Raw genomic sequence first — 144,179 nt, 5'->3', positions numbered from 1 at the left:
GTTTTTTTTATGCAAATCATTAAAAAAATTCGGCCGGGTCTTAGCCGCTCGCGCCTATCGGCATAAAGTTGCCATAGTACGTCATACAAAACTTATCATAAGTATCTAAGCTTATAACAATAATAGCTCCCACACCGGTTTGGGCGACGGTGGCCGGTTTCATTGAAACCAGGCCAGCTACGCAGGAGTAATTTTATAGTGCCCAAGTGTGTGCGCAGTACACAAGAGCACTCTCTATTCCTTTACTCTCATAACCCAGTGGGACGGAAGACCGACACGACCGGCGAGAGATCAGGCGCAGGACCAACTTTTTATATGCCCATCCGACGCATAGATCAGCCTGCATTGTCCTAACCAAACTTGGACGAATCAAGAAGAAGACATCAGCCACTAACAGGTGGCCCACGATTACGCCCTCACCACCAACAGAGGGCAGAGGACATCAGCCACCAACAGGTGGCCAACACAATATAATACCGGATTGAAATCAAGAAGATGACACCAGCCACCAACAGGTGGCAAACACAAAAAACCAAACTACAAGCCTCACTCAGTGAGTGGGACCGGCATGGACCAGCACTCTTTAACACCCAAGATACTCCACCCAGCTTTGGTGACCCCCTTACACCCGAGCCAATGCCACAACATCGAAAGGCAAAGGGTGGACGCAAATCGAGAGAAACTGGAAAATGCCGGACTTACCCCCTGGGCTCCAACTGAGGCCCAAAGAACACAACAAGAAGATGACATCACCCCAGAAGATCAAGACTCCGATGACATCCCAGTCAAGAACATGACTTCCGGGAAGATGACAGCAGCCACCAACCAGGTGGCCAACACAAAATACCCTCAACAATATCAGAGGGTACGACACTTAGAGCCCCTTCAGGGCAAATTACTGAATGTTTGACGCGTATAATGTATGTTACTTGAAAGTTACAATGAAAAATAAACTAAACAAAATATATTAAACTTAACAAGGGCATGGGCCACCTAGGCCTGTGGAAATGGAAAAAAAAACTTGGAAATAACATGTTTCCAACGCGGGAATCGAACCCACGACCTCCGAGTCAAGAGCCGCGCTCTATACCACTAGACCACGGAGGTATTATTAACAACTCATACTTATAGCAATCAGAGAGTATCTCTTCAATCATAGTGCTACGCGGCAGAGCTCAGGTTGACCCCTGGGATGGTGTCAAGTTTGTTCGCCTGCGAAAAGTCTTGACGGCACCCTCGGGACTTGTATCCTGACCGTACCCTAATTATAATTTTATATCGCAATATACATGATTCTAGAGCCCGATTCTCAAGCTTCGAATACCGTTTCAGAGGCTCTCAGGCAGGCCCGATTTCGATGGCAGGATCGAATCTCACTTGCATCCACAATCCACACGATTGGCCTATTCGTCTATGATTGCCCAGGATCGACGTCGAACGTGCATACAGTACAACTTCGCAATCATGGTGACAAACATAGGTTATTACTTATTATCGAACAAGTGTTTGCCACAATGATTGTGCCACTAAATAACGCCCGCAACTCCGATGCGCCAAAATTTGTTTATCGCGCGGGAACATTACATTTTTCCGGAATGTAAAGTATCCTATGTCCTGTCCTGGGACTCAAAGTACCTCCATACCAAATTTCAGCAAAATCGGTTTAGGCGTGAAAAGATAACAGACATACTGACACATTTTGGTATTTATAATGTTAGTAAAGTATAGTATTTCCTGTTACATTTTTTTTTGTAATGTAAAATGGAGGTCTGCTGTCCTGAAATACGGGCTATGCTTAGCTTAGGCAACAGTCTCCCACAAAATAATGGTAGTAACTAGTAATTATAATATATAAAATTAATTGTAATAGTATTATGGTGAGATAAATATATTTTTTTTTCATTTCAACAAAAAAATGTTAAATTTATAAAAAAGGAGTTTTAAAAAGTAACAATTACTCTTTGATAGCGATTGCGTACGTGGTAGCAACTTCCGACCAATTTTAAGCCTCAAAAGGTACCACTAACTGGTGATTAACGTCAAGCTGCCGTTTTAACATTCATTTTTCCGTAACGCAGTGACGAACAAATTACCGTTCAATTAAATGTTAATGCTCTAGTTGGCTGCGGATTCCGTTAGTTTGTTAAAATTTAATTTTTAATCTGCGCTCTGGATTACTCACAGATATGTTTCTACTTTAGTTAAATGGTTTATTGTAACTCAAAATGCACAATTGAGGTCAGTTCATATCGAAACGAAACGAAATAAGGCGGGACTTAGCGATGCATAAAAGCAGTATACAATCGAAATGTCCAATAGCTTGACGTACTTGACATATCGATTTTGTTTCGCTTTTATGCATCGTCGCGTCGCGCCTCGCCTGATCTAGCGCCTTTTGTAACTGACCCTTAATATCACTAAGGGCTTGTTTCACCACTTTCTGATAAAGTGCCTAATAGGCTATTCACAACTTTTTTGACAGATTCTCCATACTTGATCTGTCAAGTTAATTGGTGGATAGCCTCATCAGGAAGTGGTGAAACAGGCCCTCAAAATCTTAATCTTATATGTTTTATAAAATCCTTACATCACAATAAGAGCACAAGAATTCCACTAAATTCAAAGCTTTGAAAGTTCTCAGCAAAAATTGCAATGTAACATTCTCGTAAGTCGGAACACCTGAGTCAAAAGTTTCAATGTTACTTTTAAGTAGCTACGTCTGGTAGGCTTTTTAACACGTTCAGCAAATCTGCAACGTCCACATTCTTGCACGTGGGAGTACTTATAAGCAATCAATTAGCCTTAAGTTACTGAGAAATTATGGTTACCGCACGCTATGGAGTCCAATTGTTATCCTGTTATGGGTATGTTTTGTATAGACGGTTTTACCTGCGCTCCCATGAACGATCTACAGGATCTCTATCTGTGTTGCCTCTCTTTCTCGGACGTGTTTTTTTGTCCTTAATTTGTGTGTAATGCATTGCATAAATAGTACATTTTCTTTGTGTTGCTAACTGAACAACAAATTCTGACGAACGCAAGTGGTAATTGGCATTCGTTAAAAAATAAATTCCTTTAAACAGACATCAATAGCAATATATTTCCATATAATTATCAATCTGTTACATAAGTTGATAATACTTAGCTATGTAAAAAACGCTAGCCAAACCATATTACAATTGAAGCCATAATAAAAAGAGTTGATCAAATGCCTCTTGATACTTCTTCGGCGGGTCGTTGATCGGTTGCGTAACAATAGCCCTAAGTATATTGGATTCTAATAATCAAAACTCCGACACACGTACCGCCTGCACCTATTGACTAATTTAAATACCACTATATAGTACAGTCAGCAGTAAAGACCATGGCTTAGAAAGAGGAGTCAGAAATAGAAAGTATATATTTCCTAAAAATACATTTGAAGACACAACTTAGTGAAATAGTGACTGTTTTTTTCTAGACGGTAAACGTTAAAAATTATTTGCTCTCGCCCGTAAACGCTCTTGTGCTTGAAATCACCCACCAAATAATTTATTTTAGGTATACCTTTATTGCATTATACTATGCAATAAAGGTTAACTTGTTTAGATAATATGACGTATTGTTAAAAATAGTAGCACCTAGTACCATACTGATATTTTATTTCAAAACTAAGAGCATAATTTTTTAATTTGCTATCCGTACATTTTTATTTTGATAGCGACCTCTTTGTTACTTATAACTAGATGCATTAAACCATCATTTCTTTATTGCTATTAATGTTACATTCCCATCTTATTACTTGTACTACGATACTACGATTAAGAGCCCATATGACCCTAACTTGACTACATACTTTAACCTAGATCTCAAAATCTGTAAGGTCTAGAAAACTGTTTTTTGTCACAAGTAACTTCAGTTCATAAAGATCAAATGCTCAAGACGAAAACACGATTACTCAAAAAATGCTCGATAGTTTCTTTTTTACAAAAAACCTTGTTTTAGACACATTTTTGCTTGGATCTTCGAAGTTTGCTGTCTTTTCTTTAATATTTTTTAATATCTAAAAAGGTATTGATAAAACCTAAATTTTCTCAAAACACTTTTTTCATAATCATTATAGTTCGTCTTTTATTCAAGTAAAACTAACTCGGCGATGATTCCGCGCCGTCCTTTTTCACCTGGCATATGAAAGAAGGGCGTGAGTGTGAAGAGAAAAGGACGATGTTTGATTTTTAGAGTCAGGTGAGCTCTTAATGGTATTCAAAATAAGTAGTAAGAATTAAAAAGCCGCATGTTTTGACACCACGTGGGTTTCGTTTCGTATTCTTTTGTCTGATATTTAACATTATTTTTAAACAATAACAAAAAAAGTCGCGTAAACGCGTTGATGTCTATATAATCACTAAAAGGTGTCAGACAAAAAACTTTACTAATAAAGTAAAGAAATCGTTTAATTTTATGAAGTAACCGTATCATTATTATTTTTTTGTTCTATTCTAATATTATAAATGCAAAACGGTGTGGTTTTCTCTTCACACTTAAAACTCTTTACCAATTTGGATCAAATTGGGAAAGGACACAAAGTTTTGTTGAAAAATGAACCGTTAACTTGCATCCGAATTTATATGCAACATCTAGAATTTCAACATTATTTCCATTTTTTTTAACATATAAGTATGAATGTTACCAGTTGACCATTATGTTATATTAATTAAATTAATATAACATAATGGTCACTCCGGTCTTAAATTTAACTGGCGCATAATATCACCTAATTACTAATTAATAACAAACTAAATAATTACTAGTTTCCAATTAATAAGAATGACCCAAGAAACTTGAAACTTAATTATAATATTAATTAATTGCCTATAAAATACTACATTCACCCAGTTACGAAACATAAAACTTAGACCAGCCACTTAAATATTTTTCATCATCTTAAAAACCGGTAGAATATTTTGATTTAATTATTAATAGTTATATTAGTTAATGAGATTTGTAATGACTATAATAAGCATGGAATGTTTAGGGTATGTCAGTTAGATCAGTCGATAAAATAATTACGGTTTACCTTACCTATTTTGTCGGTTGATTGATTACCTGATATACGTTCAGCTATACTTACCGAATACCGGCTAAGTAATGAACAATTTGTCAGTAAATAAAAATCTGCCACACACCTATAATTTTGTTAAAATCTGACAAAATAAAAATAAAGAATATATCTAATAAAATCGATCTTAAAAAACGATCGGCATCCATTATCGGTATCCATTATCCAATCATGAAAACCCTTAAGAAGGAAAAAGGAGGAGTAAGAGCGTGGTTTTCTACATGGTAGAGACATGCTTCGGCACGAATGGGCCGGCTCGACCGGAGAAATACCACGGACTCACAGAAAACCGGCGTGAAACAGGGCTTGCGCTGTGTTTCGCTGAGCCTTTCCCTTTCCTATTCCCTTCCTTACCTCCCCTGTAATCTTATTCCTACTTAAGGCCCTGTTTTCCCAGAAACGGACGATTTTCAAGATTTAAAAGTGACAGGAGGCATAAAAATATAGTACTTAATTTAAATTTTGAAAAAAATATACTTATGTGTTATTATCGAGTGAAGTTCATGATATTGTGTAATGGAATATAAATTCCACTGTGTTAGATCCTTAACAAACACATTTTTTTTTCAGAATTTAAATTACTATATTTTTATGCCTCATGTCACTTTTAAATCTTGAAAATCGTCCGTTTCTGGGAATGCAGGGCTTTAAAAGGCCGGCAACGCACCTGCAGCTCTTCTGATGTTGCGTGTGTCCATGGGCGACGGAAATTGCTTTCCATTAGGTGACCCGTTTGCTCGTTTGCCCCCTTATTTCATAAAAAAGAGCAATTTTCTGCTTCACTAATTTCAAAACTGGGCCTTTTCAAAACCGGCTAGGTATATAATATATGTATAAAAGTATATATTTTTATCGGATACCTAGCAAAGCGGGAAATGTCTACTAGTTAACAAGTACAGTTACGTTGGTCTACTAAACTCGTCAGTTAGATGCTTGAATCAATCACAAAATAAATTACTCACCGATTAAAGTAAAAGGCCTAGATAATTCGTAGGTACCAGCTAATCACCCACTACCGTTAGAAAGTAAAGTTGCTGGATTACCGAGTTATTAGAAAGAAGTAGTTAGAGCATTCAATAACCATAAAATTACAGTTTATAATTAGAAGCAAATTAAAGCCGTCATCTTAGGAAAGGATAACATTGCGGAGCTGCAGTTCCGTATTTGTTATGCGCTATCAACGATCTTTCAAGTAGTTGTTTTACGGCTGTTCCCAATATTCGATCTATCTCTGGTTTTGCCCTACTAGAGATAGGAATAGCTCACAATTGACATAAAATATATGTCTCTAATGTCTAATCTGAGCTATTCCTATCTCTAGTAGGGCAAAACCAGAGATAGATCAAATATTGGGAACGGCCGTTAACTCATAATATCTATATGTATGTCTCTTACGACTTCACGGCTCACGCCTACAGCCGATTTAGATTCAATTTGACATGTCAATACTTTGAGACCTTTATTTACGTGGAGACAGGCTTCACGCATCCCCGGCGGATTGGGGATATCGGCCGGGGTATGTGTGATTCCCCTGGCATACGGTATTCCACTAAAACCCCATTATGCTCCACTGCCTGCTTAAGACACAGTTGTTAACCTACCGCAAAATACTTTAAAACCTTCATAGGTTTTAATGTATTTTGCGGTAGGTTCTATAAGGATAAAAGAAAACTAAGGCCATTTTCACATGCATACGGTTGCGGCACGGTCGCCGTGCCCTACAAAGTAGAAATGTATGACACGGGTCACGGCACGGTCGCCGTGCCATGTGAAAGCTTAGACAGCTTTCACATGGCACGGCGACCGTGCCGCAACCGTATGCATGTGAAAAGGGCCTAATAGTTTATTAGGCCCTTTTCACATGCATACGGTTGCGGCAAAAGGTATCGAGCCTACGTCACGTCATCTTCGCGTATTAAAATATCATAATAATTACTTTGACGGCGCCGAACGTCACTATCAATTTGGCGTAAAATATTTCGAGCTGGCGGCAATCAATCCGACCAAACGAGACCCGCCACTTTCAGCCCAATTGCGCGCTAATCAAATAGTGCATTACTAATAATCTAGATTATTCTAGTGCTATTGTACATTCGATGATTTGCTCAATTGGACGTGTGATTTGGATCGAATTGATAGGTGAGAGGTGAATTTAGTTATTTCGTGATTTTGGCTTTGGCATGCAGCACCGGTACGAGTAATAGCTGGTAAATGGAAACGTTGCTCATGTAAACCAAATCACGTTTATTGTAATTCGAAAGTATACATTTTAAAAGTATTTATGTAATAAATGTAACCTTTACTTTTTTGGAAGTTGGTTGAAAGCGTTGCCTTCATCATAGCGATTGGAATAGACGAAATGGATAGACGAAAGTCTAAGCTAACATAGTTCTAAAATAAACCTTAACTGATATAATATCCCGACCGCTGGGCAAGAATACAGTGGGTATCGAAGACAGACGACGCAACCGTGGCCGGAGAAGGAAAAGATGACGAGCACACTAGCTAGAGGCATACCGACCGGGCTGGCGAACGGTGACGCAGGAGCGAGAAAAATGAAAGACCTTGGGTTAGGGAGGCCTCTGCCCATCAGCGGAAACGTAGGCTAATAAAAAAGTGTATTGTTCTTGTAAGTAGATGTTTTATCAAAAATTTAAAAATTGGTAAACTTACAGAATTAAACACACAAATACAATATATTATGTAGTACTAATTATTGTCATTAAATTGTAGGATGCCCTTGATACTTAATAGTTAGTAACAAATATAGCCCTTATTAGACTTAGCCATACAAAAAAGGCTCCAGATGTATTTGTTTTGAAAATACTTCAGATATTCACCTGTTGAATGGCATGCGAGAACAGATGCCACTCATGTTACATCTTTGCCATATATGGCAAGGATTGCAAATGTGCAACAAATACAATCTATTAGTTTAATAGTGTAATAATTGTGAGGAATTATAACTATTATCTACATTATTGATTATACAGAAGAAGAAGAAGAAAGAAGGCATTATACAAAAGGCTCGCAAAAGCAATACAAAATATAAGTATCATACATTCACTTATTTTATACTTCACTTCTTGAAAAGTGGTTAAACTATAGAGGAACATAAGTGTCCTTGAAGATCTTTTTAGAAATCAATAATTATAACATAAGATTGAAAAATATTTAAGTAAACTAAATGTAGGTAAGTATTTCGTATACTTACCTTGCCCGCCACATTAGGTTCTACAATTTTTTTAATTCTGATTATCTGTTTACTTATACAGGGTGTAACAAAAATAAGTGATAATACTTTAGTGTGTGTACGTGTTCTTTGTAGAGAGTTCACTGTGAAAGTAGCAGCGCTGAAAGACCAAAATTTTTTTTCACTTTTGTATGGGGAAACTCGTGACGCTCGGGCCCTTGCCCATACAAAAGTGAAAAAAAAATTCGTCTTTCAGCGCTGCTACTTTCACAGTGAACTCTCTACAAGGAACACGTACACACCCTAAAGTATTATCACTTATTTTTGTTACACACTGTATACTTACCTTTTTTTTTCGTATTAGATTTCAAAGAAAGATTAATAAATAAATAAATGTTATCTGTGAACTATTAAAAATGGAACGCATAGAGATTCAAAGTGATTATAATTTGAGAGAACATTGTTTGAAAGTAGTTGTTGTGACGTGTGAGTCGGTCGTAACCCCGGCTTTCTCCGTCCTCGATCGCTAACAACGCGCGTGTAGCTATATTTGTCCGATTTCATTACTTGTCGTTTTGTAAATGGAATTATAATAATTTCATTAAGGTAGGTTAAGTGCAAAGCAGTTATGTTTTGATTCTATAGCAAAAAAAATATTTTCAGGTATTTTTTTAACATAAAATGGGCGACATGGTCATAGCCAAAGTTTATATTATAAGTTAAAACCTAAACGTAGTTTAGAGCTGAAATTCGAGTTTCTAAAAGACATTTTTAATAACCTTCTATGGAGACCAAAACTAAAGGGACTGCAATTTAAGAACAGTATACAACAACAAGACTCAAGAGCAACTATGTATAAATATAATCAGGGTGAGCGAAGCGAGCACTAGTATATTATCCCAAAACCTTTTGTGGTACACTTTACGGAAAAATTGTCACGCCTATTGATTTGTGCTATTTTCATATTTATATGTAAGTAGAGGTGTTATTATCGGTTAGTCAAGGTTTGGTTACTATAAAAAATTAATAAAAAACTGCTTACCACTCAGAAAAACGATACGAGCCCTCACAAAGCTCGGCTTTTAGCTAGCAATATCAGAGACCATAATATTTTCCTGTCTATGGTAATATGTATCAATGTCTACCAGATACCCCTAAGCTATGTTTATCATTATTATCAAATATATTACAAATAAAGCTTGGTTTATTATCCAAAGGTATTATCAATGTTGAACTAGCTTTGCGGACTGCGGTATTATCACAGTTTGTAAACTGTAAAGTCACATTCAGTATTCAAGTATTCACCCGTATAATCTAAAATATAGCTCCGACTCGAACTTGCCGATCAGGTTTATTACAGAATCGAGTTCACAACAACATTAACATACATTTATAATCCAAAATATTGAGATTAAAGCTGTAAACTTTATAGTGTTATAATAAAATTATATTATTATGAAAATGTTCTTAAAATATTAAGAGCTCGAATACAAAGTTAAGTGCCGATACTGTTAATTTAATTTTAATCTACTCAAATGTAATTTTAGTTTTTTTAATAATACCTTCAATTTTAATCAGCATTTTTAGCACGTTTTTAGTAATGTAGCACTTATTTCATTACTATATCTAAAAAAAATCCTTGATGATCCAAACTTGGCAGTCAAAATCACACAAAATTTGTTTTATTCCGGCGAGTCCGGAGTCACGGTTTGGAACATAGAATAAAAGCAAGAGGATGATTTAACCGCAATCTTGATAAAAGCAACCTTCAACATTTAGAATTGTGTCATTAAGTCACGATGTTCGTGGGTCCGCCGTAATTTTATTATGATGTGAAGCCAACAGACCGAAAAATCGTAATCGGAACATAATAAGGGTCAGTACATAGTAGATTTGTACGGTGAAGAACGTTAAACTTTTGGTTTATTTATATATTTTTTTAATAAAAATAATCTAGATAAAAATGTTCTTGCCGCCTATGATTTGCAAGATGCTTTAAATTTTAAACGAACAAAGACAACTTAGCATTGATAAACCGCGTGTCTGATAGCGTGTCTATTTTTACCTCTTTACGTTTAAAACGCTAAACCAATTTATATGAAATTTGGTATGGAGATACTTTAAGTCCCGGGAAAGGACATAGGATAGATTTCCTCGAAAAAGATATAGAAAAAATTTCGCGACGACTGCGCTAACATATTTGCGGGAAGTGGGAACGTCTATAAAAAGAGTAATAATTGTTTCAAGAAAACTTTACACCGCCATAAGTTTTCTACCGATGTTCTTTTTATAAGACTCTACCTATGTGTCTTTAAGCCTTAAAAGCCATCGCTCAGGCGACAATTAAAATAAGCACTGACTTTCTTGAACTTGAATAACCAGTACTTAACTACTTCTACGTAACAATTTTTCTGACCATCGTCCATGCTTTATACAGAGCGGAGACCTGTTTGGTAATGTTAACTTGACATTTAGAATAAAGAAATAAAAGATCTTGTTATTTGACATTGTGTTAAGTGGTTGTTTAACTTTGATTTATGTTAGATATTATATATTTTGATGCTGTGTTAATATAATAATATTTAATGTTATCATCATAGAAAATTAGACGCATGGTTTTTGTGTTAAATAAGCTAACATTTGGTAGGCTTCTCAGAATTCTCAGATCAAATTAAAAAAATATATTAAGGAACGCCCTTTATTATACTCTACTAAAGAGTAAACTTGCTTACACACTCACACATGCACAAAACTACGCTACTTCTTGTTACCTTTCGATTTCGTACCATTTCTGTCAATTGACATATTAATAGACTTTTTATTTAGTCTGAGTACATTATAGTACGGGAGCCCTTTTTTTTAACATGGGGAAATGCTTTACGCATCCCCGGCAAATTGGGGATATCGGCCGGGGTATGTGGGACTCCTGTCCACCCACTAAAACCCCATGGTGCTCCACTCATCGCTTAAGGCAGAGTTGCGGGTACAATACAACCTACCGCAACATACTACGGGAGCTCTAGAACAATTTTTTTAATACTGTCAGCAATTTTTTTGTGAGTACTTTTTGATAAGACGAACAACATTTTCATTTGCGAAAAATCTCGAAAGTGGTAGCTAACAGATAGAAAGGATTTCATACTTTGAATTGATGGTCCTAAAATATGTACTGTTTTATCTGTAGGACTATGTTACTCTTAAATTATATGACTAATAATCTATCAATATACAAAAAATCAGCTCGTCAGGGTTCCTTTATAGGGTTCTGTAATCAACAAAACTTGGTTGACTCACAAAAAATTAGCTTGATAGTAATAAAAAAAATATATATATTTTGTTCTAGGGCTTTTTTATTACGAGTTACGATCAAAATATCAATAACTTTTAGAATCGCCGTTTTTCGGACACCGTCTGTTATTTCTATGGAAAAACTATTATACGTAAGTATTAGAATTTAGAATTGGCTAATATACTGCTAGGATAGCTGTAAACATAACTTGATCGTGAACTATACGTGAACCTAACCAAATATATTTCTTCAAATTCGTTTACTCCACGCATAACACTCATTGCTGTGTTGCGTAAAAATATTACGTATTTGAAAGTGTATTAACATATCGTTTGTAATGAGTCATTTGCAAACAATAGTCCGTACTCCGTACTCGGCCGGAAACAGTTCTTTTGTAACTTTCGCCGAAACTGTCCTTTGGATGGTGTTTTATCAACAGCACATTGTTATGGAGATAAACTGGTATTGCGGCAATGTTTCGAAAATGATTTTAAAACTTTTTAAAGCGTACATGAGTGGCAACTGGCAACTGGGAACGGCAAAAGTGAAAAGTTGAAAACTCGCTCCAAAGTCTTGACGCGAATAAAAGTTTAAAGAGTTTGTAAAAACACGATTTAACGGTAAGTTACAACTAAATAACTATACTATTTGGTAGGTTTGAAGTTATAAGCCCATAAGACTACCGTGCCCCTGTTATAAGTTTATTTACTGTCAGGGAAATTGATTCAAAGGCAGATGGCAGACCTACGCCATTTGGTCGAGTTATGTTGACTTGACATAATCCGACCAAAAACGTAAGTCCTCCATCTGCCTATATGAATCAATGTCTCTGATGGTAAGTGCATGTTATATGTAAGTAACGGATTTTTTCTTCAAATCTGATAACAAAAAGTTCTCTACAAAACAAGTTAAACACCCACAAGATAACCATAAAATATACAAAACATAAAAACGTCAATACCATGTAAAATATTGCTGTGCATTAATTTTTTAATTCTTAATCAAATTTAATATAAGTAATAGGTCAAAGGCTATATTATCTCATTAATAATTCAGTTTCTATTTAAAGTACCATAAAATATAAATTATAAACCTGTTTTAAAATATAATAGACTTATTCACGAGAGTAGGCAGTTTTCTACTGCAGTGTATAAACTATAAGTAACTAGACACAGTTTTTGACTAAAACTAGTTTTAGTATCGTTTTGTTTTAGGGGTCATGGAAGAATAAATTTAGTGTGTCAGTAGGTACTTCCGACCATTCATTAATACTACTAAGTGAGAATTTTTCTGTTGTGTTTAAAATTAACAACAGATAATGAACACCGGTATATCCATGAAAATTGTACACCGTACATATTTTCCAATTCCTTCGCCTCAATATTAAGGTATAAATGTGGCACTTCATCAGCGAAACCATAGCTTGTGGTAGAGATTTAAGAATATTAATGGAAGATGTGAAGATAGCAATTAAATTAATCAATCGATTGCGATTCCAAATACAGCAGTCCTATATCTAGTAGATGAATTCATAATCAATATTCATATTCATAATCTGAATACTATTGAGGGTTCTGAAACTTACTGTCCTTACTAACAATGACAGAAGATTCCTAGATTTTAGCAAATGCCTCAAATAGGTAGTCAACGTTTAAACAGCTTAAGGGTGGGTTGCACCACAGGCGTTGTTATAGTTACAGTTATGGTGAAAGTTAAGGTTATAGTTAAGGTTAACTTTAACTATAGCTTTAACAATGACCACAGAATTTAACATCTAATGTCTGTTGCTTAAGTTAATGTGGTTAAGAGTATAAAAAATGAATTATCCATACAAATTGTCAGGAAAAAATAATTTGTTATGGTGACTCTGACTCAACACTGTGACTTGTGAGACTTGCGCGGTTAATGAGTGAGCACACTGAGACGGGCCGTGCCGGGGCTCAGCGTGCCGGGGCTCATCGCAAAAATCCGCCTCCATACAATTTGTTTGGAAGCGGATGCGCGTATCGCACACTGTGTCGGGGCGCAGAGGATATCCGCTTCCATACAAATTTTATGGAGGCGGATTTTTGCGATGAGCCCCGGCACGCTGAGCCCCGGCACGGCCCGTCTCAGTGTGCTCACTCCTTTACGGTTACGGCCCGGCCACACCTGCGTCTATCGTCCGAAGTTTCGTGCTATGAGTATGTGACGATACTATTGAACGATACACGCAGATCGTTCAATAGTATCGTTTTTAGCGCGAAGCACTACGCATATGCGGCCGTGGCATCATCGTTAAATATGGCGTCCATTATTGACTTTAACCAGAGATTTGACAGTTATTTTGACATTTTGTTAAAATTAAAGTAAGTTGGTGCAACCCACCCCAAAAGAATTTTAATTTCTAACCCACTTGCCTGCAATCTACGCGCAATCTCCCATTAGTTTATAGATATTCACATGTTGGTATTTGAGCAACACGCCAATAAACGTAAGTAGAACGTAAGTAGGAGACAGACATAAGTCTCAATCTCAGTATCCTGTGGTGCTGACGGGTCAATTGCTCTTTTGTAATCAACAATTTGTGGCTCGGAGAAAAGCTTCCGTCGGCAACTCCCGCGCCGCGCGCACTTGATATCCGCGTGATCGGGTTCCATTAAAAATGAATGTTTTTTTTTTAAGTGTCATACCTATTGGGCAAGGCCCTTTCCTATGGCTACTACTTTTAGGGTGAAGCCAAACGAGCGTAATTTGTGAGTTGTGAGTCGCAGAATTTCGGCTGGCAGAAATTCTGCTGCATTCAGTTTCATACAAAAGTTCTGTTTGATTCACACGAGCGTAATTTTGTGAGTCATGATTTGTATATAAAGATATTTACGCGGCAGAAATTCTGCTGCATTCAGTTTCATACAAAAGTCCTGTATAATTCACACGAGCGTAATTTTGTGAGTCATGATTTGTATGAAAAGATATTTTCGCGGCAGAAATTCTGCGACTCACGACTCACAAAATTACGCTCGTTTGGCTTCACCCTTACTGTAGCGCAATCGAATCTGTTTGTTGAACCGACATTGAAGAAATTTGGTATAGAAATACATTGAGGCATACATGCCAGGATATGAAATAACATAAATTAAACCGGCAAAATTAATGGTTCCCGCTAAGATAAAGAAGTTGCCGGCAAGATCTAGTTTTATTTAACTCTGGCATAAAATTAGCTCTAGACCGGAAGAAATTCAACCTGCTGACCGCCTAACTTCGATATGAAGAGGGCTCTAGATGGTGATGATGAAGGTAATAATGGAAGATAATTATCATCATTTTTTTAGCGTATGGATAAATAGTATTTACTGCGAGATTGATTAATCAACAAAATATGAATATTATAACATTTGATCGTGTTATTATTGTAATTAATACGTCCATAAAATATAATGGGCGCGATAACGACGTTATAAAACGTATACAAGGGTAAATCACGGTATTTATCTAAATATAGTTATAATGTGACCGTGAACCACAGCTCAATAACAACCATTTTCAGTTCCGTACGGAACCCTTATTATGTGCGTTTCCGTCTGTCCGTCTATCCTCGGTCGCTCTTAACGCTACTTTACTTATACGATATACTTATTTTTTACACTTTAATAGAATAAATTATTGTTCATATTAAAACACCAAACCCACAATTATTTTACTAAAACTTTAAAACTAAACGTAAAACCCATAATAATATATGGGCAAGGGTCTCATTACTGCAAGCAATCTCTTGCAAGCAACGCGTTACGCGGCTGGAGAGGAAATATTGTGTAATGTAACAATAAAAGTTAGTGTATTAGTTATACATACTAATATTATAATTGTGAAAGTGTGTCTGTCTGTCTACCTGTCTATGCGCCCAAACCGCTGAACCGATTTTGCTAAAATTTGGTGTGAAGATACTTTGTGTCCCGGGAAATGACATAGGATACTTTTTATTCCAGAAAAAATTACGGGTTCCTCGAAGCGAGTTTTGGCGCAAAGGAGTTGCGGGCGTCATTATATAGTTTTTTCCTAGTAAATACTAGATTTAACTCTGCTCGCACACGTCACCTAGGCAATTTGGCAGCGACCACCGCCGATCTCTCTCGTCGAGTCTGCGGTAGGCTCGCACTCGCGTCGGTTTGCGATTTTGTACAGCAAAAATAACTATATTTCAGACTCTCACATACTCTGTAATATACGCCTAAGTAAAATGTGTAATTGTATTTAAAATATTAAGGAAAGATAATATTATGATATATTAAGTTAAGGATAAAGTGTATTCGTGGTCGGAAATTACTAGATTTTTAAAGCAAAACCAAAATGTACCTGAATGTAAACAAAAACTTTAAGATTAGGACACTCGTTGTTGCTTCACGGGATAGGAACTGAATGAGATCATATACAAATAAACTGAAAACGTAGCCTGCTTGTCCAAACCGAAAGTTTTTGTAGCAAGCCGAAAATCAAACCCAAGCTTTACAAGTCAAGAGCCAATAGTCTCAACCACCAAACCACGGAAGCGTTATCCTTATAACAATAATAATATTCAGAAGTCAAACTAGCATAATGTGATTAATCCATCACTGGTACATTACCACGGGCAATGGAGCCTTAATTAATTAGAAGTGTTATTATTATTAACGCCCTATTACGTTATAAGCACGGCATTACAATCGACTCAAGTGAAGTCAGCCCGGACAATATTAATTACTTGGAAACACTTGAATTATAGATTCTAGTGTTAAAGAGAAAGTCTTCGTTTATTACTAGTTATTATAAACGATTTCTTGAAGTAATATAAGGCTTAGGTAAAGGTTGGTAGAGCTCGCTCTACATGACAACTTATAAACCTGCATGGTGAATTTGACTTTGAGAAACATTTGGGGTAAAAATGTTACACTTGTGCCAGGACATGTGACCTTATCGAATATTCGTAAGACGGAGCAAGGTAGAGCGCAATGTATGCCTGCAGCTGCTGTTTCGTTTTCGTCGGCTGTCACGGAGAGCTACCCGTTGTTTTTAGCATACAAATTAATGGGATATAGCGACTTTAGAAATTTGTTCAGAACACGCAAAGAGCAACAATTCCCCTTATTCATGTTTATGTAAATCAGCAATCAATTTTAATCTAGGTAATAGCTTTAAAATGGTCGTCTTTGATAGTGTGTATTTATATAGGTACTTAAATCAAAATAATTTTAAATTTTGTAAAGCTCGTAAAAATTTGAGAACGACTGAACCGATTTGGCTAATTTTAGTTTTAGAACTATATTATATTCTTGGAACTCCATGGAAGGTTTATATTAGGATGGAAGTAATACAAAGTTCATCGGTTCATCTAGTACTTAGTAGTGTACTAGTACTTAGTAGTGTAGTATGTTTCGAAATGGCTAACTCAACTGTACTATAACTACTATATAAGTTACTCTCTTCAGACTCCCAAAGCCAGCATTAAAAGTGCATTAAATTCTATTTAACCACTCGCAAAGTAAAGCTTGTTAAGATTGAAATATTACTGTCGTGTTTCATGCCATGCGAAAATTTCAATTTTTATTCTAAAGAATAGCAATTTGTAGTTGACAAAGAAAAGTTTGTCAATTCTACTTTTTTATACTTATACAACACTAGCGACATACCCCGACGTCGCACGGGTATAAAATATAAGGCCACTTATAAAATAATTAAAATCGATAGCCTGTGATCCTTCACGTGGTCTACTTCTTATCTGTGTCAAATAACATAAAAATTTATCCAGTAGTTCGGGAGATAAGCCCTTTCAAATAATTTCCCCCGTTTTTTCCTCATTCTCCTATTAATCTTAGCATAATAAAATAAATGGGCTATCTAACACTGAAAGAATTTTTCAAATCAGACCAGTAGTTCCTGAGATTAGCGCGTTCAAGTTAGCTTTTTCAAATAATTTTCCCCGTTTTTTCCATATTTTCCTCTATTTCTTCGCTCCTATTAGTCTTAGCGGGATAAAGTATAGCCTATAGCCTTCCTCGATAAATGGGCTATCTAACACTGAAAGAATCATTAAAATCCGTTGCGTAGTTTTAATGATTAAAGGGAACAAAGGGACATGAGGGAAAAAAGCGACTTTGTTTTAATAGATTAGGTAGGTACCTATTACGAAAATTGAAAAATGTAATGTTTTCTTTTATGTTTGCAGAAAAAAGACTAGGGAACCCAAGTACTACCTATTATACCTATTATAGCTTAAACTTATGCGTATGAGATGACGCTCTTGAAAAATCTAAATGGATAAATTAAATCTAAACGGTTTTGATTCTGATTCGATCCAATGATGAAAAACTTAAAGCAGATAATATGTTACTACCGCGCGCGTTGTGAAGATTCAAATACGGCCCAATTGGGCCGTCTGTTGTTTAGTCTGAATCGAGCGCGACTGCGCTTCGTGACTACGAACGTGCCACGTCTTGTCTTAGGTAGGTACCTAAATAAATTGAAAATGACGTCGTGCGTGTATCGAAAATGTACCAATTATGATTCGAAAGTAAACAAAACACATGGAATCTCTTACCACATGTCTTGATTGCATTAAATACCTCGATTATTTATATTTTCAATTATTTTTTCGAACAATCTGTAAAAAATCGAATTTTCGTCATAGCTCAGGCGAAGAAAGAGACAGCGATACGATTCGACGTTTAAAAATAGAAATATCTCTTTTATGTAAATGGTTTTTCGTATCTTTTGTTTCACTTATCTGTCAAATTTGTCAATGTTTGCAATTTTGAATTTGAAAATTGTTCGGAAGAGATTTAAGCCGGAAAATAGTGTGGACGTAACATCTTCTTATCTTATCTTATATATATATATATATATATATATATATATATATATATATATATATATATATATATATATATATATATTTTAGTCTTACTAGACTTTAGCAGTGCTTTTAATTCAGTAGATTTTGACATACTCCTCTCTGTCCTTCGTTCCCTAAATATTTCCTCCTCTGTGTTAGACTGGTTTGACTCATATCTTCGGGGACGTTCGCAACGGGTCCGCTCTGATGAGGCTTTCTCAGATTGGTGTGACATCGAGGCGGGTGTTCCCCAGGGTGGCGTTCTTTCTCCCCTTTTATTTTCTATTTTTATAAATACTGTTTCCAAATTAATTGCATCCAATTTCCATCTCTACGCAGACGACTTGCAAATTTACCGTCATTCCCTCATTGAGGACATTATTTCTGCAATTGCTGAAATTAATGCCGATCTCAAAAAAATAGCTGAGTGGGCTAAATCATTTGGTCTGATGGTCAATCCAGGTAAGTCACAGGCCATGATCATAGGCAGTAAATACATGACACAGCGTGTACGTGATGCACCTAGTATCGTATATGATGGCACTGTCATTCCTTTTACTGACACTGCCAAAAATCTAGGCCTAATTTTAGATAATAACCTTGCTTGGACTACTCATGTTAGTGAAGTCAGTAAAAAGGTATACTACTCGTTGCATAAGTTGAAGTGCCTCCAAAATTTTTTGCCTTTGAAAACTAAAATCCTTCTTGTCCAGACCCTAATCCTTCCTATCCTAGACTACGCCGACTCCTGCTACTTGGACATCACCGAGGAGCTGTTAACAAAACTTGAACGTTTACAGAATCTCTGTATCCGTTTTGTGTTTGGACTTAAAAAATTTGATCACGTATCAGCCTTCAGGTTGAGGCTCAAGTGGCTTCCTATCCGTCTCCGTCGCAACTCCCATATCCTCTGTTTACTTTATAATATTTTGCATAATCCTCTCTCTCCATCCTATCTGCTAGATAGATTTAACTTTTCCCACCCTCCTGAAATCCCGTGCAGATCCAGTGTCAGAACTAACCTCTCCCTTCCATCCCATCGTACCAATTTCTACTCCTATTCCTTTACCGTGCACGCAGTCAGATTATGGAACTCGCTTCCCCACACTGTTCGTGACAGTCCAAGTATCGCTGTGTTTAAAAGACGATTGAAAGAGCATTATCTTAATTCTCAATCACCGTAATTTGTATTATTATGTATACATATAGTATTTATTTATTATATTCATATTATTATTTATTGATTTTATATATAGGTTTTATATTATAGTCTTAGTATAAATTATTATTAGTTCGATATTGTTGTATATATAGTTGATTTAGTTTAATTAGTTAATAGCTATTGATTGTGCACGTCCTATCTGCTGTCTTTTAAATTGTATCTCTTCGTAGGGCTGCTGTAAGAGATTTCTTTTAGAAATAAGCAGTTCCTTTGTGTCGTCTTTCTGTGTTAATTATATCTTTATATGTGTTTCTTGTGTACAATAAAGAGTTAAATAAATAAATAAAATATATATATATATATATATATAAAAGAAAGTCGTGTTTGTTACAACACTTATAACTTGAGAACGGCTGGACCGATTGCCATGGTTTTTATTAGTTGGATTTGTTTCCGTCCCGAATAGCATAGTCCCGAACATCTTAAAAATAATGAAAACTCGATATGTGTAATGAATACTTAATCATTTCAATAGATGCTGATTTGTTTATTACATGTCAAACATTTGTTGTCCAATCCTGTCAAATAGTGTAACAACTATTTTTTTTGGAGCTTATGGCCTGGTTGCTGAGACCTTTAAGCCACAACTTTATTTTTTTCTGAAGACATCATGTGTGCGTTCAGAAATTTATTTTTTGTAAAATGTCTACAAAGTTCAGGTACTGTTATATTTGTTTGTTTTAGACATTAATTTTCGAAAATTATTTATTAATTATTTAATTTATAATTCCCGAAAATAATACCTAAGATTTATTCTACAGTAAAAACATAAAATCATCGGAAAGGAACGGAATTTAGGCTGCTTTATGGCGAAACACTAGAATCACGACATTTTCTAGCGAACACTCAAAAATACAATGTCTGTTTCCAAATGACTTCATAAGGGATACTTTTTATCCCGGAAAATGTACGATTTCCGCACAAGAAACTATGATTTTCACCTAAAACATTTAATCTATTTTGATGAAATTTGGCATGGAGCTATACTTACTCATTTTAATCATGGTTAAATCGTTAAGACAGGACAACGTCTGTCGGGTCAGCTAGTATCTGTATAAAGTAGAATATCATTGATTCGATCGAACTATTTTGTAACCTGTGAATAATCAGTTTGCAGTTTTGAGTTCTACTGTGAAAATATAGCGAAAGTTATTATGGCAATAGATCCTATATTAGATCCTAAAGGATATGAGTACCTAATAAATAAGCAAGAGCCACAGATAAACCCAACTGACGAGGCGTCATTCAAATCCGCGAACTTCATTCAATAATGAAGATCATTCAAGGAATATCTGTATGAGTGATGGCCATTGACCACACTCCATTAAGACAGTAAAACCTCGTGACTCAAACCGTTTCCAAATACCAATAAAAAAAGAAACGCAACAATTTAAAATTGTTCTGAATTTTGAATTTAGAATAATTACGAATGTCATGGCGGCGGGAACAAAGGCTGATAGGTCACGCCATGACGCCAGATCGGTCACGTGCCGACACGCCATTGGACCTTCGATAAACCCTCACCTTATATCGATTGTTATGTACCTCGTAAATCCGGGAATATCGTAAGAAAGTATACATTTTTGTTTTCTGGGTATTGCCTAAGGATAAGTACATAATATCGTTGGGATAGGGTTGCCTAACTTTTATTCAAAAATCGAACTTCGAAATAAAATACAAAACATAATTTAAAAATGGCATTGTAGTCTTCTCGGTACGTTGTTCTTAAACTTCAAAGAAGGACAAAAATTGAAGCTAAACTGTGAGTTATTAAGGTGCCCATACACGGGACAAATTGTCGTTTCGATCGATCGTCAAGAAAATCGTCCAATCGGTCTTTTGACCATAAAATCGTTTGCGATATTGCTACACACGTACAATTTGTCATTCGATTTTAACATCGAGGCGATAAATCGTTACTATAATTGTCCCGTGTATGGCCACCTTTAAGGTGCCCATACACGGGACAATGTCGTTTCGATCGATCGTCAAGAAAATCGTCCAATCGATCTTTTGAACGTAAAATCGTTTGCGATATTGCTACACACGTACAATTTGACGTTCGATTTTAACATCGAGGAGATAAATCGTTACGATAATTGTCCCGCGTATGGCCTTTAGAGTCCAAAATTGCTATTGCTACAATTTCAAAGAAAACTATATTTTATTCAATAAAATTAAAACTTGAACTCCAAGTCAACAATACCTTAGCTCTCTCTAGTCTCTACAATCTACATGGTCCCTACTCTACACACGTTTAATATAATTACAGTGACATTTCTACGGCGGGGTCGTCGATCTCGGGATAGAGCTGCGAGATTTATAGGAATGCTGGAACCGGTCCTCGTTTCCGATGGTGAGCCTATCGGACGCGTCACCGAGATCCCGTCCGACTACTTGTCCCTACTGCAGGAAGTTCCTAGTGGGAATGATCTGAGTTACTATTATTATAATTTCAAATAAAGTTATCTATTATATTCCGAATAGGTATTAGGTATGTAAAAATTGACACTTCAAATGATAAAATCAGTCCTCTAATTTAGCCGCTACATATAGGGTGTAACAAAACAAAGTGATAATTTAATACTTTAGGTGCAAGATTCAAAAGTAACGTTTTCAGCGCTGCTACTCTCAGAGTGAACTTTTTATAAGATACACATATACATATACGTGGGAGAGCCATGCTTCGGCACGAATGGGCCACCACTACCACCAATACCACGTTCTCACAGAAAACCGGAGTGAAACAGCGCTTACACTGTGTTTCGCCGAGTGAGTGAGTTTACCGGAGGCCCAATCCCCTACCCTATTCCCTTCCCTACCCTCCCCTATTCCCTTCCCTACCCACCCCTATTCCCTTCCCTACCCACCCCTATTCCCTTCCCTACCCTCCCCTATTCCCTTCCCTACCCTCCCCTATTTCCTTCCCTTCCCTTCCCATCTCTAACCCTATCCTTTGGAGACAGATGCAAATATTTTCTTACATATCAACCAGATAAGTATTATATTGGTTCTTATCTGGTTTCCGCTAAACCAGACTCGAGAAACCGCCCACACGGCTTGGGACAAGATACAAACACTCAACATCATATTATCTGATGTTGTGACATAGAGCTGACTTAATATTCTAGGTTTAAGCAATATAATACCCACGACAAAGCTATTAAAGTTTGCAAAAATATTGTTTTTGTGAAGTTTTTACTTAAATCTTCCTTTAACTGGAGATTGTTTAACTTTATTTATATAAGACTTTGCATCGACAAATAAATTTATCGTAATGTTTTGAAATTTAAATGTTTCCTACGTTCTCTTCAGTATAACTGTTTTAAACATTTTAAAGTTTAAACCTTTTCAATTCAAAATCGTCATTGAAAAATCCCGGAACAGAAAGTTGAAACGGAACGCTGAAATCTCTTCATTTGATATGAAATCAAATTGTACCGGAAAAGTCGACTAGGCCTCTTAGCTCGCTCGTTAATGAAGTATCATTTAGAGGAAATTGACATCGGACTTTAAAAATAAATGTATAGTTATTCTATAAGTTACACTATCCAAACAAGTTTTAGCAAAAAGTCGTAATTAATATTACTTTTTTGTATTATTTCTTAGAAGTGAGAAGACTGACGCTTAGTAGGGGGCCGCCCACGCCCCAAATATTAATACCTATTAGACGAAGCTTATACAGGTTACAAATTATCATAATAGATTGCTATCCTGTTTTTGTCATATCGAAATTTGAATAAATATCTTAAAATTATTCTCCAGTCCAGTCGCTACTGGATTACTTATGTTATGTATTTAGCAATACTTCTACAATCTTTTATTGCTTTAGTGTTTTATTGTTAAAACATTTTAGGTTGTGTAGGCACAACCTAAAATGTTTTAATCTATTAAATATGGAATTAGTTTGTAAGTAATAATCAAGTACCAAAGTTGTTTAATATCAAAGATGAATATTTAAAACCAGAACATCATTTTTAATCTTGTATACAAAGCGTTAATTCAAGAACACTGGTTCAGAAATCATCGATGAATTGTACAACGCGGCACATACGCAACACGCGCTGATGAAACACTTTCGTGCCGGTTTTGTGTATTTTTGGCGAAACACAAGCGATACTGTTCGATAGCGGATGCTGTCGATTGTGGATTTGTGGACTATTTCGGTCCCGGAAAGCCGGCGTATAAACTGCAAGACTGACGGCTCTAACGATTCTGCGAACGCAACGCTCAATAGCAGAACATTCACTTCCTTTGAGAATTAAGCAATGTTGACAATTGCATAATACAGTAGTCAATAACAAGCAAAAGGGGGTTACGAGGAAAATATGGGTATATTTAACCGACGTTAATAAGAAGGAGGTTTCTTAGTTCGACCGCATACATTATGATTTGATTTTTATGTTTGTTTGCTGATAACGTTGTCGTTTCTGTACCGACTTTGATGATTACATTTTGTTGCCACGATATTCCAAAGGTGGACCCAAAATAAGAAAATACTGTTTGAAGTAGGTTATTTTTTGTTACAAATAATAAGAACCTAGTAAATGACTTAGCTTTTCTAATAAATACAGTTCTCAGAAAACATCTTCTTGCCGAATTTTTCCTTAATCAAATTACCTAGATGAACGTTCTCGATAGTGAGAGATAGGCTCCATTATATTATTAATCCTATTTCCTCTATCGCTATTCCACACATTAGTTTGCCCTTCTGGATCCACTTAGGGCCAATAATGTTTGACATGAAGACGGTCCGGGCCATTAGCCGTGACGCCTCGATAGGGCTCGGGATAGACGCGATAGCCAATCAAATAATTGAGGCCAAACGCACTACCGGTCCAGTGCTGGCCCGTGATTGTTACCAGCCTTTGTACTCGGCCCTTCGCAACAAATACTTACTAAAAGAACCTTCTATACTGCATTGCGTGCTGACTCTCTTACAACATCAATTAACGACTAATAAGTACTTCGGTGTCACGAAATGTCTTCAAACAAGCGTGATGGGAATGCAAGGTCGAAATACAAAGAAATATTACAAAAGAACTTAAAGTCTGTAATCGCCTCTATCATACTTTTGAATTTACTATTTAGTAATCTGTGATCGTGCTATGGTGATGATTTAAGGGTTTGATGTTACAAAATAATAAAAGCTAGGTTGATGGATCATTGATTTCATCGGTTTATACATTGGTGCAAAATGAAGTCTATGTTTTCTCGAGTGCTACTGAAGTAGTAATTGCTTCGTTCATTGTTGCCTAGATATCTTATCTTTAATACTTTAGTATAAAGATACTACTTCATCGATTCGTTGAGATTAGAGGTGATTAAACTTAGAGGGATTTCTATTTGATTACTTTTAAGTGATTAGTATTTACAAGAACATGATAGATTACATTTTTCGTGCTTTGATACCGGCTTTTGACTCTACATTTATAGCCCCTTTACTTTATTAGATAGTAATTACGCAGCGTATAATTATACAAGTTTGGCTGTCTTTCCAAGTCTAGTATGCTAGCAGACCTGATATATTTATTCGCTTTGTAAATATATTTATTACTAAGGGGTAGATGTTTGTTGAAAACGCTCTAGGCCAAGTAATGCAGAAGTCATTCTTTCATTAGTTGTAGTGCCTCTACGTAATAAGGCATCTAGTTGATGTTTTTCACTAACAATGCGATGTTTAATTCGCATACGAGTTGTGACGCATCTCATTACGGACATCCGCTGTAGTGTAGACACAGAACACGGTGAATTGTCACAGAAGTGTTGGCAGGACATCCTTTTATTTGTGTCGGTTATAATTAGTATCATTATGCTGCATTTCAGTCACGAACAAGTACATAACACTTGTCACGACATAGTATTTAGCATAACTAAGTAATATAGATTATAATAGACATTATGTGTGAGATTTGACGATGGGTTTTCTTTTGTACGGCCTCCATTAGGCCCTTGATAGATCAATACAAGTGCATGTAGTGCTTCAAAATTTTATTCCCAATTATGGTTATCCACCATGTGATTGTGTACAGAGGCATATCAATAAACGTCACCATAAACAATAGGTACTATAAGACACTATATTGCATAGCTTTTAGAAAGAACGTTACGGCACCAAACATATTATGCCGTATGTTACACCTTTATTGACATGACAATTCGAATTTGTACGTATGAAAAACTACCGCACGAAATCGAATGCGGTTTTTACAGTTGTATTACTGAATGTCCAATTTAAAATTTGAGAGTATGTTTTATCGAAATCATTAAAAGTTGCCAGGGAAATACGCGCTGATGAAAAACATAAAGGTAAAAATAAAATTGTATGATATGCAGAAAATCATTAACTACTAAAGATGACGGCCCCAACTCCGTGGCGGTAAAATTTGTTGATCGCGCTGCACATTTTGGCAGGAAAAAAAATCCTATATCCTTTCCTGGGACTCAAAGTATCTTCATATCCAACAAAATCGGTTCAGTGATTTAGTCCTGAAGAGGTTAAAGATATAATATCTGTCTTTAACCTTGCGAAAGAGTTCTATCTAAGATCTATAATATTAGTATGGATTTAGTAATATGTGATCGTAGGTGTCCATGTAGGTGTGTGTACACACAGGTCAAACAAATTTGCCAATTGAAATCCTAGCATCTCCAAGTTCCTCAAGCATGCCGTCATTCTAAATATAGTTTATATACATCGTAACCCAGATGGAAAACAGATTATACTCATCGGATGCAAATCACTGAATCAATTATTATGTGAGGTAATCCTCGCTGTGCAGCTATTTAAATCCGCTGATGTGCAAACGCCAATTACAAGAAGATACAATACAATTCATTTTACACAACCATTGTTCTAGAACGTTCGATTTACAAATTTGTAAATCACAACATATAATGACCAGAGTAGACTAACTGCTATTTGAGGCAAAAATTGTAATAGACCACCCTTATCTAAGTGCTTTCCACAATTTTTCTTGAATGGTTAGTGTCTGTTTTACTTGAGGTCAGTGATTTCTCTTTGCTTTATGAATCCATTTATTCCAAAAATTACACTTTGTTCAATGAAATGCTTCTGTCGTCTATTGTGTTACAAGATAATTTTCATTTGAACTTTCTTCCAGCGTTGCATGCTTTGCGTTTAAACATTTCGCTATTTAATGGATAAAACAATGTAACACGCTAGAATTATGAGAACGTATGTTTTAGTACGTGCGAAATTGCCGCTTTGGCTTATTGTGTTATGGGAATCGTTTGGGCATTGTCCTTCCCGTCCTAGGCGATTAGTGTTGTGTTATACACAAAAGGTTTCCCAACATATTCACCACCACGTGAGAATTTTCAATCGCGAACGTTGCTCTATCTCTTGTATTCACACGAATCACCAACGATAAATATTTCGGCTGCGGAAGCTGTTGATGAGTATCTAAACAGCTGTCTACCGATAAGATGCGAAAAATATTTCCATTACTAAAGACAATGGCACAATGTTTTTTAGGTTTACGCGAGTATCGCTCATAGTTTTAGGCACTTACCTACAGACATTTGCGTGGAGCACTTTTTTTATTCCCGACGTTTAGCTATAGGACATATTTTGTCACCTCTGCCCATCCGTAACCTCAGCCATTGATAGGAAACCGAAACGTCGGAACGAAAACCCTCGAAAAAATCCTTGTCTAAACTATAAGACACAATGACACTAAATCCATCGATGTTGTCGCTGAGCCTGTTTAATTGAGTAAGAGAGGCGGCGTGAGGCGGCGAGATGCGGTCAGGGAGGGTCAACCCGATCTAATTGTCATGATAAGAGCCGCACTCTGCGTGGGAAGGGACCCCGAGCGTGACGTCACACAATAATTGCAGTGTCTTGTGCGCATCCGGAACCGCACATCCTCGCTCAAACAATACAATTTTAAATATAGAATGCAATTAAGATGAGTTATGTGTCTGTTATTCAAATTAATAATGGCTTAAGTCATGCAATTGTGCACAACGCCATCTGCGTACTTAACTACGTCAAGTATGTAATCATTAATCAAGGTCCCATCATTTGTTTTGTAGAGTAACTATTACCCGCGACTTTGAATGCGTAAAATAAAATCCTGTAGAAACCTTCAATTTTTCTGCTGTGGTAACCTTTTTCGTAATGTATATTATATCTGCGTTTTCTATAATTATATAATCTAACAGATTTTCTTTAAAACTTCGTGAAAATCTGTTCAGCTGTTCGTACGTTTTACCGTGACCAAAGTCCGAAGGGCCCGCTCCGAAGTAAAAAGTAAGTATTAAACATTTTAAAGCAAGTTCGTAAAATAACAATTTTCTCGAAGTGAAAGCAAACCTTCGAAAGAAGAGATGTCTCTTTAATCCTTTTTCTAAAAAATATTCCTGATAGCGTGTGAAAGTGTTCAAACAAACCTTCGTCAATCGCGCTCTACCAACGGTCCTAGTTTGGCTCCGTTTATCTTCATGCCAAATATAGAGCCAAAGAGCATGCGAAGAGAAAGTTGGACGTACTATAAAAGGAAGCGTTTAGTCAATTGTTTTAATTGTACGGCTAGTACAATGTACAATATGTTATCAGATCGCAGATTGATCGCGACAGTGCGCGGGTCGGCGCACAACGAGGCACTTCCTGTCCGGCCACAATGACAGCTGATGTAAGCGCTTAACCCATCATGTTTTACCTCCGACCTGACCCTTTTGACAACGCCATAGAGATTAGTTTAGTAGTTACAAGGGAAAACGGACACTACCAGAATCTGTACCAGTGGATGAATGTACTGGAATTGAACGGCTGGTGATTGCTGATTTCGCCTGTATGTTAAGAATAGTTCGCTATGGCTCTACCATTAGCTACAAAGCTCGCCTCCGTGGTCTAGTGGTATAGAGCGCGGCTCTTGACTCGGAGGTCGTGGGTTCGATTCCCGCGTTGGAAACATGTTATTTCCAAGTTTGGTTAGGACAATGCAGGCTGATCACCTGATTGTCTGACAAGTAAGATGATCCATGCGTCGGATGGGCTTGTAAAAAGTCGATCAAGCGCCTGATCTCTCGCCGGTCGTGTCGGTCTTCCATCCCACTGGGTTATGAGAGTAAAGGAATAGAGGGTGCTCTTGTGTACTGCGCACACACTTGGGCACTATAAAATTACTCCTGCGTAGCTGGCCTGGTTTCAATGAAACCGGCCACCGGTGTGCGAGCTATTATATTATTAGCTACAAGCTACAAGTAGCTAATGAAAGATCTGTTATAAGAAGACGTATTCTTTAGCATCTTATAACCTTTACAACTTACAAGTATATTATCATCATAAGTATTATGTTTTCTTGCAACGAGCTCGTCGGAGGTCTTTCATGATTTTTTGCAGACTGCAGTGAACTCTTGCAACATCTTATTACTCCCTTCCCTTCGGCCGACTATAGATGACAATAAAGTCCAGTCATAAAATCACTTACCGTAACCATGATTCCGCATTCGAATCAGTTTCGGGGCCCGTTAACCCTTTAATATCCGAATGCCACAATGAAATCGAAGCCAAGATTTAATTACGTGTGTAATTGAATGTGACGGTTCGCTGGCAACGTATGAGGGGCCGAGATGAGCTGGAGGACGGGCCAGGTGAGGCCTGGCGGTCCTGACAGGCCCGACGCGGGCTGACGCGACCTGGCGGCCTGACCGGGTCTGACCGCCAATGACCCGGGCTTATTACGCGCTCGTTAGGGCAACAATACGCATTAAGAGCGTATCCGTCGCATTTGTACCGTATTATGTCACTTTGAAGAATATAGGAAGGATACAAGAATATTTTCATAGTAAGGGGACGTCTTATTCGGGGGCAGGCAACCTTTGGATGCAAAGTTGCGTTTGTTTACTTGAACAAGTAATCTTATATCCTTATACGAGCAATTCTTGTATATATATATTGTAATTGGAATCTCGGAATCAGCTCCAACGATTTTCATGAAATTTAGTATATAGGGGGTTTCGGGGGCGATAGATCTAGATCTAGCTAGGAATCATTTTTAGAAAATTTTATTTTATTCGTGTTTTATCTAATACCGAGCAAAGCTCGGTCAAATAACTAGTTATATATAAATGCGAGTCATATGTATTATTAGCCTTTAAAAAATATGAAAAAGACCATAAGGATGCCAACCGCTGGTCTGCTTGACTTCTACAGTAACAAAAGAGTAGAGTTTAATGGGTGTGTATTCCTTCTTATACATTCATTGTAAAAGTAGCAGCGCTAAAAGAGTTTTTTGTGATTTGTATTGGCAAGCGCCACATAGCGTCATGAATTTTCCCATACATACAACATTTTAAAAAAAGTTACTCTTTCAGCGCTGCTACTTTCACAGTGCACTCTACATTAGGGACCCATACTCTACATTAGGGGCAATACCGAAAGTATTACCACATTTTTTGTTACACCCTGTATATAGATAAGGCTATCCTAGCTAAAGTATGAAGATATCTAAAGATTTCACATTTGCTGACCGTACTAGAGACTTTACAAAAGTTATTTAACGTCTTTATTAAACGATAATTGTACAACTACTTCTATACGTTTAACTTTTATGATAGTGGACATCTTGCGCTAGTGTCATTACCAGGGATCTTAGCCTTGAATGCCACTTAAATATTATTCGTCGACATTACAGGCCCTTCTTGTACCTCAATTTCTGTAATGGGCTCTTAAACTATAAAGTGCTATACGCTGTAGCATTTTAAGAGTATTTACCATTGATCAGTATGACATTGAAATTTTAGCTGGGTAATGACTAATGAATAATGAGCAATGCTTTCGATACAAACAACAAACTAGGATATTTCCCTATTACTTACAGAAAATTAGCACGATTAAATTCAAGAACCAAGTTACAAAATTGTATTATGTAATCTGTGGTAAAAGCATGTAAAAGTGTTGTATGTAAAATATCCTAAGTTCAATTATTAAATAGAATCAGGCGTTAGAAATCCATGACACACAATTCGTTTAATTTTCTAGGTTTTTTTTACAATTATTTAAGTCATCTATGGGCTTTTTGCCCATATCCTTTTTGTGTCGCTTTTATGTATCTATAACACTAAGAACAGGACAAATTGAAACATTAATTTTATCTCACATCCAAGAAAAAAACCTTCCCTACTCCCTAACCGACCCAAATTAAGATAACGGCAGAAAAGTACTAATGACAAAGTATGCATCTTATCTAAAGTCTTGAAAGATGCTGCCTTATATTGCAGGCTTCCTGTCAACGTCACTTACAGACCCGTCTAATGATAACGCTCCCACCCACACAGCCACAGATAAGTACTTTTTACGACATTATACTACGGAATACCGAGGCTTAAGTAAACAGCGCTTTAAATTGCGAATATCATCAAAATAAAAGACGTTTTGGAAATGCTTTTGTCAGATTATCACGTCATAGAATGTTTTAAAAAGACTTGTAAGGTTATAAAGCCTACGGAGGTCAAGATTATAATAAATAAGCGATGATTGATTAGTATAATCTCATACTAACACTAGATGCAATATATAAAGTTGACATTGATTAATATTAATAAGATTATATCATAGTTCATACCTCCAATAACGATTAATAAACCCACTGTCAGAATAAGATCACGAAGTGCATGTTATTAATAAAATATTATTTAACAGTCAAAGCATTTTGTTTAAGTTATTGAAGGTAACTTATTTTGGTAGCTAAAACTTTTTAAAAGAAAAATTAAAATAATAATTAACACAAGTATCCAAAAGCCAAGTATAATAAATAATTGTTAAAGTTACTTTCGTCAATGAAATGTAATCAGAACTTTTTCGATTCAACTTTTGAGTCGTCACGTGTCGAATGAAACACAAATAATACTAATTGATGAACAAAATTGAGGATTTAGGGAAATCGCAGACGACAGACTTTTTGTGCGATCAACACAAAGCACAAAAAGTCTGTCGTCTGCGATCTCCCTTAGGCTTTATTGGGACTAAAATCACTTTCGCGTTATTTTAGTCGGTAAAACGATTACTGACTAAAATAACGCTAAAGTCATTGTAGTATAATTAAAGTAAGTTCAAGATGATAAAATAATAACACGCATAATATGAGATGATTAACAGGTGACGGACCTCCGTCCTTTGGTCTGGTTATGTCGAGTCCAGCCTAATATATGATCGCGACTAACATACCAAATAACGTAGGTCCGCTATCATCTACCTATGAATGAAATTCTTTGAAAGACTTTGTAAGTCCTTTTAAGCAATTTTAGACTCATAGAAACCACTTCGTGTTATCTAAGTGCGAAAATTAACATGGAAATGTCTAAAAGATTTGCGCTCAGGTGCAATTACAGAATAACTAGAGTGCGGTGGCACGCCGCGCCGCGCCGCGCCGCCCAAACTGTCATTCTCAGTACTGTCACAGTAGATATACATACAGTAGAGCAGCCTAGCCGTGTCCTTGGAATCCATTATCCAACTTGCTTAACTCAGAGACAAGTTTTACGTAATACTTGTGATGTTAAGCTACTTAAAAGTTATCTGAAACCACGCTTATGTGTGCGTGCGATGATTCAGGCGGTTTACAATACTGCGGTGCAGGTGGTACAAAGATGGTTTTCTGTATACTTATATTGTGGCTCTATTCTGTACAAAGATAGCGGCGTCTTTTGCTAAAATATATTGTCTCTCTAGCCACACCCGCAGTTGATATGCAAATGGGCCCACTAAGATCGTAAACCGTTTTATATCTGATAATGTAACTCTTGAGCTAAATTATAACAAGTTGCAGATAATTCTGATACATTATCTGTCCCGAATTTAAAGGCCCCTATACAGGGTGTTACAAAACTAAGTGATAATACTTTAGGATGTGTATGGGTCTTCAGTACCTGGTACAGCGTACCAGCGCTGAAAGAACAGATTTTTTGTAATCGTCGCGTTCGTAAAGCGTCATTTATTTACCCATACAAAAGTTTAAAAGTTACTCTTTCAGCGACGTTATACCTACTTTTACAGTAAACTCTATACAGGGAACTCATGCACACAACATAAAGTATTATCACTTTGTTTTGTTACACCCTGTATACGGGCTGCTGATTCGAACACTGTATAGTTTGAATCGCAATAATTTGGGCAATAGGAGATTGACTGTGAATGATTATTGTACAAAACCAGCTGTCAAACAAAAATTTCGTATACAAGATTTTTTTATTACGCCAGATTTTGTAAAATTTGGCAGGGTGACCTTGAATATTGCGACAGCAACGAAACTGGCAAAAATTGTGTGACATCTGCTATTAAAAGCCTGTTGTATCACTGTCGTATTAGAGTTTAGAAGATACGAAATCGTCCCACCGCCGCGCCGGTCGAACTGATCGCACCTGACTGAACTACCGTTTACGTGGTAGAGCCATGCTTTGGAACGAATGGGTTGGCTCGACCGGAGAAATACCACGTGCTCACAGAAAAGCGGCGTCAAACAGCCCTTGCGCTATGTTTCGCCGAGTGAGTGAGTTTACCGGAGGCCCAATCCCTTACCCTACCCTTCCCTATTCCCTTCCTTACCCTCCCCTATTCCCTCTTAAAAGGCCGGCAACGCACCTGCAGCTCTTCTCATGTTGCGAGTGTCCATGGACGACGGAACTTGCTTTCCACCAGGTGACTCGTTTACTCGTTTGCCCCCTTATTTCATTAAAAAAAACTAGTTTTGTGCATTTTCGTGTGTGTGCAGTGTGCAGTTCGGTCAGGTCGGCCTGCGCCCTGCGATCAGTCGGCAGTCCGAACAGAACGATATGCTTTACTGTATAATATCGGGGCCTTTAGAAAATATAACTGCTGCGCTTCTGTGATCTTCTAATTAATTGCGTTGTAACTCATAACCGAATTAACCCACTCTATTACGCGCCAAGTTGTTTATCATAATTATTTTTCGGCAGATAACTCTAAATTATAGAGTTAATAATACTTGAATTACAACGCGAAAATTAATTTTGATACAGAGCGAAATAGCTACAATAAATGCCCGCAGCCCAGTTTTTGAGCTTTTTTCACAGGACTTAATCTATTCAACAGTGTTGTTGATTTGTTACTGTCATGCCGTTAGCCAATTAAAAAGCGCTAAATTTAAACATCAGAAACCGGATATTTAAAAAAAATACGTGTGGCACTCGCGTACTGCCGTGGTGAAGTTATTGCATAGATTTTTTTATTAATTTATGCAATTATAATTCGCATACGTCTAGTCGCACGCGCACAAACACCGTGCCGAAGTCTGCCGAACTGAAACGACTAGAGTCTAGACGATGCACGGCAACGCCGCCCGTACCGTGCTGTGCCGGTCGGTCGGAGTAGTTTTAGCCCGGTCGCGCACTAGCGGCCAAACCGCGGCGGCCAGGCCGCGGCAGCCATCGAGATAGATACCTTCGTATGAAACCGCCATAGACCACGCGCGCACTTGGCCACCAAGCGGCCACAGCATACTTTCGTAGGCCGCCGCGGAAAGGCCGCTAGTGCGCGCCCGGGGTTCGTTTTAGGTTTATTTTCGTTACGGAATTTCTTGATTTGTTGCCGCGCTCAAAGCCCGCCATAACAGTTTAAAAATCGGATTTTCATAACCACATTTTACAGGAAGAAAGTGAATATAAGTAGGTACTTTGGTGATATAACTATGTAAGTAGTATACGTTTGCTTTGATACATTCATATCACATTCTCGTATTCGCAAATTTGACGAAAGGAGCCTAAGTCAACGTTCTGAATAAAAATGCTAAAAGGAATATTTTATTCAAGGAGAAATAGCTTCATGGATATACCTAATGAAGTCGACTAGGCAAACTGGGATGCTCTAAATATAACATTTGTGCTCAAGTGTTTGTTTGTGGAGGTAATAAGTCATTTTCTATAGGGAAGAGGGGGGCTAGATTTAACGAGTACTCGGGCTATTGGATCCATAAAAATTGGACCCAGTAGGTCCAATGACTAGATATGAATTTTTAACATTTTTTCATCTAGCGATTGGACCCAAGTAATTATTTTTTATGACTGTCCGAAGGTTTTTTATGGTTTATGTCCGTAGGGCCAGCAAAAAAGTTGTAGATTAGAATAAAAAACAAAATAATTACTATGTATGAAAATATTTATTGAGATCGGTCAAGGCTCAAGACAAATTAATACTTCAAACAATTAGTAAAAATAATAGAAAATAAATCAATATTTGGCCAATAATGTTAATATAAAGTATTTAAAAACTAATAACATAAGATTCTTGGTACTTCTTTTGTTTAAAAACATTGAAATAAAACTAAAGTAGGTATTTTTTTTTTCTATCAAATAAAATCACAGGTTTTATCTAAATATGTATTTTTAATAATTATTATAATATTAAAGATATTTTTTAAAACATAATTCGACGCAGTAGATTTAGGTACTTATTAATAGTAATAATTATAATATAAGTTAATGAGAGTGTTCTAAGTTTTAAATATGCAAAATAATATGGTTTTTTTTAATGAAATAAGGGGGCAAACGAGCAAACAGGTCACCTGATGGAAAGCAACTTCCGTCGCCCATGGACACTCGCAGCATCAGAAGAGCTGCAAGTGCGTTGCCGGCCTTTTAAGAGGGAATAGGGTAATAGGGGAGGGTAGGGAAGGGAAGGGAATAGGGGAGGGTAGGGAAGGGAATAGGGTAGGGGATTGGGCCTCCGGCAAACTCACTCACTCGGCGAAAGCAAGACAACACACAAAGCAAGCGCTGTTTCACGCCGGTTTTCTGTGAGAACGTGGTATTTCTCCGAGTCGAGCCGACCCATCCGTGCCGAAGCATGGTTCACCCTCATATTAACTGATTATTTTTGTACCAACCCTACTTTAAAATTTCTTGCCAGAAAACAATGGATCATAAAAGTGGGTCCAATCGCTAGATGAAAATATGTTAAAAATTCATATCTAGTCATAAGACCCAATGGGTCCAATTTTTTGGGTCCAATAGCCCGAGTACTCGATTTAACAGGGGTAAGTATTATCAAGTCTAAAACTACTAAATTAAATGACGATACGGTAAGACTCAATGTAAAAAGTTCGGGCGACGTAGAAGAAAAATGACAATATTTGCTTACCTGTTACTTATCTGTTAGAACTAGCCCCCCTCTCCCCTACATGTAAATTATTATGCATGAGATAGTTTGTCTGTCTGTTACCTCTGCAGTCTGCACGATAGAACCGCTGAAACGATTTTGATGTTTGGTGTACCAAGTCTCGAGAGCGAACTTAGATAGTATTGCGTAAAAAGTACGGTTACCGAGGTTTAAACGAATTTTGAATTACTATCTAGAACTCTTAATATATTTTTAATGAATTAAATGCTATAGCTTCAAAATAATACACCTGTGAAAACAACACAATGGAATACATCCAAATAGTCAGACAGTATACTTGTATGGATGAAAACACCAATGATGTATGTATTAAGTCTGGGAACAAATCTCCATTTAGATGTCACGATGAGAAATTATTCGCCAGTGTTCTTTACATTGTGACAAATCGTTGTGTCCCCACCGATAACAATGCAAAGGACGATATAAAGTCGCTTCGAGATTATAAAATTGCCACGAATTCAGTGCACACACAAAGACATTTTATATATCTTATTGATACTAATCCATACTCATAAATAGTCCAAAAGTGTGTGTCTGTCTGTTACCTCTTTATAATTAAACTACCTTATTTAGCTGACATTTTGGATACTTTTTATCCCGGAAAATGTACGGTTCCCGCGTGATAAACGAATTTTAACGAACGAAATTGCGGGCGTTATCTGGTAATACTAAAAGGGATATTTCCCTTTTAGTATTACTAACCTTCATTGCCTCCACTATACGCCTATTGACGAAGGGCCCAGGACTGGACGCCCAGGTACGTCATTTTGTAGGGTTATGTCAAGATTGCCTCCACTACACGCCTATTGAAGGAGGGGCGAGGGCCCAGAACGCCCAGGTACGTCATTTTGTAGGGTTATGTCAAGATAATAATATTACGACAAAAATACTCCGATCAAATTACTAAGCCCTCATTATTATAACTATGCATAATTTTTATCAATTTCTCTAATAGTATTTCTGTTTACGCAAATGGTAAGCAATTCCTACATAAAGTACTTTTATAGCGCAGCGGAACCGCCCGGGGAAACTAAAATGAAAATGTGCCGCGATAAAATCCGTAATAGTAATTTTTGCATGTATTCCTTAGAATAATTAAAGCTGAGAAAAATACACATACTAAAGACAAAGCAGTCCTCTTTTCTACCCTTTGCTAAAGCTAAAGCTTTTTATTGCAAATGAAAACTACGAGATTTTTTATAAAATACTAGCTATTTTTGCTACCGAATCAAGCAATCTAGAATTGATAAAACATTTTTGCTTATACTTTGTTTAAGTAACTGTTTGTCTCTTACCTCATCTAGCTCAAATCGGCTATCGATTTAGATGAAATGTTTATCAAGATACATACTTTGGGTCCAAAGAAGGATATTTTTCTGTAGCAAAATACTACTAAAACTACAGCGAATGAACGAATTTTGGTGCAACGAAGCGGGCAACATCGTAGTGTTACCTACAGTATTAAGTTTTGTCCTTAGAAAAACTTTACGACCTCAGGTAAAACCAAAGACATTTGTAGATTTACAGTACCATGAATTTTATGTTTGTTTAATGTCAGGCAAGTGGAGATAAACACGAGTCCGGCGGGTGTCCGTCGCTACCTGCTCCCTATTATCACTCGACCTTTTTGCCATCCCTCGCAATATCCACATTTGGCTCTGACGTGGAATAAATGATGATATTCTGTCAGGAAGAGTGAGGTTTGAATACGCGATTACTATCTCACGTCTGAAGCTAAAGAAATGATTACTTCTCCGATTGTAGTATCACAAATGAATGGCTGGAGTAACAAAGACGCTCAGATTATGTCCAGTCACAATGCTCAGCCAATTCAAAGATGAAAATCCTATAGAATATCACACCCCCTTTTCTGTCGTGGAGTTTCGAGAGTTTTAATATTCATCTCTTCAAAACTCGGCAGACTTAAAAAAGACAAATTGCCGCAAGAATTGTTATTAGACCCAAAACTTTTGTTGAAATTTTAAAACATTTGGGAAGGGTATTTTATTATGCACATCTACGCCACGTTAAAGCTTCGGTATAAGATGTCAGCCATCTGTGGCAACTGGCAACGTATCCAGGTATTATATAGCTCGGGACTCGACATCTGTGGATACAAAAACGTAAACCTAACGGTTTTTGGAACAGCCAAATTGAAAGTTAAAAAATTTACAATTTCATTCGAGTCTTAAGTTTCAGTTCCGTTCTTTTTATTATATGTATACATTTTGAATGTTAGTGTCATTCAGCTGTTTAAACTACACGTATTTCTAGTTAAATATAATGAAAGATTACTGAGCATTTTCGACAGGAGGTCATCAATAGATGACCTCCTGTCGAAAATGCTCAAAGCTGTTGAATACAACAGCTTTGTTAATCGATCAATGTTTTGGCGTTAGGCAACCCAAAGTGCTAATGAACAGATTTAAAATTCCGTTAAAGAACCCCTGAAACTAGGCTTAGTTTGATTAGAAGTAAGAATCTTCTAAGATGGAAGAGTCTTCTTCCATCTCAGAGAACCTGAGAAGAAATAGAAAGCAGCGAAGACGTTTTGGATTAGGATTTAGTTGATGATGATTATTATTTAAGCTTTATTTGTGTATCCAGAGTAGCAGACCTTGATTCGGGTGCTTGATCTTATGCCGAAGCCGCTGACTTTAATATCACAAGCTCATGTTGTTATGATTATTAATTATTATCATAGTATCGCCACGTATCGCGCTCTTATATCAAAGCCTTGTATATAATATGAATGAAGCTGAATGAAAAATGAGCAAGGCCTATTGAATTGTATGTTTATTTATAATCTTAGTCGCACTACCTTTGGTCTACCACCGAAACATAAACAAAACTTGTCAAGGTCCACAATGCAGAGATAAACTTTGTTATGTGCTTTTTTATCAATAGGGTATAAAAATCAACGATTTCAACAAAATGCCAACCATTCTAGCGATAACAATCAAAAAGTATTTAGGTACAATAAAATTTATTTTACGGCGGTTTAAAGGTTGGATTTAGAATCCCATTGAAGCTCTTTATTAGGCTTTATTGGTATTTTTTAAAATTTACGTTATGGTACTTTTGGGATTTGGTAGACTTTAATGAAATACTCAAGTAACATCGAGAAATTATATACTAAGTAGGTACTAATATACTGTGAAAAATTTTCTTCGTACGCTGGTTGAGCAAGGGTTAGTTCACAAATTACAATGCAGCGGTATTAGGCTATTCGAATTTTGAATATTATTTAATTAAAAAAAATACATCTACAGCCAAACCTTCTCGTTTTTTAGAAGTCGGTCAAAATTTAAAAATACATCACATCGCATAATAATGTTAATACGTTGTAACTTGTTATAAAATAAAAAGCGTATAATGACCCTTATGCGCAGGAGCCAGAACTTGATAAAAGGTGTATTATAATAACGTTTAATGATGTTTTTTAATCCTTCCCACCAGACTCTAACAGACATTCCGGGTCATAATTTGACTTTTTGTTAGAAGGTAAAAAAAGGGAGATTAAAGAGAGAAGAATTTATGTTTTTAATATTTTTCTATCAATCATTATAATTATTGTTGTAATTATTACCATGCGATTATATAACAATTAGGCTATCACAAATAGAAGCAAGGTGCATTGGGGCAATCTCGTAAAGTTTTTAGAAGAGTGAGTATATTGTGTCATTGTTTCAAGTTTAGAAGACGAATTTGTATATATTGTTACCTATAACTGTAACATTTTAGTTATAATAAACATATTTCCATGTGAATTGTATATTTTTAAGTTCAAAAGTATTTACGGATTCTGATATAACTACCCCTTTAAAATATGACCCTATTTCTACTTTTCATGGGTAATTTCGAATACTCAAGGGGTAATTTCGAATAACAGCCGAAACACGACCTAATGTAATAATACATTTAAGGCACATATTTATTTTTATTCTATTTTACCCCATACAAAAACATTGTGCATACAAGCCATAGAAGACACCAAACTAAGTTTTGTACCGAAAAAATTTCGAAATTACCCCATCGGGGATTCAGATGTCCTCAACATTTGGAGCAAAGAAATAAATAGAATAAGAACAATAAAAAAGCCAACGAAAGTGGTAGCTAACAGAGATAGAACTATTAACCTATCAATATACAGAAAATCAGCTGGTTAGGGGTGCGTTTTAGGGTTCCGTAGTCAACTAAGTTTTGTTGATTAGTGAACTAAAACGACTAAAACGGTACCCTAATAAGCTGTTTTTTTGTATAATGATAGGTTATTATAGTTATATAATTCAAGAGTAACCTTGTCCTACAAATAGAACAATCCATATTTTAGGACCATCAAATTTGGAATATTATATTTTGTTGGGCACCCCTGCAAAAGACTATGAAAAAATTTTTGGGGAAATTTCGTTAACAAATTTACCCCACTGGGGTTATTTCGAATGTTTATTAAAAATTATAGCTAGAGCAACATAACCTATTCTTAGGAAAGCAAAAAACGTCAAAGCTTCTTTAAGACAAACAAAATATTACGTAACTTACCTAATTTCTGAGTAAAACAATACGGGGTAATTTCGATAATTTCGATAATCCCAAAAAAATCATAAAATTGCACTTGGCGCGAAAAAATGAACTTAGCGCACATACACTGCCGGCTGACGGCTCGAGGGAAAGGAAGTGGGGGAGGTGATTAAATTGGCGTCTCGGTTAATGTAGCCAGAGCTCAAAATTACTTTCTGTTTGGTAATTATTTGCCATTTTCGGAATATCCCCATTTTTTTTTTCTTCCGAAGTTACCCCAATGCACCTCATCAATTTATCACTTTGTGGTCTAATAATAAATACATAAATAATGATTTGAGTGCCAACGACCGATAACACGTATCGTTCATCACCCACTGTTTAACCTGTAATAGAAATTAATTTGAAATTGTTGAGCAGTATCATTTTCCAATATGAAATTGTTTTAAAATTCAGTTTTAGTATTAGTTGTTACAAAATTGTTCTTGTGCTGCCGCGGTTCTCAAACTTTTTTGATGGAATAACCCTTTTAATTAACATTTTTGATGGATCCCCAAAAAAGAATGTTTTGCCGTAGAATTAATTATCTGCATGCTGGTGTCTGATGACATTTCTAAAAACAATTTATGTATTAGGGTCAATTCAGACCGCAACGCGACGCGTAGATGCATTTCTAAATTTGTACGGATTTGTGGAGCCCCAGGCCTCCGCGGAGAACACTTTGAGAATGACTGCCCTAGTGTTAACTGAAAAGCAGGTTAAATGTTACAGTTATGAATTAAAAACATCAAATGAAGTAAAGTTAGTCGCAGATACTTAAGGGGTACACTGTAGAGTGTAGATAAACTTTGAATAAAATATCCGTTGAAGGTTTTTAAAAAGGTACATTATTTTTCACAAAATATTTAAAAAATGTAGGAATTTCAGATGTGCCTTTGTGAAATTTTATACCGAATATATTTTAACGTCCTCGCTTACAGTTGTACCTACAATTTACCTGTATTATATAACAGAGCTGATTAATGCTACTTTTACTCAAATCTATTAAGTCAACAAAAACTGTAGTAGAAACTTAGAATAGGTATCTTGGATTAAAAATGAGAGATTTAATCTAAATCTCTGAAATGAAAATACGATAGACATTTTTTTCCTTACCGACATAATTTTCGGAATTTTAGTACATACCATACATACCTCCAAACCAAATGTAAATGTGTTTGCTTTTCCTTCCTTCCTTCTTAAAAAATACAAGTAAACAGACACAAAACTGCGCCTATGTGTTTCAATAAACAAATATATAACTATACAATTTAGATACATTTAGTAGAATGTAGAGAAAAAATAGAGTCTTGCATTTTGCATTGAGTGTCTAAAACCTTAATTATTATTCTCACCTTCAAAATACATAAATTGTACACTGAACTGCCAACGTTCGTTAATATGAATGAATACCTTATACAGGGTGTAACAAAAAAAGTGATAATTACTTTGTGTGTAACGTTAAAAAATATACAATTATTTTTTTTAAACTTTGCTTTTTCTATGTTTAATTCCACGAAATTTATAACATATTGCCTGTGTAAGCGTAGTCCACAAGTTTAGCTATGAAATGAGACCTTTCTTATCATCATAGGATATTTACATGAGAAGTACTGGTCAGATTAGTGTGAAAGCCCGAGAAAAATTAAAATGGCTGCCATTTTACAACCGTGAGAGAGAAAAAATGTGAGAGCCAATTTGTCGATAAAATATGCCATAGATCATGACAAAGGGTTCATAGATCATATTAAAGGATTGGACACCGGTGTCAGGACACAGTCATTGTATATGCAGTATATCGCATTAAACATAAAATACCTATTGAATAAAATTAGGTAATAATAATAATACTCCCCACACCGGTTTCGGTGACGGTGGCCGGTTTCATTGAAACCAGGCCAGGTACGCAGGAGTAATTTTATAGTGCCCAAGTGTGTGCGCAGTACACAAGAGCACTCTCTATTCCTTTTACTCTCATAACCCAGTGGGACGGAAGACCGACACGACTGGCAAGAGATCAGGCGCAGGACCAACTTTTTTGCATGCCCATCCGACGCATGGATCATCTTACTTGTCAGCCTGCATTGTCCTAACCAAACTTGGAAATAACATGTTTCCAACGCGGGATTCGAACCCACGACCTCCGGAGTCGAGAGCGACGCTCTAACCACTAGACCACGGAGGCGTTCAAAATTAGGTATACGTAATACGTATGTACTGTGCTTTGTAAGATGAAAATATTTTTTGAAATTGAAATGCTAATATTATCACAGGTGTATGTTATGCGCATATGTTATTGTAATGTAGTTTCTTTTATTTATTGCACAACTGAAAAGTGTTTAGTTTGACAATTTTGAAATAATATAGTTCGTACTTGGTTCTGTTACATATTTTTTTGACAATCGTATTTAATATTTTTTAAAGAATGTTAAAGAAAAGTTTTTTTTTTAAACATGAATGTTTCAACTGACTAGGGCATCGAACCCGGGTTTACCCCGCGGTACTAGAGCCTAGTCAAACATATTTAAATTTAACATAAACCCTATTGTTGCAAGGGAAACTTGGATTGAGTGAACTATAAATGAGGGTTTTCGGTATTTCATTTGCCAGTAGATGGAGCTATGTAGCCGTGGGGTATTTCGTGTCAAAATTATTATGACAGCTATATCGTAACATATTGTTGAAAGCGGGTTGTCATGATAGACCCTAAGGGACGCGTGGATGCCTTTCTAAATTTGTATGACGACGTCTGTGGCTCAGTGGTGAGCGCGTTGGTAGCTCAAGCCGGGGGTCGCGGGTTCGAATCCCGCCGACGGAACAAAAAGTTTTCAATGTTCCCGGGTCTGGATGTGTATTGAATATGTGTATGATATAAAAAAAATAATAATTTATGTATAGTATAAAAGACGTATTAAATATATTTCCGTTGTCTGGTACCTGTAACACAAGTCCTTTAGGTACTTAGCACGGGGCCAGACTGACGTGGTGTTAGGCGTCCATAGATATTATATTATTATTATATATATTATGTATTTGATAGATTCGCAAAACGTATCACCGCTTACGCAATTGAAACCTGTTAATTCAGTACTTTGGAAATGCATCTACGCGTCGCGTTGCGGTCTGAATCGACCCTTAGGCTACATAGCGGTACGTGGCAAATGGAATATCAAAAAATTCCTCATTCAACAAACTTCATTTTAAGTAGGTTAAAAAAATTATAAATATATGCCTTTAGAACGTGCACTGCGCACACGTTGTGCATACGGTATCGGATATAAGTACTCGACTCGTATTTACACAGCAGTCATTCTCGGCCCACACGTCTCATCAAATAATATATCTAATTACTAGTCACACACGACGTAGCGCTGGATAAACATCTCGTTTCTCCAACTGGCTTTAACGAGAATCTTCTCAATAATTCGAAGGTCACAAACAGGAAAAATCCACCCGCGAATAATGTAGAGTTCGCCAGGTGCATCGAAGGAGGGTTTCGAATTTCGATTCTAAATTTGGAACTTATTATGGATGCGATCGGGAAGCGAAATTCGAATCTCACCGCGTTCACCTGGAAATTTTGTACAGAATAAATTTACTAATGTACTAGCTGGATAGTCGTGGATAGCTTTTGAACTTCTGGGACCCACTATACAAAAGTAAATTGTAATGTTACTCGTCCAGAGTATTATGCTATTTCTCCTGTTCTTTGTATTTATGAAAGAAAGGTTATAAATACTTTAAAACAGGGACAACTTTGAGGTGAATTAGCACAAGTTGGCCTTAGAATTAATTTAAGTTAAAGTGAAATAAGCGAAATATTTAGATGTAAACTTTACTAAATTACAGACACCTGTTTAATATTTAAACAAAGTTATTTAGAGGATAATGTAAAGGCTAAAGTTGAAATTAAAAATACGACTACATTTTCCGAGACTACATTTTCTCTACATACTTATCTAAATATTTTATTATTCACGACTCTCGAGATATTTTATTCATTAATTTGAAATAACACTTTTAATATACATATACGAATGATTCAGTCGTATAGAATATTTAATAGCGTGATGGATTGTAATAATATATTTATGATCAATCGTCAAAATACCTCAAGAACTTTCGGTTTACGATACGAATTCGAATGCAATAAACAGCGAGCCATAAGAAATATAATCCATAAATCTGGCGGCGGCTTAAAATAGCTACCTGAGGTTTGGGCCGGCTTGGTAGCACCTGACACGCTTACCCACACTATATGGGTAGAGAGCGTCTTGTTTACCTTATTCGTTCGAATTCGGTACGATTGAACCATGATTGAACCTATATTCTCCATTTAAATTGATATTTTAAAAAATTATAGAGCTATGTCTACAAACTTTAATCAAACAATTTTTCACGCAGCATATACCCCATTTTCCGCTTCACATTTGACACACCAGTGTTTATCAAATCGACTGGAACTGTGTCAATTTGGTGTTTTTAGAATCTAACTCAATCATTACCCTCTTCAAAGTTTTCTATTTTATTACCCCCTCGTTCCAGTGTCCAAACAAAAAATATTGTAGGACTGGCAACGCCTCGGAGTCGGGACAAGCGGTGAACGTGGCAACGCACGCGCATGAAAAAGATAGAGAAACCGGTCGGGCGAGTTCGTGGGGGCGCGGGGGGCGCCCCCTCGCGCGCGGCGACTCGCGTCAGTGCCGCAGACGAGTGCGCCCCGACCGTACGTTCGTCGTAGAGAACTTTCGTCGCGTACTCTATAAACACTAGCGTATACACCGTAACACTTCCGACGAACCGGTTTACAACTCCAGAGTTATACCAATGTGTTCAGTGACCCGTTAACATTGTGTGTGCAGTGATAATTGGAGGTGCTAGTGAAAACTATCTAATGATGTTATGACCTGTTTGGATATTGAGTTCAGTTTGGATTTGTTTGGGTGAAAATTATTTTGGTAAGTTCGTTGGCTGCCCCTGAATTTTATACTGAGTATACGCATGGCATGTTATTACAAAAAGCTGCAGATGTAGGGGAGGGATAGAGAGCGTGCATGAATTGTTGACATACACGCGAACACCATGCGTTTTGAAAACAATGGATAATTGTTTTTCTGGAGTTGAAGTCTGAAGTTATTGGTTATTGAGGTTGACTTTACAATAACTTAGACGTATTGTGGTGCAGATGTTTTATTTCTTGTTAGGTGTAATAAGTAACTTTTTGGCACCTTCTATTATTATTATTATCGAAGGTTTAATACACTGTGCATTGTGCAAGGTAATTCAAAATGGTTTAACAAACTTAAATACCTATCAATTGGATACGACATACTAGGTTGAATTTCGGATTTATGATACACTTTTATTTTAGATCATGAAACGATGGCCAATTTCAATGACAACTAAAAATATGTATTGATTTTTAGTTTTTGTTAACCGCGCGTAAGAAAGAGTCTAACACATACTTTGCTACTAATGTTTAATTTTAAAGTACATAATACAAATATCAAGTAATTTGTAATTTACAAAATTGTGAAGTCTTGAAAAGTATAGTAAATCATTATGTACTTAGAAAACGATTTAAAAATTACAAATTTTAGTTTTACGTTAGCACTTTAAAATGTAGAGTCTGTCCCGAGTAATGGAGGATCATGGTGTCGGCACACGCAAGCAATTGGGTCCGCACCCCGACGCGGGCGGCGGGCGGGGGGATACCGACATGCTTGTTCATTGTGCACTCTAAACATGTTTGTTTTTAACCAGGTTTTACTGGAACCTCCGAAATTCGTGACCTAAAAGGTTAAGAGACTGATAACTCTAGCTATAGATATTTTATTGCGCGCAATAAAATATTAGCTACAATTCATGACTTTAGCGTAAGTTTACCTAAAAATTATCAATACATATTTAAATACCCATGACTATGGCATGGCAGATAAATTCTGGAAGTTTTTAAAAGACATCCCTCAATTTTCATAAGCATCTAACTGAATCAAAAGTATAATATTCCTTCTAAATTGTACTTGGAAATACAAATCTGTTTTCTCAGAAGTCACATATTAGGTTATATGAAACCACAGTACTTACTACCTCAGTGTCCCTAACAAAATTTATGAGTGGTGTACCCACACATAATCTCAAGCAATTACTAAAGACCGAAAATAAATATTTGACACGACGTACGCCTTCGCCCATTCAGAACAAGATTTCGTAACTAGGAATTAACATTTATTTGACTATAATATTTGCTTACATAACTTGAGTTCAGTTTTTTTTATTAAATAAGGGGGCAAAAGAGCAAACGGGTCACCTGATGGAAGGCAACTTCCATCGCCCATGGACACTCGCAGTATCAGAAGAGCTGCAGGTGCGTTGCCGGCCTTTTAAGAGGGAATAGGGCAATAGGGGAGGGTAGGGATGAGAAGGGAATAGAGTAGGAGATTGGGCCTCCGGTAAACTCACTCTCTCGGCGAAACACAGCGCAAGCGCTGTTTCACGCCGGTTTTCTGTGAGAACGTGGTATTTCTCCGGTCGAGCCGGCCCTTTCGTGCCAAAGCATGGCTCTCCCACGTATAATATGACTTACTTAACTTGAGTTCACTTTCATTTTGTAATAATTTCATGAGATAGAAGATACAAACTTGATAGTTTATTAAATATTCCCTTACGATGTAGAGTAATTCACTAAATAGCGCACACATTTCAAACACAGAAACTTCAGTATGTCGTAGAGTTGTAGTGGCATCTCAATTTTAAATTAGAATCCCAGACGCCAGTAATTCCAGCCTAAGAACTTTCGTCGGCCGTAAAATGTAGAGTCGCATCCGAATAGTTTCACATTCATTTGCTGCATTCGTAATATTATATTGTACTCATTAAAATGGGCATAAAGCAACATGAAAGCGTTATTCCGTACAATATCACACTTGTGAACCGGCATAAAAACAACACTGAAGCATTAGTGTAACTGAATAAGGTAACGGCTTCAAACTCTACATAATTCAAGTTTTGTTTTCTTTCTTTAACACGAACGCACGTACACTTTGACAAATGAAGAGAAAGCGTTGGCGGGTAAAAAACACTTTTACAATATTAACTTGACAAAAAATCATCCACTGCACGCACTTGAAACGTTATTACTTTTTTTTTCTGTAACAAATAACAATAGCTTTTATTTTTGTAGAGCATGTAGTTTTATTTCGGTAGAGTTCCCAGTCACCCCAAAGTTATAATTATATAATGTATGTGACTCCCATAATTATGCGCAGTCAGACGCGTGAAATAATTTAGTGAGTGCGGAAATTAGGCCGCGTCTTGGTAGTTTTCCATGGCTACCCCAAGTTAGGTACATGTCCTTTGTTTTCATACAATATATTATATAACCCAATGTTATTGAGCGATTGTTTTCAACTAACTTCTACAGTTATAATAACAGCTATTATATAAAGCACGAAGCAAGCATTTTTTAAATAACGTGAAATCGTCAGCAATTATTAAATGTCTATTATTACTAGACCTCGTCGTCGTGTTAAATTACCTCGGAGCCTGAAACAAAATACTCTGTAATTAAAGCTTTGTAAAAACATTTCTATTTAAGTTTTATTCGAAACACGTTCCAATTTTCCATTAATATAATTATTCGGTAAAAATTTGACTGTAAATTGAAACCGACGATTCTTAACTATGAACCAGAATAAATTATTATAATATGCTGACGATAATAAACCTAAGTTAATTAATAATGATATAAAACTTATGCTAAAAGTATAATCACAAATCACAATGCAATCAGACGAAAAATATGAAAGTAACACTAAAGTAGTGCTAGTTAATAATAACATATTTTGTTGCATGCGGGTGAGCCTCTATGATATTTTATGCGATCTCAAATATTTTGAATCTCAAAAGGAGAGAAACTTAATTTGTTGACAACATAAAACCTAAGTATTATAATTACAATTCAGTGCCAGTATTCCATTACTCGGTTTAGGAAGTATAATAGAGCTACAATAGGCCACATGGTTTGACGAATTTGGACTGTCAAGTCGGGGTAAGTCGGTCACTAGCACATTCCCAAGATGGATGACACCAAATTCGCAATCGCTTTTAGTTAGATATGACTGACGACGAAATCTCTCTCCTAATATGCCTATGCTGCAAACTATGAGGCTAGTCACAAAATTTCATATTGTATGTTTATGACTAGCTTTTTCTTAATTTACGGCTGCATATAATGATTTCTTAAGTTTAATTAAATGAAAACATGACAAAAACCTATAATAATCATTCAAATATCATCTTTGATTTCCTATGTAGATTTGATATACCTATTAACATATTATCTAGTTGTTGTTACACATCTCTTGCAATTTTCACCTATATTTTTATATAGCATTACATAATTTATAATACTAGAGATCGCCCAATGGTCGAAATTCGACCTTAGTTTCAACGACATTAGGACTACGTTTAAATTGTAAAAAAATGTTAACTTTATCATATATATATTTTTTTTTCAACTCTCGACTCTCTCTGGGACTCAGCCGATCTCAGACTGGCCGTGTAAGCATTCTCTAATAGTATCTAAGATTCAATAAAAAAAAATAACTATAATCCATTTTCAATTTGTCAACTTGTAGTCAACAGACTTCAACTATAAATAAAAGAGTATAATTCGTATGTATAGGTTTGTGCCTCAAAAATCTGTCATCTTCTTGAGTGTGCGTATTGTAGTGTGAGTAATGTTTTATTGTTAAAAAAAAATGTGTGATAAAAGCATAATTTCAAAATAATATTAGCTCGATACACTCCTTCACCATATAAACTATAACTGTGCAAAATTTCATTCACCTACGTTTCCGCATTTTTCGTCAAAAGGGAAACAAAGTTTTTCGCTTGCGTATTAATATATAGATGCTAAGTATGCCGACATTTTCTGTTTCAAAAATGTTACCACAGTTTCTATCGACTTCTTTCACGCTATTAATACCCTGCGGCAAGACTAAATTTAAACAAGACGACTGTATACTTCTACCCCTTTCCTTTACGTGTTTAGTTTTATTACTTAACGAGCTTAAGTGTACGTAATAAAAAAGTCTTACTGATTGCTTTATTGTTGACAGACGAATAATAAATGGCTGAGGAAATTTTTCTTAACAATATTTCAAGCCCTAATTCCTTTCTCTCCTTTTTTAAATTACAAAGGCCAAATTTCGTGTGTATGTTCGTTGCTAACCAAAATGTAATAAGTACCAAAAAATTTAATGGATAACTTAAAGCTAGTTAATATAATATAGCCACTAATATGGCTACGTAAATAGAAATTGTGTGTTATCTAACGTTGCTTTAAACATTTTCTGACTAAGAGCCAGCGACAGCCATACTTTCGTCATTTTATAAAAGCTGAAAGTTATTCTGTGCATATGACCTCTATGGAGGAAAATCAGATTTAAAAAATCAGCTTTATATTATGCTATCGAAAGTTAGGTATACCTTCAGAGCTAGTTTATTACATCCTAAAGTAACCGCGACCGAAATTCCATATTTGCTAGACGTTCTTACCTCTATAAGGGCTATTATATAAACAGGTAAACTTTCAGCTTTTAATAAAATGACGAAATCGTGGCTATCGCTGGCTCTTGGGTTATTATACATGTATATGCCAAGTGCCAACTGCCTCTAACGGTGCTTTAAAAGGAACAATTGACAATTTAATATCACTAAGCGGATTTCCCTTAATATTATGTGGATTGGGTTTCCAAATGTAACAAACTAACAACGTAATATGTAAAATATCACGTATTATATTTAACTCAGTTCCATTGATGAATGAGCATTATCACTTATCAGTTATAGTTAATACATAATATATAATATTATAACTGATATTGAACTTAGTTTAGATTTATTTGAATTTACAATGTATTTATTGGTTAAATAGTACTTGCTATTTATAATATGCGTCATCTTTTGCTCGTGTATATTACGCGTTGTAGTAAATTACAGTTCGACAAGGCTTTATTTGAACGTGGGTGACATTGACGGGAGCGCTGCTGGTAAAGGAGAACTGTCAAACACATGTCAAAAATGTCGTTTTTGTATGATAGAATCGTTTAGTTCCTTTTGTCGCCACGTTCAAATAAAGCCTTGTTGAACTGTATGTAAGTACTTGACATACCGATCGTAGTAGTAAGCGCCATTGGTGTGATACAAATTACAAAAGCTTAGGTTCTATCAGAGAATTGAGTCATAGATAAACGGTAGACCTACGATATTCTGTCGGATTATGTCAAGCCCATCGCACAGGTCGCATTATTATGACATACTTACATAAGTATATGCAAGTTGCAACCAAGTAAAGAAGGTCCACCACCTGCGTATGAATAAATTTCTTTGACTGTACAAAAATGTCGTTATTCCGACAAAAGAATGACACATCAGAGTAGCTTAGGAAAGCCCCCATTAAAATTAAATCAGGGAAAAGATCATTTAAATCATTTGACTGCTCATTAAAAATAATAAAGGCTTGGGTGAACGCGGCGCAATTAATACATTTGTAGCTCACTTCAGCCCAATTACAATGTATTATAATGCGCACATTCGTGACACACTTCACTAATTCGCGCTCTGTCAGCATAAAATATTAGTCCATTAATTAATGCGTTACCAGTAGCACAATAGACATAACTACAGTAGGTACTTTATGGTAGAGCTTAATAGCAAAATTATGTTAAATAATATTATTCGCGATAAAGAATATCATGTATAGTTAAAGTTATTATAATGTCAAAACTAGTCTTTAGTCTTTACTAAAGACTAGCATAAACATATAACTACATAGATGTGTGTACTCTGGTCTACGTCCTAAGACGAACAAGTAAATTATCCAGAAAAAAACCACTACAAAGGGATAGAAAAACAATATTATACGGATTGTGTATTTTATTCACATCAGTCATTAATCATTTCAATGATGATATGATTTGTTCTGTAGAATTTTCCCGAACACATCAAGGTCGTCGCCCACTATAATTAGCTCAGTTTTTGTAAAACCACGTCAGAATCCAGTTTTTGCAAATGGCTAACGAAGTGCTTAATTTAATTTTCTGACTGCAAAAACTAGTAAGTACTTAGCGTCTCCACTCTTTAGGAAGATTTTTATGGAGCGAAAACAATTGCCTTGCCTTGCCTGGAAAAAAAATTTTTCAGTCATGATCTTTTCTACCATCATTTATTATTATAATATGTGGCATAACAATTTAACAAAGAAAGAATTATTGCTAACAGGATGTAACAATAATTCATAAAATAAAAAAAATATATAATATTTCAAACCGTAATGTTATCACTTTATCACATTCATCACTCCACGCCTAGCGTCTTCAAACGAGATAAAATCAAAGCGGAGTGTTTCGTAAATATAATGAAGAACGAAAAATAAAATATTTTATTTAAAGCATTTTAAGGAAAATAATAAAAGATGCTCAGATTTAAGTTTCAATAACACGGAATTAAATACCGGTTGTTTAATGCATCTTAAAATAAGTAAATAATAGGTACCTACTTATCGAGCTTCCTGTTTAGATAATGATGAATGAATGGCTAATTCATATAATATATTAATAATGCGAAAGTGTCGCTGTCTGTTTGTTACTTCTTTACGCCCAAAACGCCAAACCGATAATTCTAAAATTTTCGTTTTGAGATACTTTAGGTTCCGGGAAAGGTCATAGGATACTTATTATCCCGGAAAAGGTTACGGTTCCCGTGCGATAATAGACATTGAAGATAGAACGTTCTATCTTCAATGCCTATAATATATTCTGTAGATAATAATATCCTTCAATTTCAAATATGGAACGTAACAGGATAACAAATCCTTAGAATTCGGCATTGAACTAATATCAAGGGACGATCCCTCGAAGCCTGAAAAAGATTAGGTTTTACCTAAAGTACTAACATCTACATGGTCTAAATAAATCGCAAAACGAGATAATATATCAGGGAACGTAATATATTTCCAATTCCTTCGTACACAATGGCATATTATGGAAATGTATATTTATATTATGATGGATGTTGCCCGTAAAATCCATTTTTCAGTCCCTCCACGTAAGTATCAATCGGTGATCCGTCGCACGTCCTTTGCGACATATTTTGCACGTCTCTCATTTATATGTGCACATAATAATATTATCTACATAAATGTTTATAACATGTTTGAAATAGGTTTAGGTATATGGTTTAACCTACGAATAATAAAAACTAGGTTTAACAAAATAAAGTGATAATTCTTTAGCCTTGGCTAAATGACGTTGAAACCTAGCAGCCAAAAGTAATTATATCTTTCATCAGTGCTAAGTGCTTCTACACTGCTACTATCACAGTGAACTATATACCAGGGACACATACCACTCTAAAGTATTTTCGTATAGTTTTAATAAACCCTGCATTTTGTAGAAGGAAAATTAAAACGCATCCCAGCCCCCACCAGGGTCTGTCCTTATTTATGCAAAACTTACATTAACTGCCTACGCCTCGGGTAATAAAGCCTATTTTTATGCGGACGATAAAAAAGTATGAGAACGAAGAGTTCTTGCGTTGCGTGAGATAGCCGGGGACGTCGAACCGCAGCCTCCTCGAATGTCAACCGCATCTACATAATCGTCCGGCTATCTTTGGTCACGCCATGCGCGTACAGCCGGCAGACTCATCCCGGGAAGCCATCCATGCAACTTAAATGGAAATTCAATTTTAAAACTAGTTACGATCTCACGATAATTACATTCGCTGCGCAACGAGTCGAGAAAACTCGAATCGATTTAAAGTAGAGATCGTTGTGCTTACGTAAAGAGTTGCGTACTTATCTTTTGACGCAAAAATTCTCTCTCAAAACTACATCGTAATGAGGCTATTGAACGTAATAAAAGTGAAATTGCCCCAGGGCGAAACAATAATGTTATGCAAATGTAATTTAATATGTTAATTTATATTTAGGTTTGTTTTTCGTAACTGTTTTTGAATAGATATCGAGTTTATCGAGTCTGCCAGTCGTTCAAATTAATGTCCCATTGTTTTTAGTGACACCAGCGAGGGATAATTGTGGATATGCCAAAGAAGCAATAAAAAGCATTTTATCGTAATTAATATTAGTTAGCATAATATTATAGTGAGCCTAAATGCCAATAAAAATACTGTTGGTAACCTAAAACGGAAAATAATAAAGTATTGATGATTATTATTGAGAAAAAAATCGTTAAAAGAAAGAAAATATAGAGTTTATATAGAGTTTTCAAGTCCTTTGAACATAAATTACCTCAAAGCGATACCGTATCTAATAATGTAAATTATGATGTTGAAATAATCGACTTTTTGTAAGATGTTCCTTTGTTTTGTATAACAGACTTCTAAATTATGTAATTATGCTTGTATTTAACAAAACATACATGATATTATATATTATCATGATAATATAGTCAAAAGACCTTTTAAAAGCCCGACAAACTTTGATAGAGTTTTTAAGGTTTCCAACATCAAACAGGATACATTAAAGTGCGTAAGTGAATAGTGATATCGAAACTTGTGTAAGGTTTCGCCAAGATCGTAAAGTTAATTGTGTGGTTTGAAGTAGAAAAACTGAAGTGGTCACACCAGTAAATGAATGTAGCTAGTCCTTAGTCCATTTGCGCAAGTTTACACCTCAGTTTGTGGCAAAGTAACCTTTATGTGGTTGCAATAAAGTGCTGTCAGAGGTAGAACCACTCTGGATGGACGTTAGCATCAGGTCCTCATTTGGTATTCATCAAAATGTCTCCGTGACTTTTTATATTTCTTATTTCGTATTCGATGTTAGTGCATACGATGTTATATTCATAAATTACGCCTTGTGTTCGGAAAGCAGCTGCCGACTCTAACTTAATATTATACAGGAACAGAACATATTTAAACTTTTATGTTTCTTTTTGTCTTCAGAATAGTTTTTTACATACAACATTAGTAATCTACGAGCTTAAGGGGTTTGGTACTTTATAAAAACAGCACGTTTTACAGTATTTTTGAATAAAAAACTTGAGAGGTGTCAATGGACACCCGGATGGAACGAAGTTATTTCTTATGTACAAAAAACCTGTATACACTCAAAAAAAATCGTCGCTACCACCACACTGTTCAATGCAAGAGAGAGATTTTTACACTCACAATTTAGTAGATTTTTGTCAAAACTAATACATACTCGATTCTCAGAAAGTAGGGTAATGTTTGTTACGTTATCATCTTAATAGTGGCATATTAGTAATCAACATAATTTATTTTATTAATGAGTAACTGTTCTCTTCCAATATTTTTCTTATTCAGGCCAATGGCTTTCGAATTCATCCGCACAGATTTAAAGTAACACTGCATGGGCGTAACAATTCCCTATACGACTATGACAAAGCCGATTTCGTGTTAAATCCGCTATTGAATTCCGAGGCGACAGTTGGTATGACGTTGGACAAAAGTGAATTATTCTACATATTGTAATCACCCCCAATTCAACCCTCTCCGCAAAACGCACGCCTTCTGTTACAACTGCTTTGCAAATACATCAAATGTGCATCAAGCTTTTAACTGAGAAGATAACACGCTAGAAATTATGCTCGTTTTGGTTAATGTTTATTGCTTCATGAAAGGGTGCTATCCCATTTACGGAAATCAGATGTGACTTTAATGTAATCCGCTAATGTTATTCACTGTTTTATAGATATTAAGTATGTTTGGATGTACCGAGTATTCCACTGAGATTTCTGAGTGTGTAGTTGCAACCCATAATATTTATAATTAGGAAGGGGCCGGCCCCTTCATTAGTGCGTGGCGTTATTCATTTGTTAAACTCAGTACTACGCGTAGGTTGTTACAGTCGAACAAATATTACTTTCTTTGATATTTTATGCCGAAAATTATTAACAGAACCCCTCAAATCTGACTTAAGAAATTAAATCATAACCTTAATATTATTATAAAATGTTTTTCGTGTTTAATGTCCAAATTAATTTACTAATGGTGCGTAATAAATAGAACGAAAGTAATTAAAAACTAAAACTGGAAACCTGTCTATCTAACGCAACATACGTTTCGTTCGTAAAACAAGAAAAAATAAACGAGAACCACCGCCAAGCCGGCCTATGAATATATTAGACTTTATGAAAATATTATACGAGCAGGAGGAAAAATATAATTTTTATAGCCGATATCATTATTAGAAGCAGTTAACGACATTTTGATTATGCATTTCTTTCACCGGATGATTCGTATAGTTTAGAATGTCCGGAAACCCAAAAATACTTTTCATCCGATCTTGATGTCACGAAACGTGCATCCATAGTTCTTACTAATATTATAAATTCGAAAGTGTGTTTTTCTGTCTGTCTGTTACCTCTTCACGCCCAAACCGCTGAAACGATTTTTCTAAACTTTGGTATGTAAATACTTTGAGTCCCGGGAAAGGACATAGGAATTTTATTCCGAAACGGAATTGCGGGCGTCATTTAGTTAGGAATCTGCGCGTCATATTAAAGTCTGGCAAGGATATATCTGTTTACAGAGGCAAACACTCGCTTCTCTACGAGTATTTAAACTGGGGTTTCGTGAATGGAGGGTAAGAAATCACTTTTGGGGTTGCGACAGTTTAGAGAGCTCGGTAAAAAGGCGTATGTAAGTATGTATATGAATAAATGTAGGTGGCTAATGAGTGTTATTCACGATAGTGTTAAAAATACTAAAGTAATTTGAGATAAGAATGAAATTCTGATAACCTCAATGTCGTTAAATAGTAATAAACAAATTGAGGTCGGTGTATTAAAATAATTACTTAGATGTAGGTGTTAGGTACCTACTTACTTGTTTTTTAGAAGTTTGTGGTTACGAAATTTTTACCTACTTATAATAATTAAAGCTACTACTTATAGTATTTTTGTTTGAGTTGTTAATCTTATCATACTATGAGTAATTATTATTATCACTAATTGTAACTGATAAAGATTCATTCTGTGTTATTTCCACAATCAATTCTGATAAACGAAGTACCGTCAACAGCTAAATTGCGTTCATTTTGCTCAGCCATAGGTTTTAAGCGCTGAATATAGAGCTTCTATTTTCCATTGTAAAATCACGTATAGATTTCAGAGTTACTAGCTGTCTGAAACATATTTAGGAACTTAATAGAAAACGTATTTTAGTTTTTGTCTTTCCAAGAATATGTACCTATCTATCCACCTTTCTTAAGTTATTAACTCGACATCATAATATTGCCATAAGGATTTACGTTGCCAAAAGCTATTGAATATGTAGTTAACAATATATTTTTTCTTGTTCCACAGGTAGTAGAGGAAAGATGGCGTGTATAGAAATGGCCAGGTACTAAAGCAACATGGCCGTCGCCCGCGCGGTCCTGGTTCTGCTAGCGTCCTCCGCACAAGCGTGGATGCCTGATGCCAACGCTAGAATTCACGTCAAATATGGTAAGTTTTAATTACAACTCGATGACCCAGTTAACTTCGTATCACTAACCTAATAAACCTTCCCTAGACTTTCACGAATAAGTATTTCAAGACTAGTATTAGCCAAATCGGTTTACTCGGCCATTCCCGAGATTTAACGAGACTTACAAAATTTAAAATTCATTATAATATACAAGAAGATAAACGACGACGCTTTAAGGTAAGAAAAAATCCTACATTAAAACTTGTACCTACCACAGATTGCTAGTTTATGCGTTGTACGAAGACCATTTTTTCGTACTTACAATTATATTTATTTAGGTATTGCCTAATAGGAAACAGTTTGACGATTAAAACTCCAGGAAATAAGAGCTTACATTGGGGTCGTCACAAACGTATAAGTGGAACCGGGGAGACGAAGCAGAAGTGTTCAAAATAGAAAACAACTGCACCCCACTCTTAAGCCTCCGGCCACAGCCCAATCTTAGGCTGAGTATCATAATGCTACTCATTAGTACAAATTTTAAAGGCAAAAAAAACATATTTGCGTCGTTTAAATACGATTTAACTTACTAGATGACGCCCGCAACTCCGTTGCGTCAAAATTTGTTTATCGCGCAGGAACCGTACATATTTCCGGGATAAAAAGTATCATATGTCCTTTCCCGGGTCTCGTAGTATCTCCATACCCAATAAAATCTTTTCAGCTTTTATCTCTTCAGATAATAAACAAACAGACAATTTCGCATTTTATTTTGAGATTGTCAGATTTACATACTTGAACGGTGAACCCGTTTATAAATGTTTAACCTTTAAATTTGAATCGGTTGACTTTTAAAAATGCATGATCGACTTGAATGATACTTTTGCAACAAGCGACCATGATTACACACACTGATTTACAAATCGCTGTTTGAGTGAATGTCGCTATCTCTCGGTTTCGAAACATATCGCGGGGTTGCGACGTGGTGTAGTGGCGTAGCTAACCAGGCCCTGGGACAAACATTAAAGTCGGAACCCAACCGTGGCGACGTATTTCACAAAACGTAGGTAATTATGTCATTGATGCTCGCCGTTTGGTCGTAGGTAGGTTATCCAGTGACAGTTAATTTTTGCGAATTCAAATCTACCAACAATATATCAATAATATAATTCTACATTGAGAGATTGAGGAGATCCACTCCATGAGGCCCCCCGGGTCGCCCCCGGCTACGCCACTGCGTGTATCGCTAAATGCGAACAAATTCACGCACACGTACATAACGATCGCGTGTTACGTGCGTCTATTTACGACTAGACGTCTGCGATGTTATGTATCTGTTAGTGAAATACTAGCATATCAATCAACTACGCTAACGTAATGCTATTTTTTTCTTAATTCTTTTATCACATAAAACTTCAAATTTTTATGGTTCTTATGAAACATGTATTTAAGAAGATGCTACACCAAAATATAAGTCACATCGGAGGATATTCTATAATATAATAGCTTTGTTTCAAACTATAAAAAGGCTTTGGTATAAAGTAACAAAGAAAAAATGTTATGTTTTATAGCGATTTGCGATCCGAAAAAGGAAGTATCGACTTATAAGCACAGACAGAAGTGTGTAACATATTACGTAGACATTATTATCAAGTGAACCGGTTGAAAGGTGTATTGTTAAAATTCTATTGCAACTTGCAACTGCCGTAATAACTTTTTTGTTATACGTGTTATCGCGTTGCGTGTATAGATCCATACTTCCATACTAATATTATAAATGCGAAAGTATGTCTGTCTGTCTGTTACCTCTTCACGCTCAAAACGCTGAACCGATTTTGCTTCTGTTGAAATCGTCCGAAATACACTTCATTGTAAGATAGTGTTTTGTTTCGCATTTAACATTTATTTCCAGAATCATAATATGTGTGCATTAATTTCAAAAACCTCAAAAAATTGTTTCTAATGTTCACAACAACACTTCAGCTACCATGATATCACGGTAGAGGCAAGTTGAAAGCAAAATATCTCTATGGGAGCATCTACATGTTTATTTTTGAGCTACAAAGAAGTGTGCGAATAACGCGTGTTCTAATTTGCGAGCCTGAACCATAAACAATTTACTATGGATATCGGCGGGGGGTGTTTATTTAGGGCAAATTCCCGTGGATTCACCCGCAACGAAATATGTTATTAGTTTTTACGCATTTTATGGTCGTCTCTATGGTCTATGGTAAATCCTAAAGGAGGTCAATTATTTACGAAAGATTGCTTTGATCTATCAAGTTTCTATTGCGGATTTCATAATAAACGATCGATCGTAAATTGATCCGTCCTAAGTTTAAATCCAAACCGAAAGAACTTTCGTAAAAAAAACACCTTATAATAATCCTGTAGAATGTACCATGATATTGTAACTATTTTCATAATATTTACTACACGAAGTACTAAGCTTCCATCCTCTCTCCATACTTTCTTAGCATTATCGGAACCTATCCTTCTCTAATAATGTTATTTGTTTGTTTCAGGCGATGACACTCCCGAACAGTTCGTCGGTAATGTCACAGGGCCAAATCACTTTAGAATCTTAGAAAAAGATGACTTCTCGATTTTGGTCGGAGGAAGGTTTGTAGTTCTATCAGTTTGCACATTTCTTATTATTATTTAAATTCGACCTTTTCTAATCTTACGTATTTCTTTTCAGGAGTATAGTCTACAACCTTAGTTTATACGACTTATCAGAGAATATTGAACAGGTTAGTACTATTTTGTTACTTGATACTGGCTACAAACTAAGCTAAAATCCAGTTAACTACATAACTTTTTATAAAACTTTTATGAATCTGTATATCAATCTCGCGAGCTTATCGGTGGATTGCGTAGTGTAAATTGCTCATAACAATTTTAAAGTAGTGTAATAAAAGTACAAATAACTTTAGTTTAACGCAAGGGCCAAGGGCAGACGAGAGTTTTAGCTCGTGACGTAACGTGGTCGTGTACAAAGTTAAAATGCTCGATAAGCTCAGCACGAACTACTTACATTTATGTCTAGAAGCTGTTTCATACTTTAACGGACTTTTAAATGTACTTACAATTGAATGCCTAGAATAATACGACTCATTGCAAACAAAAAACATTAGATGATGTTTTCCGCAACTTATTCACTCGGAAATTCATTTATTATGTGGACGGTGTCTTTTTTCAGAGATAAAAATGTTACACATTATTTCTTTACTTAGATACATTTTTATCACCGGAAAACCCCGGCACTCGAATTATTTCTATACAAAATTTCATCAAAATCGGTTTAGCAGTGTAAGCCTAACGAAGTAACAGACAGACACACTTCCGCATAATATTATCTATATATCTATATATTTCTATATACTTATATATAAAACTCAAAGGTGACTGACTGACATGGTGATCTATCAACGCACAGCCAAAACAACCGGACGGATCTGGCTGAAATTTGGCATGTAGGTAGATGTTATGACGTAGGCATCCGCTAAGAAAGGATTTTGATCAATTCTACCCCCAAGGGGTCAAAATAGGGGATGAAAGTTTGTATATAATAATACTTGCAAACGCGAGCGAAGCCGCGGGCAAAAGCTCGTTATGGATAAAAGTAAGCATACCCTATTACCAAGATTTTATTTTACCAATATAAATATACGTGGGAGAGCCATGCTTCGGCACGAATGGGCCGGCTCGACCGGAGAAATACCACGTTCTCACAGAAAACCGGCGTGAAACAGCGCTTGCGCTATGTTTCGCTGAGTGAGTGAGTTCACCGGAGGCCCAATTCCCTTTCCTATCCTCCCCTATTCCTTTCCGTTCCCATCCCTACCCTCCCCTATTACCCTATTCCCTCTTAAAAGGCCGGCAACGCACCTGCAGCTCTTCTGATGCTGCGAGTGTCCATGGGCGACGGAAGTTACTTTCCATCAGGTGACCCGTTTGCTCGTTTGCCCCCTTCTTTCATTAAAAAAAAAACCAAGTATCATCTAGCTTACGACACGATAAAAAGTACAATAAAGTAATTGTAGACTTGTACTGGCACTCGTATTACTCCCACAACCAGCACTCGAGAATTCAATTACTTTAACACTTTAATAAATCTTATCAGAAAGAACGGTAGCCAACTGCTAAGCTACATCGGACGTCCAAATCCTTATCGAAATGTTTCGTTTATTCAGCGCTATAAATATCATTGCGAATCTTCCGAGCTGTGTAAAATGCAACACAAGATATCTTGTATAAACATTGATATCCGCCTTAAATCGTTACCACTCGTTTATTCTTAGTTAAACAGGTCAAAGCAGCTAGCACGATTTCAAAGAGTATGCAAATAAAATTTTAACACATGTTTCGAGAAGTACTTTTTAGTTTAGGGAAATTAGGACTATTTACTACATCACATTTTTTTTAATGGGGAAACGGATGCATTAAGTACATGAAACATCAGTAGACAATTAGTATTCTCATAAACAGTCTTAAAATTTTAATGGGCGCGTTGAGTACGTTTTGGTTATTGAACCCGCTGTCACGTACCTCCTGAAATATTTCATTAAATTTAATGGCGTCTTTCCCTGTTGCTATAAATCATGGGCTTAAACTGTAAATTGCTCGGAAGAAATTCATGGCGATTTCATATCCTAGAGCAAAAACGCATATCTCCTTTCTCTATCTAGCGCATTCCTGGGCGTAGCGGCCCGTGCACGCAACATCAATCAATGGATCGCTGCTGCATTACGCATAAAATTATTATTAGCTTTTGTACATGAACGATATGAACCAGCGATATCACCGTCTAGCATGCGAAATTCGACAGAATTGCCCTCGTCACTTGTCTTGGTACACTTGATAGATGTGCACGCGAGATGTTTGTTTGGACGTCATCATTACAAAATATTTAACTGTTTAGGATTTGCTCAACAGAGCGCTAATTAGGCTGTGACTAATTGCTAATAACGTACGGCTGTCAATGTGTCTTTAGGAACAACGTTTCTGCATTATGTTACAATTATTTACAAATGTATTCTACATAATAATTATGTATTTGTCAGTTTTCACTTCATATTTTGTCGCCTCTAAAGGTATATACTTTTTAGTTCATTTTTACGCCTAGCAATACGAATAACCTTAGTTCCTTTGTCCTGTAGCGTATAGAATGGCAATCAACAGATGCCCATCGCGAGCTATGCCAGTTGAAGGGGAAATCGGCAGATGAATGTCAAAATTACTTACGTGTGGCCACCCGTATCCACGGCCGGTTGCTGGTGTGTGGTACCAACGCCTTCAAGCCCATGTGCCGACGGTACGCCAGGCATCCACCGAATCACCACCTCGAAGAATTCGACGGAACTGGCCGCTGTCCTTATAACCCGCAGCACAACTCAACAGCTATATTCACCGGTAACCATATTTCGTATACATATTGCCAGCATGATTAAACTTTCTACAATTTAGTAAAAATTTTATACCAAAATCAAACTATTTTCTACCAAATTTAACATTAAAATATATACTATTCAAAGCCAACTCTTACACAACAGCCTTCTTAAAGTCATTGATAACAATAACCATGACCACACCATTGGCCATAATTTAAAGCGAATGTAACAAGCAAATCATTAGTATTGTATTATTTCCAGATGGTCAACTATATACAGCAACGGCAGCAGATTTCTCCGGGTCGGAACCATTGATATACAGAGAGCCCGTCCGAACCGAGCACTCAGATCTGCGATTGTTAAATGATCCTTCCTTTGTTGGAGCCGTTGCATCGACGAGTCACGCGTTCTTCTTTTATCGTGAAACCGCCGTCGAGTTTATGAACTGTGGGAAGGTGTGTTGCTACATCTAGCTACTTAAAATGAAATCAAAATTATCATGAACTTTATGATGCTATAATTTACCAAGCGAAGCAACATTTACGTAAAACATACGCTCACAAACAAGCGAGCCGTTTTATCTCGGCGAAAATAGCAAATGAAGAAATATAAGCACATTAAAGCAAAAGAAATAAAAAATTAAATGTGATGCATGGCTAAAGCGTTTATTGCGTATGCGGTAATGAATGTGTTTTTAAAACGAGATTCATTTCAGGCTGTGTACTCGAGGGTGGCGAGAGTTTGTTTAAATGATAAAGGCGGACCGCATCCATTTAACGACCGGTGGACGTCCTTCCTCAAGACCCGATTAAATTGTTCAATACCCGGAGAGTACCCGTTCTATTTCGATGAAATTCGTGAGTATTTTAAAGGTTTAATTTCAAGATTATAGACAATCGTGCAATTTCCGTAGCACGAAAGACAATTATTATGTTAATAAACTACAGTAATATAGCTTTAGCTTTAAATGATATCCATTAATTTATGTAAATTATTCCAAAAGGAAACATTCATTGGAACGAGCTGTTTATATTTACTAGTTTCGATTAACCTTCGCAATAATTTCTCATTTATTGACCTTATATGTGGAGAATGGAGACAATATTGCGATTTAATTTTTTACAGAATTTTACGTACTTAATGATTTTCTTACTTTTACAGAGGCAACGACTGAAATAATCAACGGGATATATGGTAGCGGCAGCAATCGAAATGATATAGTATACGCAGTGTTTACAACTCCACAAAATGCGATAGGAGGTTCAGCTGTATGTGCATTTGCAATGAGGGACATTCTAGACGCTTTCGAAGGACCTTTTAAGGGCCAAAAGGATATGAACTCGAATTGGCTCTCCCTTTCTAAGGACAAAGTACCTCAGCCGCAGCCGGGCTCCTGCGTAGAAGATAGCAGGACCCTTTCAGATTCGGCGATCAATTTTGTTAAGTCACATCCGTTGATGGACAAAGCGGTTCCATCGTTTTTGGCACGCCCAATACTCATTAGAGTCAGTTTACAATATAGGTTTTCGGCTATTGCTATTCATCCACAAGTACAATCCATGAATGGAAATAAATATGATGTCATGTACGTGGGAACGGATGACGGTAGAGTGATTAAAGCAGTAAACGTCGCATCAAACGAAGGAGAATTCGACGCCAGCATGGACGAGTACAGCAGAAATCCCGTCAGAACAGCAGTCATTTCCGAAATGCAAGTTTTGCCCCCGGGCGTCCCGATAAAGCAGATGCACGTTGCACTCACTACTGAAAAATTAATAGTCGCATCAGGGGATATCATTAAAGCAGTCACGTTATCGCACTGTACAAGCGTTCTGTCGTGCAGGTACATGTTTACTTATGTTATCAACACTTTGTCACTCATTATCAAATGTAGAGCACATTGTTATTTAACAAAGTTGATACGTTTTGTAATTTGTAATTTTTGTTTTTCCAGGGAATGTGTAGCTTTACAAGATCCACACTGCGCGTGGGACTCCAAACAGCAACAGTGTTCCTGGGTAGGAAACAGACAATTCCCGAACCCAGAAAGGTTTCTACAAAACATAGAGAATGGAAAGACTGATATATGTAACAAATTGCCCGCACTACCCTCTGGGGAGCGCCACAGTAATAGAAATCCTGCAACTAAACAACCGACCCAATCTGAACCTAATCAGAGACAGCCAAAGAACGATATACAGAATGAAATCTTAATAGAAGTTGTTGAAACGAACGTTATCTCCGAACAAAAACCTCCTAGCCAAACTGAAACAGGTATATTATTTTACAATATATATTTAATTGCAAGTACATTAATTAATATTCAGAACCTAATTATCCTGAGTATGTATGTAAACATTTCCAAAACAGGATTTAGCAGATAAGCATGGCTATTTCCAGCAATGGCGTATTGCGATCCTATCGATGAATTCACAATAATCTTAGTCAGTTTTTAATTAAGATGAAGAAGCACACGCCACTTAGAAACTTAACCAATTATTTCGCATTATAGATTCTCTGACAATCGAGGCAGCAGATGGGAACATCTACAGTGCCCAAGCGCTAATGACGGCCGTGGTCGCGTCGTGTCTAGTGACTCTGATGGTCGGTTTTGTCATCGGCTACCTTTTTTCTCGGCGATTTCGGCACCCTTTTTTTACCGACACCTCCCCGTTCAATGAGCAACACAATCACTTGAACAGGTAAATCATTAACTTAACTACTCTAATCTACTAGTTTTCTAATTCCAACATCTTGGGAGCGAGTTTAACTTTATTTTTTCTTTTTCAGACTGAGTCCTTTAGAAACACCGTTGAATGTGAACTCAGGATACATGCCACCGAGATCAAAAAACGTAAATATGGTGGCCAACGTGTGCCCTTTAGCCAAACAAGATAATTTGCATCTAGAACTGGGGAAGGACCGCACTCTAGACCTAAGGAACTCCACGGAATCGCTAGACAAAGATTTGAAATGTGGTACTCTGCAGAAGGTGAAAAAGACTTACATTTGAAACATACCGCAGCGAACTATGTACGGTACCATGTCGAAGTGAGTGATAGTGACAATCAGTGCGTTTGTGTGCCAAGATTACCGACAAATCGGTTGAATGTCGACTTGTGATTGTGCAAAGACTCTTGTAAATATTGCATTTGTATTATTGTACAGAATTAGTGAATTGAACGTTTTATTTTCAATGGTATTATGGCATACGACTGTCGCGTTATGCCGTCAAGCATGGGGACTAGAGCGGTAGGTTGCTAGTGAAAACAGATCTCCAAGAAAGGATAGTGTACCTTCATATTATGAAAAGCATGGTCAGAAAAATCACCCTTGCTGAGAATTAACCTCCTACTTTATGATTAAACTTCAATTTAATGAAGACTTTGACAGATAAAGTATTGGGCTTATGTCAAAATTTTGAATTAATTACAATTAAGTAATTAATGTTCCACTCTGAGTGCGGCAGTGAGAGATGTAATCGATGGCGATTAGTGAATTCCGAATCTAAATCGTTTGTAACTTATCTGACGTAGAAATATAAAAATATTGCTATGCTAACGAGCATGTTAGTAAATTTGAAGTATTTAATACAGTTAAGATTTTGTAAATATATTATTTGTTTAAAGCCAGCGCTGTAAAATTGCATATCGTACTAAATAGAGCAATTTCTTTACTACTTAACTATTTAGAAATAAATTATTGAGACTGTACATCAATTACAGTGTGAGCAGTAAATTTCATTTCTTAAAAGGAACTCGTTAATGTTTCAAAATTATTCTATTTAGTATAAAATGTACACTTACAACATTCCATGTATTAATTAGGTAATAGAACGGCGCAGCTAACTGTAAATAAACATTTGTATATAATGACGTAATTAAGAAGTTAAATATTAAGTACGTCGTATTAGTAGTCGACAAATCGTTACAAACAAAATTTTAATGATATTATGAAGTATGAATAGAGAAATATACTTATGGGGCTAACTGTTATTGCGAAGCAGACCAGGCTAAAAGCAGCATCGTCTACGAATAGTTGTTCGAAAAATATAATTTTTGTTATAACAATATAAAGTTTTGTTATAATAATAAATGCTGTGCTAACTGCATAGTGCCTTGTAGGTTGCCAACTTAGTGCCTAATGTACTTTAGGATACATCAGGAAATGTACCTATATTATATAGACATGTTATGCTCCTGTAATCCTATTATTTAAAGTTTGAAGCTTCATTTGAAATTGTATGCCATACGTAATAATTTCGCTTGTGCTACATGATATACTGATATTTAAGTAGTTATGCATACCACCTACAATATACTGACTTATGTCGATATAATATTACTCTCTGTATATTTTACCGTACCTACCTATTTACTTTTTGATCTATAAAATCAATTTTAGGCTGAAACGACCACCAGATACTTAGAAATTAACGAGTATATTCCCACCGTAAAATAATCAAGCAGTATACGTCTGCTCTATATTACTACATAATAATATAATGTTAAGAGATAAATTTTTATTATAGTTATAGACGAGAAAAATACTTTAAATAGAAACATTTTATTTTTAAAAATTTTATACTGCAGTAATGATCATAATTTAAAAAATAACCATTTTCGACTAATTTTGTACACTTATCCCTGATAAAAAAGACCCCATACTATGTGCTACACATAAACTATATTGTTATTAAGTATAATATTTTGTGCTTGTCTGTCGAGTGATTTTTGTAACATAATATCAAACAAGGGATAAACATTGTATAAAACTATTACGTATGTAAATTATGTTCACGCACACAAGGTGTGGGTCTCTTCATGGGATAGATAAAAAAAATGTTTAATTCTCACTGAATGGTTTGGTGAAAACACATATTTAAAAGAGTCGAAACTGCTTAGACTGATTGTTATGTATCCAAAAATATTTACGTTTTTATTAAATATTGTGTTGTACCTATGTATAAGTATGTGTATCTCATTCTTGCAACAGTAATTTTTTCTTGATATTTTTGTAGTGAAATATAAGTTTTTGAAAATTACTCTTTCATTTTATTAAAATCCTTATTAGCCTGGGAAAATTAAGGAAATCAGACCGAATAATTCATGTAGTTTTGAAAGTTGGTACAGTTGTTCCTAAAGGTGTCCAGATGAATATACTAAAAGTCCCCGAGGGTGGGACACGAGCCGGCGATGGGGGAGGGGAGGAAAGGTCTCTTTTTCAAGGTTGTTGCTTGTGACTCAAAAATTATAACCTTTTTACCTACTCACTAAGAGCTATCTAATGGTGTATAATTTATCTTTGTTGAGACTATAGGTATACCAAAATGCCCATCATCCTCTGTTTTATTCGGTCGATTAGTGGGGTATCATTTTTTGCCATTTTTAAGGATCATATTTTTTATTTACTAGTAAATTTAGAAAAAATCTCTCCTAGCTTTAACAGGTCATAATATTATATAAAAATCATTTGTCTAAACGCATTGTCCAGGGAGTAAATTGGGGAATATGTTTGTATAGAAAAAACAGTGTGAGCATACCCTTTTATTACTCTCTATTTCCTAAAGTAATGATTGTACAGTAAAATGTTAAGACGTAATTTATAGGAAATTTAATGTAAGTAGATAATTAGTGCAGAAGTCACTAAAGAGATTTAATAATAAAACATTTTCGAGTCACAAGCAAAAACCTTGAAAAAGAGACCTTTCCCCCCTCCTATTTAGTATGTTCATCTGGACACCTTTAGGAACAACTGTACCAACTTTCATAACTACATGAATCATTCGGTCTGATCGACGATCTTGAAACTCATTTTTTAGGCTATATTGTTACAGCTACTATTTAAGAGAAAAACCATTCAGATTGAAATCTCAGTTTGGCTTAAATATTAATTTTTCGTAATTCTGTGCCCCACTTCTGGTGCAAACATGCACAGCAATTACTTATAAGTTATAAGTAGTGCTGCTAGTGCATAATACTGTGGATTCAAGAAATAACAACAAAGATAATGATAAAAATAAGATTAATATATATTATATAAAAACTTACTCTAGTATTTTCATAGAAAATAATACTGAATCCTTCATATTTTTCTGTCCTTTTAGGATGAGCCTCTGTCATCTTGTTTCAAAACTCCATAGGATTGGGTAATCCCAAAAAACTTGACATGCACTGTTTTTTCCTGGCCTTTAGTGTGTTTTACAAATAATATTCTGATATATCTTTAAGTATTGCCTTGCTGACAGTAAGCATGCTCACTTTCGGTGCAGGACAATACATTGGGTGTAAAAGAGGCCATATAGTTACACATAAACTGCCTCTTCTCTGCAGCTGTCGTCACAATATTAGTATCAAAAGTTATACTATAGTTATTTAGGTTATTTTCTTCTTTCAGCTGAGATTGACCCTCATGGATCATTATAAAATTATGTAGCACGCATGCAGCATATATAATGGTTTTCACAGACTGTGGTTTGCAAATGTCAATGTGATTAATTTTCTTAAAACGGTCTCTGAGCATTTGTAATGCAAGGCCAATATATTTACGGGAGTTCCAATGAGTTTCATTAAACTTTATCTCTTCAATTGACAAAGAATCAACACTTGAGAATGGAGTTATCAAATTATCCTCTAATCTGTAGGAGGAATCACCAAGAATATGGTTTTCCATATCAACATATTTTTTCAAATTCTTTGCCAGTGGACTCTCTTTAAAGACTTTACTTTTCTTGCTATTCCCTATTTCTCCAACGTAGATATCAGTAAACATGAGTGATTCATCACATACTGCCTGTAGGAGTATAATGTTAGAATTGGGATTCCGTTTCCTTTTAGAACCGACTTTAAATCTACATGCGTCGATAAACCCTACACAGTTTGGAAATCCATATCTACTATTCACTTTCATTCTAGTGATGTGTTGTTTAACTAAGCTAGGCCAATTGATGAAGTGAAATCTTTGTTCGCTGATTAATTGAGCAATCTCGTGAAAAATATAACTCACCGAAGACTTATGGAGACCAAACTTCTCACTGACTTTATTGAAGGACAGGTCACTTGTAATTGCATATAAAAATATATGGACTTTTTTATCAAAAGGCACTATTGAAGTATCTTCTTTAACAAAATCTTTCAAATATTTTATAAGTTCCTGAAAACAAAAAATAATAATCAGTTGCGTTATTACACACAGATACAATATGCTTTTAAATTATGGTGTTAATTTTAAAACAAAGATAAAAGATTGTAAAAATACCTGAATTGTATGCATTTTCATTTTAAAATTTTGTAGGTAATCATAGTCTGTAAAATATTTACGTAGATATTTATAGTACTCAAACTTTTCTGTAAATTTTTTGTCATTAGATTCATTTTTATCGTATTTTTGTCTCATCGGCTGCGGAATATATTTATGTTCATAAATATTATATTTTTGGAAATTTTCAAGGTTTTCGCTTGCAACATTTGCAGTAGCAATAATTAATCTATTAACCGTGGAAATACTATCATCTAAAAACATTTCTAAAATAAACTTTGTACTAAAATCCATCACAAAGTCTTCGAAAAACTATTTGGTTAATTGATATTTATTCATAAACATTTTTTTAATTCGTCCCGGTCGGGACAGGCAAAGGGAGCGTTGCCCATACAGCCATTTCTATGTTTTCTCTATTTAATGAATGATAGTGAAGGCCGAAGCCAATTATTTTATATTAACCATCTGAAATAGAGTTTTCATCAGGCCGAAGCCAATGCCCAATTCTTTGATGTGACAACGACCTTTTATCTCAAGCAAAACAAAACAGTGTTTTTTTTTTCTTAATATGGCACTTTGGCTATATAGCCATGGCCAGTGTCAAGTACAAGACACTACGACAGTAAATTATAAAGGTCTATCCTTTATAATTTACTGTCGTAGTGTCTTTAAGTATTATTAATAGCGGGAAAACAGCTGTATTGTTATTTGTTGCATACAATTTTCAGCATCGTTTCTTTATATCGTCAGGTCAAAAGTTTAGTCAAAGTCGAAGGAAAAAGTCAATACAGTCAAGGAGTCAAGTCGGTCGATTCAGTAAAAATTAGGTAGTTATTTGACACATTTTCGAAAAATAGTAGTAGAATAGTAAGAAAAGTAGTAAAAATGTTATCTACACTTCAATATTATAAAGCAGGAGAGGTTGTTTGTTTGTTTGAACGCGCTTATCTCAGGAACTACTGGTCCGATTTGAAAAATTCTTACAGTGTTAGATAGCCCATTTATCGAGGAAGGCTATAAGGAATATTTTATCACGCCAAAAATAATAGAAGCGAAGAAATAGAGGAAAATGTGGAAAAAACGGGGGGAAATTATTTGAAAGAGGGCTTATTTAAACACACTCATCTCAGGAACTACTGGTCCGATTTGAAAGATTCTTTCAGTGTTAGATAGCCCATTTATCGAGGAAGGCTATAGGCTATATTTTTTCACGCTAAGACTAATAGGAGCTAAGAAATACAGGAAAAAATTGAAAAAACGGGGGAAATTATTTGAAGGGGTAATTATTTCACGAGCTACTGGAGCAATTTTTCTGTTATTTGGTACAGATAACTGATAAGAATTAAGAAATTCACCACGTGAAGGACATTTTTCATTTGATTATTAGGACATAGGCTATTTTTTGTGCCCTGTGGGCACAGAATTTGTCTGTGAAATATCTAATTTACGCGAGCGAAGCCGCGCGGAACGTTTGATAATAAAATATTATTTGAGAAATAATAAATAGGTATCAGAATTATTATTATTTAACAGGTGTACATTTTTTATTGCAGGTGACTCGAAAAGGTAGAATATACTTTTTTAAAGGCTGATTTTGGTATTAGCTATATTTTAGGAAATACATTTTTATAATAAATCAACACTTTTACTAACATACAAGTTTTATTGAAAATCCTATTTTTAACTTATAATAATAATAATAACCCCCACACCGGTTTCGGTGACGGTGGCTGGTTTCATCGAAACCAGGCCAGTTACGCAGGAGTAATTTTATAGTGCCCAAGTGTGTGCGCAGTACACATGAGCACTCTCTATTCCTTTTAACTCGCATAACCCAGTGGGACGGACGACCGACACGACTGGCGAGAGATGCGCAGGACTGACTTTTGCATGCCCATCCGTGATCCGACGCATGGATCATCTTACTTGTCAGACCTTATTTTCCTGTTCTGAGTGTCAGACAATCAGGTGATCAGCTTGCAATGTCCTAAGTCCTTACTAAACTTTGAAATAACAATTAACAATATGTTTCCAACGCGGGAATCAAACCTCTGAGTCAAGAGTCACGCTCTGGACCACTGCACCACGGAGGCGTTTATAATAATAATAATAATAATCAGCACGAATATGGATAAGATTTTTAAAATAATCATTATTCTCAACAAATTGTCATTATTCTAAGTAAACACGTCATTTTCCACAAATTTTGTCATTGTGATGAACAACAGTTTTTACTTAATATTAAATATTTCTTAAATTATTTAATTTTTTTTCGTGACTCTTACAGAAAGGGAATTCTATTTCGGTGTCTTTTAACACCAGAAACATTCAGAGCAATATTTAAGGGTTTTTTAAAAAACACAATTTTTGGCCTAAAATAACATTTTGAGTAGATTCACCCGAGAACCGTTATAGCTAGAGTTAGCTAGAGCTAGAGCTGGAGACAAACAGACGGACAGACAACGAAGTCTTAGTAATAGGGTCCCGTTTTTACCCTTTGGGTACGGAACCCTAAAAACGGTTCTCTGGGAGAGTTTTTTCTGCCAAGACGAAAGAATTACAATGCTAGACAACCTATAATGTAAATCTGATGTCGCATACGATATCCAAATAAAATAGTCGTAGATGGGTGTTCAATTTTCTAAATCTCGATTTTAATAACATACATTCACGCGGACGAAGTTGCGGGCAACAGCTAGTATAGATAATATATCCATTCAATTTTAATCAGTAACCCAATAATAAAGTTTGATGTTTCTAACTTAGGAAATGACGAACTTTCATTCAAACTTTCAACCCTTATTTCACCCCCTTGGGGGTAGGATTTCCAGAAATGTTTAAACACATATCCATTTAATTTTAATCAGTAACCCAAAAATAAAGTTTCATATTTCTAACTCACGAAATAACGGATTTTCATTCAAACGTTCAACCCCATTTTCACCCCCTTTGGGGTAGAATTTTCAAAAACGCTTAAATACATATCCATTCATTTTTAATCAGTAGCCCAAAAATAAAGTTTCAAGTTGGTAGCTCAAGAAATGATGGACTTTCATACACATTTTCAACCCCTATTTCACCCCCTTCGGGTCAAAGTTTCCAAAATTCATTTCTTAGTAAGTTTTTACTTTATAAAACAACCCTAATCACAAAATTTCGTGGCTGTAACTTTAATAGTTTTAACCGTCAGGACATGCAATTTTATAGATATAGATTACTCTCAAAACAAAAAGAAACAAACTTTTTGCTTTACAAACGTTCAACAGCTAAGAAATCTGTGTTACAAGTTCCTTGTCCCGTGTTTGCACTCGCAGTACGGTGAGTGACGACGACGAGTGTCCCGAATCCCGATGCAGTACGCGAGTCCATAGAATAAGCGTATTGACATATACGTTGTGCGACTTGCGAGGCGCGACGTTGCCACCACAGAGGTCTGGCAACGTCGCGCGTAGAGCAATGGTAACGTTAAGAAATAACGATAAATTACCGGTAAAAAGTATCGATACTTTTTAACGATACCAAAAAAGTAGCGGTAATGAGGGATTTTCATTTATATTTTTTAAATTTAATTTTAACAATCTTAACTAGATGGCGTAAGGATAGACACTTCTAGATTTTCTATTGGTTCCTCACCGATCTGAAATTATCTGCAGGTTGGCATCACTGACTACATTTGGGTTGTGTTTCCAAAAAATATCAGTGTACTGTCAAGTGTGACATAAATCAAAATATCTTAAACCTAAGCGATCATTGGCCTAAGCGATTAGGCCAGTACACTGGTAATAGTTTAGGAACACGCTGTTATAACAAAAACTTGTCAAACTGAAACTTGATAAGTGAAAGAGTTTTGGCGGGTATGTCACTTTCAAACTTCTTCTACTTTTTATTGTTGGTGTGGTTTTTATTATTTTTTCCCAAATTGTGTTATTTGGATTTTTGATATTCATTATTGGTCAAATATTAGCCATTAAATATTGGTTATCTTGCACAAGTGCAGGTAAGATGTTGTCAAAACCAAAATGTATAATTCCTGTGACATTTGGTGTGAATTTCGGTAAATAGGGCTATTTCTTCCGTGAATTTTAGCTAAAACATCGTTATAATAACTGTATTATCCTATTCATTGGAATATTATTGCGTCTTTTTCAAGTTGAAATGTATCAAGTTTTACATTATTTTGCCCAGTTTTGTAGCAATTATTGATGGTATTCCCTGGTATTACCGATAGTTGTCTACCTATACGCCATCTAGTTACTAAAATGGAAACTTTTTGACAATCAAATTAAAAATATAGGAAAATCCCTCATTTGTAAGTAACGATAACGGAACTAATGTTTTGGTAAATCGGTAAATTTTTGATAACGTTTTCTGTCCCTGCTGGCCGCTGGCGACTGGCGTTGACATTTGACAGCGGATAAAGTAAAAATACATAAAGTAAAAATAGGTAACCGTACCATAACCGTACACTTGTTACTTCACCAGACCTTCACTACATAGAGCAAAGTCTTTCGAGCCACTCTGACATTGGCAACTCACTGAGTCGGCCATTTTTAAAAGAAGAAGAAGAAGAAGAAAATAGGTACATTAAAAATATGGTTTTTGCAGTCGAATTTTTTCATTGATCATTACAAATAAGTTTTGTGCTTGTTTTGTGATACACAATTATTGAATTCAATATTCTAAAGAGTATACCTTATATGATTACTATATATCGACGGTTTTGTAAGAATTTACGATATATTTTGTATATAAGATCAATGTCGGAATCAAACGATAAATCCACCGCCGTTAGCGACAATAATGCGTAAGCTGATTAATATAAAATGATTCTCTATATTACTTTGATTATATTACAACTCCTAAGCCTAAGTTCATTTATCACTTGTTACAGAAATAACGAGAAACTGATATATCCAGCGGCAAATAGAAACAAAGAACCTATTTTACAAGTTCTGAAAAGATTCATAATTTGCGATTTCGACGAAATTGAAGACGAGAGCCCTTTGTTTGTCGAAATCTCTTCAGGATCTGGTCAGCACGTAGCTCATTTTGCGCCTCATTTTCCTGGTGTAAAGTTTCAGCCAACTGAATTTGACAAAAGTCTCTTTGGGAGTATCTCGATTTACGCTAGCTCGTGCCCGACGAAAAACATACTGCAGCCGATATTAGTCGATATTTCAACACCACTGTCACATTTTGGCTTCTTGGAAAATACAATTGATTACATGTACAACGCTAACATGATCCACATAAGTCCGTATGAATGTACCATTGGATTGTTTGAGAACGCTGGCAAGTATTTAAAACCTGAAGCTTTACTAATTACCTATGGACCGTATGCTAAGGATGGCAAAATATCACCACAAAGTAATGTAGAGTTTGATGCTTCTTTGAAATATAGAAACCCGTTGTGGGGACTGAGAGATATCAACGATCTAATAAAATTAGGTGACCAAAATGACCTCTGTCTCATAGACACTGTGGAAATGCCTTCTAATAATTTAACATTAATTTGGAAAAAGAATTGAGTTAGTGGCTGAATAAGAATATATTAACTGTGATATTTTGGAACATTTCTCTAATAATAATTAGCTTTAACCAATATCTACTCTCTTTTGCAGATTCAAATACTTTGCATTTTTAACTTTAAGGGTCCTTTATTTATACTTAAAACCCAGCTTGGACATCGACGAAATGGTTACAAATAGAAAAACTTTTCATAATTATTGTCACCTAAAAGACAATCTCAAAAGACACAGAAGTTATGAGAAAGAGTTCAATGTTGATGTGAATAACAACCACATTCTAAAAAAACTTATAATATTTTTGCTTATAACTTTCTTTTGGTGACAATATCATAAATCATAATATAAATAAAGTGAAGTTTCTAGCATGTAGCAAGTAGCAACCATATCATTTCTGTCAATGCTGGGTAGATTTGGACCTTTGTTTTCTTAATAATTTTACTAACTTACATAAAATGTGAAAGCAATGTTTATTATTCAAATAAGGTTATGAAAATTTTTATATATTATATGTCTTACATTTTTACAACAAATAAGTTTTCTTGAGTAAGTTCAAACTGTACAAAATAATTTTAGCATTTTTCTGCCTGACAATACTTTGACCATAGTATTATAATACATACTGAAAATAGAGAAAATTGAAATCAATGTTTTATGTCCTAAATCCAGTCACCAGGTAAGAGAGAAAATCGGCCTTTACCCTATGGTAGAATGAGACAAGCAGACCTATGGCCAAATATTTCTTTATCTGATGTCTAGACTTTATTTAGTAGACTTTGTAACAACATTAGCAGCCATGGAGCATGGTACCCAGCTGCTAACATTGTTAATTATTATTAGCTGACATTTTACTTGGTTGTATTTTGCATCACAAAATATGTATGATAATTCTATGGCAATAATGTTTAATATTATGTGTAATAAAAATATTCTAAAATGGTTAGTGGCATTCATAAGTAGTAGCTATTGTCAAGTTGCTAACTGGATCTTCTATAACAATAAGTTTTGCTGTGAGACTGACTTCCAATGTTTTTACCATCCAAGCATAGGTACTGTATTTTTAAGTATGTTTCTGTTTTTATACATTTTACTAGTTTTGCTTGTGCAATAGAAATAGACAAATGAGTTTAAATAATAAAGAAATAATACAAAATTAATGCATTCTTCTTTAATAGCAATCAATAATATTTATCGAAAAAGTATATGTATGATATTTAATAAATATTCAAGCTGTATACTTTTTAGGTTTAAGTATTTCTGTTTGAATAATAAAAATTAATACATTCCAATATTGTCCATCAATGACATATCACAAGTTTTGTGTGAAATAATTGACCATTTTCGAGCATAAATACTGAAGACTTATGATCTTAGGTCTGCAGTCTGCTCATAATTAATCACTTATGAGCAGACTACAGACCATGTTGATTGATACAAAATTGAACTAAAAAGATAAGTAGCTACATGTTTCTTTGCTAGAGCAGTGTTGCACTTTGGAGCTAAATACAGTTCACATAATCCATTCCTTATTTTAATACGATATCGTAATGCAGCGAATAGCGATGCATTGCGTCTCTGAAACAAACGCTAATCCAAACGACTTTGATACATGAAAGTTATGGACTGATTGTCCGATCTGGATTTATGTAATATATAGACAGTATAGGCCCTATACTCTATAGCATGGGTCGGCTGGTAATTTTAGGTGGGGTCCGAATACTGTGGGAAAATTTTAACGCGGTCCAGAAAAAAAACACTTGTCCTTTATGTAGCTTAAAACTATTATTTTAATTAATAAAGGTATACGTATACCTTATCCCACCAAAAACATACCTGTTAAAATGGGGCCAAGTTCCTATGGGCAAATTTTTGGTCTAAAAAAGAGTTGAAATCCAATCCAATGCCAAGCTTAGATGCGCTTCATCGATCGTTATCATTTTCATCAACAGCCTGATCCATAATACTTCTAATTTGAACTTGGCTTTGAATATAATTATGAATTAATCAAGAGTTACGTATAGCACGAAAACCTGCCAAGTTCAAATTTAGAAGTATTATGGATCAGGCTGTTGATGAAAATGATAACGATCGATGAAGCGCATCTAAGCTTCGCATTGGATTGGTTTTCAACTCTTTTTTAGACCAAAAATTTGCCCATAGGAACTTGGCCCCATTTTAACAGGTATGTTTTTAGTGGGATTTCAATACTTTTTTTCACGAAATTATACCTATTTTTTTCTTTTTGTGCCACACCCGACTTAAACAATACCTTCCATATTATAATATGGTGCTAGTTGTATTTGTTAAACTATATTCTATAGAAGCGAAATTTTCAAGTAAACAGTATTTATTTAACCTATATCAACTCCCAAGCAGTCGAATTCGACCGCGTAAACAATAGATTTCCAAGAATCCGCGATCGAAGGATTAATAAGCTACAGCCTATACAGTATGCATTATACATGATGACAATATTTTAAACCAATCCTCCCAAGTCCCACCCTCATCGTATTCTCATTGTATCACTGGCGTATAAGAATTTTTACCTATAGTTCGTAGAGGAGCCGACTCGCGCTTGACCGATTTCTTCTTAATTTTTTTATTAATCTACATAATATAACACACGACTTAAGTGTCAAATTTCATGATGTTAGGAAAATTGGAAGTGCAGTATCTAAAGTTCGTAGATGAACCGACTCACGCTTGACCGATTTCTCAAATTTCTCATTTTTTTTTTATCTACTTATAACACATGACCTGCGTGCCAAATTTCATAACGCTAGGACAATCGGAAGTGGCCTCTTAGGTTTGTTGGTGAACCGACTCACGCTTGACCGATATCTTAAATTTCTCAATGTTTTGTTAATATACATATAACACACGACCTGTGTGCCAAATTTCATAACAATTGGAAGTGGCCTAGAGGTTTTGATTACCGGTCAGTGAGTGAGTGCCAAAATTAGCTATTTTCACAGGGAGATATTTCAGGATCTACCGAAGCTATATCTATTAAATTTGGTCTTAGTACTAGTATATAACTACGTAGGTTTAATTTTGTCTTTGCACTCGCAATAGACACTGAGCTACAGGGGGGGCCAAAAGTGCGTCTAAACGGTTCGTGTAAATAGTGCACGGCATGCGCGCGGCCTGCTGGAACTTGGCCGCGCACTCCGTGCGCTTTGATCTATGTATTAATTGATACTTGGTATAAAATACATTAGAATATTTCGCGGTCCGAGATTCAACCTTTCGCGGTCCGCAAACAGACCGCGGTCCGCCTGTTGCCTACCGCTGCTCTATAGTCTATACCAGGGGTTCCCAAAATGTGTGCCGCGGCGCCCTGGTGCGCCGTGGAAAGGCAAGAGGGGCGCCGTGAGTCGATCCTCCATCACCAATACCAATAACAAATTACCTTCACCTAACTAAAATCATTAAAGATGTTTATTTATGTATTTTTTTCTAATAGCTAGGTAGAGTAGGGCGCCGCCGTGACAAAATATTGTGACGTGTAACTACGCCGCAGGCTGAAAAAGATTGGGAACCCCTGATCTATACTATAGGGCATAGTGCCACGGCCTATGGGCGGAAACGTCCTATGGGCCGATCTACACCGGAATGGCAGAGGCGAGGCGAGCAGTTTCAGTGTCATAATATGATTTTAAACTTTACCTTCATTATTGTAATACGTATCGCTTGAGAAATCTACGGCCGCCCGTAGATATTTCTCAAGCGATACTATGTATTACAAATTACAATAATGAAGATAAAGTTTAAAATCATATGACACTGAAACTGCTCGCCTCGCCTCTGCCATTCCGGTGTGTTTTGAGCCTATGGCGTCCTAGGGGGGGCGGCAGCGTCCTATGATGGCGGATAAGTTCGTACATAGGGGCGGCAAAATTAAAGTGTCCTATACTCATAAAAAATATAAATCCGGCCCTGCCGATTGTGGACCATCTTTTTCGCTCGATCAGAGCAACAGACAATTATTGACAAAACTATTGGGTTTGTCACCTATGTATGATGCGGCTCCGTGGTCTAGTGGTATAGAGCGCGGCTCTTGACTCGGAGGTCGTGGGTTCGATTCCCGCGTTGGAAACATGTTATTTCCAAGTTCGGTTAGGACAATGCAGGCTGATCACCTGATTGTCTGACAAGATGATCCATGCGTCGAATGGGCATGTAAAAAGTCGGTCCTGCGCCTGATCTCTCGCCGGTCGTGTCGGTCTTCCGTCCCACTGGGTTATGAGAGTAAAGGAATAGAGTGTTCTTGCGTACTGCGCACACACTTGGGCACTATAAAAATTACACCTGCGTAGCTGGCCTGGTTTCAATGAAACCGGCCACCCTCACCGAAACCGGTGTGGGAGCTATTATTATTATTATGCGGCTACATCGCTTTCGTTTACGTCCGTCTGAACTTCAAGTACAAGAAATATACACTACTGGCTACTATGTGACTCACTCATGTCAACCCACTCGACCGGTACATTTAACAGACCTCATGGTATGCCAGGATTTTGTTATAGTGGTGTGGTGACATGAGGGATAGTAGATAAGTTGGTAAATAAAAGACATTATGTAAGTTTTATCTTTTATATTAAAAATGTAAAAAAGTCTTCAAATTGCTTAAACTTAAACATTCTTTTTTCGGTTTTCAAATATCCTCGTAACATTTTTCACTTCAATTTCGCATAACCATCTTGCGATTTGACTTATTAATACAATGAATAATGTGATCACTTGCACAATAACGTATTGGGATATCGACATTCCAATGTCGAGCCAACTTCCAACGTTCTTGACATGGTACAGAAGATGAAGACCCATTATGTTGGAGTATATTAGCACTATCATATTCAAATATCCAACTGGAGCCTGAAAATAGAAAGGAATTATTAAATATGCTTTCTTATATGGCATATTCAACTCCTGAACGGTTAACACCGGAACGAGAAGAGGTGCGATTTGGCGACGCATATTCTGTCACGCTATTTTACATCGCTGCACAGCGTCTCATCATCGTTTTAGTGTGAATTAACCCTAAGACCTTGAGCTTCGAAACTTGCAGTTATAATAGTAGGGGAGGTCGCGCTCATTTTAAAAAGTCATTTCATACCGAGCGAAAATCGTGACAATAATACTATTCTATTAATACATAAGAGTTTTGGTCGTCAGCTACTGCATGTAAAAATTGAGAGTATCTCAAAGTTGTTGTTGGAAATCGTATTGAATTGACATTAAAATAATCCCAATTCGCACCCAATAAAGGTCATATCTAGATTATACACGTTTAGGTTTGGTAGGTGCTATTTTAGTTTTAGTATATAATAACAGATGGTGCTTTTAAAGTAAAATGTACATAATTCTTCTTCACAAATATTGACTATCGAATTAATTACTTAAAATTGCTATATGAGACAATTTTATGATTAATTCAAACGAAAATCGCCGTCAGCTGAATATTTGCAGGTGAAAATGTTGTCTACGCGACGCCCTAGGATACATTGAGCGCGAAGTAGGGCTATATTGGTCATAGCTGATATCGCTGGCTGACGGGCTTTCCACCCGCATATTAACGACTGACGGTGGTCTTTATTATTAAAAAGGTATCAACATTCACCTGTATAAATTTTGTACGGTATGAAATGACTTTATATTTTAATTTTTTTAACATAGTTCAGTAACGCGACTGACGTTAAATCCCCCGTCTGCGATACGGCTGACGGTGCATTTTTGGTTAAGCATGACTTCAATAATCATCCATAAAAATTTCATTCGGTATAAAATCACTTTTCGCAATTATTTTTTTTACAACTTTGAAATACTCTCAGTTAACATCCCACCACGGGTGCGGCGACTGACGCTGATTATATTGATTGATAAATATTAAGCTACCGCTGGACAAAAATTTGGTCGGTATGAAATGACTTAGCAAACGATAGCACTACCTCCCCTACTATAAAATATGAAGTCATTTTGAGGCAGAGGCTTAAAATATGTATTAATTACCTTCGTCAATTGCTGAATACCTCTAAAACTGCAGGCAACACTGAGGAACGGCGCTAAAGTCTTCGACAATATCAGCGTCGTTATAATAAACGGCTTGTATGAGGTCGTGAAGCAGATCACCCATCTCACTTCGAAAGAGTTCAAAGATGCTATATTCCCTGTTCCGAAGTACGCTAGAATTATGTATAAAGTCTGCATTGGTGTTAAGGATATTTTTATGGAATTAAGCTGAACTAGCGAGTAGCGACATAGATTCGTATATCGCTAAAGGTGAGACCACACTTGGCAACATCTACTGGTGATAAACGAATGCAAATCAGAGTGTCGGCTGATTTCTTTATAATTTACTTTCATGGAAACGATTTTACATTGAGTTTAAAAAGGATACAAAAAAGAATGCTCGTCTAAAGTCGTGACTGCTTACACTTCTTTCTATGTGTGTTAGACTTTTCTCATTCTCATTATCTGTACCAAATGTTGCTTGATGAATCTGGAATAATGAAAGAAATATAATGATTAATATTTTACAGCCATACCCACCATTTGTTTTAGAATCATGATGATTTGGTTAATCACGAGAAATTAGACTTTTTAAAGCATTACAATGGTTTAAAATTAAAATTTAACATCAACTGTAATTTATAAAGCCCATGCGCATGCTTGCCAACCAGCATGGCTCTAAAATGCCAAAGTGTCAACCAACCTTAACTTTTTCTAAATCCAACAGTTTAAATTCAATCAACATCCAACAGTTGACACTTAGAATAAGAGTAACCATGAACAGTCCTTCGTGTGATACAGACAAAAGCAGATAGAACATCAGGATAGACATATTAATACCCAGTAGGCGATTTAATATCTTCTTTGAGTACAGGAGAGGCAGTATAGGTATTACTGCTGAAAAAAGATATAACATTCGGTTAGAATTTACAGTAAGTACCTATAATAATCAATTATTATTAATAGAAAATACATGGAGGCTTTTAAGTACTTCTTTTTCTATACGAAAATTGTGTCAAGTTTTGCATTTATGTAAGAGAAAGAGACAGGGTCCAGCAATTAGATATAGCTAGACTTTTAACAGACTTTTAATTATAACAAAATATTTGGTTTCAGGTAATTTCTTTATGGACATACATCACGGGCTGTGTAAAATATTATATAAGTAAAACATGGATGAAGTAAAAGAAAATCTACCTGATATAATCCAACACAAAGTTTGTAAAAGCTCAGATATAGGAAGTTTATCTTTGAAATGTGTTGACTGAGTATTTATTGTGTACAAACATAATAGTAGAAGGCATATTTGCACACCACAGATTAGTATTTCTCTTGATTCCCAACTTCTTGTGTGATTATGTAATAAATAAACACCTGCACACACTGGTATACACCACAACAAACCAGCTGCAATTCTGAAAAAAAAATTACATCTATTGAACCAGTCAAAAGAATTTATCAGGGACAGTGAATCTGTAGGAAGCCTTGTAATGTACTGATGATGCATCAACATTTTTCATAATACATATTATAATGAACCCCTAGCCAATTCCATACTAATGTAAACTACATAAACAAAAATATATTTACAATAATAATACTTACACCAACTCTATAGTCACCTGCTTGCCAACAACTGGCATAAATGAAAACATACTTAAAAACACACATCCCATAGTCCATGCAAAACACAACGGCTTTGTTAGTAGATGTTTGTAGGATGAAAAAAATGGCCACAAGCCCATACCTAATAGGGGAATGCTAAGAAGCCACCTATGTGTAAAGGACATCCCCTAAAAATCCCAAATTATATTTATAGCTCTCCAAATGTAGTCCAAAAGGAGCAAATCAATAACAATATTTGGTAACGGAACAAACAAATAATTGTAGTAGCTATTTAAATTTACAAATTAAATAATGCAGAAATATTTGCCCCTTCTGGATATTATCCGATCAAATTACTTAACTTTATTTAAGGGTATTATTATATATTTTTTAAAACACTAACTTACCAATAATATTGACCCAGAAGTGTAAGATATAGCCTCTATACATAATGTGAACCAATTCTCTTGATGTTCCATCTTCTTCCAAGTTTTAACCCAAATATTTATTGGTATTAAAGCATACCACAATAGCAAAAGTGGCAAAAGAAAATAAATATAATACTGCAATGGTAGCTTCTGTACTAAAATTAATAATAATTATGTATAGTGACCTCATAAAAGAATAAAAATTCCAGTAGAAACAAAATTTCACAAGTAAAAATTAAGCTTGAGTAAATTCAAAAATACTTACCACAGATTATTGTCAATGAGCTTGCTGATAGAAGCAATAGCAAGCTTTTTATATACCTCTCCAATATTCTACTACTTCTGTTTATAATTTTTTCATCATCAAAGTCTAAGGTCTGTTCAAGTATGAATCTCAGCAAATATAATATCCATCCAATAAAAGACAAGGTAATAGTTAATAACAGCGGTCTCTGATAATAATTGTGATAATAATCCAGTCCTTTCAAACTTAGCTCAGCTATTTCATTACTAAAACTAATAAGATTTTCATATTCTTCTTTATGTAAAAGCTTTTCAGTAAATTCTGTTATTTCAGTAACTTTTGCTGCATCCAATGGTTTGTACGGCTGATATAAAAAGGAAATAGCATTAGCCTCAACATCGAGTCGTTTCTTGTTATATTGTGATAGCAATTGCCGGCTATTACTGTATATGGCCTTAGCTTTGTTTGCCAATGACATGTCAAGCAAGCCTGGCACTAGTTTCCCCTGAAACAAAATTAACAACATGTTAACAACACAACAACATGTTAACATTAAGAATTAAGATGTATTTCTTAAATAACAAACTGTTAATGAAACAAAAAGTGGTATAATAAAATAGTGGTTTAAAAAAATGAACTTACAATTGAGTTCACAGGTACTGGGATTGAAAGGAAACTGGCCATCAGGGGTGTAAGATCAGCTTGGTTGATATCAACTCTATGAGTAAGGGACATTAAATAATTCTCAGGATCATTTTCAATGTTGTCTTGTGTTACTTGTTTGACACCTGCACCCCATAGCACATATGGAGTTTGGGTTTCATGATGATCTCCAGTACCATGTGATCCTGAAATTCATATTTTTTACAGATGTTTCGGAATGTTTTTCAAACAACAGTAAATAAAAGAAAATAAATTACCCCAATCTGTCATTCCATGGTCTGAAGTCACAAGAAATGTTGTTTTGCCATCATTATTAAAGTATGTAGATATTTTATTTTCTATTTCTTTAATATTTTCATCAACAAACTTTATTGTTGTCAAAAAGTCTCTGTAAAATATTAAATATCATGTTTGGTAGATAAGTATTTTATTTAAAAAAATAATCACAAAATTTACAAGAAGAGCACCTATATCAGTTTTAATATTTTGTATGCTAGTAAACAATTATATAGATGCCCAAACATTGTTCAAGAAATTATAACATTGCAAAATAAAACTTACGCTGTCTTTGGCTTATGTGTGTGCCCTGAAGTGTCAGTACCAAGTAAGTGAAGAAAAAATATAATTTTGTCCTTATGCAACCGCTCATACAGTCCAGGATCAGCATGGGACTTATCAAATAAGTCCTTTACTCTTGTAAACACCCAATCATCAAGCAGAGTTGTGTTTTTATTAGAACTAAATGATTGATCATATGGATCAAACTTGTCTACAAATATATGATTATCTATATTGCCCTTTGTGAAAATATCAACTATATCGAAAGCTCCCCAGCACCAAGTGTAAAGACTTTGATTGAATAGATTGTCAAAATCTACTGGATTCTCTTTCCAGCCCTTTGCTACTGCGGAAGGATCCTCATAGAATCCAGCAATTATTGCAACATGACCTGGTCGTGATTCTGTCGGTACTCGTGTATTTGAAATACCCCACCTACCAAGTGAATTGGCTATGGACCTATAAAAAAGCAGGTAGTAAGGTAAGCACACTTTTTTCTTTTATTATAATATCTACATAGGTAAAAAAAAGATAAGTTTTTTTTAGTTCAAACAGTTTACCTAAGATAAGGCATGGTGGTGTAATTGGTAAAAGACTCAGCCCTTAAACCGTCTACTACAATAAGAACTAATCTTTCTGATACAGCATCATGATGAGGGCGGTACGGTACAACATCATTCACTATTGGGGACTTAAAATATATGTCAAATATAGAAAATAAAAACGTAATATGTATCACCAAACCAAGAATAAACATAGCTAAAAGAAAAGAACTACTTTTACAAAGAAATACTAATTCAACGATCACTATTTCAAAGAAACACAAAATACCAAAATACTTGCAAAATACAAACTGTACAAAAATGTCAAGTGTATTCTTCTTCTTCTTCTTTTTTATTAATGGCTCCTTTGTGAGTCGCCAGTTGGTCGCCAGTATCAGAATGTCAAGTGTCAACCATGGTCCATGATGTCAACTGTTGTGTCAATTGTCAACTTCAAAATTGACATACTTTGTCTATGGTCAATTTTTTAAAAAGCTGCGCTTATTCCACCTTACACTTACACAAGCACTTAGGTATTCCACTTTACTAAATTTAGACGTCTAAATAATTTAGTAACTAAATTTAGTCAAGTGGAATAGCATTTAGTAACTTTCTAAATGCTATTCCACTTGACTACATTTAGTTACTGAATCATTTAGACGTCTAAATTTAGTAAGATGGAATAAGTGCTTAAATTTAGACGTCTAATTAATTATGGCTTATAATTAACTGATCACCAGAAATAGTAACATTTCACAGACAAAAATAGTAAACGATCACCAAAATACAGACCACCATTTTAATGTAAAATGATAACCAAAGATTTAACATCTTAAAGCCAAAAATAGTAAATGATTACCAAAATAAGTAAATGATCACCAAAATTAGTAAATGATCACCAACATTATACTAGCATTTTAAAGTAAAATGATCACCAAAATTAGTAAATGATCACCCACATTATACTGGCATTATAATGTGAAATGATTACCAAATATTTATTATCTCGCTCCTTTTAGGGGCTCCCATACAACAAACGTTATTTTTGGCCTTTTTTGCTCGATATCAATAATGGCAACCGGTAGGCACGTTGATATTTTCACAAAGGCCTTGATTATATCATGTTAACTTCAATAATTGGGTAATAATAATAATAATAAAATACTTTAAAAGGGGCTCCCATACAAAAACACAATTTTAGGTATAATTTTGTTCTATAATGGTACGGAACCCTCCATGTCCGACTCACACTTGGCCGACTATTTTGTTAATAATATGCTTACATGTTTTGTCAATAGTAGTGATTCATTTGGACAGAAATATCGCATTGATTTGCTCACAAGGATTTGGTGATCATTTACTATATTTGGTAATCATTTACTATATTTAGTGATCATTTACTATATTTGGTGATCATTTACTATATTTGGTAGTCATTTACTATATTTGGTGATCATTTACTTTATTTGGTGATCATTTACTATATTCGGTGTTCGATTACAATTTGAAGTGTTGTCATGACTTAAATAGTTGGTAGTATTGCAATTTTAGACTTTATTTTTTTGGTGTTAATTATCTTTTTTTTTTGGTAAACAAGTTTAGGGTACCAGTGCATTTTTTGGTGGTCATTATATTTGTTCCCATTAATTATTAATGATTTAATAACTAAATGTAGTCAAGTGGAATAGCATTTAGAAAGTTAGGATTCTAATTAGTGTACTAAATCGGAAAAAGTGTGGCTTCTGAGTTCTGACTGACTAAATCATTTCTAAGCATCCTAGTTAGGATGCTATTTAGAAAGGTTGAATTAGGTTTAGAATTTAAGACGCTTCATTCGCACCGCACTGCGTGTGCTGTGAAGACGTACTTATGTGCTACCTTTACATCAATGATGTGGCGCTAATGTTTCTTCGTGTATAATATTTTTGTACGAATCACGATTCACGAGTGCACCACGTCGCACGTCAATTGTTTTTAGATAAAGAAGTTTTACGTCAATAAGGATATAAACTACCTATAAGTAACATAATTGAACTTTATAAAGATAACTAGATGTCCCGCGCGGCTTCGCCCGCGTAAATTAGGAATTTTACAGAAACCGTACATTTTCCCATAAAAAATATTTCCCCCATTTTTCCCACATTTTCCTGAGTTTCTTCGGTCGTATTAGTCTTAGCGTGATAATATTAGTCTTAGCCTATAGTCTTACTCGATAAATGATCTATCTAACACTGAGATAAGTTTTTAAATCGCACCTGTAGTTCCTGAGATTGACGCGTTCAAGCAAACATACTCTTCAGGTTTATAATATTAGGTAGGTATAGATTTTTTTTAATTATCGCTTGACAAACTCGAGCCTCGATCTAAAAGACTATGAAACGGTATAATATGGTAGTGATGATGATGATGATGATGATGAATGTAATTTGCATAGTAGCATATGCTTTCTGTTCTTAAAACAACGCCGAAACTCCCAAACCTGTATCTATAAAGATTCAGGAGTTCTCTCAGCACCTTCCGAACCACGGTATACCAGGTATATCTCGGTGCAAAATCTTACTTGTTGGTAGCATATGCTTAGAATACTTCTCACGAAACCGAAGTCACCACATGTTTCCCTATAAGTTTTGAGGAGTTCCCTCGATTACTTATGGATCCTTCATCAGATCACCATTTTTGTGAATATAATACCAAATTGGGATGATACTCTATATACCTAAAGAAAAATTTTGAAAATCGGTTAACAAACGGTGGAGTAATCATTGAATATAAGAAAACGAACATAACACCTCCCCCATTTTGAAAGTCGGTTAAATTGTAGCCTATGTGTTATTCTGATGTATAAGCTATATTAATGTAAAGTTTCATTAAAATCCGTTGAGTAGTTTTTGCGTGAAAGAGTAACAAACATCCATACATCCACACATCCATACATCCAAACAAACTTTCGCCTTTATAATATTAGTAGGAAGTAGGATATGTGTTATTCTGATGTATAAGCTATATTATTGTAAAGTTTCATTAAAATCCGTTCAGTAGTTTTTGCGTGAAAGAGTAACAAACATCCATACATCCACACATCCATACATCCAAACAAACATTCGCCTTCATAATATTAGCAGGATATACTAGTAGCCTTTAAGAACCACCCTATTCCCAAGGTGTGTTGTCGTCGATGAAATCATTGATTTTATAATAAGCTTTAGTACACAAACGTTGTTTTACTACATTTTTACATTTATTGATAGAGAGATTTTGAACGTTTTCTGGGATTCTATTGTACAGGCGTATACACTGGCCTTTAAAAGATTTGCTAACTTTGCTAAAGCCTCATCCGCACTCGCGCGCAAACCACGCGCGACGCCGCGAAATTTCCGCGAAACGTGAGTGTGGATCCGATTCGCATATTTTTCGCACTTCGCGGCTGGTTCCCCGACCGCATCCACATTCGAGCGCGAACCTTGCGCGACGCCGCGGCGCGGCGCCGTGAAATTCCTGCGAAGCATGAGTGAGAGATCCGATTCGCACTATGGATTCGCATATGTTTCGCACTTCGCGGCCCGTTCCCCGATTGTTGTCGGTTTTCTGTCCCGCGACAAAGAGATTTTTTTTAATCTTTATTTTAATAAGGGCTTTTGCCATACAAGACATGCCAGCATTGTTCAGTAAACAGAATATAATTAATCCTATTTTAATAATAATAATAATAATATCATTTATTTACCAGAGTGAAATTTTATACAGTTGTATGGTCTTCGTAATACTTTATTTTATTATTATTCTTTATACTTTATATACTTAATTACTTTAAATATATACTAATATTATAAAGACGAAAGTTTGTTTGGATGTATGGATGTATGGATGTTTGTTACTCTTTCACGCAAAAACTACTGAATGTATCTTAATGAAACTTTACAATAATATAGCTTATACATCAGAATAACACATAGGCTACAATTTTAACTGACTTTCAAAATGGGGGAGGTGTTATGTTCGTTTTTTTTATATTCAACAATTACTTCGCCGTTTGTGAACCGATTTCCAAATTTTTCTTTTGGCGTACAGAGTATCATCCCAATTGCGTACTATACTCACAAAAGTGGTGATATGATGCTGGGAGCCATGTTTAATCGAGGGAACTCCTTAAAATTTATATGGAAACATGTGGTGACTTCGGTTTCGTGGGAAGTAGTCTAAGCATATGCAATCAACAAGTAAGATTTTGCACCAAGGTATACCATGATTAGATTGGGAAGGTGCTGAGAGAACTCCTTTGCATTGCTTTAAGAACGGAAAGCATATGCTACTATGCAAATTTGAAATTACATTCATCATCACTACCATATTATACCTTGTAAGTTACACTCATCCCATGATTATGAGCCTATTATGACCCATTGGTACTTTTCATAGTCATTTAGATCAAGATTCGATTTTGTCAAGCGATTAAAAAAATATTTGTTTGTTTGATTGATCACGCTAATCTCAGGAACTATTGATCCGATTTAAAAAAATATTTTAGTGTTAGATAGCTCATTTATCAAAGAAGGCTATAGGCTATTTTATCACGCTTAAACTAATAGGACCAAAGAAACAGAGGAAATGTAGTTAAAACGGAAAATTATTAGGAAGGGTTTATCTCACGAACTACTAAAGCAATTTTGTATGTTATTTGGCACAGATATAGAGTAGACTACGTAAAGAGAGATAAGCTATTTTGTTGCGAAAAACTGTACGTTTTCCGTAAAATTCCTAATAATTTACGCGAACGAAGCCGCGCGGGACATCTAGTTTATAATATACAGTAAGATAAATACGGCTCAAAAGCGCAAACTATAGTGCGTCAAGAAAGTGAAGAAACTAAAAAGTGGCAACATTGCGGACATGTCGCGAACTTTGCGAGTGTGGATCAGTAAATTTGGCATTATGCGCGATCCGCGGTGCGCTGTCGCGCGCGAGTGTGGATCGGCCAACATAGAATATCATTGGGATCGCAATGAGTTTCTAAAATTAGTAACATGGAATATCATTGGGATCGGCAGTCAGTCTGATCACTGGTATTTCTAATTTGTTCTTATTCCTAGTGTCAAAACAATGGCCGTGTTCGTCGGCGTATTTTTGGACAAACCTTTTATTGCGCATGTCCAAAAGATGTCATGGCAACGCCATAACAAGTTGCTGGTCAAGTCGTAAACAACGTTTTAATTGTTTATACATGATTAAAATAATAAAAGCTAAACATAAATACATAAGCCTAAATTGTCTAACAGCCGCACAAATAATTTATTTAACACCACGGACTTAAAAAAATTTAACACTATGATAGTGTTTGATTATTTTATTTTTAAATAAGAGGGCAAACGAGCAAACGGGTCACCTGATGGAAAGCAACTTCCGTCGCCCATGGACACTTGCAGCATCAGAAGAGCTGCAAGTGCGTTGCCGGCCTTTTAAGAGGGAATAGGGTAATAGGGGAGGATAGGGAAGGGAAGGGAATAGTTGAGGGTAGGGAAGGGAATAGGGTAAGGGTTAGGGGATTGGGCCTCCGGTAAACTCACTCACTCGGCGAAACACAGCGCAAGCGCTGTTTCACGCCGGTTTTCTGTGAGAACGTGGTATTTCTCCGGTCGAGCCGGCCCATTCGTGCCGAAGCATGGCTCTCCCACTGGTTTGTTCATTGCAACGCCACCAACAAATTGCAATTGGGTTAAATGTCAAGTCGTAAACAGTTGTCGTTGCCATGGCATGACATGATTTGAACATGCGCAATAACTAGGTTTTGCAGCGAATGCGCTAAAAATTACGCCGACGAACACGGCCAATGATTGTCGCTTTTCTTTTTAAAATTATTTAAGTTCTTTCTTACATACAGTACGTTATCCAAAATATAATGAGATGCGACGGTCAGAATATTTATTTCCTTAAACTTTTCTCTTAAATTCTAACAAAACGAAATGTTTAAAGTTCAGTTTGCCAAATGTTAGACAAGTAGAAACCAATGTACTATTAAATGATGAGAAAATGAAATTAGTGGACACCACTGTTTTCCTAGGTATAACTTTAGACAGTAAATCACAGTGGGGTCCGCATATTACAAATCTGGCGGATAGGCTCAGTTCTGCAGCATATGCTGTTAAAAAAATCAGAGAAATAACTGATGTAGAAACAGCGCGACTTGTTTACTTTAGTTACTTCCACAGCATTATGTCCTATGGAATCCTTCTATGGGGAAATGCAGCGGACATTAATTCAATATTCGTGCTGCAGAAGCGAGCCATACGTTCTATTTATAAGATGTAATCGTGTGAATCCATAATAGTAAATTATTAGCATTAAACCATTGTACTATTTTTGAGAGAGCACTATTTACCTCGTCCTACTTCCTAGGACATAACGTGGACATAGCAAAGGAGTCGGTCTGTATATTTCATGTATTAAAAGTGTTAATGACACTCGCAGCATCAGAAGAGCTGCAGGTGCGTTGCCGGCCTTTTAAGAGGGAATAGGATAATAGGGGAGGGTAGGGAAGGGAAGGGAATAGGAGAGGGTAGGGAAGGGAATAGGGTAGGGGAACGGCGGGGCTAAAATGGTCACTTTGAAGAATCATGATATGAATCATAATATGATTCATTTTTCTAAAATCTCAAAATGCAACTCTGCTTGCAATTCATTTGACATTTGTCAGTTTGACAGTTTTGACAATTCATTTGCTGAATTGATTGAGAGGAATTGCTAAATGTGACCATTTTAGCCCCGCTGGCCATTATATTAAGGCATTAGTGCTAAAAAATGTCACATCAATTAATAATTTGGCTACAAAAATTGCATAGCTTTTTAGTGTTTACGGATTCTCATTACTTGAACTATAGTTTATCGATATCATGAACTAAATGGCGCAGATTACACGTATCAATATTATCATGATTCCTTGATAATATTGATGGCTTGAGAGGCTGAATCGCAGAATCATGATAATATCACAGTTAGGTAGTGATAGAATACATTAAATTTAAAATCATCATAATATTATTTATTGTTTAATTATAAATATACTATATTTTATCGATGATAGCTTTGTTACCACCAGCCATAAGTAATTCACGTAAAGCCAACTCTTGTTTATTTTTTATATCTTCTAGTATAGCATCTGCTGCAAATTTATCTTTTTCGTCAACTTGATTTATTTCTAAGCCCAATGATTCATAAAGACGTCGTACTTGGCATACATTTAACCATCCTCTTTGACCAGGATCAAAGCTTTTGAGTACAGCTTCTATATGTCTAAAAATAAAAATATAAAATTAACGTTATAATTATAATGTTAAAATGGCTACCTATTTTGATAAAATTTGATGTCCCCTTTCCTTATTTTAATCTATAAAAATTAGTATTCGTATTCGGTATTCTAGAAAACTTACGATTATATTAATTTTATAAATAAAATACTAACGCACCTATTCTCATAAAAAGTTGGTGCCTTAGAGCGATTTAATACGAAGCTAATACAATCATCTAATAGTTTTTCAAGATATAACACTGGCTTTTCTGGAGCTTCTGCAACTACTTTTGACAACATAAAATGTATGAGTTCTAAAATACGTTTTTCTTTTAGATAACTTTCGATTTGAGAGACTTTATTTAGCGTTTTAATGTGCTCATTATCATCTTCTAAAAGGTCCTCACAATTGCATTCACAATAATCTTGCATTTCAAAGTCTTGTTTAGTTGATTCATCCATTGTAGAGTACTTTAGTTTTTCTATATAATATACAATATTTTAGTTAAATGGGATATTTTGAAAACGTCAATCTTGTAGATAATTGAAATTTAATTTGACACTAATAAGCAAACAGATGGAAGCGACATAACTACAAAAAAGTGTGGCCGGCGCCATATTGCCAAGAACTAAACATGGCGGTCTATAGTGATGGGACACTCGGTTGATATTTGTCGAGGATATCGATAAACTAAGATGTTATAAGTGAGCGTCCTGTTATATTATTTATTATATTGATATCAAAAATGTTTTTTTTTTTTAAATTAAGTATATAAAATAAATAATTTTTGCCTATTTTGTCTCTATGTATTATAGTAAATAGAGACAAAATAGGCAAATATGGTTTTTTTTATATAGGAGCCTCCTTGATTTTAATAAAACTATTTAATTTATTTTAAGTTTATTAATTATTATTCAAGTTGCCATTATTGATATCGGGCAAAAATTACCAAAAAATCTGACAAATACTAGTTGTACTCGCGCACGAAGTGTTTACAGTTTATTTTAATTTTACCATCAATTATTATTATTATTAAAGTATGTATACAACTGAGTATTTTGTGAACATTTCAAGTGCCTATTTTTTCGCGATATATCGAGACCGATATTGAAATTTTTTCAAATATCGATATATCGATATTTTCTTTCAATTTCGACATCCCTATAATACGTCACTTTGACAGTTTATGTACTTCGGAGAACCGGAACATAAAATGGCGGACCGGCCACAGTATTTTGATTTGGTATGGACCATTATGCCGTGTCCACTTATAAAAGTCAATGAGTCAATATAATTTATAATAAATGTCACTAAATTAATCCAAAAAGGTTAGGTCTGTCAAAAAAAGTGAAGAAATTAAAAAAGTGGCAATATCGTAGTGTCATCCCTTTCAAATCAATCAGAAAAAAGGGACATGATCACATGACCGTATACTGGGTATAGCATGAAGCTAATATAGAGAGGAGGTGTCGTAATCGATTTTCCAGAAACGACGCGTGACAGTTTGCGGGGTGAGGGGGTATCAAGCTCCGCCCACTTTTCAATATTTCATCTATCGGCTAAAAGCAAAACTACTAGCTTAGGTCGATGTTGATGTTACTACGTAGTTCAGCTATCTAACACTAGATGTCAAAATTCTTGAATATTAGGGGGCTATGAATCAATTTCTTCGATGGTAAGTACATGAAAGATGATAATCCGCGCGCGATCAGAATGGGATCGCAATGACAGTTTTGTTTGCTAAAAAAGTAGCGTTAGCAAAAATAAAATAATAGAATCGACGTTTTCAAAATATCCCATTTAACTAAAATATTGTATATATAGAAAAACTAAAGTACTCTACAATGGATGAATCAACTAACCAAGACTTTGAAATGCAAGATTATTGTGAACAACCTCCTCGTTTTTTGGAAGTCGGTTAATAATGTAATTCTAAATACGGCCCTGAATATTTGTTACGTTCAAAATAGTTATCCAAGATGATGACAGATGGCGCTTCATAAGTAATATGATAATAAAAGCTATATAAGTACGGTTTTAGCTATGAAACATGTGTTTAAGACAAAGTGCATAACGGTTTTATGTACCTATTCAAGTATGATTAATGCAATAAACTATGCAAAATTATAAGTATTTACGTCTGTTTTATCTTTTAAAGGTCTGGCCATCTACTGTCAAGTAGTATAATTAATGCCCGTTGCAGACGATGCACAGTAGCTTGCGCGAGTACTTGCGCAGGTACTTGCGCCAGCGTTCAAACGTAAAAAGATCACGCGAAGTAGCTTTGTATAGTGCCAGTGCATAGTAGGCAACCATGAACAAGCGTATGGTTTTGAATAAACTTTTTAAGTGCCTAATTCAAGAGCTAAATGGAGTGATAGCAGAGGAACTGATGTTTAGTCTGAATTCCATTTATTCATTTTTAATTCACAAACTTAAAACATTAAGACTCAATAAAACAACCAACTCCCCAACAATCTAGTGGTAGGTTTCTACATCTTTACCAAAACAACAAACAGACTGAACTGGCGCTAGTACTGGCGCTAGTACTGGTCAAAGCATGTTCAAACGATGACCAGTGAAGTAGCGCGGGGGTGAAGTAGACGGAGCGGGGGCAAATGAGTCGCACTTGCGCGAGGACCAAAGCGAGTGCTACTAAGCAACTTGCACTCGCACTTTCACTAAGCAAAATGCGTTCACACGATGAAAATATATGCTTAGTATTAGTACTTGCGCAAGCTACTGCGCATCGTCTGCAACGGGCTTAACGCTGAAAGCTAAAATGTTCTAGAACTTTTTTATTTAAATTACATTTAAAATTATTTACAAATGAAATGTGATTGTATTTATATTATCAGAACGTCTGTCTGAGTGTTTTCGACATTGTAAACACAATACTTCATCCTTTCCTTGTTAAAAACGCAAAAAACAATTTATTGGGAGTCTCGTTACGTGTACACCTGACAAACGCTGAAAGTGTACTGACTTAAGCCCCGCCCACAATGATGACGTCAGGAGTCAGGACCTAGTTGAAAATCACAGTGCACAGTTGCTTAGGCCAGCTCCTCTCTATATTAGCTTCATGGGGTATAGTCACTGACCTCCATTATTTGTATAATGGAGGTGTTCCAAACATTGAGATAATATAGTCTGTCAAGAAAGTCATGACAGGCGGGAACATTTTTAAATCAAATAAAAAATAAGAGAACTTTATTAATTTGAGATGAAAATATGCAAGGTGACAATATGTAAAATGTATATTAAGCGTTCTCTGTGAAAATACAAAGAAAATAAATTATAAGCAAAAAACTTTTTGAAAGAAGCTTTTATTTAAATACTCTAAAAAGAAGAAAATAATTAATTTCCACTTAAAAATTCTAACTATTAAGTTATAACCTCAATATAACAATTTGCATGTTAATAAAAGCTTGTCGCGTGATTTGTAATCTATACATATAATAAAACCAGAGTAGACAGAATTATAGAGTATGTCGACTTAGAATTACTGATGTTGAAATTTTTAAATTTGTCGTATTATACCGAAAATTGTCGCTAGGGTTGTTAACTTGTTACCTACGAATTTAAAACTATGACATATTCATTGGACGTGTTCATAGACATAATATAATGCTAATATTATGTCTATGGACGTGTTCCTCTTTGGTCGTGTTGGTCATACGTAGTGTCCCCTTAGTAGTCTGAGTGTTGGTCGTATTGTTGTTTGTGTTTTGGCACATGCGATTAAAATTGTCAGAATCCAAATTTGAAATCTTTATTTTAAATATTTAAAAATAAATTATATCAGCCAGCGTGAGGCACATTCCGTTTATAATCGTGAAACCCGACGCATTTGACAGATATTTAAACCTGTCCGTTTCTTTGCAGTCGAACTACTGGTCGTTATGTCTATTGTGATAAAACTGTAGAAATGACAATTCTGTACATTAATTAAAGATATCCAAAAAATAATAAGCGGGGGCTGTTACTACATCGCTATAGAAGCCAAAACTGTGGTTAGTTTTTTGTCTGTCTGTCTGTCTGTCTGTCAGTCTGTATGTTTGTTCCAGCATCACACGAAAACTACTGATCCGATTTGAATGCGGTTTTCGCAGATATATTTGTCTTCTCCCAACTTAACATCTGCGTAGCTAGCACGGGGTTTCCCAGTCGATTCTTCGGAAGAAAGTAATGGCAGTTTCTTTCCCATGTCTACATATCTTATTCCCGAGCATGGCACCACCCATCGACTTGAGTTTCAGTGGACAAAGACAAGAAACTCTTTCCATAGCAACCGCCAACCATCAAAGCAACGGCAATTTTTTTTTGACATTTAGTGTCTTGGTTCTTTTTTTTTTAATTATGGCACCTCGGCTATAAAACCATGGCCAGTGTCGAGTAAATGGCGGCAAATTCAAAAAATCGACGTGCAGCAACCCTGTCTATAGTCGGAATTATAGTTTTGATCTACGAAATACGAAAAAAAAAACTAAGTAACTTTATTATTCGTAGTTTGTAGATCAAAACTATAATTCCGGCTATAGACAGGGTTGCTATCATAGACATAATATAATGCTAAAGACCAACAAAGAGTGCGAGAGAGAAGAAAATCCTTTATGGAATTATAACAAGATGAAAAGAGAGAGGCAGTCTAATGAAAATTGTAACAACTTTTATTTGACAGGTCGTCAAAAGTCGTCAATCGTTTTTATGCCCTTTCGGTATTTGCAATTTATTATTTAAATCGTATGTTATTTTCAACAAATACTATTATATATAACAATAATAACTTGTGCTGTGAGTGATTGCAGTGTAAATCATAGGAATAATCCTGAAAAATATACATTTCACCCGTAATTAATCTTCATGTCCTCATTGCTACGATGTGTTTATTTTTGCTATATTCTGGTCTTTAGTTCTCTATTTCAAATAAAATATTGTGAATCCTCCCTTTTACTTTCATATTTTGCGTAACTAAAGGTACTATTGTTCCTATATTACACAAATTTTGAAGAAAAATTTTTCATCAAAATTTCTTACATATACGCTAGTGCTTGAATCAAATTTATCGATATGCTTATCGATATTTTACAATAACATAAATCTAAAATAAAAATCATTTACCTTTATATTTATCACCTTAAGCCCGGCCGCACATTATCCGAAATTTCTGATCAGAAAAATTCGGACGCCCGGCGGAATGCACTCTGTTCATACATTTTTTTGTAGACCCATAATACTAAAAGAATTCCTGACGTGTCAAAATGTATGAGCGGGGCGGGGCGTCCGAATTTTTGTGATCAGAAATTCGGAAAATGTGCGGCCGGACTAAAAAGGACATATTATCTTATTTTAACTAATATAATATAGTATAGTATAATATAGCTAATATAATATAACTACTATAATATAGAGTGACTCTAAAACTAGAGGAAGGTTTATATTTATATATCATAATCATTTGTTTTACAGATTCCCTCAAGATCCTCTAATAAGAGGAAAATGGCTGAAATTAATTGGGCGTGTTGGTTGGAATCCCAAGAAAAATTCAACAATATGTAGGCAAACATTTCATTGAAATTTTTTAAAAAAAATTTAGAATAAAATATACTATTTTGGTTAAAGGAGCTATCCCAACTTTATTTGTGCCAGTAAGTTTGACATACTGTTGCACTTGTTACTGAAGCAATTATTAAAAATAAGCAATTAATGCTTTTTAGTTCATTTAAGATTATACTTATATGAACTAAAAAGTATTAAATAATCCTTATTCTGTACTCAATCTTCATAATTTTGAAGTCGGTACCAGTCCTAAGTATATAAGTTGCTGTTATACCTATTCTGTCAGAGAACTGGCCATTAGGTTAGCTGGTACCGATTGCAAAATAATGAAGATTGAGAACAGAATTAATACTGAGTACAGAATAAGAATTATTTAATACTTTTTAGTTCATTTAAGTATAATATTACTATTGTCATTGCCTTGGAAGTCGGTTTTAATTTTTTGTTTAAAAATAATAATTTTACTCATTTTAGCTGTCCTTAACGTTTTCTATACTTACAGTTGGTGTTTTAAAAAATCAAAATCAAAATTGCTTTATTTCTGAACAAATCTAAAATAAAATATATTTTCAGAATACATGGTGCCTACCACCGGTTCGGTAACTAAGCCGACGAGAAGAACCGGCGTAAGAAACTCGCACGCCCAATTTTACCAAAAAAAGTGAGAAAAAAAATAATCTTTTAAAACAAAATTTACAATGCTGTAACTAAAAATTATACATAATAATTGTAAGTCATGTAGAAGTAGCCTTGCAAGCAGTCATTCAGCATTCTACTCCCAAGATGTGCCATCAATTATGAAATCATTTTGGCTTTGGCACAAAACGTTCTTTGACTACTTTTTTAAATTTATTAATCGAAAGATTTTGAACGTTTTCTGGGACCACATGTTCCCATTTGAATATCAAGGAATCACCTCAATTTCTCATTGTTTCCATCACCAGACCACCACTTTTGTGAACATGATACCTACTCGGAACAATACAATGTTTATACAATATTATATAGTATAATAATAGTACAAAGAAAAAATTTGAAAATCGGTTCATAAACGGCGGAGTAATCGTTGAACATACATAAAAATATATCCACAGGCGAACGTCTAGACTCCTCCTGTTTGGAAGTCGGTTCAAAATAATTGTAATAAAATATTATGATATTTTATAATATGTATTTAATTTAAGAATAAAATATAATATACTATGTGTGTTGTTTACTTTCAACGTTTACTTTGAATGTAAGGACTGATTTACCAGATAGATTTTACCTGAGTAATAAATAAGTAACTTTATAATGTGTTAAGTGTAAATTATTTACCCCTATAAGAACCTTATGTCATAACATATCCGACGATTGAAAAATCATTCCAAAAGAAAATGTGTATCTACTTTTCAATCGTCACCTTTTTTGCCAATTAAAATTTATGATACCTAATTTGAAATACAAATCTATCAAAGTTGCATATTATTTATTTCTTATAGAAACTCAGGTAAAATAAATCGAACGGACTAAACTATAGATAGCAAAATACTATACTATCGATAGTAAAATATACATCACTAGTACACGCACACATTGACAGATCGAAAATGGTCACGCATTTTCGAGTTGTCAGGTGGTCTTTACGACAGTATATATTATGTCTATGGTTGCTATACATCGATTTTTTTTAATTTGCTGCCATTTACTCGACACTAGCCATGGTTTTATAGCCAAGTGCCATCAGGCGCGGTCCGAAGGGGGGGGTCACAGGGGACATGACCACCCCCAAAATCTAAGGTAAAATTGAAAAATCTCAAAATCTTGCTAAATAATAAAAGGAAATATCTAGCTATCCCCTAGCCACCACTTCGACCTTAGACAGCTGCTGTGTACCCAGAAACGTCCGAGGGCGCAGATAAAAAACCCCCCCAAAATTTCAGGCTGCGACCGCGCCTGAGTGCCATAATAAAAATAAAAAAAGAATCAAGAAACTAAATGTCATAAGCGGTTCGTCAATCGTCATGCTTGACTTATAGATTTTCAAAAGCGGAAGATATCGAGATACGAAAGAAACTTTTTCTCCAGTGTTTTTCCGGTAAAACTGTCAAAATTTAGTTTCTTTCGTTTGTCTACGTGCTTGTGCTAGCTATGCTGGTGTATAAATTTTTCCCCCCTCACCCCTCTGAGGGGACCAAAGAGGAAGTCAAATTTTGTATCAAACTTTTTTCTTCAATGGACTAACTTCATATTAATAACACATTAATAACTGTATTTTCCAATTTAACATCTGGTGTATAAAATTTTTCCCCCACCCCTTTAAGGGGGCCGAAGAGGGGGTCAGATATAGTATCAAACTTTTTTTTTAACATGAAAACTACTAAACTACTGATCCGATTCCTATTTGAATACGGTTTTTGCAGATATTATGCTTATTCAAACTTAGCATCTGCGCCCCACAAACGCCCCGCTCCTGGTAATGTTGCTAAGCAAAATGGTGTTGCGTCGTTAGTGTTGAGTTTTACTTCTCCTTCTTTAAAATCAAAGTAAGTTATTTATTAAAAGTGAAATTAATCTTACCAAAACTAAACAATAAAAATGCAGATTTTGCGTGTCGTTTGACTTGGTTGAAAGGATAGAGAGTAACATAGGCTACTTTTGGTCTTGGAAAAACATCATGTTTCAAATTGTATAATATATTGAGGTTATAACTTAATAGTTAGAATTTTTAAGTGGAAATTAATTATTTTCACGTCACGTCATGTTACGATACGACACGATACGGCATGACACGGCACGACAGGACACGACATGACTTTTCAATTTACTCTCAATGAGCCTTTTTGTTTGATACCCATATTGCAGAAGTGCTTTAAAAATAACTATATTCCCCTATCTTGGATGAGCCGCCATATTGGATGTAGAATGACATTACATTCGTTTCCGAGTTACTCTCAATGAGCCCTTACATTTGATACCCATTTTGTAGAAGTGCATTAAAAATAACTATATTCCCTTATCTTAATTGAGACGCCATATTGGATGTAGAATGACATTACATTCGTTTCCGAGTTACTTTCAGTGAGTCCTTTCACTTGATATTGCAGAAGTGCATTAAAAATAACTATTTCGCCATCTTGGATGGTCGGCCATATTGGATTTAGAGTGATGCCACATACAATATCATGCATTGTTATCCAAACAAAACGTGCATGCAAAATTTCAGCTCGATCGGTTAAATATATCTACTTCAAAATTGAGTTCCAAAATTTCACCCGAACATACCATACATACAGAGCAAGTTAAATAAAAGCTTTTAAAAATACACCTTATAAGGACGCTATCACAAAAATTATGACAAAAATTAGCAGGTCAGTACGAATATCGACGTTAAGAACATTAAAATAACATTCAATATCAGCGCGCCTTGTACAGTGGCGGTTACGACGCTCGCCGCTTTCTTGATAGGGCGAAAATGTATGAAGAAATTTGAGAGCGTTTCTTATTTTTTCTTATACATGGAAATGTTTTTTTTTTATATAAAATATTTAGCTATTCGTATAGGGGACTAAATAAGCAACATTTTTTTCTGTATTTATTTTCCTTAGTTTAATGTATTTAGCTATAATGTTATATAATCAAACCCCATTTTTTTAACTTTTGCGATTATTGTGATGGTTAAAACGTATTAAATGTGAAAATTTTGTATGCGGCTATAAATTTTGTATGGTGTAGACGTGGATTATCTTTCATTTGAAACCAAAATATCCTTGCAGTGTGACTCCTAATTCTTTAAAAATATGGTGCCTGAAAATCGCTGATTGAATCGTATGAATGAATGAAAACGAAATGAATCGCAGCCCTGCGTATTCCAAACAAAAAAAAAAGTTAGCCAATTATATAATTATGCGTGTCTATGATCTCAACCACATGTCAACCTGTGTTTGAGTTTGACTCTGTGCATAGGTAAAGTATTATAACCATAGCCCATGGAATTAATATGTACTGCTGTACGTAGTACATATTAATTCCATGCCTTATCCTATGATTAGTTCAATGACTCTGTGGTTTGACTTGACAGCAACTTGTCAGTGTCATATTATTCGTCTGTCTCTGTTTATATACTAGTATTCTGTGGTCTCTGTCAACTGCGAAAACCCAACTTGTAAAACCGTTTATTTGAACTTTGTAATTGCTTTGTAAAGTAAGTTTTTGTAGAAAATAATAATACGAGTATTAATAATTATTTAAATGTAATTACTATGTACCGCTTGTCGTGTTTATTCACCAATGATTATAGTGTTAGTGCCGAGATACGTGTTTTGTTCAAAATTGATATAGTTGTGAATTTGTGACAAACCGTAGTAAACGCTGTATGAGCTTCCTTGTAACGGCTCTCATTTAACTTTTATATCGAATGATTCCATAAAACATTTACCTTGTGGAAAAGTAATAACCATGGGGAAAGACGGCGAGGAAATATTAATCGGTCGAATTGACGATTGTAAGTACTTACTTGCCATGTTTGTTTTAGTTGATCTGTTTTATTCAAATAAAGAAATATAAAAACTAACTTTGTTATTAGGCGACTCAGATGTTCGCAAGACGGCTCAGGAAATGGATATAATTAGGCATAGAACAATAGCATATGAATATTTATGTCGCTTGGAAGAAGCAAAGACATGGATGGAGGCATGTCTTAATGAGGAATTGCCACCTGTGATCGAATTTGAGGAGAGCTTACGAAATGGTGTTTATTTGGCGAAATTAGGACACTTTATTGCACCAGACTTATTACCACTCAATAAAATATATGATATTGATCAAAAACGTTTTAAGGTATAATTTTATGTTACATACGAGCATTTGCCCGCGGCTTCGCTCGCGTTAAGAAGTGTTATTATATACAAACTTTCATCCCCTATTTGAACCCCTTGGGGTTGGAATTTATTGAAATCCTTTCTTAGCAGATGCCTACGTTATAACATCTACCTGCATGCCAAATTTCAGCCCGGTCCGTCCAGTGGTTTGGGGTGTGCGTTGATAGATCACTATGTCAATCAGTCAGTCCGTCACTAGATTATTCATAGTTTTTATTATATTTTTCTCATCAATATATATAAAGTTTACCTTGAGTTATAAAAAAAACAAAATGGTATAAATTAAAAAAATATATATATGTTGAAATGTTTTCTATTTACAGTTCATGGGCTTGCAATTTAAACATACCGATAATATTAACATGTTTCTACAAGTTTTAAAGAGGACTGAGTTACCTTGTGTAAGTATTTTAATGCACTCCCAAGCGATCGATCAAGGGATGAACCACCTTTTTTCTAATTTCTAATTCTAATTGGGTTTAACATAATCTGGCTTAAATATCCTATTGTCTCTTTCATTTTTGTATCTGTGAAAGGACAATTGTGTGGGGACAATTAGCGGTCTTGGTTAAATTGGCATTTAATAATATTATTCAAACCTTATGGGGTAACAGAGAACTATACGTGGGAGAGCCATGTTTCGGCACGAATGGGCCGGCTCGACCGGAGAAATACCACGTTCTCACAGAAAACCGGCGTGAAACAGCGCTTGCGCTGTGTTTCGCCGAGTGAGTGAGTTTACCGGAGGCCCAATCCCCTACCCTATTCCCTTTCCTACCCACCCCTATTCCCTTCCCATCCCTACCCTCTCCTATTACCCTATTTCCTCTAAAAGGTCGGCAACGCACCTGCAGCTCTTCTGATGCTGCGAGTGTCCATGGGCGACGGAAGTTGCTTACCATCAGGTGACCCGTTTGCTCGTTTGTCCCCTTATTTCATTAAAAAAAAAAAAAAAAAAAAAAAAGAATGATTTAAATACTATCCTTACAATGATATTGTGCATTTTTACAGACTTTCCAACCTGAAACTACTGACATTTATGATAATAAAAATATGCCAAGAGTAATTTACTGTTTACATGCCTTGAGCTCCCATTTATTTAAACTTGGAAAAGCACCATTAATTCGAGATGTCTTTGGCAAAGCTGTTTTTACAGGTATGATCTTGTATATAATAATCAAATTACTCTATGATATTTAATAGGTAAAAATAAGTCAATTATAAAATGTGTCCTTTAAATGTATTAAGTTTTTGGTTTAATTTTACAGATGAAGAATTGGATTCAATAACAAAGGATTTGCAAAAGTGCAAGCATCCCCTTCCAGCATTTCAAAAGATTGGTGGACTCTTGTCCAATAATAGTGACAATGATAAAAATGCTGTACAAACTGCTCTAATTGAGCTGAACAATATGCTGGACACAGAAAAATCCATCACACCTGCCCTTTTGAATCCCAAATTGAAAATAAAATACCTTCAAAATTACTTAATGGATGAATATAAAGCTGCACTGAAAAAAGCTAAATGTCAAAAGGAAGAAGTGGCCCATAACCATTCTATGAATGACAGCTACGTACCTGATGAATATGATGATATACTTACACTTGCAGAAGTCCAGGGGCACATTACTGCCACTAATTACAAATACTTTTGGAAATCACTCTGTACAGCTTCTAAAAATAATGACACAAGCAAATTGCAAAAAATATTCAATGAAGACTGCATAAAGATAAAAAATTACAATCCTAATAATTTAGATTTCTACTGTGATGTTATTCAAGACATCCTGAAAAATTGCAAAGACATTGACATTGATAATATAGGAAATTGGCAAAAGATTTTTCAGAATATCATCAATGATGGGAATTTGAAAGCGGCTGACCATAATGATCACAAGAAAGCTATAGCACTGGTGAATGAGGCATTGGATGTAGGGACTCCGGATGATCTCTTCAACGCATTGACTAGTCCTCAGTTGGGACTGAATTTTAGGATCGACGAATTTGCTGCACCGCTTCTATTTGAAGAAATGAGATTGGAGAAGTGTGAGCTAGACAAAAATCTAAATGAGAGTGAGATAGCTTCAACTGCTTTATCTCTTATGAATATAGCAGCAGTATCGGAAGCAGTCGAACGTGGCGACGAGATGGCGGTATGGAAGGCATTAAATGCTAAGAAAATTCAGTTGACAGGACTCCGAGCTCACTGCCGCCGCCGCTACTTCTCAGCTCTGGTGTCTGCAATGCAAGTAAAAGTGAGAGAAGGGTGTGAATGCACCTTACTAACACTTGAAGATATTAGAGACACTGTGGACATGGTTAATATGAAAGATGATGATAATGATGAACGTAAGTATGATATTAAATTGAGTTTTGTTTTTTACTACATAACATAACATTCGTTCTATTTATAAGATGTCGTCTTTGGAATCTCTAAGAGAAAAATTTAAAGAAATAATAATTCTGACCGTCACATCTCAATACATTTTGCAAAATCTCTTATATGTTAGAAAGAACATAAATATTTTCAAAAAGAAAAGTGATAATCATAATGTAAATACTAGAAATAAGAACAAGTTAGCAATACCAATGTTCAGACTAGCCAAAATAAGCAAATCCTTTAAAGGCCAATGTATACGCCTATACAATAAAATCCCAGAAAATGTTCAAAATCTACCTTTAGACAAATTTAAAAAAGCAGTTAAAGAATGTTTGTGTGCTAAAGCGTATTATAAAGTCTATCCTATGTCTCTTCCTGGCTTAAAACTATCTCTTAACTAAATCCAGCCTGTACATCGATTGTAATGAGTGGATTTTAATGCAGTTTTAATGTGATGGACACTTTTTCTTACCTTATAATTATTGTACACTAAAGAAACTAAAGATTTTGAATTTTGTTACAGTTGTAGAAGTTATAGATAATATCAACAAGGCAGTGACTGATGGGGAAGTTAACTCTCTAATAACGTTATTAAAGAATCCTTGTTTAAAATTACCTATGGCACTGCATAAAGAAGAATATCATTTGTATATGAGAACATTGAAGAAAGTTTTGCAGCAAAAGGAGTCACAAAATCTTTGGTACGAAGATATAATCAATGCAATAAAAGATGTCAACATTGAGTCATCAAAGGCAAAGGAACTAACCGACATAATTGTTCAATTAAATTCTTCTATACTCAAAAATGACACAAAAGGATTTTGGGATGCACTATCATCTTCTGCTCTCTCTGAATCTGCTTTCATAGACAGCTCCTGTAAGGATGTATATTTTCAAATGTTCTCAAGAGCACTAAAGAAAAAGGGGCATCATATTTGCCCATGGATTGTATGTCACACTGATGCTGGCAACACTTTGTATATTGATGTAGAGTCCTACTCCTACAGTTGGACTACACCAAAGGACTTTGTTCCGTATGCTCGCTATTTAACCAAAAAGGATATAAATGTTGTCATTGAGAAAACAAATAAACACCACATTAATGCTTATAAACAGAAGTTATTCGAGAAATCTGTCACAGTATTCCAAGCACATTGTAGGGGATACCTGCTAAGAAAATTATTTAGCCGGCATCAGTATTTACAAGCTAATGAGAAGTATGTCGTTAAAATTCAATCGTGGTGGCGTAAAATTCTGGTGAAAAGAAAATATAGCACACTCATCAAAATGAAAGCTATTGAAGCCAAACTAAAACGAGAGAGGAAACAGAATCCCATGGTCTGGTATAAAGTACAGGTATGATTTTGTTTGTAAATACTTGATTCAATTGATGCAATACAGGTTTACTTTGTTTGATTACTAATTCAATATTTCATTTCCAGGAGCATAAGATTATAAAAATTCAAGCGCTCTGGAGAGGAAGACGTGCGCGCAACGCTTTCACGTCCTTAATCCATTCTCCCAATCCACCTCTTAAGATTGTTAAAAAGTTTATTCCCATGCTTGACTTTTCCACCGAAGATTACGATAGAGAAATAGAACTGCAATCCCTTAAATCTGAGGTGGTCCAGTCTATTCGAAAAAATCAGGAGCTGTCCAAACAAATCGATAACATGGATTTGAAAATTGGATTGCTCGTTCAAAATCGGATAGCCTTACAGGACGTCGCCGCTCATGGCTTAAAATTAAATAATTTGGTAAAACATAACTCAATGACGAATTTAGTTTTAAATCGCGATGGAAAAGGGCCTCTGATGACTGTAACCACAGCTGTAAAGGGCTTAAAATCCTTAACCAAAGAGAGCAAACGACTGCTAGATGGATACCAGCATCTGTTTTACGAATTGCAGACCAATCCTACATACCTTTCCAAACTATTATTTTGCATCCCACAGAACAAGACTAATTCGTTCCTTCAAAACGTAGTGCTGAGTCTCTACAATTTTGGAGCTTACGCCCGAGACGAGTATTTACTGTTAAAATTGTTCAGGTTTACCTTAGAAGAGGAAATAAGTTGTAAAGTTTCAAAGCCTTTCGATATCATTTCATCTACTCCTCTCGTTTTGAAAATGGCTGTGAGTCTAACAAGACAGTTGTCAGGATTAAACAGTCTTCAGACTATTATCGGGCCATTGGTTGAAAAGATTTTAAAGGACAAAGAATTAAATATAGAGACTGGACCTGTCGAAATTTATAAGGCCTGGAGGAATGAAACTGAAATGAAAACTGGCCAAATATCGTAAGTATTCACTCCGATGTATCATTTTTTACGCTATTTGCGTATACGTACGCAACGTATGTACGCAAAATACGGGCGTATGGTTTGGGTAGAAGGGAACTACGGTAGCTGCGTTTCTCTTGCTCTTTTGGATATAAATCCTTATCCACTAGAACTAACTCTATAGTGCAAATAAGTTATTTTTTATACCATAAAAATTGATTTAAAATTACAGGAATTTACCATATTCAGTAACAGTGGAGGAAGCTTTACAATATCCTGAGGTAAAATCAAGATTGGAGAAGGCATTGTCTCAATTAAAGTCAGTGGTGATCATGTTCCTGGATAAAATTACGAATTCAATTGAACTGATACCATTTTGTATAACATACATGGCGCGAGTGTTACACCGTTGTCTCACATCGAAGTTTCCTTATACACCAGAAAAAGATGTCTTGAAGGTAATTTATTTCTTCGGTCTTCATAGCTATAGCCCAGTTTTTTCCAAAGTGGGCGATAAGGCCCCTTGTGGGCGCTGCAGGCCTAAAGGAAGCGCAAAAAAAAATAATCTCAAAGTGGGCAGTAGACAAAATAAGTTTGGGAACCCCTGCTATAGCCATATTATGCCATATGTACAAAAAAAAATAATATCTTCGGCCCACAATTTTGAAATCGCTTAGCGAAACTTGGACATGTTTACAACTACCGATTACATGTCACACTGATCATTGGGCCCCCGCTACCATATGTGCAATGTGTGCAATGCACACGGGCGCCATCCTCTAGGGGCGCCAGATTGCCATCTTTAAGGGCGCCAAGTGCCAAGTCCCAAAAAATTTGCCTAAAGGGGCGCCAAAATCCTTTTTTTGCACACAGGCGCCAGTAGCCCTTAGGGGGGCCTTGCTGATCAACAAACCGTCTCATAGCTAAATTCTAATAGCGGGTCACCATTGGCTTTTAGAAATTAAGATCTTAAAGTGAAATGAATATTTTATTCTAACAACTTATTGTTTACAGGTTATTGGTAACCTGGTATACTATCAGTTCCTTAACGCGGCGATAGTGGCGCCTGACGCTTTTCACATCATCAACATGGCAAACGGAGCCAGCCTCACAACAGATCAACGGAAGAATCTCGCTTCTGTCGCCAAAATTTTACACTTCTCAGCTGCAAAGAAAGGAGTAAGTTGCTTAGTTTTTTTTCTTCTAAAATATGATTTAACGAAATCTAGAATGCTGCGCGTTCAGCGCGTGCGTGCTGACTAACGTGCGATCACCGTTTAAATAAAATTATGTGAAACCTCACACATTCGTTCGCTCCGTACGCGCTGCATTTCGTGTACTTTGCGCCTTTGCGGTACGCATATACGGTTCTGACACACGTGCGATCAGCTAAAGAGGCCAATTTAAATTTTTATTACATTGACTAAGACCATAATATAATATAAGGTTTTCATTTTAAACAAGTGCTGACAATAATCTGTAACAATTGACAATTGTATACAACAGTAGAAATTACTCTAATACTATTGCAGTCAATCTGTACAATGTTGAAAAAAAAAACCAAAAAAAAAAAATCCAAACCATCCTTTCTCTCTCACCTAAAGACATATTATATAATGTTTCAGTTTGGTGAAGAATCGAGTCACCTTCGCTGTCTCAATCCCTTCATCATTGAATGCCATGAGAAGATGAAGGAGCTATTCAGCAAGTGCTGCCGAGGGCCTACGCTTGAGGAATATTTCGCCGTCGACGAGTATACTGAAGCAACGCTGCTGGACCACCCGCATATTTATATCACTGTACAGGTAATGAGATAATATTTGTTAACTTCGAATACATTTTGTAGCTAGTATACCGATTGTGATGGCCATTTTAGGTATGTAGTAGACCAAGCACAGGACAAGGTTACTTTTTTATGCATAAAAAGCGCAAAATAGAACCACGTGGGGAAGGCCCCACGTGGTTCTATTTTGCGCTTTCGAATTAGCTTTTACCCAGTATATTTTCGTTGTTAAGAATGCACCTGACCCTAACTTGAGTACATACTTAAACCTTGATCTCAAAATCTGTAAGTCTACAAAAGTGACTTCAGTTCATGAAGATTAAATGCTCAAGACGAAAACACGATTACTGAAAAAATGCTCGATAGTTTCTTTTTTACAAAAAACCTTGTTTTAGACACATTTTTGCTTGGATCTTCGAAGTTTGCTGTCTTTTCTTTAATATTTTTTTATACCTAAAAAGGCATTGATAAAACCTAAATTTGCTCAAAATACTTTTTTCATAATCATTATAGTTCGTCTTTTATTCAAGTAAAACTAACTTGGCGATGACGCCGCGTCGTCCTTTTTCACCTGGCATATGAAAGACTGGCGTGAGTGTGAAGAGACAAGGACAATGTTTGATTTTTTGGGTCAGTAGCCCTCTTAAATCACGCAGTATTTAAGTATTTACATTTCTTTTTCACAGGAAATTGTGGACACACACGCGTTGCTAATCGAGTACCAAGACATATTAGCGTCTGATCCGAACGACAGGCTAAATATATTGCTGGACGACTTGGGAGAAGTGCCCTCTGTAGCTCAACTGGCGTCGCGAGATGTGACAATGGTAATAAAGTAATAAGTTACTCTTACGAACGACTGGCACAATTAATAATTATAACATTTAGTTTTTTTAATATAAAATAATGGGGCAAACGAGCAAAGGGTCACCTACCGTCGCCCATGGACACACGCTACATCAGAAGAGCAGGTGCGTTGCCGGCCTTTTAAGAGGGAATACACTCTCTTCTTGAAGTGTCGGTCGTATTGGTCCGGACATATTACTGGCGACAGTTCATTCCAGAGTTTTATAGTGCAAGTTTAGGATGTTTCTAAAGAATTTGGATTAAACGTAATTTTTTAGCAGGTAGGAGAGGCGGAGGAAAACGCAAGGTTGGAAGTGTGTCTGGCGCTAGTCAACAAGTTCCAAGCTCCGGCCGACGATATGACGGATCTAAACAAGCTATTCATAAAGACCAAAGAACTTTGTGTGGCGATTATTCCATTTTTGAATGGTGAGTTATAATTTACACATCAGTATATGCAGTTTTTTGTATATCTGTGTCACAGGTTGAATTAAAAAAATATGGCAATTAGTTAGGCAGAGTTGCTATGTTTTTAAAAAGCGAGAGATGCCACGCCACGACACTGCGTTGCGTCACTTTCATTGCAAAGTAATGTAGAAGTTTACGATGCGACGCCGCTATGGAGTGTACATGGAGGAGAACTATCTCTGTATGTAAAAGGTTTCCGCTGAAATGCGTTAAATTAGGGTGGCACTACAGTAGCAACAGGGTAAATTTTAAATCATTTAGCAGCTATTATTTCAGCTATTTTAGGTTATATTTTAATATACCTACTTCAATTTATATTTTGTCACCAACGGCTACATTAATTCCATACCCTTTGCTGCAGCTAGCGCCACTCTTGGAGGATTTTTCAACTATTATTTACTGCATACAGCTGGACACTTTTTCAAATATCCCCCATATAAGATAGTTCTACTCCATCTACCCTCCATAGATGCCGCATGCCGCTGCGATGCGTTGTGGCTCGGCCCTAGTTAGCCGTAAAGCTAGTTTATTTCTTGTCAATTTTGTTCAAGGATATAAAATGTTTTATTTTTATTTTAGGTGAGCATCTATTAGAAGCTCTATGCATAGGCACGACAAAAGAGCAGCAAGACCAATACAGCGAGAAGGTTAAAAGACGGATTTATTCCGGCCAAGCGAAGCCCGACGAAGTCATGACGTTGAGGGAACATATCGCGAAACTACGAAAAAACTTACAATTACTCGAAGAAGAGGGCTATGTAACTAGAGAGGATGGTTACCAGGCTGTTGTCACATCTATAGCACTAGATCTATGCAATAAGGGCAAGTACAGACAGGCGCAAAGAAGAGCCTTATCGACACTGATACGGACCAAACAGAGCTTGCAGGAGAAGACGAAGTATTATGAGGAGAAATGTAAATCGTACAACGAGTATATAAAGTCGTGCCTGGACAATTTGCATACTGGAAAAAAGTAAGTGTCTTGAGTATGATTTCTGAGTCTGACGTTTTTAATACTTTGTTCGTGGGAATCACAGACACTTGGGGATTGATGGGTTAATTTATAGGAGTTAACCGTTCAACAAGTTTTGTTGATTGGTAGATGTTTTGACGTTAGGCAATTCAAATTTAAAATCTGATATTAAAATGTTATAAACTAAAAAAAAAACTCAAAGAAGGACATAGTAGATTTTGTGTTTAGATTATTTGTTTAAACAAAATTACATTTTCAGAAGTGTTCATGCTTGTCTAAGGCGATCGGGGAAGGATGTGCAAAAACTGAAATCAAAACTAACAGTGAAATACTCCGGCTCGAAGCTACTAGAAAGAGGCGTTTTGCTGGAAATAGACGGACTCTCGAATTCACAACTGAAAAACGTACAGTTTGAAATTACACCTACGAATACCAACGGCGTGTTCACAGTGAAGGGGAAGTTTATGGGTGTCGAAATGGAATCTATAGAAGTGGACATACAGGATCTACTGCAGAAACAGTATGAGGGCTGCACCATAATGGACATGTTTGGAAAAGCTAAAATTAATGTTAATTTGCTAATTTTCTTGTTGAACAGCAAGTTTTATGGTAAATGATGTGGAAAATAATGTCATTTGTATTGTTCGTAATGTTGTTTTCAAAATTGAGTACTTACTTAAGTAGTATACAGTACAATCTGCCCATGGTGTCGACAGAAAAGTCGCTTACTATACTTCATCATATTTAAGACCCATGAAATATTAAACTAATGAGATTATATTGATGTCGAATAACTTTAAAAAGCTCTCTGAATAAGCTAATGCTCTCTATATTATGAATTGAATATTTTTTTTGTTGTATGTTACAATAATTATTTTTGTTTTATTAAGCATTTTAAGATGTCACTCTTATACTAATGTCCACTAGACCCAAGGTACACAGGTTTAGAAAGTCAGCATACAATGTAAGCAATATTTGCAAACAAGCAACAAGTTGATATCGCGTTCAAAATTCCGAATAGAAAGCTAGTCTGTTAACAATGATGAATGCCAAGAATACGTATTCTCACATTATTATACATCACCTATATTAAGTACAAAATAAGTATTTTTGACCAAATATTTTAAAATTATTAGCTTAGGATTATACCCATAAGTATGTTATTAATGTATTATTTAAGTTATATTTAACTATGTTTTGAATGTTAATTATTATATTTTGTATGTTCCAATTTCACTAACGTGTAGGTATAATGTGAGAAGTCTTGTTAAAATATCATGACTTCTCATGTGAAAAATGAGAGAGAGAAATCGTACCTGGACGCAATTATCAACAATTTAACTATAATAGACGTTCGTGAAATTGGCATTTTAAATCGCAGCTCAGACGACAGACTATCCGTGATGCACTTTTTAGTCCGTAACCTATCCAGTAACACACACGTCTGCGCTGGGCGTCGTGTGCGTTACTGCATAAAATTGCATAGGTTCTATTTCCACGGACTAAAAAGTGCGTCACGGATAGTCTGTCGTCTAGTCTCGTCTGCGCTGCGCCTTAATGATAACTGCAGGTCAATCCTTTAACAATAAGCTGTTAGTAATAATAATAATTCACAATTAAGGTTTTATATTTATACTGAATTAAATTTTCATGTGATATTATAATATTTAATGAGGCTCTGTAGTTTGTTTTTATGTTATTTTATGACCTATTGCATTATTAAAATTAAGTATCCCCTTGCTATGTAAAACTTTAGCAATCCCAAAGTTTATAAGCGAATAGTAGGTACTGTTTAAAACCAAAGTTTAAACTTAGCGCCAATGAGTTTGGCTGATAAAGGCAGACATAAATGACAATCGAGCTACCAATCGTACACGCGCCGAGCGCATCGTTTGGTACAGTTTGAACTTCATTGGAGGATGATTTTCGAAATGCCTTGTGATTGGTCAATATTTCTACGTACAAGGTAAGTGCTGACACCTACATTTTGTACCTATTTTATATAACTTTTGTTTTCAGCTGTCAAAAATGTGTGGTAGTGATAAGTCTTATCAGTATTTTAAATATTTTATTTTATTATTTAAACTCATATTTCTTCAAGTATTATGATAAAAACTTAATTATTATGACACTAAATACACAAGTGTAAATAATATTACATAAAATGAGAAGAGTGACAAAAAAGGCTTTCATATTTCTCTTTGGCTTAGCTTTTATATATTTTTATTGTGAATATCTAATTTATTTGGTTGTGGTTGCCCAGGTAATGACAATAATTATTATAATAGACATTTATACTAAACTTTTTAAGTTTGGTTAGTGCTTATTATGTTGTATTATATTTTTCAGTGTGCTTGGCCAACATTGCAAAATGCTGATACTCTCAAAGTGTTGATCATAGCTGACCCACATTTGCTGGGTCCATTCAGAGGACATTGGCTGGACAAATGGAGACGAGAGTGGCAAATGAAGCAAGCATTTCAAGCTATTATGACATTACACGAACCAGAAGTTGTTTTTGTACTCGGTAAGTTGTGAACACTGTTCAAAAAAAATTTTTTTTTCAATCTGAGGCAGTATAATATAAAAGAAATAGCTTATGTGTTGTTAATATATTAATTTACAATTATTATTGTAATTATTATAGATTAACATTAACATTGAATGATAGATAGATTAACATTATTATAAAACAGATTAACTTGTTAATAAAACCATAGATTCATTATAGATTTTTTTCATTTTAGGAGATTTGTTTGATGAAGGAGAGTGGACCGATCATGAACAATTCAAGGATTATGTGGATAGATTCTACAATATATTCTACGTACCTGAGCCCACAAAAATGTATGTCACCGTTGGGAATCATGATATTGGTTTTCATAATAGGTAATGTTTTGTATAATATAGTATTTTCAGATTTTAAGAATATTATAAGTTAGAATGAGCCTGAATCAAAAAATATTATATTACTTTTATGCTGTGGTATTTAAAGAGAAGTTTGATAAAAATATAATGGCCATAACAACTTAGCTTGAGTGACGTGACTGAAAAAACTTTTTGCCTAATTCTTCACTTAGTAGTTTTGAACATGTTTAAAAATATTGATTTATTTCAGAATATGGCGTGGTTCTGCTGAAAGATTTGAAAAATACTTGAAGGCTCCTTCAGTTCAGCACATAATATTGAAAGAGAACCATTTTGTTCTCTTAAATTCAATGGCTTTGGAAGGCGATAATTGTAGACTTTGTACAACAGCAAGAAGGGCTATAGAAAAACTTTCAGGTAATTGTTAAAAAACAAAAATAACTACTTATTTGTCAACTAGATGTTGCCAGCATCTTTCTTGGGCCAAAATTAGTTTCTAGAACAGAAACCATACACTTACCGGAATGATACCATTGTACTCTTCTATATATATAAAACTTAAAGGTGACTGACTGACTGACATAGTGATCTATCAACGCACAGCCCAAACCACTGGACGGATCGGGCTGAAATTTGGCATGCAGGTAGATGTTATACCCCAAGGGGTTCAAATAGGGGATGAAAATTTGTATATAATAATACTTCTTAACGCGAGTGAAGCCGCGGGCAAAAGCTCGTATAATATACTTTCCTAGGACTTAAGGTATCCTCATACATAATTTAGTATTGGATGGACAAATAAATACTTCTAATAGTTTTGTTTCAGATTCATTGAGATGTGCAGAAATTCCAAGTGATTGCGAAAATGGTCCAAAATTCAACTACAGCAAACCAATACTCATGCAGGTATGTTTTGGTAACTTCTAGTATTTTTTATAATTTTAATAAACTCATAATAGGAGTATTAGTACAAGTTCGGAGTTCCCTAGAATCTATACTAATATTATAAATGCGAAAATATCTCTGTCTGTCTGTCTCGCTTTCACGCCAAAACTACCGAACCGATTGTAATGAAATTTTGTATACTGATAGTATAAAGCCTGAGAAAGGTAATAGGCTACTTTTTTACTGAAAAAAAGGGTTGTAAGGGGGTGAAAATGCGTAAATTTGTTCAAATTAAGTTAGTTCCAAAAATTCATAATAGATGGCGCCGTGCGTCTCCTACACCGCGGTGACGCTTGCCCAGACTTCTTTCTATAAGAAGTGGTATCATCTTACATTCGAGATTCGATTTTTTTTCGATTGTTATTACTTTTTTACGTTATTAAATAACTCAGTACTTTATCTATGCAGTGACGTAACCTTAAAAGTTAAACCTATCAATGATATAAATAGTAGTGGTAAAGTTGTGTAATTATGGTCCTAAAAAGCTTTAAAATTTGGCATAAAATATAAAGTTTAATTTTTAAAAAATGAAATATTATACAGTACACACTGCACAGCTGTTTTGATTTAAGGGGTACCAGGGTTTTTTTATAAAAGCTTTTGACACCAATTTTGTTGACATCGCGCGCTATAAACTGAAGTCCACGCGGACGAAGTCGCGGGCAACAGCTAGTATATTATATTTTTTTGATTACTATCAAGCTAATTTGGTTCAACAAAGGAAATAACAGTTCGTCTTATCAAAATGACGCTAATCACGAAGGTTTGCTTGATAGTAATAAAAAAAAAATACTTTTATTCTAGGGAACCTGTACCATGTTATGTTTTATTTGAGTATGAAAAATTTTAACATGACGTGAAGTATCAACATCTTTATTTAACCTACTTTAATTTTTTAATATTCCAGCATTTTCCACTATACCGAACATCGGATTCAAAATGCACAGATGAAGATTCGCCGCCTTTGCCAGAAAGAAACAAGCAGTTTAGGAACAAAATCGATGCAATATCTCATGAAGCCACAGAGTATATTGTGGCTAAGTTGAAACCGCGCGCTGTGTTCGGTGGCCATACGCATCACGGATGTCTGTTGCCACATTCTCATGGGGATACCGAGTTTCTAGAATATTCGGTGCCTTCGTTCTCCTGGCGTAATAGACGGAATCCGAAGTACATGCTGGTATGTTGTATTTATTTTTATGAATAAAAGATTTCTTTTTTTTATGAAATAAGGGGGCAAACGACCAAACGGGTCACCTGATGAAAAGCAACTTCCGTCGCCCATGGACACTCGCAGCATCAGAAGAGCTGCAGGTGCGTTGCCGGCCTTGTAAGAGGGAATAGGGTAATAGGGGAGGGTAGGGAAGGCAAAAGGGGAGGGTCGGGAAGGAAATAGGAGAGGGTAGGGAAGGGAAAAGGGTAGGGTATTGGGCCTCCGGTAAACTCACTCACTCGGCGAAACAAGCGCAAGCCCTGTTTCACGCCGGTTTTCTGTGAGCCCGTGGTATTTCTTCGGTCGAGCCGGCCCATTCGTGCCGAAGTATGACTCTCCCACGTCAAAAATTCAATTCAGTCATTATCAAAAGATGAAACCCTACTATGCAAAGCCCAATAAATATTATGAGACTATGGACATCTTATTAGTTGCCCCAATGTCGCCCTTTCATGGCAATAGAATTTTTCATTTTGTTATTAAAATTGGATGTGGTTGTCATTCGTTTGTTTTTTATTGCTTTAATTTTTTGCTTTCTGCCTGCCACTCCGTTGCGCCGACATCGGTATCGCACGGGGACCGTACATTTTTCAGCAACACAAACTATCATATGTCCTTTATTTAAATCGGTTCAGCTGTGTAATCGGGAAGAGGTAGCAGACGGATAGACACATCTTCACATATTTTATAATATTTGTTCGGATTTACCTTTACATAATCATTACTTTTATTTCAGGTTTCTTTAACTCCAACGGATTATGCTGTGAACAAGTGCGGCTTGCCCAAAGAAGCGACTGTAGTCGTGACTGCGGTAGTCATGATAATCACTCTGGTTGTGTTGCTGTTAAGAATGAGTGTGATGGGTAGATAGTTTTCCAAGTAATCTTGCCAAACTTGCTAGGAATCTGACCAAGGTTTTAAATGAATAAAGAAGTTGACTGATCAAGGTAATTCTTTTAATAATGTCTTAATGGTAGAAAACTATGTAGTATTTAGATATGAAAATATCAAAGAATAATCACAATAATTATGAATAGCCTTGTATAGATAGCCAAAGAAGTTTGTATGGTCCAAACTCCAAACTAAAAGGTTAGTCACAAAATTTGATGTTTTTTCAGTTGCATCAAGGTTTTAACCATAGAAGTAATAAAATTAAAAAAAACATATTATATTTCATAATAAATATTATTGACAAGATGAAGCATTCAGTACAATATACATTTAATTACAGAACATTAATTTAGATTAATATTAACAAATACATTTTTGTAATAAAAACATTTATTTCAAAATGGAAGTTTTAGTTTCCATTACAAAAGGAGAATGACTAACTTATCACAAACAATTTTAGGATTAAGCTGGTTCAATAAATTATTTATAAACAATATACAAAAGAGGTAGATATAAGTTTAGAGATTCATTATTTTACTTACAATATTGAATACTGGTAATGGTAATGCAATAGCAGACTTACGGCCACGCTTAGATAGACTTAAGTATAACTGGTCGCTGTTAAGCATTAGTGTCCTAACCCACAATTTTTTTTGTTGTTAAATTTTGAATGCAGTCTTGTTCTAAATCATCTAAAGAACATAACTGCATTCATAACTCAATACGTAATTTTTGTGTGGGTTAGTACACGAATGCTTAACAGCGTCCAACTGAACTTTAATTTAATGAAGATTTTGACATAAACTCCATACATTGTTAGTTAAAGTATTCATTAAATTATAGTTAAGTAATCATTAAATATATCTGAGTGCGGCCGTTAACTATACTTAAATTTGATGAGCCTTTACACCCTAAACTAAGATCAGTCTGTAACTCGAGCCAAGTCACTAAAACCACAGAAAACATACAGTCATATAGTAACAAACATTGATTACCTCTTACATTTACCATAGAAATTCGTGTTACTTAGGCCCATTAGCGCCAGCCTGGGTTAAGCTTGGTCGTTGGTTAAGGATATACAAAATAAGTGACGAATAATTTGGATGTTATGCCTCTATCACTCGGTAGGTATAACAAACACCGATAGAACTTTCAGATACGTAGGTATAGTCCGTGCAATCCACGAAGACATGCCCCACCAATTTTTGGGTGAGCATCTATCCCTTTGACCGTGACGCTTTCTCTTAATTGGTCTATTTATTGAAGTGTGCGGGTGCACTCATAGGTAATTAGTGTGTACCGATAACACTCAAACATTGGCGAAAGCTTGCACACATATACTATAGACGATTAGGAGGAATAGTGGGGCGCGTCTTCGTGGATTGCACGGACTATACCTATTACACACTTTTTAGGCGATAACGAAATTGTTACCCGATGGCCGATTACCTTACTTTTATATATTACTTTTATTGTTTATTTTGACGGCTGAACCTTTTGAAATTTTGTTTAAAAAGTTGAAACGTAAAAAATATGACTATAAACCATGAGACTCATGTTCATGATAGTAGGCAAACGGCCCTATACGCTATCACTTTCGGTAACCATAAACGATTAGCGACAGGCGTTTATACAATTGGCACTAATTATCGTGGATTTTTCTTAAGTCTTATATTATAATAACCATTCGTATATTTATTGTTATGTAAGGCACATACAATGGAAATATAGTTTTTACAAGGAAAACAGATCTTATACCGCACTCAGAGAGATAATATTGACTTAACTAGACTTAACTTTATTAAAATGAAGATTATGTCAATAACTCGATGAATGTCCTGTCAAACTCGTCATTAAATTAATGTTAAGGTGGCTTTCGGATCTTTGCCGCGAGCGACCGCGACCGGTGAAAATTCAAATAAAATGCTACTTTATAACATAGAATATAAGTGTCATTTTCTACTGACATTTTGGTGGCGACCCACGCTGCCGCCGGCGGCGGCGTAAAAGCTACTATGACATAGGCGATGAAACCTATCGCCTATGTCATAAAGTGGCATTTCGTTTGAATTTTCGTCGGTCGCGGTCGCTCGCGGCAAAGATCCGAAAGACACCTTTAGCAATCATTAAATGGTTCTGAGTGCGGCCGTTAGTGTTATTATGAAATTCGTAAATGTTTTTAAATTGTTTCTAACTTCTGTAGCTTTTTCTAAATAATTTTATTCAAATAATAATTATATTGAGTCAAATTAGTATGTCAACGTAAAGTACTATCGCTGGATTGCGTGCTCCATTTCATTTGTCTTAATAACGCTACCAATTTATCAAACAGACTTTTGATGATGGCTTTTAAAAGAAAATATGACGAACAATACCTATAGCATAGTCTAGGCAATGTCTCTCTTACCAAATCTTTAAATTAAAAATATCAAAATACATCAGTAAAGTACCTAGGTAATATTTACAAATTCACCCACTCAATTCATTCAATTACATTCAAAATCCTGCACAATTCCTGAATCCTAATCTACTAAGTATTATTTAGGTACCTATACAAATAATTACAAAACAGAAAGTGTTTTCATAATTTGTTTAAATATTTGTTGATCCCAAGTGAAAGGTTAAAGAATGGTAACGCCACATTAGCGAGGAAAATAGTTTATCTGCATGAGATAAAATATTAAATCATGTGATTCGGTACCATTGATCTACAAAACAAAGCTGATAGCCAACTGATATTCGAAATTATTTTTATTTTCGATACGGTACCTAAATAAGAATAAATAATTCTTCGATATTAAAAAGTAAACCTAACAAGTATTATCACGTTTTGTACATCATTCTATGAGCTATTTGTACAAACTATGTCGATACAAGGACAAAGTTTTCACAATGTCCTTTATCCGAGTTCTATAAGAATATGATTTGAAGCACACGGGGTTGCTTCGGTTGGTGAAAGGGCATGTCTGGCCGCGGACGGCCTGGAGTTTGGGGCACTCTGGTCGGTCTCGGAGGAGTCGACTGCTTGTGATGGTAGCCCGTGTGAGCGTGGCGAGTAGACGAGCATATGACAGCATGTAAATGTCTGTCGTATCTACACAGGTTGGAATCCCCACCGTTTGCTAAATCTAAGTATCCGTTGCTCATCTCCGGCTTGAACTTCTGGAATGCAGTATTGGGCTTATCACTGACTGTGTACGATCTGTTGCGCAGCTTGTGATATTTGTGTCTCATTTCATCGTCGGCGACTGGTTCGCAGGGCTTTCTGCAAATAAAAAGACATGGGTTATATTGGGGTTAACTCTATTGGTTATAGTGGCATAGATGTGAATATCCGAATAGGTGATGCTTTTTTTTAAATGAAATAACCAATCCCCCCCCCGCCCTACCTTCCCCTATTCCCTTCCCTTCCCTCCCCTATTACCCCATTTCCCTCTTAAAAGGCCGGCAACGCACTTGCAGTTCTTCTGATGCTGCGAGTGTCCATGGGCGACGGATGTTGCTTTCCATCAGGTGACCCGTTTGCTCGTTTGCCCCCTTATTTCATAAAAAAAAAAAGAAATAAGGGGGCAAACGAGCAAACGGGTCACCTGATGGAAAGCAACTTCCGTCGCCCATGGCCACTCGCAGCATCAAAAGAGCTGCAAGTGCGTTGCCGGCCTTTTAAGAGGGTAGGGAAGGGAATAGGGTAGGGGATTGGGCCTCCGGTAAACCCACTCACTAGGCGAAACACAGCGCAAGCGCTGTTTCATGCCGGTTTTTGTGAGAACGTGGTATTTCTCCGGTCGAGCCGGCCCATTCGTGCCGAAGCATGGCTTTCCCACGTATACGCTTTGTTGGGTAAAGAACGAGCTGGTTCTTTCTGATCAACTGTTTTATCTGAAGACTTCACATCAATACCTTTTCAGCAAGGGTATAGCTTTAAGAGATTCTTTTAGTAGCTTACTGAACGAATATTGTACACTACATGTGTTAGTTAACTCGAATTATGTCATATTTACCTTGAAGTTTGAAAGCTCAGTCGGTTTTTCTCCATGTTCGCCTGGATGATCTCTAGTAGCTCCCGTCTCTGTAGACTTCCGGAGCGCTTCTTCTCGTGTCTTCGCTCCCGGTGGTCTTTCCTCCTTTGGCGGTGGGGTCTATGCCTTGTGACGGGCTGTTGCCTCAATATTGGCTTCTGGTCGCCCGAACTCGAGGATTTGGATGAGACATCATCATGAGACAACCTTTCCTGCTGCTCGTGATCACTCAAATTTTCCGCGCAATGCGCTGGCGTATTCACTGGTTGTCTCTCTCTTTTCCTCCTATGCCTTTCATCTCTTCTCTCCCTCTGATCTCGTTTACCGTTCTCCTCCGGTACCACCGTCAGCCTGACTTGAATCGTCTTGGAGCCGTAGTGGGGTACTGTCACAGATTTTCCTATCGACTCGTATATCGTGGAGACGATTCCGGCTATGTCCTGTAGGAGAGAAATTTTATTAGAGACGTCCTTAAATTTTCAGACATTTCATAAATTTTAGGTGAATTGCGTAAAAAAAATTTTTTTTTTTTTTACGTATATTTATATATCCACTTTTGGTAGAATGTGTACTTACATCTTTAGTCATCCTCCCTCTCCCGTCTAAATCGTACAGCGTGAAGGAGAACTGCAACGGTTTCTGCTTCGAGGACTCCGGATGTTGAAGTTCCACATCACACGTCAGCTCCTGCGACGATAAGACGGATTAAAACAAATGCCACGACAAAAGTAGGTTCAGGGAACGTGGGATTAGCGGCTAGGGCTGATAAGCTCGCGTCGGCGCCGCCTTAACCGCCGCGCGCCGGACGAACAACGGTGCTTATCTCTAAAACTATTCATGCCTTTGTTGCGCCGTTCGGAAGTGTTTTACCTCTGACATGACCTTTATGTCTACGTCATAAGAGATACTGTCATAGCAACTTTGGGCCAAAACAAGGTAGGAATAACTATGAAACTTCGTGAGATACTTATAAGTTCTGTAATGTAGTTAGGTAAAGGTTCCGTACCGTTATATATGTAGAGCAAAAATACGCCAAAATTGTTTTAAGCCCCCCTTAAATATTTATTTTATTTTAATATTAATTTTAAAGTACACATAATATAATTAAGGCTTTTGTAAAAATTTCAAGTGCCTACCTGTTGTCATCATTGATACCGAGCAAAAAATGTTTGAAAAATCACGTTTGTTGTATGGTAGCCCCCTTAAATATTTAATTTATTTTGTTTTTAGTATTTGTTGTTATAGCGGCAACAGAAATACATAATCTGTGAAAATTTCAACTCTCTAGCTATTACCATTCTTAACCTTTAACGTCACGGGTGGGGCCTACGCAGACCCCACGCGCTGTTTTTTGACGGTATTTTTTTAAACGTTTTCGGCTAATCTCAATGCAACGCGAGGTCTTACAGTGAGTAAAAGTCCGTCGCTCCTCTGTTAAGAGAAGTAATATTTTTGCTTGTGTGGGGATACCTGCAGACCCCACCCGTGATTTAACGTATATACTTTTTTCACATTGGTTATTATGTGTTTATTTGTTTGTTTTTTTGAATTGGCTATATATTTAAATGGAAAAATGTGTTGGCGACTAAAAGAAAATCAAATTGCTCAAATCATATACAATTTTAATGTCTCTGAAAGTTTTTGGAAACATTTTGGAAGAGTTAGAGGTAGCTAGACCTAATGCACTAAAAATGAAGCGATGATGCTATTTTTGTCCCAGAACGAATTATTATTGTCCGTAAGCCTTGCTATAAAACTATTTGCAAGCCTCATTCAGTAAAATTATTTATTACTTACCTTGCCTGTTCAAGGAATAATTTTAGTTTAGGGTAGTTGTTTTCAAGGATTGTCAATTTTTTTTCTGTAATGTTTAGTGCTAATTTTTCTTTTGACTACATATTTATAAGTCTTATTTTATAAGAAAAAAATAATAAGTTAGTCAGAAGCAGACATTTTTGTTGAATTTTTGTACATTAAACATGTGCCCTAAAAATTCTATGCACGAGATTGGTTAGTTCATAAAAATGTTCTTTACTGTCTAAATGATGGTTAGTTTACTATTTATAAATGCTTTTCATAAATAAAGTAATATATTTTCTTATAATATAAAACGGGTTTAAATAATATTAAACAGTTTTGAATTTATATGTATATTTATTATTTATATTGGGGTACTTCTAGACCCCACGCGTGACGGAACGTTACCCAAAACAACGCGTGTACTTAAAGGTTAAGTTGCAGCCTGGAGACAGACAGACAGACATCAAAGTCTCAGTAATAGGTTCCCGTTTTTACCCTTTGGGTACGGAACTCTAATAAGGGCTTCAGATATGGCATGTTATTAATGAATGAGGCGCGTATGATAAGTACGAATCATTGTAAATATCATAAATATGATATCAGTAGAGTTCGCATTTCATTCATTAGTCACACAGCACACTCGTACAAGATACGTATTTATTACTCAGTGCTGTGACGTGGCTGTACTTGTGCGCCGCACCACATGCTATCAATGGCCATTTAGATATTTTTATTTAGATATTTTTAACCGTCTCTGTTATTTAGATTTTGGTGGTCGCGTGCTTCTTTATTCTTATAACGACTTTGTTAATATATTTTGTTGCGTGTTTACTGTTTTCAGACTTTTCGCTCCACCGTTCTTGGTAGAAAAAGTCATTCTTTTAACTTCATATTTTGGAAATTAAGCTTACAATAACTTTTTTATTGTTACAAGACAAGATTTGCGATAGAATAGCCTGTCTCACTCAATCACGCGCGTTTCAACGAGACAGAATTATATTATGATATATCACAAATGTCCACTTCCCAAATAAATCTCGAATTACCTCAAATCTCAGTCTCGAATGTTTGTCCTCAGTTGGTTCTGGTTGCGGGGAGGGTTGTCTGTAGGTCTCCGGCGTGGGTTGCAGGAGGACTCTCGCCTCGCTCGGTAGGAGGTCCGGAGGAGCAGAGCATTGTGAGGCGGCTCGGCCTACCAACTCTTCAGTATCCGTCCGCTCGCTGTCGCCGACTGGAAAGATTGATAGTTACGTTATTAGGCGACAAAATATCCACAGCGGAAGTTAGAACCTCCTTTTTTGGAAGTCGGTAAAGAATACGCTCTATTTACAGCAAAAGCTCCACCTATGTAAGATGTTTATTTGATTCTGTATGTTTTTTTTATTTTCTACTAGATTTATTTTTTAGATCTATTCTACTAGAAATTAGAATATAGCATTAATCTTCTTGTCAGTATTGGAATTTGAAAGTACAATTTTATGTTGGCTGTTTTGACTCAATTTCTGAGGGTTATGAGTTATGACTTATGAACTTTTACATTAATTACGTTTATTGACGTTATTAAATTATTACACCATGTATGTTTTTATAATATGTTATATGTACACTATACTACACTTTATCGATTGGTTTCGATTGTGATTTGTGGCTGAAAAATCTTAAACGTGCGTGCTCTATGTAGAGATTCACCAAACAACTTACTTATTGTTACAAAGAAAAAGTTACATGACAGTTTTAATTAAAGAAAATAATTAAAACTACAATTAATAAAATAAAATATTAACTTCAGCAAAAGAAACAGATCGTAACCTGCGTACAACAAACGTATTTTCAAGGAACACGTAAATTCAAATAAAGAACGTCATAAATAACGACAACAATGCATTCGTTACAGCCTCCAAAATATGAAATCGGCGACTTTCAAAAGCAATTTGTTTAAAAGATGCGTAAAGCGAACAGTTGATTCAGTAAAGCCGAAGGGACCGGCTTTTCTAGGAAGGCCCAAAGTCGGCGCGGCCCGGATTCTTCAAAGACTCGCATCTGCCGCTAACGTTATTTAAAAAAAAACGTCGGAATGTATTTGATGGATCCCAACGGGAGCCGTTGGATTTTCGTGTAATTTTCTAATTAACTTTGGATATTCTTGAAGGTAATTTATAAATTCTAACTCTTCTTAATTTTTTTTGCCTCTTATTTGATTGCAAAGCTAAACTATTTTCTATATAAAATCTAAATTTTTAATGCTACTACACCACGGCAAGAATATATTTTCGGTCAGATTCATTAGAATGAAAATGGTAATGACAGATTTTATCATCTAGAAAGTAATTTATACTTACTGTACGAATATTAATTTATACTAGCGGTTGAAAAGTCTCGCATAATCCAATACCTGGCATCAACGACCTGTAATTGAAAACGGCAGAGTCGTATTGCAGCGAACAATATGGCTACTGAAATTATTTACAACCCGCCTTCATAACTCAGTAATAAGCATCTGTAATCTTCAACTATGAGGTCGTTAGTAACATGAGCGCAATCATTATCATTAGCGAGCCTAGATGCAACTGAATAGCAGGGTGATGCCACATTGCTTCGTTGGCTTGCGGTGCCGCAGCGGCGCCACAACTTTTTATGTGATTTCATGTAAAAGCCTACATTGAATCGTTGCGTTGTCGGATATGCCCCCCTAGACAAGTGGAAAACGCTAACGCTAGCGCTAACGCTACAAAATGTATGGATTTGACATTAGTATTCGCTAGCGAAGCGATGACTTATGTCAAATGTTAGCGTTTTGCCACTTGTCTAGGGGGGATGGCCATTTGATTGAAAGACGAACACGAGAAAGGGCCAAGCCATTAAACTGCGTTGTGGTGTCGTACCGCCAAAACAACCTGCACAGCAATGTAGTTTTTTACGATGCGACGTCGCAACGCAGTTCTGTGACTTGTTGCCATATTGCAAAGCGCTGCTATTTGGCATACAATGCGTTTTTCTGACGATGTATCGCACCTTAACGCACCGTGCAGTGTGACCTCGGACTAACTCGTATAAGATAGTATGCGACCTATTAAATGGCATATACAATTACTGCTGTGCTGAGAAACTGCAGCTATGCCCATAATATGATATTATAATACAGTTCTTATGTCTATGCTAATAAGATCCAAAAACACTGGAACGCATACATGCGGGTATATCGAACTATAAGTTAAAACCATGCTTTCATTTGTATGATTCCGTACCCAAAGGGTTTAAACCCTTTAGGATTTGTTAGGGTCAAAAGAGACATTTACTGTAGCAAATAACCGAAATATAGGTACTAAATATAAATGCTAATTGTGAATGAGAGCCGGCCACTGACTGTGAAGTGTGTAGATTCTTATTGATGTAGGTGTAGGTTATAACTTATAGCTGTAGTTATATTTATAGACGTAGGTGTATTTAAAGATGTTTGGCTTGTACTTTATTTATTACAGTTCATATCGAAAATGAAACGTGTATCGAGACAGCTAGTAATATATTATTTCAAATTTTTTAAAGTTGTATAAGGTTGAAACAGAACTCAGCATTTCATGACAACTCACTCAAAATTTTTGTTCCAAATCTCTCTTGATGTTCATAACAACGTATGTAATTTGTAGGTACTTAACGCATAGGGACAACCCTGTAGATTCCAAAAGAATCAGTATAGATCACAAATTATCATTTATTTTAATCAAAAAGTCATTTAATCTTCTCAGTCAATAAGAGCGTTGCTTATACGTCCCGCATGCGTAGCATTACCGTATAAAATTGTTTTGTCTGCAAACATAGACGAAATGACGGATGAGATTTAATTAAAAGTTCATAATTACGTCTGTCTATTATTTCGCAGAAATAAATAATTGCTATGGTCATATACGACTGCAGAAAAGTTTTCGCAGAAAGACAATTTTATGGTTATGCAAAGACGAACGAAGTGTTTAGTGTAGGGAAGTTCGTTCAACAGTCTACATACGAGATCAACTTTATAACCATATTACGATAATAATTGTGATATAAATGATTTCTACGATCATACTATTACTGTAGCCTTAGCACGGCCACCAGTGGAAATGCGAAAGTATAGACAAACTGTGGAGATAAACTTAAGGTAGCGTTCCGATCTTTTTTCGTTCCCAAAAATTCAATTAAAATGCCACTTTATGACAGACTATAGTCCTAAAAATTCAAATAATATCCTACTCGATGACATATACTATAGCCTGTCATAAATTGGCATTTTATTTGAATTTTTGTCGGTCACGATTGGCTGCGGTAAATATCGGGACGGCACCTTTAGTTTATGTCCACAGTTTGTCCATACTTTCGCATTTCTGCTGGTGGCCATGCTAAGGCTACTGCAGTAGAAAATTAATGGTCCCTAGATAGAAATAATTTCTACGGTCGTTCTATCTCTGTGGGACTAAAGTGATATCGTCAATAATAATTAGGTTCCCACTTACACGCGACACGCTTCACGAATGTGGTGGACGCGTAAAACATATTCATGGCCTCATTACTGTCATTAAACGCGCCATCGGCCGCTTTTAGAAGTCATTTGTTATTGTACTACCCCAGACGCTATTTCGTATTGCCGGCTACCAGATTACTCTAGTAATTGCTAGTTAGCGCCTAGTTTTTGAATTAATTTCTCGAAAGTTTTTGCACTGTCCAAACTCGCTTAACATAGAGAATAGCTATGTCCACACAGTGCACTTTCATCTTCAATTTTCGTCATCAACTTTCTTATTGGCGCATTCAATAATTGAATGCGTCAAGGGACGCAACGCCAATATTGTCATTTTTGAAGTTTTGGACACGGTCAGAGGGCATGCGTCGCGGGCATACCTCACGTGCGCTGTTGACTGCGCTATAACGCATGCCCTTGACGAACAAAAAAGGCACAGTGTGGACAAAGCTATACAACTTTGTTTGGCTACATCTATTTAAAAAAAAACGCGCTACACATGCACACATGCACGTGTGTCAAAATAAGTCTAATAAAAATATGTTGTGCTGTGTATTAAGTATATCATTTATTCTTATTTTGGTATTAGTCCGAATTTGAGAGGTCATTATGTAAATGAAGAGTCTAGAGTTCTAGACCGATCCATCAAAGCCAAAGCCCAAAGCACATCTTTATTTCCAATACCCATCCGACCGCGACGCTAAAACGCGAATGAAAAAACGTTTTCGAATAAAAAGTCGCCCGCATACTTTTTGTAATCAAAAGCGTAGACTAAACGAAGAACAAAAGTACATTAAATTACGCAACAAAGCTCGGGGCTCGACGCGACTAAAAAGTTGTTTGAGTCTGCCGACTGCCGCTTACTATAAATTGTAGCGGAGTATGCGTACTATTCATTCCGAAGAAGGGTTCCAAACTCGGGGCGGTGGATTCTTTGATGTCAAATAAAAGGTATCATTGTCTCCGCGTCGGCGAGTGCTTTCAACCGTTTCCTTTGAAGTTAATCAAATGAGCGCGGATCGGCTTGCATTAAAAATAATGTTAAACTCCGCCGGTTTGATGTGCGTAACAGAATGTTAATGAACAAAAAAACGTATCGTCTACTAATTGAAGTGTTCAGCTTTCATAACTAAATATAAGATCAAAGCGCCGTTACACTTTGAAGTAACTAATATCAGATGAAAGCGAACGCGAGAGCGGAAGTTTTTTTTTTCTTCAAAAACCTACAAAGAATTTAGCTTTTAACCGATTTTCAAATCTACGATTTTTGTTTACTTTTGTTACTTCCGAAGACTTCATATTATAAAGTATACAAGAAATAGCAGCAGTGAAATTGTAGTCTTGCATTCAAGACTGTACAATTTCACAATGCATTCATTGTTGTCTTTAATCATTTTGGAATTCTTCATTTTAATATGGTACTTACGTTCACATTTACTAAATATCAATTGATGAGGTGTAAACAAATTGCATAATTGGAACTTTCCCATTACATTGAAAAGTTATTCGCAGACGTAATAGCTCTACACGATACATTATTATTTTTAGCCCAAGATGTTTATTGATTGATGGTGACTGTTTATTCTTATCCAACGATTCCAAAAGTTACAAAAATTTGTTTACAACCAATGTGTCATTGGGTTACAAATATTTACATGGCAATAACTTTGAAATTGTACTGATAAGCTAATAGGGAGACAACGGAACTCCTTATTGATAATGACTCTGAATGAGTTTACGTCCAATTTCGTATACTATAAATAAAGATGATTTATTCTATATTATCGATAATGAAAATAAGACTTCTGTAACCTAATTTTGAATAAAAACAATACGCGTAGCTCTAGAAAAACAAGAAAAATATCATCTACGTAGAATATACAACAAACTTTTGATATCAAGCGTCACACTGTTATAAAATTAAGTTTACAAAAGTTTCTAATTGATAAAAGTTTGATCACTTTGCCTGAAAGGCAAAGCAACAACATTTCAATACAAATGTTTCCGTATCTCGACGGTGGCATAAGATCTCGTGTTAAAATTCATTTAATTTTCATTGGATCATTAACGTGCATACTAATGTATTCAATATCTACTCGTGCATAATTTCGAGATAAAATTACATGCAGATCGTAGGTACACCGTATTACTTTAATTTGCATTTAAGTACTAATAAAGTGTATTTATTCGCAGAGCAGGTGGTACGCGCGGTTTTTGTTTTTGTTATGAACGCTGATAACGGTGGTGCATATACGTAGAGTACGAGTAATAGAGCTATACTCACTGCTGAACTTCTTGTATCCACTCCTGAACTTGTTGCGCCACCACTTGACGAAGTGGTGTGCCATGGGGGCGGCCGCGGCGGGTGCCGAAGCTCTCAACGTTTCGTAGCACGTCATGCGCTGCGCTCACGCACGCATCGCGTTCACAGAAAACACTGGACGTACACTATACAAAATCACTCTCACTGGTCATTCATAGCACAGAATATTGTCTAGCCGATACGTGGGGACCTCGTGACCCAATTGTGTGCGAGCGCTAGGCGGACGACTGTCCCCCGCGAGAGCGATCAACTGACTGACTGATGGATGGAGGGAGGAGAGCCAGGGGACGCAGGGCGGCGCGGCGGGGCGCGCGGGGGAGTGGGGCGCCGCCACTCGGCGCTCGCTGCCTAGAGCTGTGAACTGTCGCGGTCGAATAGTTAACCAAAATCCGGAAGCTCGCTTTACAAATATACATATATATATATACAGTATGTAACAAAAATAAGTGATAATACTTTAGGGTGTGTACGTGTTCCTTGTAGAGAGATCACTATGAAAGTAGCAGCGCTGAAAGACGATTTTTTTTCACTTTGGGCAAGGGCCCGAGCGTCACGAGCTTCCCCATACATAAGTGAAAAAAATGTTTGGTCTTTCAGCGCTGCTACTTTCACAGTGAACTCTCTACAAGGAACACGTACACACCCTAAAGTATTATCACCTATTTTTGTTACACCCTGTATATATTATAATATTTAATATAGAAACGCTCCACGTTAATTAAAATGATAATGCAGCTAATGAATATTTAGAAAGTAAACCGATGAATATTTATAAAAAAATTCTTAATTGAACGTATCAATTAAACGTTTCCAAGTTTGTTATTCTGTTATGCCGAGAAAAAGTTTAAAAGCGGAAACAAACAAGCTTATGAGCTTTCGATTCTGAAATCTGAAGTTTACGTTGACTCTACAATATTATGTAGAGCATGCTTATCAATGTTTTTTATTCGCTTTTTTGTTTTGGCGTCATAACTTGTATGTAGAATTCAGGGATAAACAAAACGCAATAAATAATTATTGTTTTGCAAGAGAGACATAAATATTATGGTCAACATTTTAATATTGTAGCAGAGCACCAAAAATAACATTAATTTTACTAACAATTCAGTCTATGTTTAATTACAATACAGTCATAGTATTATTTCATTTATAATAGATATCTTATATACCTAACTATTCAGTCATTCATCTATTATTTACATCAATTTTTTCCTTTTCGACTTGATATTACGTTACGCTGTAAAAAGTGACTCAACATTTAGCAAAAGTCGGTTCCTCAGTTATACTCAAGTACCTGCACAGAGACGGGCCCCTCATCCTTGAACGTGGAGATTGGAGCGTGATTCGACGCGGTGCCAATAGAAACCGGCTGCACTACGGCCGGAACGTATCGCTGATTCGTAACAGTATATACCCCATACTTTCCGAGTCTCCAGTGTTTATTACTTTAAAATTACTCGACAAGTTCGTGAAAATCCCCGTAACGAATAAAGCTCTCAAGTTCAGGCCGGGAAAGCTCCGAAAATCTTTAGAACGCAGGGAAAGAAAGCTCTTAAAGTCTCCTGGCAACGTTTTAAGCTCTACCGCAATTAGCTCTACATTTTGGCCGGGGGTTTTGCGGGAATGTTTTGTAATAGTTTTCTATTCGTTATCAAGTTTCGTATTTCTTACCATTGTATTGAGATTTTAGGCACTTTAAAATGATTCTAGTTTAATAGCAAAAGAAATTAGAATACGTCATACTAGTTTCGTTTGTTCGTTCGTCTTTTCAAGTTTAAGTTCTTACTCTTCTACGATTAAGGAACTTTTAAAAGTCGTGCCAAATCTAAAGATTAAATACTATTTATATTGGAGTCTTCTAAGTTCTAACTTATTCAAGTTTTTTTTATCAGTGTTCAGATAGTTATTGGGAAATACCGTTGCTCTATATTAACAGATTTTGTTTCTGCAATTAAACTGTAGGGCGAAGAAAGTAGTAAACAAGTAAAGGGAAGATAGAGGAAGGCGCACGCGATGGCCCGCTACGTAGCAGCCTCTGAGGTCAACGACTTATAGTCGGCGATTATAAAAAAGATAATTGTAAGTACCTACTAGGGTACCTCGTGGTTGCCGACTTTCTCCTTCCTTATTTGTTAAATTGTATCTTTTACTCGGCATTTGAACACTTTCTAAGAGCATTAGTTGCATATTATACGAAGACAGATAGCATTAGGTATCTAACTTAACCTAAGAGTTTTTTTAAGTATACCGAGCCATTTAGCCAAAAAAATTTCGTTATCGCTTCGTTATAGAATCGCCAACCAAAATGTATGGAATTGACATAAGCGTTCGTTAATTAGACGTTGACACGTTCGACTCATCTTATGTAAATTCCATACATTTTGATCGGCGACTTTATAGCCAAGCTTTTCAGCTTAGCTCACCCCCCAGCTTTTTCTTCAAAATTCGTACAGGTAAACTCATAATATGAGTTGTTATTATGTTAAACAAATCTATTCAAATTGAAGTTAATCTAAATGACAATAATACTGTAAAATTCGACCAAATTCTAATTTGGCATTGCATTTAGTTTGGTTCTATTGATTTTTTTCTTTGCGTAACGACTTAAGGCGAACTTCTAAATAAGTATAGTATTTTGCATTACAGACTACAGAGGTTTAAAGTTCTATTTTTCATCGCCAGAAGTGTATATTACTAATTGATGTAAAAAATGTAACACCCACAAAGAAGCAGGTAGGTAGTGCTGAGTTTATTTACCTTTGCGTAGGAAAACACATTTACAAAATAAACTCAGTTCAAATCTTCGGGTAATTTTATCGTTAAACATCTTGAGAACAATAATGCCATTTTAATTTTAGGTCAAAAATTATACTTTCAAGCCGTCTAGCTTTTGCTAAGGCCTAAGGCTGATATCAGGCATTTGTTTTTTTTTTTCATTGAAACATTCATTATATTTATTATTTACAATTATTACTCGAGTCAACCGTATGATATTAACATTATAGAATGTAGAGCCACATTCATTGTACTTTAAAACTCAAGTAAACAATTTTTTACCCAAAATTCGTAGCCTAAAGGTGAACTGGCATTCTTTACACTAAAAATACTTTACGAAAATAAAAATTCAAGCGAAGCATTGGCTCTACGGTCTAGGTGTGGCCCTCGAGCAAGATAACCCTTGTATGGTATTGTTATAAATTCCACTTCCATAACAAAAGATAAACGTACAGTACATTATGTATATCCCGTAAAAAGATGCGCAGGTGATACATTCTTGTACACATTTTGGCCGTGTGTTTTGTGAGTTTTATACGGAACTAAATGATACCTTTATCTTTATTCGCGGTAATAAAAATGCACTATGTACATTTTATAGTGTTTACTTTCTAAAGTGTAAAGGTAAAAGTTCAGGGGCTTTTACTGTTAGTGATAGAGCTACGGATTAGATAGAGCCAATAAGTTGAAAGCTACCCAGAATATATTACTTTTAAAAGTACTAAAATGTAAGTTTGCATTTGTGAAGAAACTGCTACGACTTTAATTTTTGTAGCCTGTTTATATTCTCAGAACAATTATAATTGATTTTATTATCTTAAGTCCATTTCTCAAAATTTTGCAGGCCCGGCCCTTGAATACATTGCAAGGGCGCAGCCAGGAGGGGTTTTGAAGGTTGAAAGTTTAAATCCCCCCACCCAAATGAGCAAAATTATAAAAGATAAATTAATTCTCTTATACAATACGATATTATATTATTTAGATTTTTGGAACATGAACATAACATTCATACAACTATTATTACGCAAGCGAAGTCGCGGGAAACATTAGTTTAGCTATATTATCTGAGTTTAATAGAACGAACGTGAATAGAGGAGACGCCAATGCTACGCCCAGCTTCGAATTAGAATTTTACGATCTCTTCGTGTTAGGTTTATTGTCTACGATTTATCTGCGACCGAGATGAGCTCGTATTCCAAAAATGACTTACAACAAACACAGTTTTATGGTGCCTCGTAAAAAAACTGGTATATCGAATATCTTTTTCAATTATATCCATTACACAGAGCTCTTTGTAAATTGAAATGCCCCATCGAATTTTATAGAGTTCAAATCTATGTAGAGTATTTTAAGACTTATAAAATTATTAACGTTTTAAAATAAACTTGAGACTTTCGAAATTGTATACTTCGAAACGAAAGACGTTGCTCTACGAAAAAATTCGACATGGGTGGCATTTAAGGCTCCACAAATGACGCAGCCGACTAGCCGCTTATAGGTGATCGATAAAGTCGGTACTCAATTTCGTATAAAACGCGCTATTGTAATTGGATCCTCTGCAGCGCCCAGTCATCAGTCCCCAAGCCTTCCCCGAAGGATCGCCCTATTTATTATAGTTTTGTACTTTTTCTACGGTAGCGTGCCTAATGAGTTACGCATAAATTCCCAACTGTTTTAAAGGGTTGTACATACTTTCTTATTATAAGTACTCATTATGAAGTGACGAAACTTTTTGAAAGCCTTTAATTAGTTTTTTTTAATAAGTACTAGCTATTTGACCGAGGTATTCGATAAAACACGAATAAAATGACATTTTCTAAAAACGATTCCTAGCTAGATCGATTTATCGCCCCCGAAACCCCCATATACTAAATTTCATGAATATCGTTGGAGCCGATTCCGAGATATATATATATATATATATATATATATATATATATATATATATATACAAGAATTGCTCGTTTAAATATAAAAGTTATAATGTAGAGTTAGGCGTTTTGTATCTAGTTGTAAACTTGTAACATACAAAAACTTTTATCGGAATAGTTTGAAAACTTATTTAGTTTCTAAGTTGGACTTGTAAGATAGTAAGATTCCAGCTACAAAAAAAATTCAAGCATCAGACTCGTTAAAACCACAATTTTCAAAATTACGTAAACTGTTTGCTCTACCAATGTAGAGTTCAAACTGTAACGGAACGGGATCGCCCAAGACGCGCTCTGACAAGCGCGTATTTCACTCCACTCGAGATTCCGTTGGTCACATAAACCAATTGCCTGCACATTCACGTAACAATCGCGTAAGTAGTAAGCGATATTAGACTTTTTCAATGTAAATATGTCCGCGAGTGGGCAATGCACACGCCGTACAAGTGGGGCGACCGCAGCTGGCATACGGCCAGCTAACTGAATAGCAGAAATAAAACACCACTATCAACATTCCAGGTCATTTCGTGTGATTATCGCATTGTTTTGAACTTTTCAGCTCTATCAAATTAAGCTCGAGACAAATTCTATGCGACGTAATGAGGTAGAGTTAAAAAGTTTACTGCTTAAGAGGAGTCCACACCGCTCTTTTTTCCATACAAACGTTGTCCCCTGTTTCCTCCCTGGATAATGCTAGTAGAGTTATAATTTTTTTTCTGAATATCTACGGCCACTAAAACAATGTCCCTATGTTTTCTTTTTTTTCATAATTTAATTATTAAATAAGATATGAACGTTCAAAAACCCAAAAAAATGGCCAGATTTTCCGATGTGTTCAAACGTTCAGAAAACAGATTTGGCTAGATTAAACAAAAAAAAGCAAAACATAGGAACACAGCTCAAGCCTTTTTTTAATCTTTAATGAAAAAAGTACTTAAATCGGTTAAGTTTTGGAGAAGGAATCAGGGGACAACGAATCGTTGATTTTCTGGATTTTCTGCAGTTGTCTCTATCGCGTTCTGCGGTATAGGCTTGAGGTAAGGGAGACAGCTATAGATATTACACGTACTTTTTTTTCATTTCTCTAGCCCCTGGTGTATCCTCTTAATCTAGGGCACAGTTAAGTCCCGCTGAGATGAGCCAAACGAAGCGCAGAAGCATACTTTTTTTCGAATAGTTTTGTCGAATTTTTAAAACCCTGTTTATAAATACAAAATTTAACAATTATAAAGAAAAGTTTAAAATCTTACAGTTTTAGAAAATTGCTTCAAATGTGATGGTAAAATCGTATCGACAGCACAAATGCCTCCACCGTTATTATAGACAACACAAAAAGCACGTTTCTCCGTCGCTTTACTTGAATCGCTTAAAGGCTCTGTAATTATCATTTAATCTACGTTAAGCGCGATATCGACCGTCGGTACATCAAAGCCGTAATAATATACGATTACCTTCCCTCCTCTGTCCCTCTCGCCGCAGAGCGGCCGCTTTTTTTCATCAGAACGAGTTTCTTTCAATGCCGGACTCAGTCAAAAAGTAATTCCGTTGTAATAGCGCCGGAGCGTTATTACTATTATATTACGAAACGGATTTAATTATAAGCTCGTGAAAATTTTATGGTAGAGTATTAAAGCTCTCATTACCCTAGTGATGTAGAGTAGGGGAGAGTTATTGTTTAATTGTTGCAGGGGATTATTCAATTAGCGTTGAGTGTAGGTATTATAGTGTTATTACGGTCGGTTAAAACGGAAAATAATATCTTGGATTCGTGGTAATTTTACTAAAGTTACTATAAGGTTTAAGACCCCACAAAAAACTGTACCTAACTTGAAGTGCACGGTACAGCTGCTAAAGTGCAAACTGAAAATTTTAAATTTTGTTTCGAATTCTTTAATTTTAACTTTTATATTTTTTTTGTGATTTTAGAATTATTTAGGTACTAGTTGTCATCCAAAGCTAATCACAACGATATTAATTGTGAGTTAGTGGTCAAAGATAAATTATGGGCGATCGAAAAATCTGTCAAAATTAAAATTTTATTATCCAGTCGTTATTTTGTTCGAACGTTAATAAACAAAGAGGAATCATGCTGTAATAAATTTTAAATTGTTATTTCGCTGCTTAATGCTTTTATAATGACAGACTCGATATAATTTACCGTCGAAAGCATAGTAATAATTTATTTCCGCACGGACGATTTATAAAACGGCAACGAACCGAAGAGCATTTTCTCATGGGGATGAAGTCGGCGGACATCAAAGCGATTTAAATTATATCAATAGCATCGCTACTGTATTTTTTGCCGGACAGTTTATAACTCTAGTGACAACTACACAACGGTCGCTGCGATTACTCACAAAAAAGATCAAAGGCCGCCGACAATGTAGAGATAAAGAATAGAGTTGCCTAATATACCGTGAATATTGTCTATCATCTATGTATACGTCTCGAGATTGTCTCGATTCTCGACGTAAGCTCTTGGCCGTGAGTGCTGCATGATCAAACGATAAACACGTTAGGCAACTAGGGTTTGCCTCGCGACTTTGCGTAAGTAGAAAAAAAGTCATTCCACTCAATTATATTATATGAAAAAATGTAGAATATCATTGATTCCACTAGTCATGTTGTTGTAATTTTGGGGAAAGAAATGTCATTTATTTTTGTGCGAGTTCCTCTGAACTCGTCGGATTAATCAATCAAATAATAGGATATAATAAAAATACTAGCAGTGCATTGGCAATAAACAGAAATTTAATTTTTAATGTAATCTTTCTCATATTTAGGGGAATAGGTGGCGTACCCAATATAAACCCTGAAATCTTTGCCGTGCTATTTATTTCAAGACAAAAATTCAACGACAAAATTTTCCAATGTTATCAATTATCATAGACAGGGTGGAGATCTAAAAATAGATACTTATTTTGTTTTTCTTGACGATTGGTTTATTGAGATAAATTGTATCGTGTGATAATTTTAGAGCGACAAGTAGGTATATTTGATACAAAAATGTTGGATATTGGATCATATATATGAGTATGACATATCTATGACTACAACTAATTATTACATAGTTTACGTTACTAATTTTTCTTATACCTTTGATGGCAAGTTGCTGAAATAATATCTCAATATTGCAATCTCATAAACTGCATTATCTTCAAACGTTCTTTCCGAACATAAAAGGTTTGATTTATAAGTTACTTTGTATGTGTTTTGCCGCGCTGGTACTTATAGCCTGTTCAGGTTGGTTTTACACCAGAGTTCATATGAGAGTGGTCCTTATTTCATCAGCTTAAGGTCTCGTTGGAGGTAAAATAAGGTTAAACGGTCTGTATATTATTGAAAACGTGCAGGCAAGCCGAGTCGATAGCATCAGGCTGGCCGCTGCGCGCTGGCGTGCAACGCGCCATCAAATTAATTACCTCTATATTTTATCTCTTTGTCGGCTACCGCTTGTAGCAGCTGCCAACATTGCTTACTACTGCTTCCATTTCGATATTGCAATGTAAAAGATTTTACAAAATTATCGAAAAAAAACCGTTTTCATGGACTGATCCTAGTGGTGAATAGCTATGTTTCACTAATAGCTGTTAAAAAGTCTGAAAATTGCGAAAGTACAGGAAAAAGAAGTGTCTTTTGGATGAAGCTCTACATTATTGCAGCTCGTAACAATTTAATAAAATGTAGAGTTCTGATATTTCAGTTACACAATTTATTGAAATAGCGGAGTCCATCACTGACCAGTGTCCTTATTCTTTTCCTCGTTAAAATTATAATTTTAAATATTATGCATAGTGTAAAAAATAATAGAAATAAAACATCTCAACTTTAATTTTGTCATTAATAATCCGGAATAGTTCTGACATTGACCGACTAAAATAATTGATAAATGTTGCCTCAAGGCTTTTAAGTTTTAATATATGTATTCATATTCAAGTTTATTTGTATGTTAATGTGTAAAAAACGAGCGATCAAATTGACTATTTCGGGGCGTGCCCTGCGGAGGCGGCGGCCGTCAAAGGCCCGTGATCAAAGGCGCCGCCGCCGAGCGGCACCGTCTTTGATCCCACTGCACGAAGTGCAAATTATGTTGTAAAGACAGTGAGTGGAGCACCGCCAAGCGTACTCGTAATTAATTCAATCTTAAAAGTTACTCTCTATAGTCTATGTGAGCCCATGGGCACAAGCGGTTCTATTGTTTTCAAATTGAAATGATAGCTCTATCTTTTCTGCACTTCCTGAACAAATAGATAAAACGAACGTATCTAAAAATTGTGAGCAATGATGTAAAATTAAAATTGCGAACCTTACACCTATAAGACTATTGCACTTCCAAAATTTTAATCAGCTTACACCTAAAAAATATATTATGCGTACTAAAGTTTAAATTTTCATGTTCGAAGCGTGTTTCTAGACCGTAACGTGATTGATGTGTTTAATATTAAAATTAATAACTATAGCAATTTTAATAAAATGTTACTTTCTAATTCCTAATAAGTGCTAAATAATCTTTATTTTAAATAATATAATGACTTCTTTTTTTTAATGTTTATACTTGATAGGCACGAATTGTGATGTTTAATTTATATTAAATGGTTGTTAATGAATAACGTCACAAAAACTTTTCGTTAATAGTTAAAAATATATAGAAAGGTCACATGTTGAACCTTGAAAACAAGATTTATTTACCCATACGAAGTTTATCAAGCGTTTCGCACCTAATTTTTTTTTTCTTAAAAAAGCTCTAACTTTTTATACTTATATTCAAATTGTCGAATCACTCCAAAAGCGTTATAAATCACGATGCCATATTTGTGATATGAGTATTTTGGGACCAATTGTCGAGTACATAAGGTCGTTAGTAAACAACAACCGGTCCGAAGATGGGCACGTCTTTGATTCTGCGCGGACGCCGACACAGTATCATCGCCTTGAGGCCGACGATTGAAGAAATCGACCGTTGTTACCGTAGATATTGTTGCTTGACATAATAGGGAATACAGCGTGCTCATAAAAAAGGGTCCAAAAGACTCTACATAATGGACGGACGTTTGTGTCTTCCGAACTCTACATTTTAGAGACGCGAGTTTTTTGGTCATTTGATTATAAGTTTTTTGTGATGCTACCTAGAATTTGCTGAGCTAATTTCATGTTTTCTGTGCCCTCAGAGCTTGGTAGAGCTACTGCATAAACGCCAGGGGCATGAAGAGGCTGTTCTGGAAAAAAGTCCGTTTATATCGAAATTTCCGTTAATATCGCGATTTCCGTTTATTTCTTTACAAGTTTGTTGTATCTTTCGAACCTTCCTTCAAATTGTTAATGAATGTAGCTGTACTAGTATTTTGTATTCCCAAATTCTACAGGTTTGTTAGAGTAATGTGGTAGAGCTTCGAAATCTCTTTAGTTTTCGAAGCTCTACCACAGAATACATATTACGACAAGTAGCTCTACGAGGTTTCTAAAGCTACGTAAGCATGTATTTTTGTACTTGATATTAGATGGTTCGATTGATTGCTTGTCCGAATCAAATCTTTAATTTTCTTTAAATATTTTTGCGCCCGGCTATGACCGGTAATGCGTTTTAGTGGGCAAAAGTATTTAATTATAAGTTTGATAGAGTTTCTTCTCGATGATATCATTTTTCAACTTTGGTAGAGCTGTGCACACTATGCAGTATACTGCAAACAGCACCAAATAGGCCGCGTCAGTAATTTTTGTGTATCTCGAACTCTACCAAGCGTAGAGCTATACAATTTACTTATATAGCGGTCATGGAATCGTGCGGGGCACGGCGCGATTGAGGATCGGGAATCGAGAGCCGCGTGCGTCGACCCTCGGCCGGCTTTGATCGCGCCGCGCACGTCGGCGGCGACGCCAAAGGTCCGCTCTCCGGTTACTACACCTGCCGCTCTACCGAAATGTAGAGTTAACATGAATTTTTACTTAATTTTTGATTCTGGTTTTGGATTGCATTAAATGGTTAGTCTCTATGTGTTTTTTTATATAATTCTGGTTTCAACTGCTATGAAACTGCAGCACCATTGTAACTTTATTATGTTTTAGTTTTTATGTGGTATTAATTTTTTAGTCTCTATGTGGTTACCTCTTTCGATTGTGTGACTTGTGAGGTGTGATGTGTGTTTTGTTTCTTGTAATATGAAATATGCCATTGAATTTGAAGTCATTTGTTACAGACAATTACTTATTACAGTTGATAATATAATCAATTTAGAAAATCGGCCAAGTGCAAGTTACACTCGCACACGAAGGGTTCCGTAGACCGTACCATAATATAGCAAAAATAGGCTGAAAGTTGTGTTTTTTGTATGGGAGATCCCCCTTGATTATTTAATATATTTAAATGTTATTATTAATTATTAAAGTAAGTATAAATACAGAAGCGGTAATAAAAGAAAAAGAGGCAGAAAACTAAAATGCCGGTCAGATATTAATTATTAAATAATTTTTATTTTTATTTATTTTGTTTTTAGTATTTGTTGTTATAGCAGTAACAGATATACATAATCTGTGAAAATTTCAGAAGTCTAGCTATAGCGGTTCTTGAGTTACAGCCTGGAGAAGTGGAGACACACAGACAAACGGACAGACATCGAAGTCTTAGTAATAGAGTCCCGTTTTTACCCTTTGGGTACGAAACCCTAAAAAGGACACAAAAGTAGAATAGATGTCCATTTAAATTTGGTGGCTCAATGGTATGTAAAATTGTAAAGTTTCATCCCAAATAAATTTCGTAGATAGCGGAGTTACCATAGTATGGTAGATATATTTAAGTAGTACTATAAACACATGTAGCTCACATTGTTACAGAAGATTCTCATACTAAATTCTAACATACAAGTCATACAAGTTATTATTAAACGATGTACAGGATATTGCTCAACAACAAAAACGAAAAGGAAAATGCAGCTCGTTTGATATAATCAACGCATAAGCAATTATATCAAAGAATGTAGAGAAAATAAACACGGGCGGAGCGACAAGAGATCAGATACACGACTACTCGGAAGCGCTATTTCCGACTTTCTCAGAACACTCCGCGCGCGTTCAATGGTGACAGATAAAATATCAGCCGCTTCGGCTCGATATATTGTTATGTAATGTTGTACACAGGAAACCCTTTATTTATGTTTTTGGTCTTTAGTAAATCTCGCTCATATTTTCAGGTCTTTAATTTGGGGATTTTATTTGGAAAATGTACAACAGCTTTATAAAAGTCTTGTGCTTAGTTGTACTACTCCAGTAGAACAAGATAACGTCTGAATTCGGAGCATAGCCAAGTTTTGATTTTGCGGGGTTCTAAAATGTTTATGTTAACATAATAAAAATATATCAGTATATTCTTGCTAAAAGATAAAATATGTGTATTCACTATTCAGGCATAACATATTATATTATGTTTAGTAAGTTTTTTTTAACATTTCGGGAGGTTTTGACAAACATTGACCCCAACAATCAACATCCCATGGCTACGTCTATGTATTACAGATTAAAGAATCAGAGTGAAATAGTTTTCTCCTGTTAAAACTATTAGTTACACAACCAGTCACACGATTCTACTGTAATTACTTTACAGATACGAGAGGGAACATCTGGGGTGGAACGACTTCTAATGTAATTTGGGGAAAAAGACCAAAAGTACATAAAAGAAATGTTCTTTTTGGGTAATTGTTATCCTGAATAATACAAAAGTCGCTATAGCATGCGATCATCAGAGTATGTAATTGGTTTATAGACAGATGGAGGATCTACTAGACCAAATTACGAAGGACCGTCTGTGAGTTAATACCGCTAATGATACGTACAAAATTGACAACTCATATGCCTACCCTCCTTTTTATCATTGTGACGACAAAATATTTGAATTCCCATAAAGATTCCTTCGTATCAGACTCCAAACAAGCCCCGAGACAAAATTCAAATGAGCCCGTTTCGACTAACTAACGCAATCGACATCGTAAAGATTGTAACACAAATGTATTGAAATGCGAACAAGCGGGTACCGAATAGGGTTAGTCCACGCTAACGAGGTTCGAACTTCGAAGCCGGTATTCCATATGTAAATTACAGGTTTGAAATTGTACCGCTCCACCGCTCCACACCGCGGGTTCCGACTGAGGCCACTTACTAGGAATAATGTAAAAGGTAAGGCCATTAAGGCCCACAATAACTATTTGGCAAAAAATCGTTTCGCTGAATTTCGGCTAACAAGGTGTACGTTTCATGTGGGTGTGTCTGCGTTTGGCTGCGATTATACTCTCGACTCTCGTGACTTCAGCAGCGCGTAAATTTGGAAGTTAATAGTTATAAAAAGCACCGGATATTTTGGATACATATCTATGGACGCTTTACACCACGTCAGTCTGGCCCCGTGCTAAGTACTACTACTACTACTGAAGGACTTGTTACGGGTACCAGACAACGGAAATATGTTTATATACTTTATACTATAGATATATTTAAGATTTTTATTATATAATACATATCCATGACCCAGGAACTTTGGAAACTTTTTGTTCCGTCGGCGGGATTCGAACCCGCGACCCCCGGCATGAGCGTTATCAATACGCCCAACTACTGAGCCACGGAGGTCGCCAAACATAATTCTTCAGTATAATATGGAATATCGCTTTTATTATATTATGTACCATCACAGAAATTGTTTTGCGAATCTACGGTATTCAGTCAGGTTATTGTGAGTTAATAGCAATTATCAGCCATGATATTTCAGAGCAGCTAGGCTTGACAAAAGCCAACTAAATATCTGCCTACGAATCAATTCCTCTGTTAGTACCTACTGTTTACTCCATTATATTATTACTGTCTGTCTTCAATTTTTCCCTTTATTCCTGCTTGCCGGTAATGAAGTTATTAAAACATCTTCATTCTTCGAGCATTTTATTTAAATGCAAACAGAGTCGGGGACGCGGCTGGAATATCTGTTATTTCCATTTTACGGTCGGGGGGACTGTAATGAAAGCCTGCGTTCGACGTCGAAAATCGAAATTGAATCACTTAGCGGAGCCGTTCCGTTTTGGCGCACTCTCGTATTTATCGGTTCTCGCTAAATTTAATTATGCGAGGTCTGCGCAAAAACTCATATTTCCACACCTAACACGAGCGGAAATCGGTTTTGATTTGATCAGTAAATTAATTGGTTGGCGGCACTTCAAACGCTGTGGAGAACGTGAGTTTTTATAGAAAGCTTTTTTTTGCTCTAATATGAAGCCTGCAATAAAAAATGTACTCGAAACTGGAATCGAATATAGAAACCTTGGACTCTCGTTCGCTTGAATCCCTCGTAACTCTCGATATTTCGAGGGGATGTGGTCGTAAAACAGCGGGTTGCAATATGTTTTCAATGTTTTCTACAACCACTAAACCACAACCTGCTCGGTGAAGGCCTTATGGTATGCCTTTAACTCG

The 144,179-nt window shown here is 35.7% G+C and overlaps 8 protein-coding genes across 10 annotated transcripts; 4 read left to right on the top strand and 4 right to left on the bottom strand.

Moving 5' to 3' along the window:
* The first annotated feature begins 45,073 nt into the window (after positions 1 to 45,073).
* On the top strand, positions 45,074 to 65,603 carry LOC121730203 (semaphorin-1A-like). Its single transcript, XM_042119150.1, has 11 exons — positions 45,074 to 45,326; positions 56,724 to 56,864; positions 59,352 to 59,448; positions 59,528 to 59,579; positions 61,989 to 62,241; positions 62,481 to 62,674; positions 62,935 to 63,076; positions 63,381 to 64,062; positions 64,174 to 64,493; positions 64,732 to 64,921; positions 65,010 to 65,603. Exons 2-11 carry the CDS (start codon positions 56,774 to 56,776, stop codon positions 65,230 to 65,232), a joined length of 2,244 nt encoding a protein of 747 aa, XP_041975084.1. The 5' UTR covers positions 45,074 to 45,326; positions 56,724 to 56,773; the 3' UTR covers positions 65,233 to 65,603.
* A 2,626-nt stretch (positions 65,604 to 68,229) lies between these two features.
* Positions 68,230 to 69,777, bottom strand: LOC121730204 (protein ALP1-like). Its single transcript, XM_042119151.1, has 2 exons — positions 69,477 to 69,777; positions 68,230 to 69,371 (listed from the first exon to the last, which is right to left on the bottom strand). The coding sequence occupies exons 1-2, from the start codon at positions 69,768 to 69,770 to the stop codon at positions 68,445 to 68,447; spliced, it is 1,221 nt and encodes a 406-aa protein (XP_041975085.1). The 5' UTR covers positions 69,771 to 69,777; the 3' UTR covers positions 68,230 to 68,444.
* A 4,296-nt stretch (positions 69,778 to 74,073) lies between these two features.
* On the top strand, positions 74,074 to 75,144 carry LOC121730670 (methyltransferase-like 26). Its single transcript, XM_042119814.1, has 2 exons — positions 74,074 to 74,280; positions 74,368 to 75,144. Exons 1-2 carry the CDS (start codon positions 74,174 to 74,176, stop codon positions 75,002 to 75,004), a joined length of 744 nt encoding a protein of 247 aa, XP_041975748.1. The 5' UTR covers positions 74,074 to 74,173; the 3' UTR covers positions 75,005 to 75,144.
* A 4,439-nt stretch (positions 75,145 to 79,583) lies between these two features.
* LOC121730533 (GPI ethanolamine phosphate transferase 1) lies at positions 79,584 to 85,344 on the bottom strand. The gene is made up of 12 exons (XM_042119620.1): positions 85,072 to 85,344; positions 84,515 to 84,970; positions 84,211 to 84,341; positions 83,933 to 84,138; positions 83,312 to 83,795; positions 83,026 to 83,201; positions 82,619 to 82,806; positions 82,211 to 82,428; positions 81,717 to 81,910; positions 81,402 to 81,503; positions 81,014 to 81,205; positions 79,584 to 79,879 (listed from the first exon to the last, which is right to left on the bottom strand). The coding sequence occupies exons 1-12, from the start codon at positions 85,266 to 85,268 to the stop codon at positions 79,637 to 79,639; spliced, it is 2,787 nt and encodes a 928-aa protein (XP_041975554.1). The 5' UTR covers positions 85,269 to 85,344; the 3' UTR covers positions 79,584 to 79,636.
* A 6,764-nt stretch (positions 85,345 to 92,108) lies between these two features.
* On the bottom strand, positions 92,109 to 92,807 carry LOC121730695. The gene is made up of 2 exons (XM_042119833.1): positions 92,511 to 92,807; positions 92,109 to 92,337 (listed from the first exon to the last, which is right to left on the bottom strand). The coding sequence occupies exons 1-2, from the start codon at positions 92,792 to 92,794 to the stop codon at positions 92,109 to 92,111; spliced, it is 513 nt and encodes a 170-aa protein (XP_041975767.1). The 5' UTR covers positions 92,795 to 92,807.
* Positions 92,808 to 102,029: 9,222 nt separating this feature from the next.
* On the top strand, positions 102,030 to 112,985 carry LOC121730452 (ras GTPase-activating-like protein IQGAP1). 3 transcript variants are annotated; one of them, XM_042119487.1, is made up of 14 exons: positions 102,030 to 102,375; positions 102,457 to 102,710; positions 103,075 to 103,152; positions 103,763 to 103,907; positions 104,020 to 105,099; positions 105,654 to 106,486; positions 106,573 to 107,429; positions 107,644 to 107,869; positions 108,426 to 108,590; positions 109,037 to 109,216; positions 109,881 to 110,021; positions 110,322 to 110,469; positions 111,088 to 111,481; positions 111,741 to 112,985. In XM_042119487.1, exons 1-14 carry the CDS (start codon positions 102,330 to 102,332, stop codon positions 112,096 to 112,098), a joined length of 4,905 nt encoding a protein of 1,634 aa, XP_041975421.1. In that variant the 5' UTR covers positions 102,030 to 102,329; the 3' UTR covers positions 112,099 to 112,985. The 3 variants fall into 3 exon arrangements, with proteins under 3 accessions (XP_041975421.1, XP_041975420.1, XP_041975422.1); XM_042119486.1 differs by having other exon boundaries at positions 110,319 to 110,469; XM_042119488.1 differs by lacking the exon at positions 102,457 to 102,710 and having other exon boundaries at positions 102,336 to 102,375; positions 110,319 to 110,469.
* A 568-nt stretch (positions 112,986 to 113,553) lies between these two features.
* On the top strand, positions 113,554 to 117,480 carry LOC121730679 (metallophosphoesterase 1-like). The gene is made up of 7 exons (XM_042119821.1): positions 113,554 to 113,744; positions 113,831 to 114,008; positions 114,229 to 114,370; positions 114,600 to 114,766; positions 115,176 to 115,255; positions 116,202 to 116,474; positions 117,244 to 117,480. Exons 1-7 carry the CDS (start codon positions 113,646 to 113,648, stop codon positions 117,376 to 117,378), a joined length of 1,074 nt encoding a protein of 357 aa, XP_041975755.1. The 5' UTR covers positions 113,554 to 113,645; the 3' UTR covers positions 117,379 to 117,480.
* Positions 117,481 to 119,592: 2,112 nt separating this feature from the next.
* LOC121730645 (protein naked cuticle homolog) lies at positions 119,593 to 130,274 on the bottom strand. The gene is made up of 5 exons (XM_042119787.1): positions 129,994 to 130,274; positions 124,264 to 124,448; positions 121,994 to 122,104; positions 121,400 to 121,857; positions 119,593 to 120,663 (listed from the first exon to the last, which is right to left on the bottom strand). The coding sequence occupies exons 1-5, from the start codon at positions 130,106 to 130,108 to the stop codon at positions 120,309 to 120,311; spliced, it is 1,224 nt and encodes a 407-aa protein (XP_041975721.1). The 5' UTR covers positions 130,109 to 130,274; the 3' UTR covers positions 119,593 to 120,308.
* Between the last annotated feature and the right edge of the window lie 13,905 nt (positions 130,275 to 144,179).

The sequence above is a fragment of the Aricia agestis genome, chromosome 9 (assembly GCF_905147365.1).
Source record: "Aricia agestis chromosome 9, ilAriAges1.1, whole genome shotgun sequence".
Taxonomy (NCBI): domain Eukaryota; kingdom Metazoa; phylum Arthropoda; class Insecta; order Lepidoptera; family Lycaenidae; genus Aricia; species Aricia agestis.
This window is presented reverse-complemented; position numbering and strand designations above follow the sequence as displayed.

What these genes read in the sequence shown, in the direction of transcription:
- LOC121730670 (XM_042119814.1), top strand. Translation starts at nt 74,174, where the DNA reads ATGATTACTATATATCGACGGTTTTGTAAGAATTTACGATATATTTTG. An exon ending in GCCGTTAGCGACAATAATGC is followed by an intron (nt 74,281 to 74,367) that starts GTAAGCTGATTA and finishes CACTTGTTACAG; the next exon opens with AAATAACGAGAAACTGATAT.
- LOC121730203 (XM_042119150.1), top strand. Translation starts at nt 56,774, where the DNA reads ATGGCCGTCGCCCGCGCGGTCCTGGTTCTGCTAGCGTCCTCCGCACAA. An exon ending in TCGATTTTGGTCGGAGGAAG is followed by an intron (nt 59,449 to 59,527) that starts GTTTGTAGTTCT and finishes ATTTCTTTTCAG; the next exon opens with GAGTATAGTCTACAACCTTA. An exon ending in TATCAGAGAATATTGAACAG is followed by an intron (nt 59,580 to 61,988) that starts GTTAGTACTATT and finishes TTTGTCCTGTAG; the next exon opens with CGTATAGAATGGCAATCAAC.
- LOC121730679 (XM_042119821.1), top strand. Translation starts at nt 113,646, where the DNA reads ATGAGAAGAGTGACAAAAAAGGCTTTCATATTTCTCTTTGGCTTAGCT. An exon ending in GGCTATAGAAAAACTTTCAG is followed by an intron (nt 114,767 to 115,175) that starts GTAATTGTTAAA and finishes GTTTTGTTTCAG; the next exon opens with ATTCATTGAGATGTGCAGAA. An exon ending in GCAAACCAATACTCATGCAG is followed by an intron (nt 115,256 to 116,201) that starts GTATGTTTTGGT and finishes TTAATATTCCAG; the next exon opens with CATTTTCCACTATACCGAAC.
- LOC121730204 (XM_042119151.1), bottom strand. Translation starts at nt 69,770, where the DNA reads ATGGATTTTAGTACAAAGTTTATTTTAGAAATGTTTTTAGATGATAGT. An exon ending in TGAAAATGCATACAATTCAG is followed by an intron (nt 69,372 to 69,476) that starts GTATTTTTACAA and finishes TTTTGTTTTCAG; the next exon opens with GAACTTATAAAATATTTGAA.
- LOC121730645 (XM_042119787.1), bottom strand. Translation starts at nt 130,108, where the DNA reads ATGACGTGCTACGAAACGTTGAGAGCTTCGGCACCCGCCGCGGCCGCC. An exon ending in TGGATACAAGAAGTTCAGCA is followed by an intron (nt 124,449 to 129,993) that starts GTGAGTATAGCT and finishes CAATCTTTCCAG; the next exon opens with TCGGCGACAGCGAGCGGACG. An exon ending in CTGAGCTTTCAAACTTCAAG is followed by an intron (nt 120,664 to 121,399) that starts GTAAATATGACA and finishes TTTTATTTGCAG; the next exon opens with AAAGCCCTGCGAACCAGTCG.
- LOC121730695 (XM_042119833.1), bottom strand. Translation starts at nt 92,794, where the DNA reads ATGGATGAATCAACTAAACAAGACTTTGAAATGCAAGATTATTGTGAA. An exon ending in CCAACTTTTTATGAGAATAG is followed by an intron (nt 92,338 to 92,510) that starts GTGCGTTAGTAT and finishes TTTTATTTTTAG; the next exon opens with ACATATAGAAGCTGTACTCA.
- LOC121730533 (XM_042119620.1), bottom strand. Translation starts at nt 85,268, where the DNA reads ATGTTTATTCTTGGTTTGGTGATACATATTACGTTTTTATTTTCTATA. An exon ending in CAGTACCTGTGAACTCAATT is followed by an intron (nt 83,796 to 83,932) that starts GTAAGTTCATTT and finishes ATTTTGTTTCAG; the next exon opens with GGGAAACTAGTGCCAGGCTT. An exon ending in CTCATTGACAATAATCTGTG is followed by an intron (nt 83,202 to 83,311) that starts GTAAGTATTTTT and finishes TATTAATTTTAG; the next exon opens with TACAGAAGCTACCATTGCAG.
- LOC121730452 (XM_042119486.1), top strand. Translation starts at nt 102,330, where the DNA reads ATGGGGAAAGACGGCGAGGAAATATTAATCGGTCGAATTGACGATT. An exon ending in AATCGGTCGAATTGACGATT is followed by an intron (nt 102,376 to 102,456) that starts GTAAGTACTTAC and finishes CTTTGTTATTAG; the next exon opens with GCGACTCAGATGTTCGCAAG. An exon ending in TCTCAGCTGCAAAGAAAGGA is followed by an intron (nt 108,591 to 109,036) that starts GTAAGTTGCTTA and finishes ATAATGTTTCAG; the next exon opens with TTTGGTGAAGAATCGAGTCA.